This window comes from Dromiciops gliroides, chromosome 2, assembly GCF_019393635.1.
Source record: "Dromiciops gliroides isolate mDroGli1 chromosome 2, mDroGli1.pri, whole genome shotgun sequence".
Taxonomy (NCBI): domain Eukaryota; kingdom Metazoa; phylum Chordata; class Mammalia; order Microbiotheria; family Microbiotheriidae; genus Dromiciops; species Dromiciops gliroides.
Window position 1 is genome coordinate 649,685,698 of NC_057862.1, and position 113,448 is coordinate 649,799,145.

Sequence of the window (113,448 nt, forward strand, 5' to 3'; positions counted from 1 at the left end):
CCAGAAGACAGATACACCTAGAGAGATAAGAGGAACCAGATGGGATTGAGCTAGCTTTGGGACCTCCACCCTTCATTCTGATCTCCCTTACCCCTGGGGAGATAAATTTGGGTGTGGCTGCGGCCATTGTGTCCTGGAGAGATTGCTTGAGAGATCCATAGCCACCCCTCACCCAATTCCTCTAGCCACCACCAGTGGGGGATGGTTCTCCCTCACTAAAGGAACTTTCCACAGTCAAATGGTCACTCCCCCTGCCCCCCCCCCCATCAGTCCTCTATAAAAGTACCTACCAGCCTCCTGCTCGAGGAGATTGGTACCTCAGAGCCAAGTGCTTTGTTCCATATCTCTCTCCCCATATGAAGTCCAAGTATTTCTTTCATGGTTTCCCTTTCCCCCCTTCCCTTCCCTTGTCCCTAAATAAACTACCATCTTATTCTAACTGCTTTTGTGTGCAAGAGGGTGTAATTCTTTAAAGAGGAATTCCTAAGAACCCCAGCCCCTAACCCCCAAACCCGCACCCCATTTTCCCCCATAACAATACCAATTATTTAAAATCCTCTGAGGGGCAGCTATGTGGCACAGTGGATGGAGCGCTGGCCCTGGAGTCGGGAGGACCTGAGTTCAAATTCGGCCTCAGACACTTAACACTTACTAGCTGTGTGACCCTGGGCAAGTCACTTAACCTCAACTGCCTCACCAAAAAATAAAATAAAAAATAAAGTCCTCTGGATACACTTTTAAATTTTTCTAAATATTTCTCACTTACAACTCTCCTTGCTTCACAACCAGCACCTGAGAGGGAGGGAGGGAGAGTTTAATAAGCAACCTTATAAATCCTCAGGACATGCACAAATTTAAAAACAACTTTAAAACTTTAACAGTATTCCAACAGTATTTTAGTTTTCCAATCAAATTTGACTACTCCTTGGCTTCCTCCAGAATTCACAGACCCTGAAACTGTAGGTGAACACTCAAAGAAGACAGTGCCCCATTTTACTTTAGTTTGTATGAATCCCCCCCCCCCATTTCTTAACTAGATGGCCAAAATCAAATTCACTAATCCTTTTGAATGATTTCCTTTCTTTTGTCAGTTAAATCTTAATAACTAATGCTATCCGCAGTTTTTTAATTAGTTTGCAAAATGCTTCCTTAATCCAGCCCTAGCACGGGCTTTAAATATTCCAAACAGAAATTTACACACATTTTTTTTTTTGGTAGGGCAATGAGGGTTAAGCGACTTGGCCAGGGTCACACAGCCAGTAAGTGTCAAGTGTCTGAGGCTAGATTTGAACTCAGGTTCTCCTGAATCCAGGGCTGGTGCTCTATCCACTGTGCCACCTAGCTGCCCCCTTGGTGACTTTTCTAATTTGGGGTTGGGGATTCTCTATAATCCCCTTTCCCTATAGCTGGCAGACTTCAAGACACCACAGCTGGGGTTTGCCTTAGTCTCTCCAGGCTTCCAAATCCCCCCCCCCCCCCAAAGAACTCAACAGCCCCTTTCTTCCCGTGGGGATTCACATGTGCAAACTTATGTGGTTTTTCAGATTCCTTCCTCAGGGGGTAGCTAGGTGGCTCAGTGGATAAAGCACTGGCCCTGGATTCAGGAGGACCTGAGTTCAAATCCAGCCTCAGATACTTGACACTAGCTGTGTGACCCTGGGCAAGTCACTTAACCCTCATTGCCCTGAAAAAAAAAAGATTCCTTCCTCAGTTCCTGCACTGATAAATCCTTACCCCCTTTTGTGAGCTCACCTAATCCATCTGCATTTGGGACACCTCCAACTTCCTAACTGGAAGCACCCAGCCTCCAAGCTTAGCTCTCCACTCCACCACTGATAAGAGCTCAGAGAGATGTCCTGTTGAAAGAGTGCTGGACTTTGAGGCCCAAAAGACTCCTTTCAAATAATAATTAATCATAATTTCATAACATCTCGGTGTGACCGCCAATTGTGAGAAATAGAACTCCAATAACTTCTGGAACTCAGTGTTGGTGATGTGTCAAAGGCTCATTTATTGTCATTCTCTGGAGAACAGGCCACCCCCTAGCAGAGGGCACAAGGCTGCAGGCTCCAGGGCCTGTTTTTTATCTTTTTCCTATCCCTAATGGATTGGCCCTCCCTCTGGCTAATCAATCAAACACCGCATTCCTGCCCTTCTGCATTGATTTTTCTCTCCGGAACCTTCTGTGTGTGAGAAGTCCTTCTCTATTTGAATTAACCCCCATTTGTAGATATTAACATTTGAGTATCTGCTTCTATTCTCCCAGCTGAATCTGAATCCACTTCCCAGACAGTTCTAATCAACTGAGAGGAGTCAAACATCTTCTCATAATAACCAAAGAAATACTGAAGAGATTCCCTTTTCAGATTAATCCCCAAACTTCAGATTAGGATACTTTCATTTGTTTTAAAACTGGTATGGGCCCATAGCACCCCAGAAGTTCTTTGGGGCACATCAAAGAACCTTCTCCTTGAGAAACTAAACCAGAGGACAGACATGTCTAGAGAGATAAGTGGAACCAGATCAGGACTGAGCTAGCTCAGGGACTCCCACCCTTCATTCTGGTCTCCCTCAACCCTGGGGCCATAAGATTAGGTGTGGCTGCTTCCTTTGTGTCCTGAGGAGAGAGATGGCTTGAGAGATCTGCAGCCACCCCTCACCCAACTCCTCCAGCCACCACCAGGGGGGGATGGTCCTCCCTTACTAAGAGAACTTTCCACAGTCAGAGCGTGACCCCCATCAATCCTCTATAAAAGTACTTGCCAGTCTCCTGCTCAAGGAGATTGGTATCTCAGAGCCACTTTCTCTGTGCCATGCCTTTCTCCCCATGAGAAGTCCAAGGATTTCTCTCATGGTTTCCATTCCATTCCCTTCTCTTCCCTTCCTTGCCCCTAAATAAACCACTATCTTATTCTAATTACTTTTGTGCGTAATTCTTTTTTTTTGGGGGGGGGCAATGAGAATTAAGTGACTTGCCCAGGGTCACACAGATAGTGTCAAGTATCTGAGGCTAGATTTGAACTCAGGTCCTCCTGAATCCAGGGCCAGTGCTTTATTCACTGTGCCACCTAGCTGCCCAGGTGTAATTCTTTAAAGAGGAATTCCTAGGGGCAGCTAGATGGCGCAGTGGTTAAAGGACTGGCCCTGGATTCAGGAGGATCTGAGTTCAAATCCGGCCTCAGACACTTGACACTTACTAGCTATGTGATCTTGGGCAAGTCACTTAACCCCTATTGCTCCGCAAAAAAACAAACAAACAAACAAAACAACAACAAAAAGAGGAATTCCTAAGGACCCCAAACCCCCTACCCCATTTTCCCCATGACAAAACTATTGCACTTTTTGTTTGTTTGTTTTTGTTTTAATTTTTTTTAATCTATTGTACTTTTTTCTTTTCTTTTTTACGTAGGGCAGTGAGGGTTAAGTGACTTGCCCAGGGTCACACAGCTAGTAAGTGTCAAGTGTCTGAGGCCAGATTTGAACTCAGGTACTCCTGAATTCAGGGCCAGTGCTTTATCCACTGTGCCACTGCGAGGGAAAACAATCTTCTTCTCAATAATTCTCAGGAACTCAGCAGCCATGTGACAAAGGCTCATTTATTTCCTTCTCCTGAGAAGGAAGCACCCTAGTGTATAGCTAGTGGGTGCAAAGAAAGGGGGCTCGCAGGCCCTGTTTTAAACCCTAGTCCCTAATGTGAATGAACCCTCCCCTTTTTCATCATTGGTCTGATTATGAAAAGATTACATTCTACATGCAAAAACTAGCCAATCAGAATGCAGTATTCCCATCCCTCTTCCTTATATGGGCATAACTCAGGAGTGGACCTTATTCTTCCTTATGTGGACAAAACTCAGGAGCAGACCTTATTGAGACCAGGGCTCCTTGAACTATGTGAATTTGTTAGCTGGAGTGGGAGGAGGGGATCTGAGACCTTTGTCCTAAAAACAGGTCAGGAGGATTGACTGTTATATTCTCATTGAGAGGAGACAACTACCCGTTTTTTGTTTTTTTTTTTCTTTCTTTCTTTTTGTGGGACAATGAGGGTTAAGTGACATGCCCAGGATCACACAGCTAATAAATGTCAAGTGTCTGAGATTGGATTTGAACTCAGGTTCTCCTGAATCTAAGGCTGGTGCTTTATCCACTGCTCCATCTAGCTGCCCTCAGACAACTACTCATTTTCTCACAGCCACCTAGCTGCCCCAGCAGTAAGACACTTTAAAAAAACAAAAAAAGGAAAGCAAATAAGCTTAGCCTGATATGACCTCTTCCTGATTCAACCATGGTGCTATTCAATAAAGTCTTTTAATAACCCATTCTGGAGTTTTTCCAAGAATCCAAAGTAAAGCCCTAAGTTAGAAAAAATCTCGAGTTCAAAAATTCCATTTTTTTTCTTCCTGTTTTAGAAAATCAGGACATTTGCCCCTTTCCAATCCTGTAATACCTCTCTGCTTCTTCTTCACTCCTGACTCCGTTGAAGAAGTAGACCTTCTCTTTGCTAAATCCAAGCCCTCTACACTTGCCCTTAATCCCTTCCCATCCCATTTCCTCCAGTACATTGTTCCCACAACCACCTCTCCTCTCACTAATTTTTAATTTCTTCCTAATAGCTCCTTCCCTCCTGCCTACAAACATACCTAAGTCTCCTCCATCCTTAAGATTGTTTTAACATGTAATTGAGGAAATGGATAGACCATCAACACAATAAATGAAGCCCTAATTCATATTAGAGCATATGCCCCTCCCCCCATTACTCTTTTAGAAATATTACGAAAACGTTAAAAAAGCATCCTGGTGGCTAAGGCCCAAAGGCCTATACAACTGTGCCTGCCCTTTGATCCAGCAACACCACTACTAGGTCTGTAACCCAAAGAGACCCGAAAAAGGCAAAAGTACCTCTTTGTACAAGGGTATTTATAGCAGCTCTTTTTGAGGTGGCTGAAACTCTAAACTGCTCTGATCATCCCCCTCTAGTTATTGTCTGACATCTGTCCTTTCTAAGTGGTGTAGTGGCTGGAGCAGAGACTGTGATTTTGCCTTTATTTGTAGCATGAGCACTTAGCACAGCATCTAGCCCATGTTGTTGTTGTGTCATGTCTGACTCTTTGTAACCCCATTTGGGGTTTTCTTGGCTGAGAAAATGGAGCGGTTTATCATTTCCTTCTCCAGCTTATTTGACAGATAAGGAAACTGAGGCAAACAAGGTTAGGTGACTTGCCCAGGGTCACACAGCTTGTAAGCATCAGAGGTCATATTTGAATTCAGGTCTTCCTGACTCCAGGCCCAGCGCCACCATAGCCAGCCCATGGCCAGTGCTTAATAGGTACTTGTTGCCTGATTGACTAATTTTGGCTGATTGACAGTAATTCCTAGAGTATTTCCCAGTTCTTTGAACCTATTAGAGGTACGGTCAGTATTCTGTAAGTATTTTACTCCTCATCTGTTTCCATTAGCCATTTGTGTTTGATCCCTTATAAAGGCTGCTCTCCTTGGCGAAGAAACCAGGAGCAAAATTAGAATTGAGAAATTCCAGTCTTTTTCCTGTTCTTTCTTTGACCCTGCTCTATTTGCCTATAACTCAACACACACACACACACACACACACACACACACACACACGCATATACCCCCACATATATATTCACAAACATATACCCCACCTCACCCCCAATTTCCCTCTTTCTCTTGTCTTGACAGCCTCAGACCATTGTGGTTATTGTTCTTATTGGGGCTTTTTTTTTTTTTCACTCCTAACAGTACTCTTACAAGACCAAGGTATGTTTTTGTATTTGTCTTCTTTTACTTGTCCTTGCTTACATTTTCTGACAGCGTTTTAAAAAATATAAACTGGGTGGTGAGTTCCCTTTGTAAATATATTGCTCTCTTTGGAGATTCTCAAGAGAGATGAATTTTAGATACACCTCTGCTTTCTTAGCAATCCCCCTCCCCGTCTTCTGACAAAAAGGGTACACTTTGGAGATTTCTTACCTTTTTGACTCATTGTCCTATCTCTTTACAGGGAACCTGGGAATATCACTATCTTAAAAAGCACCTTAAAAGCACTGGGACTCACGAGGCTGCAATGCAGTCCCTTATCACCCCTACTCTTGTAATCTTTGATTTCCTTCAATACTCAGCTCATACCACTAGGTCCAGAGAGAATTAAAACACCCTCTTTTAACCGAGGGGACCCTTAGCTCTGGACCCATATATATTGACCTTGTGTTCAATTCCAGGAGAGCCTGACCTGCCCAGAAACCTTACGGGACATCATTCAAAACTTAGGTTTTGGCTTATGTCTAGGATCTTCCTAAAAGGCATGAGAAAGGTACTCAATTTACATTGTAGATCAGGTATAGGACAGCTATTTATCTCCTCAGAAAAGTGTGCATTGACAATGATTTACAAGTAATATAAAAAGAGTTATCCATTACTATGCTATATGTTTAGTCATTGCCTAAGTCATGAGCGATTGCTGAATGGTCATTTCACCTTCACCTCAGCTCTGCATGATCTAAACAATTCCATGTCTTCTAACATTTTAGGGCAGGGTTGGGGTTTTTATCTTTTCCAAGTAATAGCTGCAGGAGACACCTCTTACAATGTAGCCAGAATCAGCTGAGGGACCCAGAAGATCCTAACCATGGAGCCCAAATCTGGAAGCATCTACCTCAGAATTGCAGTTTGGTTGCCTATGCTAAGAGAAAGAAAATAAAGCAGGAGAGATGACTGAGTCAGCTTGAGGTCCAGACTCAAGCTCTCTTAGGGAGTACATGCTCTAGGTGCTATGTATCATTGTCATTGGGGCCAGGATGGGGTAGGGGGAGAAAAAATCCCCTACCCTTCAAAACAGGAAGTTCCAGAGAAAGTGTTTCATGACATGGGTTCAGAAGAAGAGAGGAAGAAGCCAGAAAAGGTGAATGTTGCTTCTTCCTTTAAAATCCACTAAGCAAGGGGGCAGCTAGGTGGCGCAGTGGATAAAGCACTGGCCCTGGAGTCAGGAGGACCTGAGTTCAAATCCGGCCTAAGACACTTGACACTTACTAGCTGTGTGACCCTGGGCAAGTCACTTAACCCCAATTGCCTCACCCCCCCAAAAAAACCAAAATCCACTAAGTGAGCAGCTCTTCCTAGCTCAATGGCTAAATGGGAGATTGCTTAGTCATTGCAAAGCATCAAGTTATGAAGCATTGAGTTAGCGCATGGGGCACACAAGCCTGGTCTAGGGTCCTATGAATTAGAGAACTTCTTCTGTGACTGATGAAATATTTGACACTTAGTAGGTGCTTAATTAATGCTCATGATTGATTGATTGAAGGGACTATTGAGTGGCTATGGGAGAGGGGAATATACTTCCTTCTTATCTCCTCCCCAGTGCCCAGTCTTCCACCCCCAATGGCACCTCTTAGAGTTTCAGGGCTTGGCAGAGCATATCCATTCTGCCCCCATTTGCCTTTCCATAGATGGTGCATTGCATAGTGCAGTGCTGGACCTGGAGACAGGAAAACTTGAGTTCAAACTCAGCCACAGTGGACAGTTATGTGACCCTAGGGAAAATCACTTAACCTTTCTCTGCCTTGGTTTCCCCATTCATAAAATGGAGAGAGTAATAGCGCCTACCTCCCAGGGTTTTTGTGAGGATCCAATGAGATAGTATTTGTAAAGTAATTTACGAATCTTAAAGCACTACATAAGTGCTATCTACTATTGTTCTGAAAACCAAGGTCATCCATTGCATCCTAGGACATCGCAAGTCATCCTGACTGTTGTCTTGCCACTGGACTTCGATAGCTCTGGAAGAGAGAGCCTCTGACTATGCAGCTCTGCCTCACAAAAGCCCAGTTCACACACAAGTCAAGACATCCCCATGATGTCTTCGGTCCTCTTTGAAAAGAAGGATTAGCAACAACATTTGTACTAGTGATGATAATTACTATTATCATTTAATTATCCCCTCAGCTCTGTCACTAAAGACCTCTGAAAGGGAGGAAGAATAGGCAGACCCACTCACTCCCCTGCTGGATCCAGTCGTGAGGCAGATTGGTATCTCACTTGTCCTGTGGTTCCACTTGCTTTTCTACTCTTTCCTTTTTCCCTGGCCTCTCTGATTAGTTTCCCCATCCCCACCTGGGACTTGAGTCTTTTGGGCAGCATTTACCCTCTCCTGGGAGTCTCTGCTCTCTAGGATGGATCAAGGGTCCTTCCACCTAAAGACATTCAATCCCCAGACCAAATCTTCTCCTAGAATTCACCTTGCCTACATCTGGCTCTTTCCAATTTCTGTTTGCTTAGTGTTATCCTACTGGCAAACTACAGGATTTCAGTCAGTCAGTCAATCAATCATCAAGCATTTATTAAGTGCTTACTGCATACCACATACCATGCTAAGCATTAGAGATATAAAGAAAGGCAAAAACTATCCCTGCTATAGTCCTAGCTCAGTCAAATGTGGAGAGACATGTCTATACATAGATACATAGAAGAGAGATACTCATAAGATTAGATGGAAGGAAGGGCAGCTAGGTAGCACAGGGGATAAAGCACCAGCCTTAGATTCAGGAGGACCTGAGTTCAAATCTAGTCTCAGGCACTCTACACTTACTAGCTGAGTGACCCTGGGCAAGCCACTTAACCCTCATTGCCCCACCAAAAAACCCCACCACCACCAAAAAACAAACAAAAAGATTAGATGGAAGGAAAATTTGGAAGAGAAGACTAACAGCTGAGGGAGCTAGGGAGTGAGAAGTAAAGGTCAAATTAGGAAAATGGCTAAAACTATTTCATGGTGCAGTGGCAACTAAGTGACGCAGGGGATAAAGCACCAGCCCTGGATTCAGGAGGACCTGAGTTCAAATCTGACCTCAGACACTTGACACTAGCTGTGTGACTCTGGGCAAGCCACTTAACCCTCATTGTCCCGCAAAAAATAAAAAATACCCCCCCAACCCTATTTCATGGCTACAGCTTTCCTACATAGAGGCAATGACTGGACTCAGGGGTGGCAGTTAAAAACCTCATAGTATTTGCTGCAAATGTTAATTCCTTTGGGAGCTAGAATTTCATCTTGCATTGCCAATGAATTTTGTCTTACTGACCTGTTTCAAGAAATAAAGGTGTTGAGAATTTTGAAACATTTCATTTCAGCTGATTTAATAAGTCGGCCTATCATCCTGGTATCCAGATACTGAAGTGACACACAAATGGACCACTGACAAAAGTGAGCAGGTGGGGTGTCTAGGTGACACAGTGGATAGAGCACCGGCCCTGGAGTCAGGAGTACCTGAGTTCAAATCTGGCCTCAGACACTTAACACTTACTAGCTGTGTGACCTTGGGCAAGTCACTTAATCCCAATTGCCTCACTAAAAAAAAAAACAAATGAGCAGGCCTTGAGAAGGAGAAGCGAGCAGAATCAGGCCTTGCCACCCCAGAGGCCTTTCTCTGTCTGCTTATAGCTATGTGAGTTCTGTCTTTCACAGAGCTCTTCTTCTCCTGAGTTTTCTTGCTATCTCTAGATCCCAGAGAATGGCAGGAATGTTGGGGGATTTAATATATAGGCAGCTGCAAAAGGAGAAAACAGATGTGAAGTGCTTTGCAGACCTTAGGGCGCTATGTTAATGCTACCCAGTTTTAGGACTTGGCGGGGTATATCCACTCTGCCCCCATTTGCCTTTCCATAGATGGTACAGTGGATAGTGTAGTGCTGGGCCTGGAGACAGCAAGACTCTAGTTCAAATTCAGCTTCAGATGCTAGTCTTTAGCTCCCCTAAAAAAGCATTCGGTGTAGTTGGGAAATGCCAGGTTAGAAGACTCAGTGGAGAAAGTTATTGGTCTTTACCAGGAAGGGCAGGATGTTGTCACTTGGAAGTCTTTTTTTGGTGGGGCAATGGGGGTTAAGTGACTTGCCCAGGGTCACACAGCTAGTAAGTGTCAAGTGTCTGAGGTCAGATTTGAACTCAGGTCCTCCTGAATCCAGGGCCGGTGCTGGTGCTTTATCCACTGTGCCACCTAGCTGCGCCTACTTGGAAGTCTTTAAAGCTAACACTGATGATTTTTTTCATTGTAGTAAAGAGTAAAGGGGTGTGTGTGTGTCTGTGTTAAGATTTCAGAACCTACTGTGACAATTAAAAACTTTGAGAGACATAGTTTGTGGATAATTAAACATTTTATTAAGAAGGCCTGCAAGTTATTAATAAAAGGATGGTCATTTGGACATCTCTCTCAGACCAAAGACACCTCATGGTGGTGGTATCACAGTTTATATGCCTTGCAAAGAGGAGGTGTTTATGAGGAATGTCTAATCACCTTTGATTTGTTAACACAATGAGACATGGGCTATCTTGGGGTACCTGACTAAGGTTACTCAAATCTTGATCAAAGACACATCAATTTCCATATAACTTCTCTCTGAGCAAACACAATGAGCAAGAATACATCCATTAGAATTTCTTTAACTGTCTGATTAGATCTTGGCCTGGGTAAATCATAAGAGAGATTTCCCACCCTGGTTGGTTTCTGCATGAAGAAGTAGAAAAGGGAAAAAACCTTGGTCCTAATACAATAATTAGTTATTAAACATAAGAGAGAAAGTCATTTATCGCACTACTGAGAAGGATCTCTGTTGGTCCCTAAGTTTATCCCTGAACTTTGTTGATTTCAATTCTACTTTAATAAAAATAATCTATTTATGAACAAATAATCCTCTCAAGTTCACCTGAAGTTGAAAGGAGATCAGAATTTCAATGAAATAGTGGTGAATGTGAGCCAAATAAATTATGTATTATTGACAGGAATATTCATACCCCTTAGACTGGACTAAACTAAAACTGAGCTGAAAGGGAAAAATACAAGTGCTGTGCATGCATGTACAGAAGGACTGAAACGGATTCAGGTGGGACTTAAACCTGTTAGACCACATCACTCCTGTGCTGAAGAAAAGAAATTGGAGTAATTTAAACAGACCACTGTCAGGTGACTTATGCAGAAACAGCATCCTCAATGACTAGTCCTACTTCTTGTTTGTTTTCTAATCATAAAAATATTTTATTATTTTCCAGTTACATGTAAAGATAGTTTTCAACATTTGTTTTCATAAGATTTTTAGTTCCAAATTTTTTTCCCTCCCTCCCTTCCCTCTCCCCTCCCCAAGACAGAAAGCAATCTGATATAGGTTATATATGTACAATCACATTAAACATATTTCTGCATTAGTCATGTTGTGAAAGAATCATCCCTCAATTTTTAAACATCTGCATTTAATTTTTGAGTTCTAAATTCTATCCCTCCCTCCCTGCCCCCTCTTTCTGAGACAGTAAATAATCAGATATAGGTTATACATGTGTAATCATATAAAACATTTCCATAATAGTCATTTTGTATAATACTCAAATAAAAGAAAAAAATGAAAGTGAAAAATACCATGCTTCAGACTGTATTCAGTCAATATCAGTTCTTTCTCTGGAGTCAGTTATTTTGCTTCATCATTAGTCCTTTGGTATTTTCTTAGATCATTGTATTGCTGAGAAAAGCTAAGTCATTCACAATTCTTCATTGAACAATATTGTTGTTACTATGTACAAAGTTCTGGTTCTGTTCACTTCACTATACATTAGTTCATGTCTTTGCAGGTTTTTCTAAAATCATCCTGCTTATTATTTCCTAGCATTCATCACCATCATATACCACAGCTTATTTGGCCATTCTCCAACCGATGGACACTTTGAGTTCCAATTCTTAGCCACCACAAAAAGAACTGCTATAAATATTTTTGTACAAATAGGTCTTTTTCTCTTTTTGGGGATGTAAACCTAGCAGAGGTATTGCTGGATCAAAGGGTATGCAGTTTGATGCCCTTTGGGAATACTTCCAAACTACTTTTTAATTTACATTTCTCTGATCAGTAGTGATTTAGAGCATTTCTTTCATGTGACTATAGTGGTGTTTTTTTTAGTGAGGCAATGGAGGTTAAGTGACTTGCCCAGGGTCACACAGCTAGTAAGTGTTAAGTATCTGAGGCCACATTTGAACTCAGGTACTCCTGATTCCAGGGCTGGTGTTTTATCCACTGCGCCACCTAGCTGCCCCTTATAGATAGTTTTGATTTCTTTGTCTGAAAACTGCCTGTTGATTATTCTTTGGCTATTTATCAACTGGGGAATGACATATATATATATATATATATATATATATATATATATATATATATATATATATATGTTGGTTGTTTTTTTTTTTGGGGGGGTGAGGCAATTGGGGTTAAGTGACTTGCCCAGGGTCACACAGCTAGAAATTGTCAAGTGTCTGAGGCCACATTTGAACTCAGGTCCTCCTGAATCCAAGGCCAAGTGCTTTATCCACTGCGCCACCTAGCTGCCCCCGAATGACTTATATTTTAATAAATTTGTCTCAGTTCTCTATATATTTGAGAAATGAGGCCTTTATCAGAGATACTTATTTCAAAAATTCTTTACCAGTGTTCTACTTTCCTTATAATTTTGGTTGCACTGGTTTTGTTTGTGCAAAAATTTTTGAATTTTATATAGTCAAAACTATCTATTTTACATTTTGTATTGCTCTCCATATCATCTTTGGTCCTAAATTCTTCCCCTGTCCATAAATCTGACAGATAAATTATTCCTCACTCTCTTAATTATGGTATTACCCTTTAAGTGTAAATCATGTATCCATTTTGACCTTATCTTGTTGAGAAATGTTGGTCTATACCTAGTTTCTGCCATACTGTTTTCCAGTTTTCTCAGCAGTTTTTGTCAAATAATAAGTTTTTGTTTCAAAAACTTGGATCAAAAAATATATTTTGATAGCTGCAATTCCTTTTGTAATCCTATGTATTTTATTTATGCATTTAAAAAAAATATTCTTAGAAGGGATCCATAGACCTTTCCAGATTGCCAAAGGGTGCCAGAACACACAAAAAAGGTTAAAAACCTCCATTGTAGAGGACCCCAGTTTCACACTGAGGTGAGGGTTCAAGATATAGGAGGTACACTCACTATAAAATACACCCACAAATGACTCTAAGTCTGGGCAGGGCTACTAATTGGCTAATCAAAGGGTAACAGTAGCTTTTCCTCTCTTGAAGAAAAATAATACAACCCAATAGTTAATCTAGTCTCAATGTTCAAAAAACTTCATCCTTTTCTTCATTGTGGTTATTAACCAAATCATAGAACCAGGCTTGCTTCTACCTGTGCTGAAATCTCAGTTCGAAAAGGCCACAGGAGGGGCAGCTAGGTGGCGCAGTGGATAGAGCACCGGCCCTGGAGTCAGGAGTACCTGAGTTCAAATCCGGCCTCAGACACTTAATACTTACTAGCTGTGTGACCCTGGGCAAGTCACTTAACCCCAATTGCCTCACTAAAAAAAAAATAATAAGAAAAGGCCACAGGACCTTGATGTAAGAGATTATGAAATCTCCTGGAGATCAAAGGAATGTTTTTGAGAAGCTGGTCTTTATGCAATGGGATGGAGGGAAATGTGGGTGCTACCCTTTTTTGAATGTTGGGATTAGGGTCAAAGTAGTTGAATTTCCCATATCTCCTCACCTTCTGTGATCTTCAGCCACCATGTATATAGTAAATGGGAGTTATTCATTAATCCATGGCTTTGTGACCTTGTATACAGAACACTGGCCTCAGAGTCTATAAGACCCAAGTTCAAAGCCATCCTCAGACACTTACTAGTTGTAGGAACACAATCTTTGTTTGCTTCAATTTCTTCATTTGCAAAATGGAGATAATAATAGCATCTGCCTCCCAGGGTTGTTGTGAAAAATCCAATGAGTTAACTGTTATGCTCTTAGCACAGTGCCTGGCACATAGTAGGCTCTCTATATGAGATTGTTGGAGGCAGCTTGGTGGCGCAGTGGATAGAGCACTAGCCCTGGATTCAGGAGGACCTGAGTTCAACTCTGACCTCAGACTCTTAACACTTACTAGCTGTGTGACCCTGGGCAAGTCACTTAACCCCCAATTGCCTCACCAAAAAAAAAAAAAAAAAAAGAGATTGTTGTTGTTACTATTACTTAACCCCTCCCTCAGAGCCTCAGGGGGCTCCCTATGATTTATCTAGATTTAGATGGACTATGATTTGTTAGTGAAGGGAATTCCCATACCAGGAGTTCTTCACAAATCCTTTGTGCATATCTGGCTTCTGACCTGTTTTTCTGGGCATCCTTTATATCACTTCTATCCTTGGACCTAAACTCCCCCAAAGTAAGGACTAAAAAGTCTCCTGTCTTTATCCAGACACTTACTGAACATGGTGGAATGGACTGGCATGACTGCAAAGGATGACAGTAGAAATCTGGAACTGTATGACCTAGGAAGGGGTATAATACGAGTCCAGCAAGCAGATTCTGAGGATCTGCTATTATTCTATTTTCACGGAAAGCATCAGCTTAGAAATAATAAAAGTGAGAGACCTACTTGAGTTCCCATATGCAAATCTGCAGTCACAGCAACCTTCTCAGCATCCAGCAGCTCCATTAGTGTCACCAGCTTAAAGCAGGAATTCAGTTTATTGTTTCTGCCCCCCCTCTTCCCCTTTACACCAGCTCTCCTCCTCCTTCATGGTGGCTCACACTGCTAAGCTTTCTCAATCATCCTCTTCCCAAAATGGGCCAATAAAACTCATCAGAGCTGAACCCCTGTGCCACCACTGGCGTCTCCCACTGTTCTGTTCCTGCTGAACTCTGAACAATCCAGAGAGAACGGATAACGAACAGGGTTCTCATGCCAACATAACCAGCCACTTACAGCATCAACACAGCAGTGGTATAAGGGAGTTTGGTTTTTTCCCCCACTCATACTAAATGCATTTTGCTTTTTAACAGATGGGCATTTAATGGGCCTGGGTACAAAATTCAATCATTAAAACAAGAGGAGGAAAAAAAAAACAAAAAAAAAGAGGAGAGAAGGGATTCTCAGCCAAGCAGAAGGGCTCAGGGGGGTAATGCATGTGGAAACAGCTCTTATATATATATATGTTTCATCACTCATCCTGGCTTTTACAGGTACACATTTCTTTCCTTTTTTTTTTTTCCTTCTGGAGCAATGAGGGTTAAATGACTTGCCCAGGGTCACACAACTAGCAAGTGTCAAAGGTCAAATTTGAACTCAGGTCCTCCTGACTCCAGGGTCAGTGCTCTGTCCATTGTACCACCTAGCTGCCCATCAGGCACACATTTCTTTATTGTGCTTGACACTTAGTGTTCGCATGGCATTCCCTGTTAACCCAGCATAGTTTAGATGTTTCTCATTACAGCATTCAGATGTGGGTGATATCGAGGGGGTTTGATACAGGAAAGATGGGGTGTCATTAGGGCAAGAGAATCTGCCATGGGTTAATGAGGATTAGTAGGGACTTGAGCCCAGGTAAGTGATGAGCCCTCATCTCCTCTGCAATGTGTCTGCTGGTCACTATTTTTCTAGAAAGGAGAGAGAGATCAGTAGTGGCCTGGGCTATCTGTGCTCATCATTGGGGTGCCAGGGATATTATGTGGCCAATCCTGAGACCTAGAAAGCTGGGCCTGGATCATCTAGCCCACTATTAAATTCCAAGCCAGGAGCATGCGTCATGAGTGTATGTTTGGCTTGTTCAATTTAATTTAACAAGTATTTCATGAGCATCTGTTATGTGAGGTACTATGAAAAGAGCTAAGAGATACAGAGATAAAGATACATGTAAGGGATCTTGATCAGGGAGTTCAATCTGATGAATGTGGATGCCATGTGGCCACTGCCAATTCCGTAAGAGGACAAAGAAAATCCTCACCTGATCTTTGTATCAGGCTATGTCGTATTTCTCTTCTGCCCTTTAGCTATTGCTAAATTCCTCTGATAGGTCATCTACAACAAGGCTGCTTCTTCTTTTTTTTTTGGGGGGGGGGGGAGGCAATGAGGGTTAAGTGAGTTGCCCAGGGTCACACAGCTAGTGTCAAGTGTCTGAGGTTACATTTGGACTCAGGTCCTCCTGAATCCAAGGCCAATGCTACAACAGGGCTTCTTTAATGTTTTCCACTCAGGACCCCTTTTCACAGGAGAATTTTTTACACGATCCTGGGTACATAGGTATATTAAACAGGTAAATATAACTTTTTACTATTGCCACATTTTTCATGACCCCCACGTTCGGTTACATGACCCCACATGGGGGGGGTCACAGCTCATAGTTTAAGAAGCTAAGATCTACAATAGGTGCCCCCCACTTTCTCCTTAACCCCTTACCATCTGGCTCCTGACCTTGTCATTTCTCTGACACCGCTCTCTCCAAAGTAACCAATGATGTATTTATTATTTGCTAAAACCAATGTACTTTTCTCAATCCTCAATCTCCTTTGCAGCCTTTGCAGACACTGTTGATCCCTTTCTCCTAGATACTTTCTTCTCTCCAGGTTTTCGGGACACCCTGTTCTCCTCCTACCTCTCTGACCGCTCCTTCTCCGTCTCCTTTGCTGGGGCCTCATCCAGATCCTTCCCTCTGACCACAGGTGTCCCACAAAGCTCTGTCCTGGGACTTCTTCCTCTGTAGTACTTTATTTGGGCGTCTCATCCTTTCCAGCTCTAACCTTTCTGCTGACCTCCAATTTAGAATCTCGAACTGAATGTATATTAGACATCTTGAACTCAATATATCCAAAACAGAACTCAGTTATCTCTTCCCCTAAACTTCCCACATCATCTTTCTAGTCCCTCAGGTTAGCAACCTAGGTATCATCCTCATTAGAGAAAGCCAGTGTGAAGTCATGGAATAGTGTGTATGGGGAACAGCCAATAAGTTAGTATAGCTGGAAGAAAATCTGCATTTATTAAGTACTTACCATGTGCTAAACTCTATAAATATCTCATTTGATCCTCACAAGAACCCTAGGTTCCCCCCCCCCATAGTTTTTATAATTGAGGAAACTGAGGCAGACAAAGGTTAAATGACTTGTCCAGGGTCACACAGCTAGGGTGTCTAAGGCTGCATTTGAACTCAGGTTTTCCTGATTCCAGGTCCAGCACTCAATGTATAAGTAAACCCACTCTTCCTAGAAGGAAGTGAATTGCCTTCTATGGGTAACTTTCCTTTTGCTAACTATTGAATAACCTATGAATGTCTCATTTTGTTCCCAAACTAGCTCTGAACTGGCAGAGGGTTGGCTAGTCTGCCCTCTACACAAGAACGGGAGAGTCTACCATCTCGTTTGCTGCCTTCTGTATACAGTGTATAGATTATCAGTGTAGGGGTGTGTGTGTGTGTGTGTGTGTGTGTGTGTGTGTGTGTGTGTGTGTGTGTGTGTGTGTGTGTGTGTGTAGTAGAGTTGAAGCCGCACTACAATAATCAGCCTGACAACATGAAAGGGTCTGGTTTTTGTTTCCCTGGTCAGTACAGAGACCAGGAGAATTTCGAGGTGAGATTGCCCATCTCTGCCTGGTAGACTTTATTGAACCTGGCATTTTGCTCAGGTGAGAAGAATTCCTTCCAGTTTTCTGTTGTACCTAAAGAGAGAAAAAGGCACCGAGTGAAATGGTGGGAGCAGTAAAGCCCCGTCTCCTTCCTGGGAACTCCCAAGGCAGATGGGTGGGTGTTGGGAACACCTCCCTGGGCGGACCCCTCCTTACCTTTTCTCATAAACTTTCCCACACTGTGGTCAAATATCTCTGGAGGCACCAGGGTAAAGTTGAGCTTGTCATTTTGACTCATGAAGGAAAAACTGCAGTAATGCACGATGCTCTCAAGCTGTTCGGGTTCTAGCTGCTGGCCCAGGAATTTGCACAGGTTCTGGATAGCCTGGTGAGGTTCCTTGGAAACAGGGCGCAGAGATGAGGCTGAGGCATCACAGCCCCCTAACCTCCCCATGGTCCCCGGGGGAGGCAGCTCCGGAATCTTTGCTGCTCCTGGGAGAGGAGTGTGAAGAAAGCAGCCTGGGGGCCTCTGGGGGCAAGCTTGGCAAACAGGGACCAGGTCTGGGGATAGGGAAGTGGGTCCTCACTCCCTATTCCAACTGGTGTGCATGTTTGCTTAGGAATGTATGTATATGTATGGAGGGCAGCTAGGTGGCACAGTGGATAAAGCACCGGCCCTGGATTCAGGAGGACCTGAGTTCAAATCCAGCTTCAGACACTTGACATTTACTACTTGTGTGACCCTGGGCAAGTCACTTAATCCTCATTGCCCAGCAAAGAAAAAAAGTCCTATAGAAGTGTAGCTATATAGCTTGAAGGAATCTTCAAGCCATTAAACCCATTAAGTCCAACTCCTTTATTTGAAAAAAAAAAAAGAGCCTGTGAGCCCTCACGGACAGCTCTTGCTGGGGGAAATGCTGAAGGCCAAAGTCAGGGAACCCTTGCCCCTCTCATCTCTAACCTCAGCATTACCAAAGCCAGGATCAGCCTGGGTTGGGGAAAAGGAGACCTTTGAGAATCCTGGGTGAAGGGGTTATGGGATCTGGCACTGAAAACTGAGCACAGGGAAGTGTGGTGGAGAAATAGTGGCCTACCTGGGACAGTTCTTCATAGGTGATCAGAAAGAAATTCAGTTCTTCCTGGACACCTAGCCAGCCCTTTGTGTGGTCAAACCAAGAACCAAAACTCACTGTGGGAGAGAAAGCAGAGAGAGTGTTGAGAGCATGCTCCCAAGCCATGACCAGCAGCTTCTCAGCTCTGATGGGGAGGCTTTCCAGCCCGTGGCTAGCGTAGGGCTCTTCTAGAAGTCAGGGAGGCATCTGTCTTGGGCCCAGAGGAAGAACACATATTATTTGATCTTTCTGAAATCACCCAACCTTAGAAAACTTCTTAATGCCCTGGCACTTTCATCTGAAAATGAAGAGTAAAGAGGGGAAGAAGCATTTATATAGTTGCCTGCTATGTGCCAAGCACCGTACCAACTGCTTTGCAAAAATTATCTCATTTGATCCTTACAACAACTGGGCGAGGTTAAGTGCTGTTACTGTACCCATTTTATAGACGAGGGAACTGTGGCAAACAGAATGTAACTGACCTGTCCAAGGCCACACAGACGCCAACCTTCTCCTAAATGTATCCCTTCCAATTATGATCTTTACTTACTGTGTGACCCTGGGTAAGTCACTTAACCCTCATTGCCCCCCCCCCCCCGAAAAAAAAAAAGATCTTTAGAAGGGTCACTGGACAAGGTCAGTTTCCTCATCCTCTTTGATGTTTTTATCTGTGGCTCTGCTCACATCCCATGACAGTCTTATCTCATTTGGCTGGCCCATTAATGGTACCTTAGACCAAAGGTCTACCACATGGTGTGCAACACTCCCAAGTAGGACCTGAACTAGATTAAAATATATTAGAAAAGTTTAAAAAAATAAAAAATAAAAATATAACAAAACACAGATAATATTACTTTTTTTTTCTTTGGTGTGAGGCAATATGGGTTAAGTGACTTGCCCAGAGTCACACAGCTAGTAAGTGTTAAGTGTCTGAGGCTGGATTTGAACTGAGGTCTTCCTGAATCCAGGGCCAGTGCTGTATCCACTGTTCCACCCAGCTGCCCCAATAATATTACATTTAAAAACTACATCAATATGCAGCCTGGAAGGATCCTTCTGTGTGGGTCAGCAGCCCCGATTTCTGAGTTCGACACCATCATCTTAGACATAAGTCTGCCATCTTTCCCTACTTCAAACAGGGCAGACAGGGAAGGGCATTCTTGGAAGAAGCTCATGGGTCCCCCCACCAGCCATTCTACTGCTCTTGTCCCATCAATGTCACTGGTCCCTTGGGAATGAGCACCTTGAGTATGGGATATGCCCCCAAACAACCCCCATCCCAGGGTCTTAAATGCCCCTCCCAACCTGAAGGTTAACCTTGCCACTGATAAAATCATAGAGGGGCAGCTAGGTGGCAGAGTGGATAAAGCACCAGCCCCGGATTCAGGAGGACCTGAGTTCAAATCCAACCTCAAACACTTGACACTTACTAGTTGTGTGACCCTGGGCAAGTCACTTAAACCTCATTGCCACTACCACGACCCCCAAAAAAGAAAGAAATCATAGAAGGGATCTCAGAAGGCCCTAGAATGGAATAAGGAATCCCTTCTAAATAAATTCAGGGTCTACTTGAAGTCTTCCAGTGCTGGAAAATGTGCTTCTACTTGGAGGGTGAAGTCCTCAATACCAGAAGGAGCACATTCTATTTTTGGACAGCTCTAATTAGCGAGATTAGACATTAGAAATCTTTTTTGCATTACTTCACATGTATAATGGGTATCATATCTCGACTTCTCAGTGGTGGTGGGAAGGAGGGAGGGAGAGGATTCAGGATAGAAAATTAAAATGAGAACAATCAACCAAACATAAGAAATTGGGACTACCCTCAAAATAGAGCTCACAACCAGGTCAGACTTTCCTACCTATCTGTTCTGTCCACACCACCCAGGGTCCCCATTGAATGACCTTTGCCCTCCAGGAACTGGTCAAAGAAGGCTTCAAAGGAATCAATATCTGGCAGAAACTTGGAGAACTTGTGGAAATGATAATAAGAGACCAAGACATCCTTTGGGTTCCGTATCATGTACACCACCTAAGGAGAAAGCAAATGAAGATAGGGTAGGCACAATCTCAAGCTTCTATCCCCATTTACTTGTCTCCCACTTCTATCCCACTTCCTGTGCTCATACAGAATCATGGAATTCAAGATGATTTAGGCTGAGTGAATCTTAGAGATCACCTATGCAAAGAATCAAAGGATAAGGAAAGGTTAGAAGAGACCTTAGGAGTCATAGAGTCCAAGCCCCTTATTTTATAGAAAGTGAATTCTAGGGGCAGCTAGGTGGCACAGTGCATAGAACACTGGTCCTGGAGTCAGGAGGACCTGCGTTCAAATCCGGCCCCAGACACTTACCATTTACTAGCTGTGTGACCCTGGGCAAGTCACTTAACCCCAATTGCCTCACCAAAAAAAAAAAAGTGAATTCTAGAGAAAGATGTGATAGAGCTGTAACTAGGATGGGTCAGCTGATGCTTTGTTCCAGGGCACTGAACTGTAAAGGGTGCTGACAGCACCAGTACTACTTTGGCATACAGAAATGATTGAGTCTATTTTATTTTATTATTATCAATTTTTTTTTTTTTGCGCGGCAATGGGGGTTAAATGACTTGCCCAGGGTCACACAGCTAGTAAGTGTCAAGTGTCTGAGGCCGGATTTGAACTCAGGTACTCCTGAATCCAGAGCCGGCGCTTTATCCACTGCACCACCTAGCTGCCCCTCAGAAATGATTGAGTCTAGCGCTTAGCAAGAAGAATTCTTTATAAAATAGGAAACTTCTAGATGCCCTCTGTGTCCCCAACTCCTAACAATGGCAGGACTAAGATGAGCTCCCTTTGGCCTGCTCTGTCCTGCATTAGTGGCTTCCCCAGCATCAGCCTGAGGAGGTCTCAGGTTCCCTGTCCGTGGGGACTGTGTCCTGGGGTCTCTGTCTCTACCTCGGGGTGGGGGGTTTCATATTTGTGGGTTGTTGTTGTTTGTTTTTTTTTGTTGTTAAATTTTCTTTATTTCACGATCACTACAAAAAACATCCAAATAATGCCATAGGAGAATGCCCAGAACAGCAAAACTCACAGAAGAATGTGCTGAAATCATCTTCTAACCAAGAACGGCTTAGAAGGTCAGAAGGAGGGAGCTGCTGTGCTGATACAGGAGTTGGGCCCAACCCCACAGTCACCCTGACACAGATCCAGTCCCAGGAAGGCCTCACCAGAGAAGCAGATCCTCAGAGCCTCTGAATCAGCTGAAGCCCCAAGTGTCATCTGGAACTAAGCTCACAGTCTGGTGAGTGGGCTGAGCCCTGGGCAGGAGAGAGACTACAGGGGTCTATGCTGGTGCTAAGGCAGAACTTGGATTTTACACCCCTACTGAGAACCAGGAGCTAACAACCACAACGCACAAGAGTGGTTGATTGGCAAGTTGGTCTGGGGTCATCTAGGACCAGGAAACAGGCCAGGCGAGGGAAGAACCTGATTCTCCTTAAATCATGCCACCTGGGACTTCTTAAGCTCAGGATACTGCAGCCTGGAAACAGTGCCCCACTTTAAGGAGCTAAAAGTCTAATAAAAGGAAGGCAAGATGAGCCAACAGAGAAAGGTGAAGACAATAGAAAGTATCTTCAGTAACAAGGAAGATCAAGGGGCACCCTCAGAGGAAGATATCAACATCAGGGCCCCTATATCTAAAGCTTCCAAGAAAAATACGAATTGGTCTCAGGCTATAGAGGTGCTCAAAAAGGACTTTGAAGATAAAATTAGAGAGGTAGAGGAAAAAATGGAAAGAGAAATGAGGGTGATGCAGGAAAGACATGAGAAAAAAGTCAACAGCTTGAAAAGTCAAATGGAAAAGGAGGTACAAAAGCTCTCTGATGAAAATAATTGCCTAAGAATTAGGATTGAACAAATGGAAGCCAGTGACTTTATGAGAAACCAAGACACAATAAAGCAAATCCAAATGAATAAAAAAAGAGGGCAATGTGAAATATCTTCTGGGGAAAACTGCCGACCTGGAAAATAGGTCTAGGAGAGATAATTTGAAAATGCTTGGTCTACCTGAAAACCATGATCAAGGAAAGAGCTTAGACACCATCTTCCAAGATATTCTCAGGGAAAATTGCCCTGAAATTCTAGAAGCAGAAGCTAAAATAGAAATTGAAAGAATCCACCGATCACCTCCAGAAAGAGATCCCCAAAAGAAAACTCCTAGGAATATTATAGCCAAATTTCAGAGCTCTCAGGTCAAGGAGAAAATATTGCAAGCTGCCAAAAAGAAAGAATTCAAGTACTGTGGAGCCCCAGTCAGGATAGCACAAGATCTAGCAGCTTCTACATTAAAGGACTGGAGGGCATGGAATATGATATTCCAGAGGCCAAAGGAAATGGGATTACAACCAAGAATCACCTACCCAGCAAAACTCAGCATAATCTTTCAGCAGAAAAAATGGGACTTTAATGAAAAAGAAGACTTTCAGATATTTGTGATGAAAAGACCTGAACTAAATGGCAAATCTGACATTCAAATACAGGAGCCTAGAGAACCATAAAAAAAAAAAATTGGAGCTGGGGGACATACCTGGGGTCGTACTGTCTTGTGTCTGAGGCCAGGTTTTGGCTGGGATCCCCCTGGGTCCAGGGGTGATGATTTGTCCACTGTGTCACTTAGCTAGATGATAACATCTTTAGGGTTAAATTGAGGGGTGAAGGGAATTCATTGGGGGAGGGGGAAGGGCAGAAGCAAAATCCTACATGAAAGTAATAGGAAAAGGCTTATGGAGTGGGAGAAGAGATGGGAGAGGAGCAGGGCAGTAAATGAATTTTACACTCATCAGAAAAGGCTCAAAGATCTTAAACTCATCAGAGCTGCCTCAAGGAGGGACTAATAGACACACCCAACTGGGTGGAGTAATCTATTTAATCTGGGCAGTAAATGAGCCTAACACTCATTAAAATTGGCTCAAGGAGGGACTAATGTACACACTCAGTTGGGTGGAGTAATCTCTATAACCCTGCAGGAAAATAGGAGGGGAAGGGGATAAAGAGAGAGGGGCAAAAGAAGGAAGGGCAGAGTGGGGGAGGGGACAGACAGAAGCAAATCCCTTTTGAAGAATGATAGGATGAAAGAAGATGGATAATAGAATAAATATCATGGGGAAGGGAATAGGATGGAAGGGAAACAGATAACAATAGTAATCATGAAAAAGAGAAAAGGGGGAAAAATTGTAAAAAAAATATTTATAGCAATTCTTGGTGGAGGCTAAGAATTGAGAATCAAGGGAATGTCCATCAATTGAGGAATGATGGAAAAAGGTGTGTTATATGATTGTAGTGGAATGTGAACGACTTAGATATTTTTAGCAATACAATGATCCAAGATAATCTGAAAGGACTCATGATGAAACATCCTATCTATCCACCTCCAGAAAAAGAATTGATATTATCTGAATACAAACTGAAGCATAATTAAAAAAAAATTTTCTTTATTTCAACTAATGATTGATTTGCAGAACTGTTGCTGATCGCTGTTGGTGGAGGGATTTTCTTTTAAAATATAATGTTTTATTTCTCCCCCAATTACATTGTTGTTGTTGTTTTTCAGTTTTCAACATTCATTTTATTCTTAAATTTTTATGTTTGTTTTGTTTTTGCAGGAATTAGGGTTAAGTGACTTGCCCAGGGTCACACAGCTAGTAAGTGTCCAGTGTCTGAGGCCGGATTTGAACTCAGGCACTCCTGACTCCAGGGCCGGTGCTCTATCCCCTGCGCCACCTAGCTGCACCCCCCCCCCCACACTCTTCAATCCAGTGACACGGGCCTTCTGGCTGTCCCTTGTTTCTGGAATGCTCTCCTTCCTTCTGACTACAGGAAGCCCTCCCCAACCCCTCAACTCCAGTGTCTTTCCTCTGGTAATTATTTCTTACTTATCCTGTATATAGTATTTGTATAATTTTTGCTTGCATGTTGTTTTCCCCATTGGATTATAAAATCCTTGAGGGTAGGGACTGTCTTTGTCCCCCTTTTTGTATGCCCAGCAGTACCTGGCACATAATGGGTGTTTAATAACTGTTGATTGATTGATTGAGCTGAGTTTGAGGAAAATCAGGAGGGGGAGGCTAAGTGGCGCAGTGGATAGAGCACCAGCCCTGGATTCAGGAGGACCTGAGTTCAAATGTGGCCTCAGACACTTGACACTTACTAGCTGTGTGACCCTGGGCAAGTCATTTAACCCCCACTGCCCCGCAAAAACAAACAAACAAAAAAAACAAAATGAAAATCAGGAGACAGAGTATTCCAGGCCTGTGTGATGGCCAGCAAAAAAGGAAAGAGATTCATGATAAGGAGTAGGATCCCACAGTCAAGAGACTAGTGTAATTGAATCACAGAGTCCTTGAAGGGGAGGTCAGTGTAAAAAGCCAGGACAGGCGGCAACAGAGGATTTTATATTTGTTCCTGGAGGTAATGAGGAGTTTATTGAGTGTGTGTGTGGCAGGGGAGGTAGGATAACACGGTCACACCTGTACTTTAGGAAGATTTAGGAAGTTGGGTAGAGGACAGGTCTCTAGTGAGGAGAGATTTGCTCTAGCCTTGAAATTCTGTTCTGAAACACAAATCCTTTCATAGCATCTTAGCTCCAGGCCTGGATTAGACCCGAGAGAACATCTACTTCAACCCCTTCATTTTATAGATTAAGTGGTCGGGGTCTTAATCCCACATGCAATGTTTCTTCATGTGGAAAGTGTTTTGCTACTGCCGACTCCTGAAGGCAGGGGAGATGATTCACACTCAGGACTAGAAGACTAAAGAGGAGTTTGGGTACTGACAGTTCTTTTGGCATGGGGAATGTTGTATTTCTGGAAGGGATACCACATTCACTCCCTTCTGCTGACTGCTGGCTCTGGTCCTGAAAAAATCACCTCATGCTTCTCTTCAGCCTACCAAAGGATCACAGTTTCAGAGCTAGAAGGGGATTGTAGGGGCCATCCGGTACCAACATGTCATTTTACAGATGGAGAAATAGAGGGACAGAAAAGTGAAGTGACTTGCCCAAGGTCACAGTGTCAAAGATGAGATTTGAACTCATTTTCCACCTGATTCCAAGTCCAGTGCTCCTTCCATCATACAATGCTGCTGCCTGTCAACCAGCTTGTCATATTCCACCCACATGTTTGGTTTCCTCTACCCTGACTGTAAACTCCCATTCCTCACATTCCTATAACTAGGTCCAAGGATTTGGCTAACTTTGATTCTAACTTAGGCCCCTGGCATCCTGGACCTGAAGATGCTACACCGGCTCCCTGCCTACTCTCATACATATACATACACACATGTACATATTATTCACGTACACATATACATTACATTAACACACATATGTTAATACACATCACACAAATATACATCCTATCTACACACATTTACATGATATTTATATATCTATGCATGAATTATAGATCTCACATACATACATGTATGTGTCTTGTGTGTGTATGTGTTATGCATATGTATATTTCTATATGTATATGTATATATTTTATTCTGAACGTGTTCAACACCAAATAAATGGGCATTTCCTCATACACAGCAGCACAGAAAAAATGGACTGTACTTGAGATGGCAGGTCTCTGTTGCATTAGACTTGTTTTTCTTTCTAAGCATATAATAAACTCAACAAGTAGCTTCCAAAGTTCTCCTGTTTTTCTCTGCTTCCTTTTGGCTTCCTTCTATTCTTTTCTCTGGAAAAAAAAAAAGGGCAGCTGGTGGCACAGTGGAAAAAGCACAGGTCCTGGATTCAGGAGGACCTGAGTTCAAATCCGGCCTCAGACCACTTGATACTTACTAGCTGTGTGACCCTGGGCAAGTTTCGTAACCCTCAGTGCCCCACCAAAAAAAAAAAAAAAGATGCTTCAATACCCTTTGACCCAGCGATACCACTACTAGGTTTGTATCCCAAAGAGATCATAAAAATGGGTAAAGGAGGGGCAGCTAGGTGGCGCAGTGGATAGAGCACTAGCCCTGGAGTCAGGAGGACCTGAGTTCAAATCCAGCCTCAGACACTTAACACTTACTAGCTGTGTGACCCTGGGCAAGTCACTTAACCCCAATTGCCTCACTTTAAAAAAAAATGGGTAAAGGACCCACGTGCACAAAAATATTTATGGCAGCTCTCTTTGTGGTGGCAAAGAATTGGAAATTTGGGGGATCACCATCAATTGGGGAATGGCTGAACAAGTTGTGGTATGATTGTAATGGAATACTATTGTGCTATAAGAAATGATAAGCGCAGACAAATTTCAGAAAACCTTGGAAAGACTTAAGTGGACTGATGCTGAGTGAAGTGAGCAGAACCAGAACACTGTACATAGAAACAGCAACATTGTATGATGATCAACTGTGATAGACTTAGCTCTCCTTAGCAATACAATGATCCAAGATAATTCCAAAGCAATGATGATGGAAAATGCTCTCCACATCCAGAAAAAAGAACTGTGGAATCTGGATGCAGATTGAATTGTTTTGACCTTTTTTTTTTTTTTAAGGTCTTTCCCTTTTGTTCTGATTCTTCTTTCACAACATGACTAATGCAGAAATAAGCTTAATGTGATTGTACATATATATATATAACCTATATCAGATTGCTTTCTGTCTTGGGGAGGGGGGTGGGAAGAGAGAAAGGGAGAAAAATTTGGAACTCAAAATCTTATAAAAATGAATGTTGGGTTTGGTGGAAAAGAAGGTGGGCCCAAGAAGACGGGTTTAGGGGGAAGCCTTCTCAGGCCCCTTTGAAAGGCCCCCTCCCGGGCTGTCTCGACAATATCCAAACACGAATTTTTATTCGCCCACGGCCTTTTGTGTATCAGTGAGTTGCCAAAATGACGAACACAAAAGGGAAAAGGAGAGGAACACGTTACATGTTTTCTAGGCCCTTTAGAAAACATGGTGTTGTCCCTTTGGCTACGTATATGCAGATATACAAGAAAGGTGATATTGTAGATATCAAGGGTATGGGCACAGTTCAGCAAGGAATGCCCCACAAATGTTACCATGGCAAGACCGGACGGGTCTATAATGTTACTCAACATTCTGTAGGCATTGTTGTAAACAAACAGGTTAAGGGCAAGATTCTAGCCAAGAGCATTAATGTGCGTATTGAGCATATTAAGCATTCTAAGAGCAGAGATAGCTTCCTGAAGAGGGTAAAAGAAAATGACCAGAAGAAGAAGGAAACCAAAGAAAAAGGCACCTGGGTTCAACTGAAACGTCAGCTTGCTCCACCCAGAGAAGCACACTTTGTGAGGACCAATGGCAAGGAACCGGAGCTGTTGGAACCAATCCCCTACGAATTCATGGCCTAAATGACTAAAAAACATAATAAAAAGATTCTTGGATTATGAAAAAATGAATGTTGAAAACTTTATACATGTAACTGGAAAAAAATTACTATTAAGATTGAAAAAAAAAGATGCTTCAATGGGCTTCTTTTCTTTTCTTTTCTTTTTGTTTTTCCTGGTTGATCTATATTTCCCCTCACCCTCCTACCTACTTGTTTTCCTGGGGGGTTTTTTTTTGGAAAAAAAAAAGACAAAGCCTCTGGGACTAATCTCCCGTACTCACTTACTCGAACCTTGGAGTTCTTCAGGTTATGTATCAGTAATTTAGAAGGTAAGTGAGTGGTGAAGAGGCGTGGTTTGGATGCATTGTTCTGGGCCAAAAATTCCCAAAGGTGTACTTGCTCAATCCAGGGGGCCCGCTCCCAGGTAGGTTTGGTGATGGTGTTCTGAATGTCCTCTTTGTTGAGGATGAGGCTCAGGATTTGCTGAGTCCAGACCGTACCTGGAAGAGAAAAAAAAAAGGGGAGTGGTTTTAAAGGCCAAGATGTGGGGTACGAGGATAGGGGTCACAAATTCCCCCATTTTTCATTCGACAGGAGTTAGTAACCACTGCCTCTTTAGCTTGTCACCCAAGCACAATTCTCTCTCTTTTTTTTTTTTTGCGGGGCAATGGGGGTTAAGTGACTTGCCCAGGGTCACACAGCTAGTTAAGTGTCAAGTGTCTGAGGTCGGATTTGAACTCAGGTACTCCTGACTCCAGGGCCAGTGCTTTATCCACAGCGCCACCTAGCCGCCCCAAACATAATTCTAATGGAGGCAAAGTTAGCCATCAACACATCTCTATTTATTCCCTCTTCAGAGTCTTCTGCCCAAAGTGTCTCCTGTCCCCTAGCTGCCCAGGGTCCTGATCCCAGTGTCCCATTCAGGCCTGTGTTCTCCAAATAACACCAATGCTTCAGGTCAAAACAAAAGAAAATGGGTTTTTTATTAGGGGAAGACCAGAGATTTAACAAATAGTACCTTTGGGTATGGAGCAGCCATAGTGGAGAGAGCACCAGACCTGGAGTCAGGAAGACTCATATTCATGAATTCAAATCTGGCTTCAGATACACATTAGCTGTGTGATCCTGGGGCAGGTCAATTAATCCTATTTGCCTCAATTTTCTCATCTGTAAAATGAGCTAGAGAAGGAAATGGCAAACCCCTCCATAGCTTTACCAAGAAAACCCCAAATAAGGTCATAGAGAGTCAACAAGGGAAAAAAAAAAACCTTAAAAAAAAAAGTGTTGGGGGCAGCTAGATGGCGCAGTGGTTAAAGCACCGGCCCTGGACTCAGGAGTACCTGAGTTCAAATCCGGCCTCAGACACTTGACACTTACTAGCTGTGTGACCCTGGGCAAGTCACTTAACCCCCATTGCCTAAAAAAATAAATAAAAAAATAAATAAATAAAGTGTCAACAGGAAAAAAAACCAAGAGTCAACAGGGTGGAAAAGTAACTTAATTTAACAACTCTGGTGTAGATAATAAGGCCCACTTGGTAATTCCCTACCTTTACCTGATAGGACAGGACCCATCAAGGAGCACCAAGGGTCTTCTCCATTTAAAGTATCCATTTCCGTTTAATAAATTACTCAAATAGGATTTTCTGTAAGATGTCTATGGGAAGATTGATTCCTGGAGATGAGTGGTCTAGTAGGAAGTGGATAGAGATATGGCTATTCATCTTTCAGGAATGTTCATCTAAAAGTAGATAGTTAAATATCTTGATTTTCTTTATATTCTATAAATGTTACCTAAAATTTTCTTGGAGCAGAGACTATTGAAAGCATGAGGTAACATTGCCATTTGGACATCTTTTCTAAATCAGAAATGAGCTGGAATTAGATTAATCTTAAATTAAATAATCTAATAAGATTAATCTTATATTAAAATGGTCTCTGGCAGACTGGTGTTGAAACAGAGTGCAGTATTATTTTTTTTCTTTAATAGTATGAAGAAGGATCATGGATGATTAAAAGCAGTATCTTCTCATAAAACACAGAGAAGCAATGAAGAGCAAAATCACTTGAAAGAAAAGTTTGGCAAGATAGCCACCTAAACAAAGTGATCCCACAAGAATTCAAGGATGAGAACAAAGGAGAATGATAAACAGCGGAAAAATGGAGATTTGCAAAAATGTCACTATTTTGTTGTTGTTTTCAGTGGTGTCCCACTTTCCATGACCCCTCTTTGCCAATTTTGGGTCTTCTTTTTTTTTTTTTTAGTGAGGTAATTGGGTTTAAGTGACTTGCCCAGGGTCACACAGCTAGTAAGTGTTAAGTGTCTGAGGCCAGATTTGAACTCAGGTACTCCTGACTCTAGGGCCGGTGCTCTATCCACTGCACCATCTAGCTGCCCCAATTTGGGGTCTTCTTGCAAAGATACTGGAGTGGTTTGCTTTCCTTCTCCAGTTCATTTTACAGATGAGGAAACTGAGGCAAACAGTTAAGTCACTTGCTCAGGGTCACACAGCTAGTAAGTGTCTGAGGCCAGATTTGAACTCAGGAAGAGGAGTCTTCCTAACTTCAGGCCTGTCAGTCTATCCCAAACAAACTGTATCCTCCATCTAGTATAGTGGAACTGCCATATGTGTACCTTTACCATCAGAGTTCCATATGTACCTATAGGAGAGGAAGAAATGACATTAAAAGGAATAAATATCAGAAAAAGAGTTGGATTGGGCCAAGTGTATACAGAGATCTATGCTAGAGGGGCCACAATTATGAGGGCATTGAGCGATTGATATACAAGGTGTCCTGAGGAAGGGAGGATATCAAAGCCATGGGAAAAATCTCAGATCTTATTAATAGGGAAAAGGAAGGAAATAAACATTTATATGACACCTACCATGTGCCAGGCACTACTCTAAGTGCTTTACCAATATCTCATTTGATAGATAAAGCACCGGTCCTGGATTCAGGAGGACCTGAGTTCAAATCTGGCCTCAGACACTTGATGCTTACTAGCTGTGTGACCCTGGGCAACCCTCTTTCCCCCACAAAAAAACCCCACCAAAAAATACATATCTCATTTGATCCTCACAACAACTCTGAGAGGTAGGTACTATTATTATCCCCATTTTCAGTTGAGGAAACTGAGGCAAAAAGAGGTTAAGTGACCTGCCTAGGGCCTCACAGCTAATAAGTGTCTGAAGCTGGATTTAAACTCAGATCCTCCTGATTCCAGGCACAGCACTGTATCCACTTAATAACTTTAAAGTTACTTTTTTTTTTGGGTGAGGCAATTGGGGTAAAGTGACTTGCCCAGGGTCACACAGCTAGTAAGTGTTAAGTGTCTGAGGCTGGATTTGAACTCAGGTTCTCCTGAATCCAGGGCTGGTGCTCTATCCACTGCACCACCTAGCTGCCCCTTACTTAATAACTTTAAAAAAAGGTGGCGGGGCAGCTAGGTGGCATAGTGGATAAAGCACCAGCCCTGGATTCAGGAGGACCTGAGTTCAAAACCTGGCCTCAGACACTTGACACTTAACTAGCTGTGTGACCCTGGGCAAGTCACTTAACCCCAACCGCCTCACACACACACAAAAAGTGACAGAAAAACATCATTAATTCCCCATCTATATGCCTACTCTCCCATCTATACAAAATCTTTATGACCATCATCTATATGTCAATCAAGGATATCCTTGATGAAAGTATTAACAAGGAGCAAGCGGGCTCTTACAATTCATATTCAACAATGGACCACATATTTATCTTCTCACAATTAACTGAATGAGGGAGCGAATATGAGATGCCATTGTGTTTCTCATTTGATTATGAAAAAGCATTTGGTTCAGTAGAACATAACCCTGATCTGACTGCCCTCTTACAACAAAATGATTTGCATCCACATATCAACTCATGATTCCTAGGATCAGATAACAACAGAAAAAACCCTACTCAATTATGCTCTACCAATAAACATTGGCTTTTTTACTTTATTTTTCTTGGGGTTGTTTTTTCGGGTCTTTGTTTTCTTCACAATGTGATTTATACGAAATATGTTTTGCATGACTGACCATACATAACCTGTTGCAAATTGCTTGCCTTCTCAATGAGGGCAGAGGGGGAGGGAGAGAATTTGGAACTCGATGTTTATTTGTTTTTCTGATAAAAGTATTTTATTTTTTTTCCAGTTACATGTAAAGGAACTCAATGGTTTTTTTTAGGGTTGTTTTTTTTTTTTTTGGCAGGGCAATGAGGGTTAAGTGACTTGCCCAAGGTCACACAACTAGTAAGTGTCAAGTGTCTGAGGCTGGATTTGAACTTAGGTCCTCCTGAATCCAAGGCCGGTGCTTTATCCATTGAGCCACCTAGCTGCCCCTTCAATTTTTTTTTTAAAGACTGTTAATTTTTACATTTAATTAGAAAAATAAAATATAAAAATTTTTTGAAAAATCAACTCATTTTAAAAGCAAGAGAACAAACAAATATTGAATGAGGTATGAGAGAGGGAGATGTGAGCTTGCCAGAGCTACTTGTCTCTGTGACGAAGGAAATCAGAGCAGAGTTCAGAGGAAGAAGGGATTCTCTTGTAGGTGTTGAGGTCCTCCAGATGCCTGCTTGCAGATAATATTCTACTCATTTTGTTAAGCCTTAGAAGATTGCAGAGATCAAGGGAATCTGGCCTGCCCACCCACACAGAAAAGTACAAGTAGATGAACAAGGTCTTTTGCCAAGATTTCTACAGATTTTGTCTATAGTTATGTATATTTGGGACAGATGGACAATGAACTGGGGGTCCAGTGTTGATCAGAAGGAACACAAGCTGGATTGCTGTTAGAAAACTGCAAAGTTCTCTTGTTGATCCCCATCTTCCCATGAAGACAAAGGTATATCTTTTTTAAATACTAGTGTTCTCTACTAGTGTTTCTATACAAGGTATAGAATCCAACTGTCTATGAAGAATTAAAAATTAGCAGTCAACAAAGAACAATAGAGAGGAGGATGATGGGTGCGAACAGGCTGCCACAGATAACCAATGGGAAATTCCTGAAAGAGTCAACAGGAACTTAAGATGACATCAAGGATTGTGTAATAGGAAGAGCTGATAAGCTAGTCAAGTGGTAGGAATGAGGGATGATAGGTAGACAGCCCAAGTGCCCTCCTAGTATCCTCCCAATGTCAGAAGAAATTGAGGAAGCCCATTGAGTGGATACCCGGTGGCACATTTATTTATTATTATTATTATTATTATTTTTTTTGGTGAGGCAATTGGGGTTAAGTGACTTGCCCAGGGTCACACAGCTAGTAAGTGTCAAGTGTCTGAGGCCAGATTTGAACTCAGGTCCTCCTGAATCCAGGGCCAGTACTCTATCCACTGCGCCACCTAGCTGCCCCCCAGTGGCACATTTATACGAGAGCATGGACAAGAATTGCATGGACAAGGACAGGGATGGATGGATTGGGATGGGGTCTGTGACATTGGAAGAGATTAAAATTGAGTGATTTGCCCAGGGTCACACATCTTAGAAGTGGCTGGGGTTGAATCTGAACTCAGGTCTTCCTGATTCTAGGCCCAGGGCTCTATCTACTGTACCATGAAGTCCTAAAGGAGCCCCAAATTGGAGATTTTGAGTCAGAAGAAATGTTATGGCAGAGGGGGATGTGGTAGATCAGGCACTTTTCTGATCCATACCCCCACTTACACCTAGATGATCTCCCATTCTATTAAGCAGCAGGGTTGGAGGGGAGGGGAAACTACGCGGCGTGGTGGATGAAGCACCAGCCCTGGATTCAGGAGGACCTGAGTTCAAATCTGGCCTCAGACACTTGATACTTACTAGCTGTGTGACCCTGATCAAGTCACTTAACCCTCATTGCCCCACAAAAAGGAAAAAAAAAGAAGCAAAGTTGGGTTCAGCTCTGTCCCTAGGATGCTGTGAACTTGGCTTCCCTCCATTTCCTCACCTTTAAAATGAGGATGTTGGGGGCAGCTAGGTGGCGCAGTGGATAAAGCACCGGCCCTGAAGTCAGGAGTACCTGAGTTCAAATCCGGCCTCAGACACTTGACACTTACTAGCTGTGTGACCTTGGGCAAGTCACTTAACCCCAATTGCCTCACTAAAAAAAAAAAAAATGAGGATGTTGGAGTCTATGACCTCTAAAATTTCCTCCAGGTCTATATCTATGAAACAAACCCAGGTCCTCTGACTCTGGGGCCAGTGACCATTTCCATGGCAGCGTTTGAGTTTTAAAAGAAGTCTGCTTTGGTGGTCCTGTTGCCTCTGCTTTCTTACAGTGAATAGACAACAGGGACCTAACTATTAAAGGAGCAAGTGACCGCTGTGCTGGGAAGCTGGAAATCCAAAGGGGAGAAGGGCAATAGGGGAATGATCAAAATCTGGCGCTGATTGTGCCTCAGCAAAAAAAACAAAAACAAAAACAAACAAAAAACCCTCACCTCAGACACTTGCTAGCTGTGTGATCCTGGACCAGTCACTTAACCCCAATTGCCTTAAAAACATCCAGGGCCATCTCCAGTGGTCTTGCCACTGACCCAGAGGGCTCTGGAGGAGAGAGTGAGATGGTGACCTTGCATAGCCCTCCCTTACTTATATACAATTCACTGCAAGTCATGACATCATCCCGATATCATGGTTCTCTTTGGGAATGAAGGACAAACAACAATTTACTCACATAACAGGTGCCTAATAAATGCTTATTGATTGGTTGGTTTAAAGGGGATTCTTAAACATCTTCAGAGACTAGTAGAACAAGCCCTGAATTTGTATATCAGAGCCCCAGTTTCTATTTCTAATCCTGCAGTTAATGAGCTAATCTCCTTGGGGCTTCTTCATTTCCTTTCAAGCTGGGGATAATAAAGCCTAATGATTCTACCTAGTAGAGTGGCTCTGAAGCTCACACACTGGATTGAGTGTTGGACTTGGAGTCAGAAAGATCTGAGTTCAAATCCTACCTCGGACATTTGTTAGCTGTGTGACCCTGGGCAAGTCATTTAATCACTTCTAGCATCAGTCTTCTCTTCTGTAAAGTGGGGCTAACAATACTCCATAGTGCTATTGTGAAGATTAAATGAAATAACATTAAATGAGATCAAAATGTAAAGCATTTTGAAAACCTTAAAGAACTATACAGGGGGCAGCTAGGTGGCGCAGTGGATAAAGTACCAGTCCTGGATTCAGGAGGACCTGAGTTCAAATCCAGCCTCAGACACTTGACACTTACTAGCTGTGTGACCCCGGGCAAGTCACTTAACCCTCATTGCCCCTCAAAAAAAAAAAAGCCTCTTCAATGTCTGCTTATCTGATTCATCCATTAGACCTTCTCATCCTATACCATCTCTTCAGATGTACTCATCTTAACTCTTAATTTACCTGTTGACTTTTGAAATTGGGCCTTCTGTGCTATAAGAAATGATGAAGGAGATGGTTCCAGAGAAACCTAGGAAGACTTGCATGAACTGATACAGAGGGAAGTAAACAGAACCTAGAGAACAATTTATACAATAACAACAATATGAAAATTAACCAATTTTTTTTTTTGTGGAACAATGAGGGGTTAAGTGACTTGCCCAGGGTCACACAGCTAGTAAGTGTCAAGTGTCTAAGGCCAGATTTGAACTAAGGTCCTCCTGACTCCAGAGCCAATGCTTTATCCACTGTGCCACCTACCTGCCCCCAAATTAACCATTTTGTAAGACTTAAGAACTCAGCAGCATCTCCATGCCTTGCCCCTAAGGGAGGCACTAAAACCAGAGAGTCCCAAAAGAAAGGAGAGAATGAGGTTAGGACACCAAAAGGCACGGCATTCAGAGTAGTCACAGATCTCTGGGAATGGGCAATAATCAGGAGTCTTAGCCTCTGGTTAACTTCTCCCAAAGCTCACAGTTTGGCAGATGGAGGGGACTAATGTGGAGGGAGGTGATATGGAATCAACTCTGACTCACTCAAATGGAAAAAAATTCAAGTTAACTGAAGCACTTCTTTCCTTACAAGAGACTACCGTCATGGAATGATTCTTGGGGTCACTACATACGAATTTAGACCAAGCTGACCTAACAAGAACAATCTCCCATCAAACATAAGTTGGAAATTTCAGAGGGCCAGAAAACAAGGAATGGGAATCGACCGGGCATATGATTGAGGGATTTAAGAGGGGAGGGGCACAAAGAGGGAAAAACAGGGGGCACTGAAAGCGAGGTGGGAAGGTTGGCCAAAGCCAGGAACTGTGTCACCATTTTGCCAGCTGCATCTATTACCTGATTTGGGGTAGGTGACCAAGAGAATGTCTGTGTCTTGGAACTGGAAGTTGGTAGCATCATGCACGGTCTCTTGGGTGTGCAATAGTCTTGGCAGGGAGATGCCCTCAAAGACGTCAATAAGATTAATCCTGTCCATGATAATAGTTTCTCTGTAGGGAAAGGGGAGTGCAACATAAATGTTAGAGAAATTATCCAAAAGAATCCAGAGGAGCCAGTCTTCAACGATTGCCAGCTCTGGGCGTGGGAGGTTCTTCTATGCAGCCAACTGTAATCCTTAGCCTGCCTAGTATTGATGTGGGATGGAATTAGGGTCAAATTGATCATGAGTTGTCCCAAAAGAACTACAAGACTCAGTGACTTGGGGGCAACTAGGTGGCACAGTAGATAAAGCACCCGCCCTGGATTCAGGAGGACCTGAGTTCAAATCCGACTTCAGACACTTGACACTTACTAGCTGTGTGACCCTAGACAAGTCACTTAACCCTCATTGCCCCGCAAAAAACCCCAAAAAAACAAAAACAAAAAAACCCAAGACTCAGTGACTCAGTTTCCCAAGTTTTATTTTTTATTAATTTTTTTTTTTTTGCAGGGCAATGGGGGTTAAGTGACTTGCCCAGGGTCACACAGCTAGTTAAGTGTCAAGTGTCTGAGGCCAGATTTGAACTCAGGTACTCCTGAATCCAGGGCTGGTGCTTTATCCACTGTGCCACCTAGCCGCCCCCCCCCCAAGTTTTATTGTAATACTGTGAGTGAACACAGGGAGAGAATCAGAAAAGTGGAAAGGTATCTCTCCAGAATAGGGAAAGAAAAGACAGTTATATTTATAGTATGGATAAATTGATTATCAGTTTCATTATAATAATCTCCACCTTAGGGAGGTACAAGGGAGGGTTTAACCTAATTTGGAGTTCCTGGGGGCTTAAGCCAACCCCGGAGGCAGGTACCTTTTTCAATGGAGGTGTGTTTTGGGGGTTTACATGTCATAAGGTGAATCTGGGGACAAATTTGGCCTTTTCTGTGCATGCCTCTTTCTGATTCCCATGCTTAGTTTCAAAACATCTTCATTTTTCATTTATTTCTAGTTTGAATTTCTATAGCCTGTTATTGTTATATGACCTGCCCCTTTATGTTCTTGCACTGGATTGGATTTAAGTGACGGAGGGCTATGCAAAGTTACCAATCTCACTCTCTCTTCCAGAGCTATCTGGGTTGGGTGGCAAGATACAGATCAGGACAACTGGAGATGTCCCTGGATGTTTTTAAGGCAATTGGGGTTAAGTGACTTGTTCAGGGTCACACAACTAGTAAGTGTCTGAAGTGAGATTTGAACTCAGATCCTCCCAAATACAGGGCCAATGCTCTATCCACTGTGCCACCTAGCTACCCACTGTATTGTAAGAAATGATGAAGAGGATGGTTTCAGAAAATCCTGAGAAAACTTATATGAATTGATGTAAAGGGAGCAGAACTAGGAGAACATTATACACATTAACAGCAATATTGTAACAATAATGGACTGTGAAAAACTTGGCTATTCTGATCAATACAGTGATCCATGATAATATATCACAAAAACTATACCCACTATACCAAGGCTGGATTTATACCAAGAATGCAGGGCTGAATCAATATTAGGAAAACTATAAGCATAACTGACCACCTCAATATGAAAAATAACAAAAATGATATTATTTCCAAAGATGCTGAAAAACCTTTTGACAAAATAAAATGCCCATTTCTATTTGTAAAAAACTCCAAACATTAGAAAGTATAAGAATAAATGATGCTTGTGTGTGTGTGTGTGTAAAGCAATTGGGGTTAAGTGACTTGCCCAGGGTCACACAGCTAGTAAGTGTCAAGTGTCTAAGGTCACATTTGAACTCAGGTCCTCCTGACTCCAGGGCCAGTGCTCTATCCATTGCACCACCTAGATGTTTTTCTTAAAATAAGTAGTATGTATCTAAAATCAAGAACAAGCATTATATGTAATGAGGATAAACCAGAAGCCTTTCCAATCAAATCAAGGTTGAGGCAAGGATGTCCATTATCACCATTATTGTTTGTGAGAAATAGCACTCAAAGATTTCTGGAACCCAGCATTGTGTTTCATTGAACAGGCCATTTCCTAGTGAAATGCACAACTAAATGGAGGCTTAAGGGCCCAAAACTAGCCAATCAGAATGTACTGTAGCCAATGGGGAGGTGACACAGGGACAACCCTTCGAACTCCTCCCCCCCATGACCAGCTTAGGGCTTACCTGAATCATGTAATTTTGTTTGGGGGGGGGAGAGAAGAAAGCAGGTGATTCTATTCTTTTTTTTTTTTTGATGAGGCAATTGGGGTTAAGTGACTTGCCTAGGGTCACACAGCTAGTAAGTGTTAAGTATCTGAGGCCGAATTTGAACTCAGGTCCTCCTGACTCCAGGGCACCACCTAGCTGCCCCTACCTGCTTCTATTCTAATCAATTCCCCAGCTGAACCTGAGTCCACTTCCCAGACATTAAATCACCTGTAATTGTTCCTCCAGACAGCTCCAATCAACTTTTGAGGGGGGCGCACTTTTCCTCACACTGTTCAATATTGTACAAAAATGCTAGCTACAGCAATTAGACAAGGAAAAAATTGAAGGAATAAGCGTAGGCAACAAGGAAACAAAATTAACGCCTTTTGCAGACGATATGATGGTTTACTTGGACAACCTTAGAGCCAACTAAAAAACTAGTTGAATGAACAACTTTAGTTAAGTTCCAGGATATAAAATAAACCCACATAAATCATCAGCATTCCCATATATATTTATAGAGGTGAGGGAAAAATTCATCCTCTTCTCAATAATTCTCAGGAACTCAGCAGCGAGGTGACAAAGGCTTTATTTTCTTCTCATGAGAAGGAGGCACCCTAGTGTGCAGCTAGTGGATGCCCAGAAAGGGGACTTGCAGGCCCTGTTTTATACCCTAGTCCCTAAGGCAAATGGACCTTCCCCTTACAATCGACGCGCAAAAACCAGCTGATCAGAACGCAGTATTCCCACCCCTCTTCCTTGTATGGGCATAACTCAGGAGTGGACCTTATACTTCCTTATATGGACAGAACTCTGGAGAGGACCTAATTGAGACCAGGGCTCCTTGAACCATGTGACCTTGCTAACCTGAGGGGGAGGAGGGGATCTGAGACCTTTGTCCTACCAACAGGTCAGGGGAGTATGACTGACTTGTTATATCCACATTGAGAGGAGACAATTACCCATTTCTCACAATAGATGTTATACATGACGATATATGTCTGTCTATCTCTCTATGCCAACAAAACCCAGCAAGAAGTGATAGAGAAATTCCATTTGAGATGACTGTAGGGGGCAGCTAGGTGGCTCAGTGGATAGAGCGCCAATCTTAAGAGTCAGGAGTACCTGAGTTCAAATATGACCTCAGACGATTGACACTAACTAGCTGTGTGACCCTGGGCAAGTCACTTAACCCCAATTGCCTCACCAAAAATAATAATAATAATAATAATAAAATAATAAAAAATAAAATAACTGCAGGCAGTATAAAATACTTTTCCAGAAAATTTCAGAAAATCCTTGGAGGACTTAAATGAAGTGAACCAGAAGCAGAACAATGTGCATAGTGATAACTGCGATAACTGCAATTTACTGAGAACTGACGGATCCCCACCTACTCCCCATTTCCAGGTCAATGAGTTGCCTGGGGCTGACCAATCTTGGTCAATTCTAGACTCTAGTCTTAAGGATCTCCCCCAAACAAACTCCCAGTGATTTCTCACCATACTCCCAAGGACTTTGGGTTATTATGTAAAAGGATCTATTTACATTAAGTTTCTATTTAGAGTTAAATAGCTTCTACACTTAAAGAAAGGGTAGTCTCATAGCTCCCTTTGCTAAAGGTTCATTTACATTAAGTTCCCTTTGTTTTGTTACCCCAAATAAACCCTGTCTTTACCATCATTGGGTACCCATCTTTGGGTATTCCTAGAATCTTGCTTTGGAATACCAAGAGCTATATAGTTCCTTATTTCTCCTATAGTGACTGTTTCCTTAATTTTCAGGTTAACAATAGTAATGGCAGTCTTGTAAAACTAATCAATCTTTTTTTTTTTTTTTGCGGGGCAATGGGGGTTAAGTGACTTGCCCAAGGTCACACAGCTAGTGTTAAGTGTCTGAGGCTGAATTTGAACTCAGGTACTCCTGACTCCAGGGCCGGTGCTCTATCCACTGTGCCACCTAGCTGCCCCCAGATTTCTTTTCTAATTGATATATGGCTACCAATAAACATAGGTACTTCTATTTATTAGTTCTTTCTCTGAATGCAGATAGTCTTTCTTCATATTTCCTTTATTTTTAATTGGTGTATGTATAATAGTCAAAATAACTTAGTTGCTCAAATTAGTTCTTAAAACAATATTGCTAAAAAAAATAAGTTAAAAACAAACAAACAAACAATATCATGGTTACTGTATACAATGTTCCTGTGGATCTGCTCACTTTGCTTTTCATCATTTCGTGCAAGTCTTTCCATGCCTTTATAAGGTCAATGAGCTCATCATTTTGCACAATAGTATTCCATCACAACCATACATCAAAACTTGTTCAGTCATTCCCCCAGTTAATGAATATTCCTACAGTTTCCAGTTCTTTGCCAGCACAAAGAGATCTATAAACATCCCATTCACATTCAAAGTTATAATTTGTGAATTTCCCTCCATCTTATTTTTTACTAGTTTCTTTCTCAGCCTCTCTTTTTACCCTATTCCTGTTACCTTATCTTCTCCCCCCACCCTCCTACCCCCTACTTCACCCATCCCTCCAAGAGTCTCTCCTAACCCCAATCTCAATCCATACATCCCTCTAAAAAGTCCCTCCCCCACTTTGTCCCCCAGTTTTCTCACCTCTCCACATATTCAGAAGACTTCTACACCCTTCCAGATATACAAGTTGTTTTCTCTTTAACGCAGATAAAAGTAAGGGTCCAAAATTACTAGTCCTCCTCCCCCACCTGCTTCCTCTGTATAGTTCTTCCTTTCATGCCCCATTGTTGTAATATAATTGCTCCCTTTTACTTACAACCCAATTTTATTTTTTAGAATCACCCCATCATGCACAGCTCAGCCCCAACTTTTCTTTCAAACTACCTTCATAATAATGAGTTTTAAGAATACTGATAACATTTTCATATATATATATATATATATATACATATGTATGTGTGTGTGTATAAAATAAGTAGTTTGACCTTAATGAGTGCTTTACAATTAGTCTTTAATGTTTTCCTTATATTTTTCTGGGTCTTTCAAATTGAATTTTCCATTGAGTTGTGGTTGTTAAAAAATACCTGAAAGTCTTTCAGTTTGTCAAATATCCTTTTTTTTTTCCATTCAGGATTATACTCAAATTTGCTGGGTTAAGTTATCCTTGGATGCAACCCTAGCTCTTTTATTCCTCATATTTTCCTTTCCTTTCAAAGCCCCAACTTGCCTTGGCCTCAGCATCTCTGACTCCGTTCTTCAGCTAGTACTCCCTGAATTCAGCCCCATAGCTGCCTCCCTTCCCTTTCTCACTCCCTCCTTCGCCTGCGGAGATGTGTGATCAAATCCTCTCCCCACTTCTCCTTCCCCCACTCTTGCTTTTTCTACCTTTCCTGTTGGAATAGAGAAGCCAAGCCTGAGTCTTGCTTTGGACCAGAGTTGTCTGATGGCTTTTCCCAGAGCCAGCTTGGGCTTAATCCTTCCCCTCCTAAACACTGGAGGCGAGGAGGGTGGGGAGGGAAGTAATAACGTCTTGAACTCACTTGGCCATCCCGGAGAGAAAGAGCAGAATTCCGCGTCTTAAGTCGAACAGAAAGTTGCTTCTTAGAGAAGGCAGCAGGCTGCAACTGGCCTTGGTGTTGATGTGGAACAAAATTAGTTTCAGTAGATAAGGGGTAAAGTTGCTGTAGGAATTCCCAGACTAAGTAGTGGGGTGAGAGATAGGTGGGGTGGGGTGAGGTGGGGTGGGGTGGGGAGGGCAGGGCTGTCTGAAATCCTATGCTCGCTTTTCCGTCACACTCTTCTGAAAGATTGAAAAAATATAAAAACTATGGCCAGGAACTCATTTCCAGGAAAAAAAAAAACAAACGAGGAGGGGCTTCTGCCCAATCAGAGCTGCCCCAAACCACTATGCCACTATGTTACAAGCTTCTATAACTGGAAGGCATGTCCTGGCAGGCCAGTCAGGCGAGAAAGCAAAAAACGTGGAAAGAATCCTGGGGCAGGGGAGGTGGGGGAAAGGAAGACAAGATGTGGAATCAAAAAAGATTGAAATTCAAATCTTAACACTAATTGATCAACCATGGAATTCTTGGATTTGATTTTTTTTTTCTTTTTAGTGAGGCAATTGGGGTTAAGTGACTTGCCTAGGGTCACACAGCTAGTAAGTGTTAAGTGTCTGAGGCTAGATTTGAACTCAAGTACTGCTGACTTTAGGGCCAGTGCTCTATCCACTGCACCACCTAGCTGCCCTCAACCATGGAATTCTGAGGAAGGCAGCCACCTTTCTGTGCCTCAGTTTCTTCAGATGAGAGTGGAATCTGATTGTCTTCACTTCCACTCCATTTTTTAAATTTAAAAAAAGGGGTATTTCCATACACATGGCAGAATAGAAAAAGGGAATTCTATATAAAACCATGAATGGGGCAGGAGGACCTGAGTTCAAATCCAGCCTCAGACACTTGACACTTATTAGCTGTGTGACCCTGGGCAAGTCACTTAACCCTCATTGCCCAGCAAAAAAAACCCATGAATCTCTATTTGTACTGTTAACCTGTAAATTATAGGAAAAATAAAGTCAGAGGAACTATTAGGAAGCTAGGAATACCCAAAGAGGAGAAGGAAGGAAGGACAGGGTTTTTATGAGGTAACTGCCCTTGGGAAAAGTAAGTTTCTCACAGACAGAAACTATTTAATATAAATGAACCTTTTTACATAATAACCAAGAAGTAAGATTGGGAATCTTTGGGAGGGGATAGTTTGTTTGGGAGAGATCCATAAGCGATCAAGAGTCTGGAAATGACAAAGATTGGTCAGCTCCAGGCAATTCATTTGTCTGGGAAAAGGGGACTGGGTGTGGAATCAGTTCTCAGTAAATTTTGTAGTTCTTTGTACCAACTGCTTTTCAAAGAAAATAACCTAGTAAATTCTATACACTACTTTCACAATGGTCCCATTGTATTTGTTCTGTTCTTTTCTATGAATTTAAAAGAATGTTACAAAAGCCTTTTTTTGTTTTTGCATCACAGTTGCTAACCCTTCCTCCCCACCCCCCACCCTCATCTCTAGCCCCATTAAAAACAAAACAAAACCCTAGAAAGACAGAGACCGAGAGACAGAAACAGAAGCAGAGAGATGGAGGGAGAGACATAGAGAGAGATGGAGAGAGACACAGACAGAGATGGAGAGGGACAGACAGAAAGAGAGAAGGAGAGAGGAGGTGATCAGTGGATTCTTTCAGTTTCTATTTTAGCTTCTGCTTCTAGAAGATCAGGGCAATTTTCCCTCACAATCTCTTGGAGGATCATGTCTAAGCTCTTGTTTTGGTCATGATTTTCAGGAAGTCCAATGATTTTCAAATGATCTCTTCTAGATTTATTTTCCAGGTCAACTGTTTTTCCAAGGAGATATTTCACATTGCCCTCTATTTTTTCATTCTATTGGATTTGCTTTACTGTGTCTTGGTTTCTCATAAGGTCACCAGCTTCCATTTGTTCAATCCTAATTCTTAGGCAATTATTTTCATCAGACAGTTTTTAAATCTCCTTTTCCAGATTAAATAATTTGAAATTTATATGCCCAAACTGAGGAATTCCTACCTTTTGGAAACAGTTTGTGATAGCTATCTTCTACTGGGTGCTCCACTGACCCTTTAACAGACTACTGCTTTTTCTCCATGTACATCTTTTCACACATGAAGAATCACATCTGTGTGACTTTTTGTCATCTAGTTACTAAGAAGTAAAAAGGGTTTTTTTCTAGAAGGTTAGCAACAATTGACTAACCATTTCATCTAGAATGTTTTGTGACAACTTGTAAAGGAGTTTGGGTATGTTTAGAATGGAAATCCACATGCCATATCACCATAATGAAAATAGTATTCACATCACCATGAAATTCAGTAAACTTCAATGACAAACAGCTCTTGTTGGGAGGGAACTCAGTGGGTATTGCATCCAAATAGCAGCCCTGAGTGAAACAAGGCTAGTAAATTAAGGCCAACTTATGGAGATTGGAGCCAGATACACATTTTTCTGAAGCCATTGCAGTGTGGGAAAGCACCATGAACCTGGTGTGGGTTTCACAATCAGATCTTATACACCTCCCAAAAGGAGTGAATGACAATGCAATCGCCACTTTCAAGTTCACCAGTTCACCATTATCAGTGCCTATGCTCCCAGCATGATGAACCCTGAAGAGGTCAAAGAAACATTTTAGGAAGACTTGGAGAACCTTCGATATCAATGTGGTGAAAGAGGACAAGCTTATAATTCTATGCAAGACTTTAATACTGGAATTTTCTTCCTTCTTGAAGGTGTATGGCACATTGCAAAAAACATCATGTTAAGAAACATGGGAGCAAGCACATCACCCTGCTTCACTCAGTTGTTGAGTAGGAAAGTGTGGGAGCATTATTCATTATCTAGAACCTGGGCAAGCATGCCTTCATGAGGCTAATGTACAGGGCAGCTAGGTGACACAGTGGAGAAAGCATTGGTCCTGGATTCAGGAGTACTTGAGCTCAAATCTGGCTTCAGACACTTGACACTTACTAGCTATGTGACCCTGGGCAAGTCACTTAACCCCAGTTGCCTCACCAAAAAAAAAAAAAAAAAAAAGAAGAAGAATGACTTGGGCAAGAATTTTGCTGTCAATGACTAAGACAGTGATTATTACTCACTGTGATTATCACAAGGTCAGCTACTGCATTCACAGTAAATTAACTTGAAAAGGCTACAAGCTAAGACTAACATAGAGGGAGAGCTGGTGGATGATCGTGTACTCAATGTAGCCTCTGAGGCTGAGATACAACAGAGTATGGATCAATTCTCTACCACATATGCTAATTTTGGCCTGACAATTAACATTAAAAAAACAGAGGTTCTCAGGGGCAGCTAGGTGGCACAGTGGATAGAGCACCGGCCCTGGAGTCAGGAGTACCTGGGTTCAAATCCGGCCTCAGACACTTAACACTTACTAGCTGTGTGACCCTGGGCAAGTCACTTAACCCCAATTGCCTCACTAAAAAAAAAACAAAAACCCAGAGGTTCTCTATCAGCCAGCACCATGCCATCTATCCATGGAGCCATTGGGTAGAGCAAATGGAAAAATTTTGAATATTGTGGATAAGTTCACTTACCTTGGCTGTGTCCTTTACAGGAATGGAGTTGCCAGGACTACTCAGTGTTTGGGAGACTGAAGGAAAGTGTGGGAGAGAAGAGGTACTAGGCTGCCTACCAAACAAATCAGTCCAAACCTTTTTATCCTCCCAGCCCAACTGAGAACACAAGAAAAATAAAATGCATTACATACAGGTATAGTCAAGCAAAATCATTTTTCACATTGACTTTGGAAAAAAACAACAACAATGGTTTTTAACCTTACTCTTGAGTCCAAACCTCTGCCAGGAGGTTGGTACTGTTTCTGGAATCCTGATTGGCCATTATGCTGATAAGATTTCAGCATTGCATAATATTTCAATATTGCATCAAATTTGTGTTCTCAACCAACTGTTATGCAATTGATAAGGTTCATAAATTATTTAGATTCCTCTTTTTTGCTACCTCAAAAAAAAAGCTACAAATATTTTTGTACATCCACAGAGCTCATTTTGCTTAGAACTAATCCTTCCTTTAATCTTTGTTTCTGAGTCATTTTAGTTATATCTGACTCTTCATTACCCTTTTGGTCACCTGCTCTACTCTTTGACATGAATTCAGGTGGCTGTGAGAATGATGTAGAGCTGGTTGCATATCATGCTTTGACTTGCTGGCTTTGGCTCACTAGCTTTTATGCACCACTTCACCTTCTACTTGCCAATTGCATCTCAGAGCTCACGTCTGTCATAAGTTCTGTTTATACCCAGATATAGCCCCTCCTTGAACAACTTGGGCTGCCTGGAACCAGGGAAGCCAGTGAGAGGCATGAGGACCAGGGTGATGGGGGCCCCTTCCTCTATTGGGCTCTGGGTCTCCTGACTAATCCTGATGTTTCTACCAGGAATGGCTGCCAGGACTCTGCCAACACAAAGAGCAACCATGGGGAGTGGGGTGGGGATGGGGGGGTTGTAAGTGATGTAGGAGGCAAAAAGGGGTTAATAGAAAAATCTAAGGTCCAAGCTCTAATTCAGATATGAGCTCTAAGAGGGACTCAGATCCCAGTTAATGGATAGCTTACAAGTCAGGATCCTGGGTTCTCTTACCCACAGAAATCAGTGCTCATAATGGTAACAGAGGGAGAGAGGTCACGAAGACCTTAGACTAAATGACAGGCTATAGAAACTCAAACTAGGAATAAATGATAAATGAAGATATTTTGGAACTAAGCATAGGAATCCAAAAGAGACATGCACAGAAAATGCCAAATTTGTCCCCTGATTCACCTTATGACATGTAAACCCCCAAAACATACCTCCATAGAAAAAGGTACCCAGAGCAGCTAGGTGGCACAGCGGATAGAGCACTGGCCTTGGAGTCAGGAGGACCTGAGTTCAAATCTGGCCTCAGACACTTGACACTTACTAGCTGAGTGGCCCAGGGCAAGTCACTTAACCCCAATTGTCTCACCAAAAAAAAAAAAAATACCCGCCTAGGGGGTTGACTTAAGCCCCAGGAACTCAAAATTAGGATAAGCCCTCCCTTGTACCTCCCTAAAGTGGAGATTATTATAATGAGACTGATAATCCATTTATCCATACTATAAATATAACTATCTTTTCTTTCACTATTTGAAAGTTATCTTTCCACTATTCTGGTTCTCTCTCTGTGGTCACTCACAGTACTGCAATAAAACTTGGGAAACTGAATCACTGAGTCTTATAATTCTTTTGGGACAACTCACAATCAATTTAACCCTAATTCCATCCCACATCATTTGGCGCCCAACGTGTGAGGATATCTTAGTCCCAGACTCAAACTCTTTTTACTTTTTTTTTTTAAAGTAGTGGGGTGAGATCTTGTTAAGGTAAGTTTGGGATCTGCTTTTAACTCCTGTACTCAGGTTTTGCCTCATTTGGGAGGCTGGTTCTCCAAATGGAGTGGGGGTATTTCTCATTGACCCGGGATATCAAGTGATTTACCCTGAGGGATTTTGCCTTTTTTCTTTCCTTTTTTTTTTTTTTGGTAAGGCAATTGGGGTTAAGTGACTTGCCCAGGGTCACACAGCTAGTAAGTGTTAAGTGTCTAGGCTGGATTTGAACTCAGGTACCCCTGAATCCAGGGCTGGTGCTTTATCCACTGCACCACCTAGCTGCCCCCCTGCACGACCTAGCTGCCCCTGCCTTTTTTCTGAGAAAGGAAAAAGGGAATTGCCCTATTGGCAAGACCCAGCAGTCTGGGGGATGCCCTGGATTGGGTTCTTTGCAGTTAATTAATTGACACCCATGTGGACGCAGGTGTGGTGTTGATAACCTCTGGGAGATTACGGATAGGTCAGGAAGTTAGGGTAGTTTGGAGTGCATTTTGACAAATTGGGATAAGTCCAATAGCACTGACCTGGAAAAGAAAATGGGTGGTGTTTTATTGCAATACTGTCTGGCCATAGCAACCCCCTCATTTGGCACTTGGGTTCCCTGGGACGGAGTATGCATTGTGTCCCTGCTCTGGTTGTGGGGAGTTGGCCTAGCCCTGCCTATGCCAAAGAGAACCCTAACATGCAGGAAGATCACTCCCCCCTCCCCTTGAGTGATCCTGGCCCTGCTAAGGGCATGCTGTGGGATGGGGTGGGTGTGAGTGAGGATGGAGAGCCAGTGAGGGCCTTCAAATGTTAGCACTGCCCAATCCTCCTTCTGGACTACAGCATGTTCACCATCCACTTAGACTCCCATGGCTTCAGGGACTCTTTCCGGCACCATATCTGTGGCTACCACAGCCAGAACTGGCACAAGCTTTCCTCCCCACATTGTCTGAGGGGAAAACAAGATGGGCTGGTGAACTCTGGCCTCCCCTCCAACTCAGCTCTTCCTGTCTTCCACTCCTACCTTCAGAGGTATTCCACCCTCCTATCTCCCCCCTGCCTCCCACTGGCCTCCTGCTTTCACACTTGACTCCCCACTTTTTGCACTCTCTCCTTTCTGCAAGTTGCCAAGATGACATTTAAGCATTATGATGAAACAGGTCTTTTGTTTTGATCCTTCCTTTTTTCAACCCCTGTGCCTCTACAAATTCACACTAAGTTATTTAGTAAGATTATTAGATGGGGGGGGAGGGGCAGCTATGTGGCGCAGAGGATAGAGCACCGGCCCTGGAGTCAGGAGTACCTGAGTTCAAATCCGGCCCAAGACACTTAACACTTATTAGCTGTGTGACCCTGGGCAAGTCACTTAACCCCAATTGCCTCACTAAAAAAACCCAAAAAAACGAAAAAAGATTATTAGATGGGGCAGTTAGGTGGTACAGTGGATAAGGCACTGGCCCTGGATTCAGGAGGACCTGAGTTCAAATCTGGCAAGCCACCCAATTAACTCCCCCATACTAAATTTGGCCCTTACAGATTGGCGAGCCAGCCAGGAGTTAACTAACCTGGTGAATTTCTTTAACCTGCCCCACTGCTTCCCTTATTGAGCCATAAAGACCTCTAAAAGCCTTATTCCAAGTACTAGTGCTTATCTTGCTGGTCAGAGAAAAGCTGGTCTATATTAAACTACACCATGATTGAATATTTTGCTTTCCCTTTGTTTTTTCTCATTGGAATATTTTGGGACCACATAATGTTTCAGCTCAGGCAAATGACTTACTCAGTATTTCATCACAGTATTATGGGTTTTCTGCTCATTCATACAATAAAAAATCTTTGGAATAATGGGATGAAAGAGCCTGTTTTCCCCACTGAGAACATGTTTAATATTACTAGAAGCATTATAAATAAATTTGAACCTTACTATAGTAGTATAATCATACCCTTAGTGACTATAATTTTTATTCTCTCTATTATCATTATTGTAATATGGCATTTTCTTATAAAAAGCTGAACAGAGTATGGCCATAGTAGACCATGTGTTCAGAGAGACGCTAAGATAGCTCCCTCTGCTGGAGATGACCTGAGTTCAGAAACAGATTTAGAGCAATCTTTAGAATCAGATCAGCAGAAATTGCTCCCCCTGCAGGATGTTACAGACCATACTTGCAGAGGAGTGCACCTTAAAAGATACACTCCATTCAGCCCAAAGGATTTGATTGCATGGAAGAAGCTCATCAGAATCCAAAGTCAGTAATTTCATAGTTAAGGTCTATATTTAATATACATCAACCCACTTGGGCCAATGTCACTTGCTTTATGGAAATTATACTAATCCCAATTGAGATTATAGATATTGTCACAGCAGGAAATTCCTTAGTAGCCTCAGGCCAAGCTTCAACAGAATGGCCTCTCTAGGAACTGAACTGGGATTATACTGACACTCAACAACTCCAACAATTAAAAGATGCCAGGGAAACACTACTAAAAGGAATGGAATCCTGTTCTAAGAAATCTGACAACTGGCAAAAATGTTAAAAACTCACTCAGGAGCCTAATGAACAACCTAATAGATTTTATGATAGACTTTGAAGGTGCTAGGCAATTTACAAGACTAGACCGACTAGATTCAAAGGACTCCTATATTGTGCTTAACACATTTATTTGTCTACCAATCCTTGCCAGAAATGTGCAAATATTTTATAACACGGTGTTGAGGCTAGAATGATATGGCCATAGAAAGGCTTGAAGAAATTGCCACCTATATCTTTGAGGCAAATGCATTCTGGCACCAGTACTTTCAGGTCAGGCATTTAAAGGTCAGTACAAAACCCCTAAGGTGTGTCAGTACTGTGAAAAACAACGCTACTCGGGCAGCTGGGTGGCACAGTGGATAGAGCACTGGCCCTGAAGTCAGGAGGACGTGAGTTTAAATCTGGCCTCAGACACTTTGATCATCTACAAATTGACTTTATTTCTATGCCCAAAGCAGGACATTATAAATTTTGCCTTGTTATTGTTGACCAGCTTACTCGATGTGTGGAGGCTTTTCCTGCCTCACAAGCAACTGCTGCCTTTGTGGCCAAAGTTCTCCTTAAAGAGATTGTTCCCTGCTTTGGGTCACCAGAATGCATTGATTCTAATAGAGGTACCCATTTTACACATTCAATTCTCTCCCAGATTTATTCTTTCTTGGGAATAACTCCTAGATTTCATACTCCTTATCACCCTCAAAGCTCAGGCCAAGTTGAATATATAAATAAAGCGCTTAAGAGCATGACTGGCAAATTATGTACTGAAACCCATTTACAATGGCCTGATATTCTACCCTTGGCATGATTCTATCTACACAGTAGACCAAGAAGAGAACTCCACATATCTCCTTATGAGATGCTTTTTTGGTCACCCTCTTATCCAAGCTAAAACTTTTTCCCTGGTTTATACATCACTGGTGGGAGGTGATACTTCTGTTGCTTCCTATGTACAGGAACTACAAACTAGGCTACATGAACTACTTGAGGCAGGAGTTGCTGTACAAGTTGTTCCTTTAGATTTTTCCTTGCATGATTTAAGTCCTGGAGACAATGTATATATTAAAAATTTTCAGTGGAGCAGTGGCACCCAGACAGCTTGGGAGGGACCTTTTCAGGTATTATTGACAACTCCTATTGCTATTAAAATTGGAGAAAAAGAATTTTGGATTCACTGTTCCCACAGGAAGCCTGCACCATTTGTAGGTAAAGTAATTTCAGATAAAACTCAACCAGCTGCTAAAGAACAAAGAAACCCAATGGAGCCTAGAGGTAATAGACAGTTTCTTTTTTTTTTCCTTTTTATCATTTCTTTCTTTGGGGGTGAATAGAAAGTTTTCTCATTAGTTCCTTGGAATCATTACATTGCTGAGAGTAGTTAAGTCATTCACATTTGCTCATTGAACAATACTGCTGTCACTACACACAATGTCCTCCCAACTCTGTTCGCTTCACTATACATCAATGTTCATTAGGCTTTCCAGGTTTTTCTGGGATCATCCTGTTTGTCATTTCCTATAGTACATGACCATTCCACCACAATCATATAGCACAGCTTTTTCCATCATTATTCAATTGATGGGCATTCCCTTGATTCTCAATTCTTAGCCTCCACAAAGAGTTGCTATAAATATTTTTTGTACAATTTTCCCCATTTTCTCTTTTTCATGATTACTATTATTAACTGTTTCCCTTCCATCCTATTCCCTTCCCCATGATGATTATTCTATTATCCATCTTCTTTCATCCTATCTCTGCCCTTCCCTTCTTATTTTCTTGCAGGGTTAGAGAGATTACTCCGCCCAATTGAGTGTGTACATTATTCCTTCCTTGAGCCAATTCTAATGAGACTGAGTTCTTTGAGCCAATTCTGGTGAATGTTAGGCTCATTTACTGCCCAGATTAAATAGATTACTCCACCCAGTTTGGGGTGTGTGTTAGTCCCTCCTTGAGCCAACTCTGATAAGTTTAAGGTCTTTGAGCCTTTTCTGATGAGTGTAAAATTAATTTACTGCCCTGCTCCTCTTCCATCTCTTCCCTCGTTCCATAAGCCTTTTCCTGTTTCTTTCATGTAGGATTTCACCTCTGCCCTCCCCCCTCCCCCAGTGAATTCCCCTCACTCCTCAATTTAACCCTAAGGATGTCATCATAGGGCAGCTAGGTGACACAGTGGACAAATCATCACCCCTGGACCCAGGGGGATCCCAGCCAAAACCCGGCCTCAGACACAAGACAGTCACCCACTGTACAACCCCAGGTTATGTCCCCCAACTCCAATTTTTTATAGTTCTCTAAGGTCTTGTATTTGAAAGTCAAATTTTCCATTCAGTTCAGGTCTTTTTATCACAAATATCTGAAAGTCTTCTTTTTCATTAAAGTCCCATTTTTTCTGCTGAAAGATTATGCTGAGTTTTGCTGGGTAGGTGATTCTTGGTTGTAATCCCATTTCCTTTGGCCTCTGGAATATCATATTCCATGCCCTCCAGTCCTTTAATATAGAAGCTGCTAGATCTTGTGCTATCCTGACTGGGGCTCCATAGTACTTGAATTCTTTCTTTTTGGCAGCTTGCAATATTTTCTCCTTGACCTGAGAGCTCTGGAATTTGGCTATAATATTCCTAGGAGTTTTCCTTTTGGGATCTCTTTCTGGAGGTGATCAGTGAATTCTTTAAATTTCTATTTTAGCTTCTGCTTCTAGAATTTCAGGGCAATTTTCCCTGAGAATATCTTGGAAGATGGTGTCTAAGCTCTTTCCTTGATCATGGTTTTCAGGTAGACCAATCATTTTCAAATTTTCTCTCCTGGACCTATTTTCCAGGTCAGCAGTTTTTCTAAGAAGATATTTCACATTGCCCTCTATTTTTTTATTCATTTGGATTTGCTTTATTGTGTCTTGGTTTCTCATAAAGTCACTGGCTTCCATTTGTTCAATCCTAATTCTTAGGCAATTATTTTCATCAGAGAGCTTTTCCATTTGGCTTTTCAAACTGTTGACTTTTTTCTCATGTCTTTCCTGCATCACCCTCATTTCTCTTTCCATTTTTTCCTCTACTTCTCTAACTTTATCTTCAAAGTCCTTTTTGAGCATCTCTATGGCCTGAGACAAATTTGTAGTTTTCTTGGAAGCTTTAGATATAGGGGCCCTGATGTTGACATCTTCCTCTGAGGGTGCCCCTTGGTCCTCCTTGTTACTGAAGAAACTTTCTATGGTCCTCACCTTTCTCTGTCTGCTCATCTTGCCTTTCTTTTACTTGCCTTTTAGCTCCTTGAAGTGGGGCACTGTTTCCAGGCTGTAGTATCCCACGCTTAAGAAGTCCCAGGTGGTATGATTTAAGGAGGATCAGGTTCTTCACTTGCCTGGCCTGTTCCTTGGTCCTAGATGGCCCCAGACCAACTTCCTAATCAACTTGCTTTGTGTGTGTTGGTTGTTAGCTCCAATGAGCCTGTACCCCTCCCCTACCTGGACCACTGCTACTTGAGCCTGCCTCCTGGTTCCCAGCAGGGGTGAAAAACCCAAGTTCTGCCTCAGCACCGGCATAGACCCCTGTAATCTCCCCCTTACCCAGGGCTCAGCCCACTCACCAGACTGTGAGCTTAGTTCCAGATGACACTGGGGCTTCAGCTCATTCAGAGGCTCTGAGGATCTGCTTCTCTGGTGAGGCCTTCCTGGGACTAGATCTGTGTCAGGGTGACTGTGGGGTTGGGCTCGACTCCTGTATCAGCACAGCAGCTCCCTCCTTCTGACTTTCCAAGCTGTTCTTGGTTAGATGATTTCAGCACATTCTTCTGTGAGTTTTGCTGCTCCAGGCATTTGCCTATGGCCAGTAATAGACAGTTTCAATCTGCAAACATTATCACTCAATTGCCAACCCTGGGACTCAAACTCCCTATGGTATCAGGAGATGGAAATTGTCTTTTCAGTGCCCTTGGAACCTACTTAGAAGGTCATTCAAGAAACCATGTCAAACACAGACAAGAAACTGCTAATTAGTTTCTCAGTCATAAAGAAGACTTTGAGCTTTTTATGGAAAAAGATATTCCCATTGAAGAATATGTTGCTGATTTGAAAAAAGCTGGTACTTGTGCTGGGAATGACACCTTTGTAGCCTTTGCCAAACATAACCAACTGAATGTAATCATTCATCAGTTGAATAAACCCCTATGGCAAATTTGTGGCACAGACAAAGCCAACACTAAAGAACTCCATATTTTCTACCGTAACGATCATTATGACAGCATTAGAAGAATCAATGTTGATTTGGAAACCCCTGGTACTCTGGCATGCAGAGAATTGGGAAACCAATTTTTAAAATGTGGTGTACCACAAATTCTAGCAATATAAGCTCTTACCTTAAACAAGCTTTTCCTTCTAAAGGTGAAGAACTTCTCCATCAAGAGCACATGGCTCTAACTTCTTGAAAGGGTTATTGAACCCTATTGCTTGATTTGTAAGGCAATTAATGAACATATTGAGTCTTGCTGATGTTTTATTTCCTTTTGATAAATTTTTTGTCATATCAAGTATCTGTTATTGTCATTGTACTAGATAGAGAATTCATGGATAAGATGATGTGGTTTACTTGCTTAATGAAGATTCTTTAATAATGTTTAATATTATCAACCATTTACATTCATTTATCATTTATATGTCATTGTGACTATGTATACTCTGGGTATGGTTTGGGATTATTGTATATATATTACAAGTATATCCCAAGTTATGCAGCATAACATGCATTTTTACCATCATATTATCTTTGGTGAAATTAATACACTTGCTCATTGATGGAGATGGTTCAACGCCATGATGCAGGCCCCGGAGAGAATATATGTACAACAGGAGGAGAGACAGGTACATGTAAGATGCCCTGATGGAGGCTGAGAGAACAGGCATAGCCGAGAGAACAGCCATTCAGCGAAACCTGGAGGTGGGATTCCCTTAGTCCAAATACATTCAGGAAGTCCATAGTTTGCTGATGATAGTGGCTATGTAGAGCACAGTTGCTGGACATAGTCCAGTTTCTTCCTCTCTCCCATCAAAAATGGCCTGGTTTCATGGAAGCCCTAACACATGCACCTGGTTTAACTGTGAGACTGTCTCACAGTGGATATTCTGGTCTCCGAACACAATGCATTTAGGAGGTTTTTGATCAAATTAAACCTTTCAAGAGTACTGGAGTGTTTATGCTGAAGAATATCCCAGAGTTTTGAAAAATCTGAAAGGGAAAGTGTGGAGTAGTGGATAAAGTATTGAACTCAGAATCAGGCAGAACAGGTCCTAGATTTAGCCTCCAAAACTAGCTAGGTGACCTTAGGTAAGTCAACCTCAGCAAGCCTGTTTCCTGCTTTGTCTACCTCACAAGGAGATGATGAGGTCCTTGAGAGGAAAGACATCTTTTGCCTCTTTTTGTATCCCCAGTGCTTAGCATAGTGCCTAGAGCTTAAGCAATTGCTTAATAAATGTTTAATGACTGAGTAAGATAATGAAATAATGGTGGCAGCTAGGTGGTGCAGTGTATAGAGCACCGGCCCTGGATTCAGGAGGACTTGAGTTCAAATCCGGCCTCAGACACTTGACAGTTAGTAGCTGTGTGACCCTGGGCAAGTCACTTAACCCCTATTGCCCCGCCACAACACACACTATTCTACCATCAGCTATTAAGAGTTCAATCGCCATATATCTGTGGATAAACCTACATATCTAAATAATCTACTAATAACCCTTTGACCCAGTAATATGACTACTATGTCTGTACCCCAAAGAGATCATAAAAAAGATAAAAGGACACACATGTACAAAAATATTTATAGCAGCTCTCTTTGTGGTGTCAAAGAATTGGAAATTGAGGGAATGCCAACAAATTATAGTATATGAATGTAATGGAATACAATTGTGCTGTAAGAATTGATGAGCAGTCAGATTTCAGAAAAGCCTGGGAAGACTTAAGTGGACTTGTGAGGAAAGGAGTAATGGTCTTCTCTCAGTAGGACACAACCACCTCATCAATACTGTTTAAATTTTACTCTTCTGGACCTATTTGAGGACTTAAGTCTTTGTTCCCCCCTTCCCCCTTTGGTAGACAGATTGTATCATCAACTAGGTCTACTCCCGGATTGTGTCCATATAAACGAGTATTGAAGAAATGTCCCTGTGTCCCCTGTTATTGGCAAGGACTCAAAGAATAATTATGGAAAATTAGTTTTCAAACTTAGATTGTAACCCTTAAGTAATCAGCCAATGATGAACAAGGGGAGGGTCCATTTTTTTTTGCAACTCTTTTTTTTTGGGGGGGGGTGAGGCAATTGGGGTTAAGTGACTTGCCCAGGGTCATACAGCTAGTAAGTGTCAAGTGTGTGAGGTTGAATTTGAACTCAGGTCCTCCTGAGTCCAGGGCTGGTGCTCTATCTGCTACAGAACCTAGCTGCCCCAAGGAGGGTCCATTTTTGTGATAGGACCTAGGGATAAAAGGGGCCTGCAAGCTCCTATGTTTTGTACTTGCTGGCTGTAGCACTTACTTGTAAGTGCCCATTCTCAATAGAATGAAAATAAAAGAACTTTTGACACACCAATGTCAAGTTAGAGATTGAATTGGAGAAAAGGGTCATTTTCACCAAGATGAAGAGGGTCATTTCCCTCAGAACTAATGCTGAGTGAAGTGAGCAGAACCAGGAGAACACTGTACACAATAATAGCAACATTGTGTGATGATCAACTGTGATAGACTCAGCAATCTCTTCTCAGCAATACAATGATCCAAGACAATTCCAAAGGACTCATGATAGAAAATTCTCTCCATATCCAGAAAAAAGAACTGTGGATTATGAATGCAGATTGAACTATCCGGTTTCCAGGTTTTTTTGGTTGGTTTTTGGTTTTTTTTTTGGTGGGGGGGCGTTTCCCTTTTGTTCTGATTCTTCTTTCACAGCATGACTAATGCAGAAATATGTTTTATGTGATTGTACATATATATAGCCTATATCAGATTGCTTGCTGTCTTGAGGAGGGAGGAGGGAAGGGAGAGAGGGAAAAAAATTTGGAACTCAAAATATTATAAAAACAAATGTTGAAAACTTTCTTGACATGTAACTGGAAAATAATAAAATACTTTTATGACTTAAAAAAAGAAGAATCAACTGTGGGGACCATTTTTTCTTTTTTTTTAGTGAGGCAATTGAGGTTAAGTGACTTGCCCAGGGACACACAGCTAGTAAGTGTTAAGTGTCTGAGGCCAGATTTGAACTCAGGTACTCCTGATTCCAGGGCTGGTGCTCTATCCACTGCACCACCTACCTGCCCCTGGGGACCAATTTTTAATTGGGGAGTGCTAGCTAAGTGGCTCACTGCAATATTGGGGCAAGGAAGGAGACTGGCAGCCTCCCTCAAAACAGAACGAGATTTATTTTAACAAGAACTAACTTAAAAAAAAAACACAAACAGGATCAGTAGGATCAATGGAAAGGAAATAAAATGGGGAAAGGGAAACTATAATACCTGAAAAAATACCACCGCCTAGGAATCAGCTGAAAATACGCAGCAGAACGCCTGTCGCTTTCCAGCTTCCACCTAAAATACCTAATTCTCCTCCCCCAAACCTAGAAATACCCCACACAGCCCCAGCCAATGGGATGGCTGCTCTGACAGTCACATGACTGCCCTCACTAGGCTTCCAATCATTATAATTTTGCCAGGCCCATGTAGGCTTTGGCGAGTGGTGATGACATGAGGTGCCAGAGCCCTGGCAATAGCTACAACCAGTGGGTGGAGCACCGTGTGGTTTGGGGAGCCCCAGGCCAGTGCGCACCAAGGCATAAAAACCTCAAATAACAATTAATTCTTTACATTCCCCCCTTTGTCTTTTCATGAAATACAGGGTGTTTCCTTGATGGAACAATAAATAAATTTTTTAAAATAACAGAATATCATAACCAATGCTAACAAACAATATACTAATAACAATATAGGAAAGGGAAAATACATATTACAGATGATGTGTATAGTAACAGAAGGAAAAAACAAAAATGTCCATTTAAAGTCCTTAAAATCTTGTCCTCGAAGGAGGGTTGAGATGTCATCAGGGGAACTGGACTCTGGTCTGGATTCTGGTTGTCTTTGGAACTGCTGGATTTTCATTAATCTTTAGCATAGCATTGTCTAAAAATTTTCAAATTAAACAATGAAAGTTCTTCAAAATATACAAAACAAGTTTAAACTTGATATATATACAGCATATTGGAGTCCCCCCTTTGGAGGATACTCATATCCATACGCAATACAAAATTGAGACAGTCATGACATTACTAACACTTTTTACCACTATATGTCTGGATCAAGGCCAAATTTAGTTATGTGTCCATGATGACACCTGAAAATGTTATGGAAAGGTTACCATACCACATCTTGTGGTGCATAGACATCTAATAATTGTGGTAAAATATGAAAGTTTTTAACAGTCGGTTAGGATAACTGAAAGACGCCAGTTTTTCAAGGACCACCCTTTTGGGGAGGAGACGAACAGTCCGCCTGCTGCGCATGTCAGACTGCCTGCGGGGCACTTGACTTCCGGGGTGGAGAGTACGGAAGTGGGGGCTTTTGCCTGCTTGGCGGGACTCCTGACGGCACGGCACAGACGGTCTCTCTCCAAAGGTGGCCTTTTCAGTTTGGTGAGTTTTTTATAAGGAATATAGACTAAGCTTAGACTTAAGATGATTTGTATTGTGTTTCTACTTTCCTATCCTTCTAATCAACATCACCTTGTGACTACCATAACAATAAATAAAAGGTCTATCTAGAAAACCAAAAGCTTCTTCCATTTACTAGTTTGGGAGATAAATTAAGGGAAAGGTTAAGTAGGGGAGATTTATGATCTAATATCCAATTTTAAATCTCACATAATTGTGTTAGGCCTCAGGTGGATCGATTCTGACCATGCCACCAGATTGAGTGAAGAAGCCAGGTTAAGTTAAACTAGGTGCATGCATTAGGGCTAACATGACACCAGAACATTTTTGGAGTGAGAGAGGAAGAAACTGGACTATGTCCAGCAATTGTGCTCTACATAGCTGCTCTCATATGCAAACTATGGACTTCCTGAATGTATTTGGCTGTTCTCTCAGCCTCTATCAGGGTATCTTACATGTACCTGTCTCTCCTCCTATTGTACATATATTCTCTCCAGGGCCTGCAACATGGAGTTGAACCATCTCCATTAAGCTCATTGTAAGAGCAATTAGTCTCTGAAATGGTAAGTTTCCATAAATCATAAATCTCATATTAATTTCACCAAAGACCATACCCTTATAAATTAAGCAATAAGGTTCAATAACCCTTTCTAGAAGACAGAGCCATGTGCTCTTGGTGGAGAAGTTCTTCACTTGCAGGAGGAAAAGCTTGTTTAAGGTAAAAGCTTATAATGCTAGAATTTGGGGTACACCACATTTTTTAAACAGGTTCCCTAATTCTCTGTATGCCAAAGTAGCAGGGGTTTCTGAATCATCATTGATTCTTCTAATGCTTTCATAATGATCGTTATGGTACCACAAATTTGCCACAGAGATTCATTCAACTGGTGAATGATTACATTCAGTTGGTTATGTTTGGCAAAGGCTACAATGGTGTCATTCCCAGCACAAGTACTAGCTTTTTTCCAATCAGCAGCATATTCTTCAAAGGGAATATCTGTTTCTATAAAAGACCTAAAGTCTTCTTTATGACTGAGCATATAATTAGCAGTTTCTTGTCTGTGTTTGAGATGGTTTTTGGAATGACCTTCTAACTAGTCTCTGAGGGCTCTGAAAAGACAATTTCCATCTCCTGATACCTTACAGAGTCTGAGTCCCAGAGTTTGCGATTGAGTGATAATGCTTGCAAATTGGAACTGTCTATTACCCCTGTGCTCTGTTCAGTTTCTTTGCTCTTTAGCAGCTGGTTAAATTTTATCTGAAATTACTTTACCCACAAATGGTGCAGGCTTCACATGGGAACAATGAATCCAAGATTCTTTTTCTTCAATTTTAATAGCAGTAGGAGTTGTCAATAATACCTGAAAAGGTCCCTCCTAAGTGGGCTGGGTCCCACTGGTCTGCTGAAAATTCTTAATATATACATTGTCTCCAGGACTTAAATCATGCAAGGAAAAGTCTAAAGGACCAGCTTGTACAGCAACTCCTGCTTCATGGAGTTCACGTAGCCTAATTTGTAGTTCCTGTATATAGGAAGCAACAGAAGTATCACCTCCCACTAGTGATGTATAGACTGGGGAAAAAGTTTTAGCTTGGATAGGAGGGTGACCAAAAAGCATCTCATAAGGAGATATATGCAGTTTACCTCTTGGTCTACTACGCAGATAGAATAATGCTAAGTGTAGAACATCAGGCCATTTTAAATGGGTTTCAGTACATAATTTGCCAATCATGGACTTAAGCTCTTTATTCATACGCTCAACTTGGCCTGAGCTTTGAGGGTGGTAAGGAGTATGAAATCTAGGGGTTATTTCCAAGAAAGAATAAATCTGGGAGAGAATTGAATCTGTAAAATGTGTACCTCTATCAGAGTCAATGTATGCTGGTGGCCCAAAGTGAGGAACAATTTCTTTAAGGAGAGCTTTGGCCACAAAGCCAGCAGTTGCTCATGGGGCAGGAAAAGCCTCCACCCTTCGAGTGAGCTGGTCAACAATAACAAGGCAAAATTTGTAATATCCTGCTTTGGGCATAGAAATAAAGTCAATTTGTAGATGATCAAAAGGTATATATACCAAAGGGTGTCTTCCATATGCTTTAGCATGGAAAGCATGTTGATTGTAAGACTGACATGTGGAGCAGCCCGAGAAGATTCGAGATGCTATGTTAGTTATACCTGGTGCTAACCAGGTCCTTCTGACTGAGTCCACAATGCCTTGTGTGCCAAAATGGCCTTTCCTGTGAATAGAGAGGCATACCTGGTGATAGAATTTCTGGGGGAGAAGTGGTTTTCCCTCCAAAGACATCCAGACTCCATTGATCTGTTTAGCCTTGAATCTCTTTTTCCACCTTTCTACTTCAGAATCATCATAAGTTAGGTAGAGAGAAACATCCTCAGAAGGTGAGAGATTAAATACATGTTCAGGGGCTTCTAAAGTGGCCAGCTTAGCTGCTGAATCAGCTTGTGCATTCCCCTTTGAAACAGGATCATTATTCCCTGTGTTGGCAAGGTAGTGTATAATTGCTAGAGCAGAGGGAAGTTTCAGGGCAGATAGGAGGTCCTTGATAATGTCTCTGTTAGCAATAGCTTTGCTAGAGGATGTTAGAAAGCCCCCTCTGTAGCCAAAGCATGCCTACAGCATGGCATACACTGAAGGCATATCTGGAGTCAGTATAAATGGTAGCACTCTTTCCTTTGGCTATGTTACAGGCTTGTATAAGAGCCACAAGTTTAGCAGCTTGTGCACTAAAATGTGAAGGCAGAGAAGCTGCCCAGATAATATCATAATCAGAAACTATAGCAGCCCCAGGGAAATGGGTGTCATCTTTCATAAATGAAGAGCCGTCTGTATAGAGGACAATATCAGGGTTCTCTAAAGGTATATCCAAAAGGTCATCACGGGGTTTTTCAGCCATATCAACTAAAGAGGCAAAGTCATGCAACGGCTCCCCGAAGAGTGGTAATTTAGGGAGCAGTGTTGCTGGGTTAAGGATTGTACAGCGTTTTAAAGCAATATTTTCATGACCTAGCAGGGTTACTTCATACTTAGCCAGCCTTTGATCTGAAAAGGCTTGTGTTCTATGGCATAGTAAGAGGGCCTCTATTTCATGGGGACATTGTATTGTAAGAGGATTATCTAGGACCAAATCAGAGGCTTTTTCTACCAAAAGGGCTGTAGTTGCCACTGCCCTGAGGCAGGGTGGCACCCCAGAGGCCACAGAATCTAGTTGGCTGGAATAATAAGCTACTGGGTGCTGGACAGGTCCTAATGATTGAGTCAGGTCCCCATCAGCCACTCCCTTCTGTTCATGCACAAAAAGAGTAAAAGGCTTACTGTAGTCTGGGAGTCCTAGTGCAGGTGCTGATAACAAGGCCCATTTCAATTCTGCTATAGCTGAAAGATGCTGGGAATCCAGCTGTAAAGGTTCTGGGACAGAATTTTTGGTTAGAGTTATAAAAGGCTTAGTAATTTCACCAAAAGAGGGTATCCATTGTCTGCAATACCCAGCTGCTCCCAGAATGCCCCTCAGCTGCTTCTTAGTAGAGGGAGCAGAGAGTTGTTGAATAGCCTGGACTAGCTTAGGAGAGACAGAGCGAGCTCTAGCAGCCAGAATGAAACCCAAATATTCTACTTGAGGTAAACACCATTGTACCTTTGACTTAGAGACCTTGTGGCCTCTATTGTGTAGTTCTAATAATAAATGGCAGGTGTCTTCCTGACAGGTTTCAGCATCAGGGGAGGCTAAAAGTAAATCATCTACATACTGCACTAAAGTGGAACCTTTAAAAGTAATAGAGGCCAGGTCCTGTTGTAAAATTTGAGAAAATAATGTAGGACTGTCCACAAATCCCTGTGGGAGTCTAGTCCAGGTCCACTGTTTATTTTTCCAGGTAAAGGCAAATAAATACTGGAAATCCTCATGCACAGGTATAGAGAAAAAGGCAGAGCAGAGGTCTACCACTGTGAAGCATGTAGCCTCACATGGGATTGAAGAAACTATGGTGGCAGGATTAGGGACTATAGCATATCTAGGAATAACATAATTGTTAATCGCTGTAAGATCTTGTACAAAACAATAGAGGTTTGCCATCTGGGCCAGGCTTGGGTTTTTTTAACTGGCAAAATGGGAGTATTACATGGAGAATGATGGCATGGGACAATAATACCCTGCCTTTTTCAGAGCCTCAATCATAGGGGTGATCCCTTCTATAGCTTCTTTAGACAATGGATACTGTGGAATGGGTGGAGGTGGTCCCCCTTTAACTTTTTTTTTTTTTAGTGAGGCAATTGGGGTTAAGTGACTTGCCCAGGGTCACACAGCTAGTGAGTGTTAAGTGTCTGAGGCCGGATTTGAACTCAGGTACTCCTGACTCCAGGGCCGGTGCTTCATCCACTGTGCCACCTAGCCGCCCCAGCCCCTTTAACTTCAATAGTAACAGGCATAGAAGATTTAAGGAGCCCCACTTCAGTAGAGGAGGAGGTCCATAGGGCCTCAGGAATGTCAGAGGGGATTTTGGATGTATCCCGTACTGCTCCTTGAGCATCTGCAATCAAAATTGGTAATAAATGAACACTGTCCTCTTGCAACCACAGAGACAGACCCATCTGGAGCACAAGATATGGTTGCTCTAAGTTTACAAAGGAGATCGAGACCTAATAGATTTACAGGGGCATCGGGCATAAGTAAAAATCAATGTTCTACAGTTAAAGGCCCCATAGATACCATGCAAGGGGTTAATTCTGCCACTCTTTGGGCCTTACCTGAGACTCCTATCACATTTAAAGATCCAATAGCATTGCATCCAGGGTCTGGTTTATGCACTAACACTGATTTAGAGGCTCCTGTATCTAACAGACAATCATAATACATGTCCCCAACTTTGAGGGTCACATGGGGTTTGTTACTCTGGGAAGGTGAATGGATTGGTACAAGAGGATTCAAAAATTCAGGATCTGGAAAAGTAAAGCTTTCTGTATTTATTTTCCACTCCTCCCCTGGACACCGTCAGTCCTGTGTCTCCCTCTGAGGGATTCTAGAGTTACCCTGATTCTGATTCTTTCCTTCTGTACCTCCCTGATAGGGTCTACGATTATACTGATTCTGGTTGTAATAAAGTCTGTAATTATCTTGGTTGTTTCCTTTCTGCTAAAAATTTCCATAATTATTCTGGTTTCTCCTGAAAAATCTTCAAGACCCTCAGTTACTGCCCACCTGAGTTCTTGCTTTCTAGTTCTACATTCTCTCAATGAGCGTCCTTGTTTTTCACAGTACTGACACACCTTAGGGGTTTTGTCCTGACCTTTAAATGCCTGACCTGAAAGTGCTGGTGCTAGAATGCTTTGCTTAGCCATATTATCTTCATTTACCTCAAAGCTATAGGTGGCAATTTCTTTAAGCCTTTCTACAGCCATATCTTTCCAGCCTGGACACTGTGTCATAAAAAATTTATGTATTTCTGGCAATGATTGATATACAAATGTAGTACGTACAATATAGGAATCTTTTGAGTCTAGTGGGTCCAGTCTTGTAAATTGCCTAGCAGCTTCACAAAGTCTATCATAAAATCTATTAGGTTGTTCATTAGGCTCCTGAGCAAGTTTTAAAAACTTTTGCCAGTTGTCAGATTTCTTAGAACAGGATTCCATTCCTTTCAGTAGTGTTTCCCTAGCATTTTTTAATTCTTGGAATTGCTGTGGATCATTATAATCCCAGTTTGGCTCCTGGAGAAGCCACTCTGTTAATGCTTCCCCAGAAGCCACCAAGGAATTTCCTGCTGTGACAATATCTGCAATTTCATTTGGGGATACTATAATTTCCATAAGACAAGTGACATCGGCCCAAGTAGGTTGGTATGTATTAAATATAGACCTTAACTGCGAAATTACTGACTTCGGATTCTGATCAAACCTAGGTATAAGTTTCTTCCATGCACACAGATCCTTTGGACTGAATGGGCTATATATTTTACGCCCTGCAGGCTGTAACATTCTGTAGGGGGAGCAGTTTCTGTTGATCTGTTTCTAAAGACTGGTCTAAATCTATTTCTGACCTCAGGTCATCTCCAATAGAGGGACCTGTACTGGTATCCCTCTGAACACGTGGTCTACTATGATCATATCCCTTCCTCTCTTTACAGATTTTTTGGAAAAAATACCACATTGCAATAATGACAATAATGAGAATAAAATTTATAGCTATTTGAGTTATAATGATAGTGGTATAGTAAAGTTCTAATTTAGGCATAATGCTTCCAGTAATATTGTATATGTGCTCAGTGGGAAAGATAAACTTTCCCATACCATTGTTCCAAAGATTTTTTACTGTGTTTGTGAGGAGGAAACCAGCAATGCCATGAATATGTATTGAGCAGGCCAATAGTTTAAATCAGGCCAATATGCTGTCCCAAAATATGCCAATTAGAATATACAAGGGGGGAGCCAAATATTCAATCATGGTGCAGTTCACAATGAACCAGCTTTTCTCTGACCAGCAAGATAAATGCTAAGGTTTTTTTAAGAGCAAGGGAGATTGCCTAAGGGGGCAGTGGGGGAGGGGCAAGAAGATCCCCCAGGTTAGTTGGCTCGTGGCCAAATAAGGGGGAGGAGGGGTGGGTTAAAGAAATTCACTAGGTTAATCAACTCCTAGTTGACTCGCCAAAAATTGTGGGGACCAATTTTTAATTGGGGAGTGCTAGCTAAGCGGCTCACTGCAATATTGGGGCAAGGAAGGAGACCAGCAGCCTCCCTCAAAACAGAATGAGATTTATTTATTTATTTATTTATTTAATTTTTTTTTTTTTTTTTTTTAGTGAGGCAATTGGGGTTAAGTGACTTGCCCAGGGTCACACAGCTAGTAATTGTTAAGTGTCTGAGGCTGGATTTGAACTCAGGTACTCCTGACTCTGGTGCTCTACCACTGCGCCACCTAGCTGCCCCACGAGATTTATTTTAACAAGAACGAACTTAAAAAAAAAAACACAAACAGGATCAGTAAGATCAATGGAAAGGAAATAAAATGGGGAAAGGGAAATTATAATCCCTGAAAAAATACCACTGACTAGGAATCAGCTGAAAATAAGCAGCAGAATGCCTGTCACTTTCCAGCGTCCACCTAGAATGCCCAATTCTCCTCCCCCAAACCTAGAAACACCCCACACAGCCCCAGTCAATGGGATGGCCCCTCTGACAGTCACATGACTGCCCTCACTAGGCTTCTAATCATTATAATTTTGCCAGGCCCATGTAGGAGTGGTGATGAGGTGCCAGAGCCCTGGCAATGGCTACAACCAGTGGGTGGAGCACCATGTGGTTTGGGGAGCCCCAGGCCAGTGTGCATTGAGGCATAAAAACCTCAAATAACAATTAATTCTTTACACAACTGATGCAGTGTTGATTGAGAACTGACTGACTTCATCTAGTCTCATTCCCAGGCCAATCAATTGCCTGACTAGACTTGTCAATTCTAGTCTCTGATTATTTTGTAGATCTCCAAAAACTCTCTTCCAAAGAATCCTGAGCTTTCTTTATGAGCATTTGCTTGTTATGTAAAACAGCTTACCTTAAGAATTTTTGATATACTTAACCCTCAAAGGTACTCTCATCACTCTAACCTTGTCATGTAAAATAATTTAACTTTTGAAACTATGAGGTAAATGAACCCACAGGCAATCCCTTCCCTCTCTTGGTTCTTTTACCCCATATAAACCCTGTCACCAGTCCCCATCTTTGGGTATCCCTAGCACTTGCTATGGCAGTATCCTGAGTTAATAACTCTTCTGCCCAGATTAAAGACCTTAATATTATTATATTCATTGTTTCAGGTTGACACTACTTTCTACCTTGGATGTCTTATAGGAATCTCAAACTCAACATGATGTAGGAGGCAAAAAAGGCTTAATAGAAAAACCTAAGACCCAAGCTTTCATTCAGATATTAGATCCCAGTTAACTGTTTTAGATATTATCTATATTATTTTGCTGGTTCTGATTACTTTACTTTGCATAAATTCATATCAGGGTAGCAACCCCTTTGGGTCACTCTCCCAACTCAGCACTTGAAAGCTGGGGCCATCTCTAGTTCCACTGGACCCAGATGGCTCTGGAAGAGAAAGTGAGGCTAGTGACTTTTCACAGCCCTCCCTCCCTTAAATCCAATTCATTGCAAGTCATGATGATGTAGGAGGTGAAAAAAAGGGTTAACAGAAAAACCTAAGACCCAAGCTCTAATTCATATATTAGCTCCAAAAGGGAGTTAGATCCCAGTTAATGGACAACTTATACCAGGTTCTCGTACCCACAGTGATCAGCTTCCATAACAGACCAGAACAGGTCAGGTCAAAATTACAATAAAGGAAAAAGACAACCTATAGAAATTCGAATGAAAAATGATTATTTTGAAACTAGCCATGGGAATCAGAAAGAGACATGCTCAGAAAAGGCCAAATTTGTCCCCAGATTCACCTTATGACACGTAAACCCCCAAAACACACCTCCACTGAAAAAGGTACCCGCCTCGGGGACTGGCTTAGGACCCCAGGAACTCCAAATTAGGATAAGCCCTCCCCTGTAACACCCCTAGGTGGAGAATATTATAATGAGTAGGACAGGCCCTCCCTTGTAGCTCCCCAAGGTGGAGATTATCATAATGAGACTGATAACCAATTAATCTATACTATAAATCTAACTGTCTTTTCACTATTGGAGAGATACCTTTCCACTTTTCTGGTTCTCTCCCTGTGATCACTCACAGCATTGCAATAAAATTTGGTAAACTGTAATTCTTTTGGGACAACTCACAATCAATTGGACCCCAAATTTCCTGCCCACATCAATGATAGCACCTCCCCACTGTCATGGTCCTCGTTGAGAAACAAATTGTGAGAAACCCCATTTAAAAATTTCTGGAATCTCCTTAGCTCTGCTCAGTTGCACTTGGCCAAGTATGGTGTGACTATCGTACACAGGAGAAAGAACAAGAATTCCCTTGGACAACAGCTTGACCTGCAGTGGTCTTACTGTTCCTTATGGGATTTGACAACTGAAAAAAAAAAAATTTCTGGAACTCAGTGTTGGAGAAGTATCAAAGGCCTTTATTTATACATTCTCAAGAGAACAGGCCAGCTCCCTAATGGAAATGGCGGTGAGTGTGGGCCTTGGGAGCCCTTTTATCTCAACAGGCTGGCCCCTCCCTTCTTCCTCAGTTACAATTTGTGAGTCAAGACACCCTGGGTCTCTTTCATCATGTGATCCTGATTGCTGGGGAGGGGGGAGGAAAAGAGCCATTAGTATGCACCCTTTTCCCAGCTGAAATTTACCTGCTAGACATTCCCCAGACAACTTCAATCAGCTTTTGAGGGGGGGCCATATTTTCCCACAGTCCTCTTGGAGAATGAAGGACAAACAACAACAATTTGAAAGCTGCAGGTTTTGTCACTGAAGAGTAGTTACTACCTTAATTTACCCTGTGTGTTTATACTTCTAAAACTATAGATCACAAGCCCCTACTGGTGCATTTCCCATTAACTGTGATCCACTAGACACAATTTACTGACCTGACATAGTAAGTCCAGGAACTATAAAACATCTCCCCATAAATCTGGGGGTATACTCTCTCCAATCTCTTCAGGGATATTTTAAGCAAAAATTCCCCCCATTTGATGGTTTCCTTTCTTAATCCAACTGTATTGATTTTGTTCTTGCAAAAATTTCAGTTTCTTGTAACTAAAATAGCTTTTAAAAAATGTCTTCTATCTCTATTTGATTCAGAATTCCAACCCCTAACCCAGCTATAAAAACTACCTGTCCTCATTCTTTTTTAGTTTAGTTTATTTTTTTTTAATTTAATCACACAGGGACAACTAGGTGGCTCAATAGATAAAGCACTGGCCTTGGATTCAGGAGGACCTGAGTTCAAATCCAACCGCAGACACTTGACACTTACTAGTTGTGTGTCCCTGGGCAAGTCACTTAACCCCAATTGCCTCACCAAAAATAAAGAAATAAACTTAATCACCCACCTTACTTGGACTTATAATAGACTCCTAACTCATTTCCTTGTTTTCAGCCTCTTTCTCTTTTAACTTTCACACAGCTACCAAACAGATATTTCTAAAGCAAAGGTCTGACCAGTCGGCTCATGAAGATTTAGTGCCTCCCAATCATTAGCTCTAGGGAAAAAAATACAAACTCCTCTTTTTGACATTTAAAAGCTCCAGCCTAGCTTTCCAGGCTGATTACACCCTATTCTACATTCCAGTCAGAATTTCCAACTTGCTGAAGTTTCCAGGCCTTTGCACAGACTATGTCCCCAGGCCCTTCTCACCTCCATGTCTTGTTCCTAGCTTCCTTCCAAGTTTAGCTCAAATATCTACTCCCAAAAGAGTCTCTCCTACTTTCCCTAGTCATCAGCACCACCTTCCCCACAAATGACTTCATGCTGATTTCGTATCAACTTCTCTGTGTATATGTTGACTCCCCCAGTAGAGTATAAGCTCTTCAAGGGCAGGGACTGTTCTATTTTGTATTTGACTCCTTAGTGTTTAGCACGGTGTCTGGCACAATGTAGGTGCTTAATAAATGCTTTTTGAATTGGAGCTATGTTTACCAGGACCTAATTGGTAGACAGAAAGCCTTGGAGGCCCTTTCCAGATTTAGAAGATGGTGGACCTCTTCCCCCTCGGCTTTTTCTTCCTTTCAAAGGTGACCCAGGTGAGCATTTTACCTTGATTTCCCTTTGAAAATGTCGGGGGGGGGGGGCAGCTAGGTGGCACAGTGGATAAAGCACGGGCCCTGGATTCAGAAGTACCTGAGTTCAAATCTGGCCTCAGACACTTGACGCTTACTAGCTGTGTGACCCTGGGCAAGTCACTTAACCCCTATTGCCCCACAAAAAAAAAAAAAAGGAAATGTCAGTGGGATGATCAAGGCAGAGATGATGCCATCCTTACACAAGGTCCTTAGGACACTGGATTAGGGGAAATATCCATCTTGGAGAACCTCTAGGTCTGATGAGAGCTAGAACAACATCATACACAGGAATGGCCAACAGTTAAGACTCCATTTGGTGAATCAGTCTCTCCCTTCCAGGACGCTTAGAATGATCTGCTTCACTTTGAGCAAACCTTACACACCAAAGCAGAGACTGGTGGTCCTGATTAATTAGGGTATGGTGTCTCACTTTACAAAAGGCTTACCTGGAAAGTTCCTTTGTGAGAGATTCAGTATCAAAGATTTAGGCCTTAGGCAGGGGGTGGACTGGACTGCCTCCAAGTTTGCTTCCAACTTTACAATTAAATGATTTTGTCAATTAAGGACAAATAGACTAAATTCACTATGGGGAAACTTTTCTCTAATAACTATCAAGATGACTCACATTTGTCCTCAGCCAAGAAGTCTCTCTGAGAACACCTGAATTTAGCTCATTTCCAGTTCACTCAGAGAGATATTCAGTCCATACTATCCCATGCCACCCCCACCCCTTGAGAAGCAAGTTCTCAATAAACATTTGACCATAAAGCATATATTTTTTTTAATTTAAAAATTTTATTTTTTGGTGGGGCAATGAGGGTTAAGTGACTTGCTCAGGGTCACACAGCTAGTAAGTGTCAAGGGTCTGAGGCCAGATTTGAACTCAGGTCCTCCTGAATCCATGGCCAGTACTTTATCCACTGTGCCATCTAGCTGCCCCCCATAAAGCATATATTTTTTAAAAACATAGATTTTTATTGATGTTTCATTTTTATATCATCAAAATTTCTCCTGGAATTCCTCCCCTTATTCTCCCAGAGAGTGGTCAATATATATATATATACACACACACATACACACACACACACACACACACACACATATATGTATATGTATATATATATTTCCCTTTTTAAATGTATTAATCTCTCCCCCCTCCTCCTCTCTCTTCAACTGAACAATTTTTTAAAAAAACCAAAATAAATTACAAAGCCCTAGATACATGGATGCACAGTCCAGCAAAACAAATCCCCACATTGTTTGTGTCTGAAAAGGTATGTCTCTTTCTGCATTTTAAGCTCATTTAAGTTCATAACCTCTCTTTCATAAGTGGCACATTCCATCTTTATTCTTTGCAATATTATAGCAGCTCTTTTCATGATAACAAAAATTGAAAAGAACTGCTATAATATTTTTATACACATAGATCCTTTTCCTTTTTTTGATTTTTTTTTGGAGGTATAGACCTAGGAATGATATAACTTGTCAGAGGGTATGCACGGACCAGTAACTATTTGGGCATAGTTCTGTTGTGGGCCCGGAGCACCCCAGAAGTTCTCTGGGGTACATCAAAGAACCTTCTCCTTGAGAAACTAATCCAAAGGACAGACATACCTAAAGAGATAAGTGGAACCATATCAGGACTGAGCTAGCTCCAGGACCCCCACACTTCATTCCAGTCTCCCTCACCCCTGGGGAGATAAGATTAGGTGTGGCTGCTGCGTTTGTGTGCTGAGGAGAGAGATGGCTTGAGAGATCTGCAGCCACCCCTCACCCAGCTCCTCCAGCCACCACCAGTGGGGGATGGTCCTCCCTCACTAAGGGAACTTTCCACAGTCAGAGGGTCACCCCCATCAGTCCTCTATAAAGTACCTGCCTGTCTCCTGCTGAAGGAGATTGGTATCTCAGAGCCACTTTCTCTGTGCCATGCCTTCTCACTATGAGAAGTCCAAGGATTTCTCTCTTGGTTCCCCTTCCCCAGCCCCTAAATAAACTACTATCTTATTCTAATTGCTTTTGTGTGCAAGAGGGTGTAATTCTTTAAAGAGGAATTCCTAAGGACCCCAAACCCTTACCCCTACCCAAACCCCCTACCCTATTTTCCCCACATCAGTTCCAAATTATAGAAAGTATACTTATTACAAATAGTTAACTGAAATTAAATTAGCAAGGAATAAGGCTTTTTCCCCTTCCCCTTCTGTGACAACCCAAAGAAATCCACACATGAATTGTGTCTGATAATGTATGTCTCATTCTGCCCTGTGGTGCCTCCAGTCAATGGACTCAGGAGAATGTAAATCTTTTTTCATGGGACATTCCCCTATAGCATGATGGGAAAGGTAGTCCTTTCTTATCATAAGTCATAGGTGCTGAGATGGAATGGACCATCAGGACAGGTTCATTACAATTCTAAGAACATTTTTTTATAGTGCATTAACTAAGGTAGCAAAAGAGAGAGAACCTATGTTAAGCCGATTGAAAACTAGATCAGAAATTAAAATCGAGCATGCCTGACATGCTCAATAAACTTATGTAACTTAGCTGGCATTCAAGGAATTACTGAAATCGGATTTATGTGAACATTTTTGGGAACATGTCAATAGAGTACAATGAATTTGACCTATACGCAGTGTTCTGTTGTGGAAAGGGAGGGGACGGAGAAGTGACCAGGGGAGTCCTTTGAACACAATAGTTCTTTGAACTGGCCACCCCCTTAAGTCTGAGTAAGCCAGCCAATGTAGAGGGACCTTGGCCCACCAACCAGCTACCCATTCTTCTCTTTGTTTCTGGCGTCATTGAGCTGCCAGCCAAGCTGACAACCCACAGCCAGGCTTTATTACCAGCAGCCTCTCCTGGTCTTCCCTCCCACTGTCTGTGTTAAGAAGAAGGTTATACAAATATGAACTACCTCTCCTACAGTACTCCCCTCTCCCCCTTCCCTCCTTCTTCCCTTTGTGTGACTCAGGGACCAGGACCCCTTCCGTTTCTGCTCTCATGCAGAGAGCTGAGGTCCACACCTTACCCTAGATTCCTCTCTTTTTGTTGTTCTCCCAACTAAAATAAGAGCTGTGTCCCCATTTATAGTCCCAGTAGGGGGAAGAAGGAAAGGTTTTTGTGTGAATTAAGGTGTGGCTCCCTTTCTCACCTCCACTTCCCTCGGCCATTTAGTGTAAAGTGCAAGATCCACTGATCCTCCCCACTCTGGGAGGGAGAGAGAGAGAGAGAGAGAGAGAGAGAGAGAGAGAGAGAGAGAGAGAGAGATTAGGGGCTGCCTTCAACCCAAACCCTCAGCTCAGCCCTCTGACCTCTAGGATTCATAATCAGTGCAGGAATTCTGGGGCATGGGAAGGTGGGGCTAGTGCCAAAATGGAGCCACTAGAGGGCAGTACTGACAACAAAGCTGCGGGCAAGCCCTGTTAATGTCCTAGCTGCCACATAGGCAAGCTTAGTATGCATTAGACACACACACACACACACACACACACACACTCACACTCTCTCTCACACACACACCCCGTTCCATGTCCTGTCTCCAAAATCTTTGTACAGTCTTCATTTCTGTTTCTTAAAAGCCCTAATTCCTGGGGCAGCTAGGTGGTGCAGTGGATAGAACACCAGCCCTGGAGTCAGGAGGACCTGAGTTCAAATTCAACCTCAGACACTTGACACTTACTAGCTGTGTGACCTTGGGCAAGTCAATTAACCCCAAATGCCTCACCCCCCCCAAAAAAAAGCCCTAATTCCCTTCAAAGTTAAATGCAAACGCTTCATGAGGTCTTTTCTTTCCCTCCAGATGTGAGTACCTCTCTCCTTCATAACCTTGCATTCATTTTGTACAAACATACTTCACATGTTCATGAGTTCATCTTTTGTCTCCCTTGATAGAATGTAAGCTTCTTGAGGGTGGCTCATTTTTGTATAGCTCAGCATTGGCATACATAGTGGGTCTCATTGTTGTTTGATTGATGTGGTCCCTTATGGGTTGACCTCAGTCTCCTATGAATCAGGAGAGCCCTAAAAACCTGATTCCCAAAGGGGTGGGATAAGTTCGGTGCTCTCCCTATGTCCCATCAAAATAGGAACCCCTGAGTACTGGAAGGAGGCTGGAAGGGGGCCTCAACTCCCAATTCTGAAATCCAGCCTTTTCATTTTACTGAAACTGGATCTGTGACTTCATTGGGGTTGGCACTGCCTCAGCCAGAGTAGGCTGCAACCCATCCCTTCCTTCTCATCCCTCTCATGTATGTCTTTTTTTTTTTTTGCTGCAGGACAATTGGGGTTAAGTGACTTGCCCAGGGTCACACAGCTAGTAAGTAATAAGTGTCTGAGGTTGGATTTGAACTCAGGTCCTCCTGAATTCAGGGCCATTGCTCTATCCACTGTGCCACCTAGCTGCCCCTTCATGTATGTCTTCCTAGAAATAATCCATAGGAAGAGAGAAAGGGGACGAGTATTGATTAAATCCCTACTGTGTGCCAGCCAATGAGCTAAAAGCTTTATAGATATCATCTTGGATCCTTGCTCTACCCACTATACCACAGCCTTGTCTCATAGAGAATCTAAATTAATAATAATAATAATACTTAATATCTATATAGTACTTTATGGTTTGCATTTGATCCTCACAGTTTTGTGAAGTAGGTATTATTATAATTCCTATTTTCCCAATGATGACCCTAAGGCTAAGTGACTTGCCCAAGGTCATACAGCCAGTAAGAGTCTGAGATAGGATTTTTTTTTGTTGTTTGTTTGTTTTTTGGTTAGGCAGTTGGGGTTAAGTGACTTGCCCAGGGTCACACAGCCAGTAAGTGTTAAGTGTCTGAGGCCGGATTTGAACTCAGGTACTCCTGACTCCAGGGCCGGTGCTCTATCTACTGCGCCATCTAGCTGCCCCTCTGAGATAGGATTTGAACTGGGGTATTCCTGGCTCCAAGTCCAACACCATCCAGCACTCTGTGCTACCTCCTGCCCTAACACAGGTAAAAGTTTTCCTTCAATGTCTTTTAACATTACTTGGATACCAGCACAGTGCCCTACCTATTTGTCATTCTGCCCGCCAAATTGCTACATGACTAATCTAACCCACCTCTTTTTCCAGTCATTTATTTCCTGGATGATATCCCTTGGATCATGTCCCAGCTCATAAGTCATCATCACTGGTAAAATGCCATCACCAATTTGCACCCACTCTTCATCTCTTCATTGTCCTTTGGGTCGACTCCCATTGGATTCTTTGGAGACTTGGGGCAGCTAGGTGGCCCAGTGGATGGAGCGCCGGCCCTGGATTCAGGAAGACCTGGGTTAAGGTCTGGCCTCAGAAAGAAGAAGAAAGAAGAAAGAAGAAAGAAGAAAGAAGAAAGAAGAAGAAGAAGAAGAAGAAGAAGAAGAAGAAGAAGAAGAAGAAGAAGAAGAAGAAGAAGAAGAAGAAGAAGAAGAAGAAGAAGAAGAAAAAGAATGGGGAATTCTTTGGAGACTCTGAGCCCCTGAAGATTATATCTGGACTATTGCAGACTGGACTATTGGGCAGCTAGGTGACCCGGTGGATAGAGCTCTAGCCCTGGAGTCAGGAAGAGCTGAGTTCAAATGTAACCTTTAGACAGTGGCTAGCTTTGTGACCCAGGGCAAGTCACTTACCCCTGTTTGCCTCAGTTTCCTCATCTGCAAAATGAGCTGGAGAAGGAAATGATAAACCACAGCAGTATCTTTGCCAAGAAAACCTCCAAAAGGGGTCATGAAAAGTTGGACATGGCTGGAAATGACTAAACAACAAAAAGTACTGATATTCCAAAAGGTCTGATCATGTCACTCTCTTGTCCAAGAAGCTCTGATGATTTCCTGTTGCTTTTCACATAGAACACAAATTCCTCAACTAGGCATTAAAAGCCTTCTGTACTTTAGCTTTGTGTTTGTGTTGCATCTCTTTATATGTACACATGTTGCTTCCTCCCAGTTGAATGTGCACTCTTTGAAGTCAGGAGAGTGATGCAGCACAGCAGAAGGAGGACCTGGCTTCAAATCCTGCACAGGAAGACCCTATTTTATTTCCTACCCCAGACTCTTACTGCCTCCATGTGCCTCAGTTTCATCACCTATAAAATCAGGATAATAACAGTGTGTACCTCTCATGGCTGTTGCGAGCATCATTTGAGTTACCATATGTGAAATGTTTTACAAACCTCAAAGCATTATATAAGTGATGAGGAGGAGGAAGAAGAGGAGGAGGAAGAGGAGGAGAGGATGATTACCTGGTGACTTTGGGCAAGTCTCTCTCTTTTTTTTTTTAATTAAAAAAATTTTTGGTGAGGCAATTGGGGTTAAGTGACTTGCCCAGGGTCACACAGCTAGTAAGTGTTAAGTGTCTGAGGCCAGATTTGAACTCAGGTCCTCCAGACTCCAGGACCGGTGCTCTATCCACTGTGCCACCTAGCTGCCCCTTGGGTAAGTCTCTTAACCTGCATGGGTCTCAGTTTCTTCATCTGTAAAATGAGGGAAATTTGATTAGTTTACCTCCGAAGTCTCTTCAAGATTTATAAGGCTTTATTTTTTTCTTGTATCCTCAATGCCTAAGTGGTACTTAGCAAATACTTGAATGAATGAATGAATGAGTTTTATGAAAAGAAAAATACTAGAGAAGGAGAGTGACTACCAGGATTAGAACCTACATCCCCCATTTTAAAGTCCAGGGCTTTCTCCAGCACAACAAGCTGCCTCTTCTCATTGACATCAGGTGTAAAGAGAGGTTCACCTATACCTCAGTAAGAATTGTGGTCTTCCTACAGAAGGGCATAGTGATCTAATTCACATTACAAAGGAAGATGGTGATGTCCTGCCCCCCAGTGGCAGAAGCTAGAATTGGGACATTTTCATTCTAGGGCTTCAATTTTAGTCAGAACAGGTCTCATATGGTTAGGTAAGGAGGGATTCGAGAATTTCATTGTTGGTCCTGATTGAGACAGGGCAGGATATCATCGCTGGGGGAAATGCCATCCTGGCTTCTCACTCACACACACACTCAGACTTGGCTTCACCACTGGCTTGCCCTGTTCTGCCTTTCCTGATTGGGAATCTCAGTCAGTTTTTAAGTACCCACAGCGTACCAGGTACAGGCACTAGGGATACAAAGGCAGGAGGGGTGGTGGTGGAAATGAAAATCTCTGTTATAGGGAGCAGCTAGATGGTGCAGTGGATAAAGCACCGGCCCTGGATTCAGGAGTACCCGAGTTCAAATCCGGCCTCAGACACTTGACACTTACTAGCTGTGTGACCTTGGGTAAGTCACTTAACCCCCATTGCCCCACAAAATAAAAAAAAAATCTCGTTATAGGGGCAGCTAGGTGGTGCAGTGGTTAAAGCACCAGCCCTGGATTCAGGAGGACCTGAGTTCAAATCCAACCTCAGACCTTTGACACTTACTAGCTGTGTGACCCTGGGCAAGTCACTTAACCCTCATTGCTCCACCAGAAAACAAAACAAAAAAACAACCTCTGCTATTTGGGAGCTGTCATTCTATTGGGGAAGAAAACAGGAACACATAGAAATACATAACAAATAAATACCAAAAAAAAAAAAAAAGGCAATTTGGTTGGCATGGGGAGTCGATGGCAGCTGAGGGCCTCATGTAGGAGGTGGTGTAGAAGCTGAGCTTTGAAGAGAACCATGTATTCCAAGATATAGGGGCAAAGAGGAAGTGCACTGCCAGAAGATAGAATGCCTGTGCAAAGAAAAGCAATAATTAAAAAAAAAAATTTAAGTTTGACTAGATTGTAGATTGCATGAATATATAATCATGTCATGTATAATAAGTAATAGTAATGAATGACATGTCTGGAAAGGTAAATTGCAGGAAGGTTGTGAAGGGATTTATTTTATTCATGTATAAGTGCTCTACAATTCTACTTTCACATCATGCAAATTACCTCTTTTATCTTTTACAATCACATCTATCCCTTATTCAATTAAGAATTGACTCCTAGCCATAAATGAGAAGAGCAAATTGATCTGGTTATCTTCTAATTTTTTTTATGGTTTAATCTTTAATATTCAAGTCACATATCCATTTTTTAGTTTATTGTGGGATGTGGTATAAGCTGTTGGTCTAAACCTAATTTTTGTCAGACTATTTCTAGCTTTCCCAGCAATTCTTCTCAAACTTCTTTCTAAGGTATGTGATAGGATTTAAATGCCAGAAGAGTTTATTTTGGGGTGCTAGAGGTAAAAGGAAACAATTGAAGTTTGTGAGTAGGGAAGTAATAGATTTTAGGAAAACCACTTTGGTGGTTACATAGAGGATGAACTGGAGACAAGGAAAGACTTGAAACAAACAGGAGGCTATTACAGTGGCCCAAATGAGAGGTGATGAAGCTGTGTGAGTGGAGAAAAGGGAACAGATGCAAACAAAATTGAGGAAATAGAACCAACAAGAGTTGGTCATTGATTGGCTATGTAGGGTGAGAGAGAATCGAGGGTAACTCTGAGGTTGTGAACCTAGATAACTGGGGAAATGGTGGTGTCCTGGACAGAAATAGAAAAGTCTGGAAGGGAGGTGGCTTTAGGGAAAAGATAATGAATTGTGTTTTGGACATATTGTATTTGAGATGTCTTCAGGATGTTCAATTAGAAATGTCTAATAGGAAAAAATGGAAAAGCTTTTACAAAAGCAAAATCAATGCAATTAGGATTGGAAGGGTCAAGTCAATAAGCATTTATTAAGCATGTCCTCTGTTCTAAGGCAATGCCTGTCCTCAAGGAATTCACAGTCTAATAAGAGACAATATGCAAAGAATTGTGTTCTCTCTCTCTCTCTCACTCTCACTCTCACCCCCACCCCCACCCCATATACATATATTACACACACACACACACACACACACACGCAAAATAAATTGGAGGTAAGCTCAGAGGAAAGGCACTAAGAGGGACTAGGAAAGGCTTCTTGTGAAAGGTGGGATTTGAGTTGAGTCTCAAAGGAATCCAGAGAAGCCAGGAGCTGAAGATGAAGAAACAGGGCATTCCAGGCATGGAACAGCCAATGAAAATGCCCAGAACCAGGGAGCAGCTAGGTGGCACAGTGGATAAAGCACTGGCCCTAGATTCAGGAGGACCTGAGTTCAAATCCAGCTTCAGACACTTGACACTAGCTGTGTGACCCTGGGCAAGTCACTTAATCCCAATTGCCTCACAGAAAATAAAAGAAAATTAAAAAAGAAAATGCCCAGAAGCAGGAGATGGAGTGTCTTGTGTGAGGATCAGCAAGGAGGCCAATGTCACTGGAATACATCAAGAATAATGTGTAAGAAGATTGAAAAGGGAGGAAGAGTCTCGTTTATGAAGGACTTTACAAACCAGACAATGTTTTATAATTGATCCTTAAGGTAATAAGGAGACACAGGAGTAGTCAGACTTGCACTTTAGTAAAGCACTTTGATAGCTGATTGGAGGATGGACTGTAGTGGGGAGAGACTTGAGGCAGAGGGACCAATCAGAAAGCCATTGAAATAATCCAGACATGTTGAGGGTTGGCACCAGGGTAATGACTATGTAGGAGGAGAGAAGGAGGCATATGGGAGTCAGGTTGTGAAGGTAGAAACAAGACTTGGCAACAGATTGGATATGGGGGATCCGGTTGAAAGTGAGGAGTTAAGATTAAATAATAATAGTAGTAGTTAACATTTATATAACGCTTTAAAGTTTACAAAGTGCTTTACAGATATTATTTCATTTTATCCTCACAACTTGGGAGGTAGGTGCTATTATTTCCCCTAGATTCTATCATTATCCCCAATTTATAGATGAGGAAATTGAGGCTGAGAAAGATGAAATGACTTGCCCAGCATCATAAAGCTAGTAATCAGTGAGGCCAGATTTTACCTGAGAATTCCAGACTCCGGGTCTAGTATTCTATTTGAGGTATTACCTTCCTGCCTAACTATCATAGTTGGGTGACAAGAACCCTTTTCTTTTTTTTTTTTTTTGGTGAGACAATTGGGGTTAAGTGACTTGCCTAGGGTCACACAGTGTCTGAGGCCAGATTTGAACTCAGGTACTGGTGGCTCCAGGGCTGGTGCTCTATCCACTGTGCTACCTAGCTGCCCCACAAGAACCATTTTCTAATAGATAAATGGTTAAAGGAAATGAATAGGCACATTTCCAATTAAGAAAGGAAATCTATCAACAGCTAAATAAAAACGCTTTCAACTATTAATATCAAGAGAAATTAAAATAACTTTGAGTTTCCTCAATATATTCATCAGATAGATAAAAATGACAAAAAAAAAGGAAAATGACAATTGCTGGAGAGGCTTTGGAAGGGTTGGCATACTGATGTACTGTTGGAGAAGTGGTGAATATGTCTTACCTTCAGGAAAGCTATCTGGAACTATAATCACGAAGTCAATAAACTATGTATACTTGGGCATGTACCTACCCTCTTGTAGCCCCAAAGAACTTAAAGACAGGAAAACATACATACACACACATACACATGTGCATGCATGCATGCATTCATACATACATACATGCATACAGATAGAGATAAATATTTATTAAAGCACTTTTTGTTATAGCAAAGAATTGGAACCTGTGGGGACCAATTTTTAATTGGGGAGTGCTAGCTAAGCGGCTCGCCGCAATACTGGGACAAGGAAGGAAACCGGCAGCCTCCCTCAGAACAAGATTTATTTTAACAAGAACGAACTTTTTAAAAAAACCACAAACACGATCAGTAGGATCAAGGGAAAGGAAATAAAATGGGGAAAGGGAAATTATAATACCTGAAAAAATACCACCGCCCAAGAATCAGCTGAAAATACGCAGCAGAACGCCTGTGGCTTTCCAGCTTCCTCCTAGAATGCCCAATTCTCCTCCTCCAAACCTAGAAACACCCCACACAGCCCCAGCCAATGGGATGGCCGCTCTGACAGTCACATGACTGCCCTCACGAGGCTTCCAATCATTATAATTTTGCCAGGTGAATTAGTGATGACGTGAGGTGCCAGAGCCCTGGCAATGGCTACAACCAGTGGGTGGAGCACCGTGAGGTTTGTGGAGCCCCAGGCCAGTGCTCGCTGAGGCATAAAAACCTCAAATAACAATCAGTTCTTTACAAACCTAAGAGAGTGCCCATCAGTTGCAGGTGACTGAATAAAGCAATGAAGATGACAGATTCAAAGATGATTGGGAAGACTTGCATGAACTAATACAGAGTGAAATGAGCAGAATCAGAAGGTCAGTTTATACAACTACAGTAATGTAAGAGGGAAAACCTTTGAAAGACAACAGAACTCAGATCAACGAACCAATCAATAATGACTTCAGAAAACCAAAAACAAACAAAAAACCCTGGGCAGCTAGGTGGCACAGTGGATAGAGCACCAGCCCTGGATTCAGGAGTACCTGAGTTCAAATCTGGCCTCAGACACTTGATACTTACTAGCTGTGTGACCCTGGGCAAGTCATTTAACCCCAATTGCCTCACAAAAGAAAAACAACAAAAAAAAACCCCAAACCAAATAATGACTTCAGAAGCCTGCTGATGCATCATGGTTCCCATCTCTTGACAGAAAGTGATAAACTAGAGTTACAGAAGGAGACATACATGTTCAGACATGGCCAATATTTTCAATTCATTATTTTGCTTAATTACATATATATTTTTTTAATTAAAATGGAGGTGGCTAGGAGCTAGGTGACGCAGTGGATAAAGCCCTGGCCCTGGATTCAGGAGTACCTGAGTTCAAATCTGACCTCAGACACTTGACACGTACTAGCTGTGTGACCCTGGGCAAGTCACTTAACCCTCATTGCCCCACAAAATAAATAAATAAATAATTGGTTAAAATGGAGGGTCAGCAGGGTGAAATGTAAATTAAATGCAGGGTAAAAGGTAAATTAGTGGGCAGCAATAAATATGCAAAAAGAGAGAAAGGATCATCAGTAAAACATTTTTAAAGTACATAAAAGAAAACAAAAACAGTTCAGAAGGCAATACAAATGAAAATTTTATTGCTATAGTGTTAAATTCCATGTAGACTTGTTGATTTTTTTAAAAAAAATCTACACATAAAAAAAATTTTTTTTAAAGGGGCAGCTAGGTGGCACCGTGGATAGAGCACTGGCCCTAGATTCAGGAGTACCTGAGTTCAAATCTGGCCTCAGACACTTGACACTTACTAGCTGTGTGACCTTGGGCTAGTCACTTAACCCCAATTGCCTCACTTAAAAAAAACTACACTAAAAGATCATTGGGGGACAGCTAGGTGGCGCAGTGGATAGAGAACTGGCCCTGGATTCAGGAGGACCTGAGTTCAAATATGACCTCAGACACTTGACACTTATTAGCTGTATGACCCTGGGCAAGTCACTTAACCCCCATTGACCAGCAAAATAAACAAACAAAACAAAACAAAAAACAACAAACAACAAGCACAAACAAACCAAAAGATCATTAGTAATTGGAGAGAGCACTTTCAGTTGAATGATGAGGTTGGAAGTCTGATAACAAAGGGCCTCAGATTCTTGTGATTGCAAGGGACCTTAGAAGTCATCCCAACAGCAGAGGTTTGGAGCCACCGTACTTCCTCTTGGTTTAGGAACCCATCTTAGCTGTCTACACAAGGTTGCCTCCACTTTTTCAGCTTCTGTTCACTTAAAAAGTTGCATATGAATGTGATACAATGTCACTTCTGTAAAAAATGATGGATACATCTTGGGGAGGGAGGAGGAAAGAAAGGGAGGGAAAAATTTGGAACTTAAAATCTTATAAGAATGAATGTTGAAAACTATCTTTACATGTAACTGGAAAAATACAATTAACATTAAAAAAAAAGAAATGATGTATACAATGAATTCTGAGAAACATAGAAAGATTTACATGAACTGACTGGAGTGAAACAAGTAGAAGTACGAAGACAAAATGAACAATGACCACAACTATGGAAATGGAAAGAACAACAATAACAAAACAATCAAAATTGAAAACTGGAAAACTATCATGACCAAACTTGGTCCCAAAGAAGAAATATGAAAGGTCACTTCCTCTCTACTTTGCAGAGGTGGGAGACTGTGGGTGTAGAACATTCCATATAATGTCAGATTTTTTTTTGTTAAATTTGTTAGTTTTGCTGAACTGTCTTTCTTCCTCATTTTTATTCTTCATTATGACAGATGGCTCTCTAAGAGGCAGAAGGGAGAGAGGGATAGATTGGGAAACATGGGTGATATAAAAACAAAAGATATAACAAAAATTATTATTATTATTATTATTATTATTATTATTATTATTATTATTATTATTATTATTATTATTAGTTTTGTTTTTCAGGGCAATTGGGGTTAAGTGACCACAGTTGACCAGAGTTCTTTGGTCTTTCAGAACTGCCTTCTTTTTATTTATTTATTTTTTTTTTGGTGAGGCAATTGGGGTTAAGTGACTTGCCCAGGGTCACACAGCCAGTAAGTGGTTAAGTGTCTGAGGCTGGATTTGAACTCAGGTACTCCTGAATCCAGGGCCGATGCTTTATCCACTGCGCCACCTAGCTGCCCCCAAAATTATTTTTTTCTAAAAAGCATATTAAATTTGATACCATAGTGTCAAAATCACCCTATACATTTGCAGTTAGAGGCCCTCCTTCATAACATGTATAGTCACGTGAAACATTTTCAAACATTAGCCACATCTGAACATGTATGTCTCATTTTGCACCCCAAATTCATCTCCTCTGCCAAATAGTAGGAAGAATGTTTCATCGTTAGTTTTCTGGTCTTGATGGGTCACTGCATTGACCAGAGTTCTTTGGTCTTTCAGAACTGCCTTCTTTTTATTTATTTATTTGTTTGTTTGTTTGTTTGTTTGTTTGTTTGTTTGTTTATTTATTTATCCACTGCTCCACCTAGCTGCCCCCAGAACTGCCTTCTTTTACATTATTGTGGTCATTGTGTAAATTGTCCTCCTACTTCTCCTTATTTCATTCTGCATCAGTTTATGCAAGTCTTCTTAGGTTCCTCTGGCTTCATCCTATTCAACATTTCTTAATATGCATTAACATTTTATGCCATTCATACACCAGATTCCTCAATTGATGGATACTAACTTTGTTTCCAATTTTTTGCTACAACAAAAATTTCTGCTACAAATGTTTTTATATATTTGAGTCCCTTCTTTCTGCCTTTGATGTCTTGGGGGGGGGGGTAAATGCCCAGTAGTTGAATCACCTGATCAAAGGTTATATACAGCTTAGTGACTTTTTGGGTATTGTTCTAAATTGCTTTCCAGAATGTTTGTATCAATTCATGGCTCTACTAACAATATATTAGTATACAGCACGATAATATTCTATTATATTCATGTACAATAATTTGATTAGTTATTTATTTCTCATTCAGAGAGCATCTGTTTTGTTTCCAGTTCTTTGCTACTAAAAGAAAAAATATGTTACTATAAATATTTTGGTATAAGTGGAACCTTCTTTCTTTCTTTGATTTCCTTGTGGGCTGTGAGTTTCCTGGGTTGGAGAATTTGGACATTTTAGTCACTTTCTTAACAAAATTCCAAACTGCTTTCCAGAATAATTGGATCAATCCACATCTCTCCAGTAAGATTATTAGTATTCAATCTCACTTCCAACAATGGGTATTCTCATCTTAGCCAATTTGCTAGCTATGAGGTAAAACCTCAGAGTTGTTTTGATTTTTTATTTTTCTTATTATTAGTGATTTGGAACATTTTTATATGGTCGTTTAGAGTTTATAATGCTTTTCTTGAGAACTATTTGTTCACATCTTTTACCACCTACTCCTTAGGGATAATCTATTGCTTAATCCAATGGTTTTTTTCCTCAGTTTTCATTCTTCTTGGCCTCTCTGTAGCATTTATCATATTGTTGACCACATTCGCCTTCAGAATACTGTCTCCTGTGGATAGAGCACTGGCCCTGGAGTCAGGAGGACCTGAGTTCAAATCTGGCCTCAGACACTTAACACTTACCAGCTGTGTGACCCTGGGCAAGTCACTTAACCCCAATTGCCTCACTAAAAAACAAAACAAAACAGAATACTGTCTCCTTCCTGGGTTTTATTAACACTACTCTTCCTTCTAAAGGACCCCTATGTACAAAAATATTTTTTAATTTTTTTTTTTTAGGCAGGGCAATGAGGGTTAAGTGACTTGCCCATGGTCACACAGCTAGTAAGTGTCAAATGTCTGAGGCCAGATTTGAACTCAGGTACTCCTGATTCCAGGGCCAGTGCTCTATCCACTATGCCACCTAGCTGCCCTACAAAAATATTTTAACAGCTCTTTTTGTAGTAGCAAGAATTGGGGAATAGATGAACAAGTTATAGTGTAGGAATTCATTGGAATACTATTGTGCTGTAAGAAATGACAAAGAGAATGATTTCAGAAAAACCTGGAAAAACTTATATGAACTGATGCAAAGTGAAGTGAGAGAACTGGAACATTGTATAAAGTAACAACATTACCATAACAAATGACCAACTGTGAAGGATTTGGCTACTTTGATCAATACAATGATCCATGACAATTCCAAAAGACTCATAATGAAAAATGCTCTTCACCTCCAGAGAGAGAATTGATGAACTCTGAATGCAGATTGAGGCAGATTTTCTTTTACTTTCTTTATTTTTCTTGCATTTCCCCCTCTACAACGTAGCTATTGTGGAAATGTGTTTTTCATTACTTCATATGTATCAGTATCATATTTCTTGTCTTCTCAATGGATAGAGGAGGGGATAGAGGAAGAGAATTCAGAATTGAACATCAATTTTTAAAATTAAAGAATGTTAAACAACAACCACCACCACCCCACTACTCTCCTTCTCCTCTTACTTGTCTCATCAACTTTTCTCAGTCTCCTTTTGGGGATCATCATTCAAGTCCCACCTATTTTGTGTAGGTGTTCCCTAGGGTTCTGGCCTGAACTCTCTTCTCTTTTCTCCTTTCCTCTTCTCTCTTCTGCTCTTCTCTCCCCCTCTCCTCCCTCCCTCTCTCAATATTTTCACCAAGTCTCAATTATCATCTCCATGACTCCTAAATCTACCTATCCAACTCTCACCTCCTGAGCTCCAGACCCACACCTCTAGTTTCCAATTCAACATTTCTGCCCATATGTACTTCAATTATTTTGTTGTGGGGAAAACAGGGTAGGGGGTTTGGGATAGGGGTTGGGGTTTGAGGTCCTTAGGAATTCCTCTTTAAAGAATTACACTCTCTTATACACAAAAGCAATTAGAATAAGATAGTAGTTTATTTAGGGGCAGGGGAAGGGAAGGGAAACCAAGAGAGACAGGCAGGTACTTTTATAGAGGACTGATGGGGGTGACCCTCTGACTGTGGAAAGTTCCCTTAGTGAGGGAGGACCATCCCCCACTGGTGGTGGCTGGAGGTGGGTGAGGGGTGGCTGCAGATCTCTCAAGCCATCTCTCTCCTCAGGTCACAAAGGCAGCAACCACACCCAAACTTATCTCCCCTGGGATGAGGGAGACTGGAATGAAGGGTGGGGGTCCTGGAGCTAGCTCAGTCCTGATCTGGTTCCACTTATCTCTTTAGGTGTATCTGTCCTTTGGATTAGTTTCTCAAGGAGAAGGTTCTTTGATGTACCCAGAGAACTTCTGGGGTGCTCTGGGCCCATAACAACTTCAAACTTAACACATCCAAAGCAGAACTAATCTTTCCCCACAAACCCAATCTAGATCCTTGACTTCTCTATTTTTATCAAAGGCACCAGTATTCTTCCAGTCACCCAGGCTCACAACCTAGAAGCCATCCTGGTCTCTTCATTCACCCTCACCACAACCATCTCCATATTCAATCAGTTGCCAAATCTGTCAGTTCCACCTTCACATTTCTCACCTTTGTCTCCTTCCCTCCACTTACATAGCTACCACCCTAATTCAGTCTTTCATTTTCTCTTGTGTGAACTGTTCTAGATTCCTATTTGGTCACATTGCATCCAAACTCTTTCCTTTCCAATCCATCCTCTAAACAGATGCCAAGTTAATATTCCTAAAGTTCTGTTCCAGCCATACCATTTCCCTTCCCAAGAAGCTCTAGTGTTTTTCTATCACCTCAAGAACAAAATGTAAACTCCTCTGGCACTTTACAATCTATATCTGGACTTTCTTTCCTGGCCGATGATACATTATTCTTCCTATCCATTCTATGTTCCAACCATATTAGCCTACTTGGCTGTTTTTGGACATAGCATATCATTTCCCACCTCCAGGCCTTTGTACAGTTATTCCTTTGTACCTGGAATATTTTATGTCTTCACTACCACCTCTTGTAATCCCTAATTCCCTTCAAGGAGCTAATGGATAGCATGCTGGCAAGAAAACCTGGGTTCAAAGCTCACCTATGATGCTTGTTAGCTGTATAACCTCAGGCAAGATATTTAACCTCTCTGAACCTCAGTTTCCTCATCTGTAAAATTAAGGGGTTGGGCTAGATGGCCTTCCCAGTTATCAATCTATGATTTTATGAAAACTCCTGATTTCCCTCAATCATTACTAATCCCCCCAATTTTTTCTTCATACCTTTTTTTTTTTGGTAAGGCAATTGGGGTTAAGTGACTTGCCTAGGGTCACACAGCTAGTAAGTGTTAAGTGTCTGAGGCCGGATTTGAACTCAGGTCCTCCTGACTCCAGGGCCAGTGCTCTATCCACTGGGCCACCTAGCTGCCCCCAAATCATCTATTTCCTTTTATTTATCTATTTATTTGTTTATTTATTTATTTATTTTGTGGGGCAATGAGGGTTAAGTGACTTGCCCAGAGCCACACAGCTAGTAAGTGTCAAGTGCCTGAAGCCGGACTTGAACTCAGGTCCTCCTGAATCCAGGGCTGGTGCTCTATCCACTGTGCCTCCTAGCTGCCCCTCTTTGTACTTTTAATATGTTTTATATTTATCTGTGTATATAACATCATAGATTTAGAGTTGGAAGATACCTTAATGACTCAAGTTTAAACCCTTCATTATAAAGATGAGGAAACTATCCACAATCACATAAATAATAGATAAAGAAAATGGAATTGAACAGAAGTTCTCTTACTCCAAATCCCTTCTTCTTTCCTCTATACAATGAACTAAAATGTTACTTACTTGAGGGCAGGGACTGTTAAGGTTTTGTCTTTATATACCCAGTGCCCAATATAGTGCTCTGCACATAGTAAGTGCTTTATAATTTCATATCGCATTGAATCATATCTAACTCATACCTGGACAAGAATCTTTGCTATTCTCTCCCTGGTATAGAATCAGAGGATATATTTATAGGCAGGAATGGGTTGGCAAATTGGGGTTGGCATCTACAGTCAGAAATACCTATTTCAAAATGGTTACAGGAACTCTTCTGGGCTCCTGATGAGGCCCCAGGACAAGGTATGAGACATAGGCTGGGAGAATCATTCAGTCACATAGTACCACGTTCCACTGAGGGGGGTGTTGGGAGATTTTAAAGATAATTTGGAGTTGCCTAGGATGTTTGTCTCAGCAAAGATAAAAGCCCAGATCAGAAACCAAGGTCAGAATGAGATGCTCTGCTGGTCAGTGGCTCAGGCCCTTTTTATAGACGAAGATGATGCTGATGGCTGTCTTGCCCCAAGTTCACAGTGTCAAAAGCTAGAATAGAATTAGGGCATCCATATTACCTGAACCATTGCATGTCAGGCACCTTAGTGATTATCCATTTTATAGATGAAAAAATCAGACTCAGAGAGGTTGAGTTTGGCTCAAAAACACATACCAAATTAAAGTCAGAGCTAGAACTAGAATCCAGGTCTTCTATACCTACTCCAACTTCTATTTCAGTGTTCTCTCCATTATGGCACATTGTTTCCCTGACACCAGCTTATCTGTTTGGGGGTTTCCCTCTAAATCCCAGGAGCCTGGTATATCTAGGGTTTCTAAGGCTACTCTGTTGGGAAGCAAAACATTGTTTATACTAAAGTGTGATTGACTGATAATGGCTTAACTATAACTTAACTATAACTATTTGGTATTTGTATTTTTTTTTTTGGTGAGGCAATTGGGGTTAAGTGACTTGCCCAGGGTCACACAGCTAGTACTTGTTAAGTGTCTGAGGCCGGATCTGAACTCAGGTCCTCCTGAATCCAGGGCCAGCGCTCTATCCACTGCACCACCTAGCTGCCCCTGGTATTTGAATTTTAACTGGGGAAATCTGTACTGGTCCAGAGGACCGGGCTGGCATAGAGCATAGAAGTCCATGAGCTTCCTAGGGTTTGAATTTTTATGTATCTTTAAAAAAAAATTTATGTATCTTACTCCATGGCACACTTCAGGTATGATTGACTTGACTCCCTTTTCATGGCTATGTCTTGATTACCTACCTTTTTTTTTTTTCAGGGTGTAACGATTGGAATGACGTCACCTGCTGGAGACTTACTGTAGAAGAGTTCCACCCATAAAGTGAAGGTCTTTGAGGGCAAGACCAGGAGTCTTTTCTTTGGTGTCAGGAAGTGAGGCGGGTGAGTGGGAGGAGGAAGGAAGAGACTGGCACTCGGGCTCACGCTCTTTCCTGAGGATGCTGGTGGAGAGGGGAGCTAGAAATGTGCTCTCCCTTTAATAGATAGGAATCTAGGCCTTTTCTTCTCTTTTTACCAAACTCTTATTCTCCTTAATAAATGCTTAAAAGTCTAACTCTTGCTAAAGCTTATAATTTATTGGCGACCACTCATTAGATATTTTAGACAGTTTAGCTAGAATTTTAGCCCTTAACAAGGGCAATGAGGGTTAAGTGACTTGCCTAGGGTCACACAGCTAGTAAGTATCAAGTATCTGAGGCTGGATTTGAACTCAGTTCTTCCTGGATCCAGGGACGATGCTTTTATCCACTGTGCCACCGAGCTGCCCAGGTTGATTACCTACCTTTAACAGGCCATTTCTCTGTGCTATGTATGAACTGATTGATGGGGTTATTCTGATTTATTCTGCCTATGGTATTAAAATCTGACCCACACTCATTGTTGAATTGTCCTAGTCTAGGCACCTTCCATTTGGGAAAAGCCCAACTACATCAGTGCTTCTGCATATCCCAGAGTTTAGGAGTTCTGAGGGCCAGGAGCAATCACACTGACAGGTAGTTTCTCCCTTGATTAAAAAGGCTCTTTTGAGGAGACAAAAATTCAATGAGGGAAATCCGCTGGGAAAGGGAGGCACAAAGTTAGACTGATAAAAGTATACAGCATTGGTGAAATTCAAAGCCAAGTGAAGTTCTTGGAATATTCGGAGAAAAATATTATGTTACTATATGCTTGGTTATAACAACCTTGCAAGTGCTTTCCATTGTTTTCCCTAGAGGTAGCAAGGATTCCCATGGGAAACACAATTACTCATAATCCTTCATGGTCTACCCATAACCCTTTGTAGTAGCACCAAGTTTATAGAAGCCCAGCAAAATCACAGGTCTAGAGCTCTGATCCCACAGTAGTAAGGAATAGAAATGGCATCTTGTTCCTGTATAATAAACAACCAATTTCATCCATTAGCAAGGGAGTATAGCAGCATGTTACTTAGCTAGAGACCAAAAGTCTATCAGCTCAACCCATACAATTGATACAATCAACATACAAGTGATATAGTCAGACTTCTGCAAGGTCTGAAGACTAATGAACAACCCAAAGGAATGAATCTGTGCTGGTGGAAGGGGCAGGGACAAGGGAAGAGTTTTGCTGTTTTCTTTCCCAATTAGAGTTGGGGAATCCATCAAAGTAGGAGTTCACCTGTTTAGTGATGTGGTGATGACCTCAGCATCCAGCTCCATTATCGATATCAACCAAGGACTTCTCTCTATAAACCTTCTCTTTCTCCAAGAGCTATCTACTCCAAGCATTCACCAGTGTGGATGTTTGAGCAAAGGCTAGAGGATGGAGACTGGGGAGAGGAAAATGGACCCTGTAGCTTAGCCAGGCAACAGCTAGGGAGAGTGGCTCAGCCTAGGACTTGAGGACCAAAGGAATGCATATGTGAAATAGGCATACATTCGTACAAATATGTTTACATATCATATATGTATGTGTATCTAGATGTATGCGCGTGTGTATAAAATATAGTTATATATTTTATATGCATGTGTATCTATAGGTATGGTTGTGTGTATATGTTCACATGTATCTGTTTATACATCATGTATATGCATATTTATGGGTTTATGTATCAAGATGTGTGTGTATAAGGGGGCGGCTAGGTGGCGCAGTGGATAAAGCACCGGCCCTGGATTCAGGAGTACCTGAGTTCAAATCCAGCCTCAGACCCTTGACACTTACTAGCTGTGTGACCCTGGGCAAGTCACTTAACCCCCATTGCCCCACCAAAAAAAACCCAAACACCTAATGGAAGATGTGTGTGTATACATATACTTATACATTATATTCGTTCATTCATGCATATATCTATATGTATCCATGTTTGTACATATCCACATACACACATTTATACATTATACATGCATATATGTTTATGTATACATTGTATATATACAATATCCCTATTTATACATTATACATGCAAATATTTATATGTATATGTAACACATCGTGTAGATACATACACATGTGTATGTGCACCTGAGTGTGTAGGTGTGTATATCGATGTATATGTGTATTTGTGTGCATGTGTGTGTAAATGAACCATCTCACAAACTTCATGAGTCATTCATTACCCAGGACAACCTTTTCCCTCTGTCCTCACTTTCCTTGGTATTTTTTCTTTTCCAAGTTGCCCTGAGTGCATTTTCACTTGACAGGGTGGAGGAGTACATAGCGTGATAGAGCTGTCCCGAGGGATGACCTTGTATTCTGCACAGCATGTAATTCTGAGCCACTCTGTTCCTTTCACTTCTCCCTGCCAGCCAGAACAGTGCCTTGCCCCTCCCTCCCATTTCAAATCTACTCTTAACTCACTCTTGCAAAGTCAGTCAGTCAACAAGGATCTGTTAAGCAGTTACTATGTGCAAGGCTGAGCTCCGGGGATGCTGCAGGCCTCCAGGAGCTCCCAGTGAACAAGCACACCACTATGCAGATATAGCTATGGGGAGGGTAAGTGGGAGGCAATCTCACAGGGGAGGATTCTTGTGGAGATGGAGGACTTTCACACCTGAAGGACGCTGGGATAAAGAAGGAGAGAGCCCCAGGCATGAGAGCCAGCCAATGAAAATGCCCAGAGTTAAGGGATTTGGGCTGGAGGGTGGTGTTTGGTGTGAAGAACAGCAAGGAGGCCGGTGTCCTTGGATTGTTGAGTTTGTGGAAGTTGAGTAAGGGGTAAAAAGACTGGAAAGGTGGTGGGGGGCAGGTTATAAAGTGCTTTAAAAGTCAAACAGGATTTTCTCTATGATCCTCGAGTCAATAAGGAACCACAGGGGTTTATTGAATGGGGACATGACTTGGTCTCACCTGGGCTTTAGGACAGTTACTTTGGGGGGGGGGTTGTTTGGGGTTTTTTGCGGGGGTAAGGGGAGGAATTGGGGTTAAGTGACTTGCCCAGGGTCACAGAGCTAGTAAGTGTCTGAGGCAGGATTTGAACTCCGGTTCTCCTGACTCCAGGCTGGGTTGTTCTAGGCCCTGCGCCACCTAGCTGCCCCATTTTGGTTTTTAAAAAGGGGGGAAAGGGGAGCAGCTAGGTGGTGCTGTGGATAAAGCACCTCCTGGATTCAGGAGGACCTGAGTTCAAATCTGGCCTCAGACACTTGATACTTACTAGCTGTGTGACCCTAGGCAAGTCACTTAACCCTCATTGCCCTGCTCCCCACCCCCCAAAAAAATTCCAACAATTGTTGGCCATGTTGATTCCTCCCAAAAAAGGGGAAAATGCATTCACTAAGCAGTCCCACACCACTCCAGGGGTGGCAGCTCTAATGTAGCTTTTTGGGCATGGCCTGTTTCTTATGTAGTATGACAAGGTCACATGGTGTGAAGGCTGGAGAGATGAACTTGCAGCCAGAGACTCTGCCTTCCTAATCCCCAGGATCCCAAGATCCCTTAGGTTCTGACGATTTAAAGCTGTGTGAGAATCAGAGTGCTACTAACCTGCTGAGAAAGATATTGTACGGAAGCTCTGCCATGAAAAGAAAGCAGGTGACTTAGTGTCTGGAAGTGACCTTTCTGGGGTTTTGAAGGTCAGATTGGCATCAGGAAGTCGTGTCTACCACCTGTGGGTTGTGTCAATCAGTGTTATCAGCCAATTAGCTTGGAGCTCTATGTGTGTGTGGATGGCCCTGCTTCTGGTTTGACAGGGGGCTTCTGGGAGAAGCGGTGGGGAAGCAAGGTCTTTTGGTTTCTGGACTTTGGCTTGGCGGCAGGGGCGGGGAGAATAGGAAGAGTAGACAGATCTCATACTTTATCCCCATGTTTCTCTTTACTAACTCCTAATATACTTTAATAAATACTTAATGCCCAAAGATTGGTGCTATATGTTTCTAATTTAAGGTGACCACTCATTAGATTTTAGACCTTACAGTTGGAAGAGACCTCATCTAGTCCAGAGGTTCTTAACCTATGGTTCATGAATACACACACACACACACACACACACATCCCTATGATAAGAGAGTGCTTTCCCACCTTACTACCTGTATTTGATAATGGCATTTTCATTTCATTTGTAATCCTATGTACTTTATTTTATGCATTTATTTTTTAAATAATATTTTATTTTATTTTCCAATTACATGTACAGATAGTTTTCAGCATTCTTTTTGTGTGTGTGTGTGTGAGGCAATTGGGATTAAGTGACTTGCCTAGGGTCACACAGCTAGTAAGTGTTAAGTGTCTGAGGCCAGATTTGAACTCAGGTCCTCCTGACTCCAGGGCCAGTGCTCTATCCACTGTACCACCTAGCTGCCCCTAGCATTCATTTTTGTAAGACTTTGAGTACTAAATTTTTCTCTCTCCCTCCTTTCCCCTTCTCTAAGATAGCAAGGAATCTGATATAAGTTATACATTACAATCATGTTAAACATATTTCATACATTGGTCATGTTGTGAGAGAAGAATAAAAACAAAAGGAAAAAAAACACAAGAAAGAAGAAACAACAATAAAAGTGAAAATAATGTTTTAATCTGTATCCAGATCCATAGTTCTTTTTCTGGATGTGGAGAGCATTTTCCATCATGAGTCTTTTGGCATTGTCTTGGATCACTGTATTGTTGAGAAGAGAGATAAGTCTATCACAGTTGATCATACAATGTTGCTGTTACTGTGTACAATGTTCTCCTGGTTCTGCTCATTTCACATAGCATTAATTCATGTAAGGAGTTCCAGATTTTTTTGAAATCTGCCTGCTCATCATTTCTTACAGCACAATAGTGTTCCATTATATTCATATACCAGAACTTATTTAGCCATTTCCCAATTGATGGGCATCCCCTCAATTTCCAATTCTTTGCCACCACAAAAAGAGCAGCTACAAATATTTTTGTACATGTGGGTCCTTTTCCCTTTTTATGATTTCTTTGGGATATAGAACCAGTTGTGATATCGCTGGATCAAAGGGTATGAACAGTTTTATAGCCCTTTGTTGCCAAATTGCTCTCTAGAATGGTTGGATCAGTTCACAAACTCCAACAATGCATTAGTGTTCTAATTTTCCCACATATTCTCCAACATTTATCATTTTCTTTTTTTGTCATATTAACCAATTGAATAGGTGTGAGGTGGTACCTCAGAGTAGTTTTAATTTGCATTCCTCTAATCAGTAATTATTGAGAACATTTTTTTTCATATGGCTGTAGATAGCTTTAATTTCTTCATCTGAAAACTGCCTATCTCCTTTGACTACTTTGCAATTGGAAAATGACTTGTATTCTTATATATTGGATTCAGTTTTCTATATATTTTAGAAATGAGACCTTTATCAGAAACACTGGCTATAAAAATTGCTTTCCTTCTAATCTTGGTTGCATTGGTTCTGTTTGTGCAAAAATTTTTAAATTTAATGCAATCAAAACAATCCATTTTGCATTTCATAATGTTCCCTATTTCATCTCTGGTCACAAATTCTTCCCCTCTCCATAGATATGACAGGTAAGCTATTCCTTCCTTTTTAAATTTGCCTATGGTATCACCCTTTATGTCTAAATCATGTACCCATTTTGACTTTACTTTGGTGTATGCCTAGTTTTTGCCATACTATTTTCCAGTTTTCCCAGCAGTTTTTGTTAAATAGCAAATTCTTATTCTGGAGGCTAGAGTTTTTGAATTTATCAAATAGGACATTGCTATATTCTTTTGCTACTGTGTTTTGTGTGTCTAACCTATTCCACTGATCTCCCACTCTATTTCTTTGCCAGTAAGAAATAGTTTTGATGGTTGCTGCTTTATAATATAGTTTTAGATCTGGTACAGTTAGGCCACCTTCCTTTGCATTTAAAAACATTTTTCTGGGGCAACTAAGTGATGCAGTGGATAGAGCACTGGCCCTGGAGTCAGGGGGACCTGAGTTCAAACCCTGCTTTAGATACTTACTAGCTGTATGAACCTGGGCAAGTCACTTAACCCTGGTTGCCTCAAAAAAAACCCCCAAAAACCACCTCCCCAAACAAGACATTATTCTCCAAAGAGATCCATAGGCTTCACCAGACTATCTCTGAGGATTCAGTCCATGGCACTAAAAGGATTAGACCCCCTTCTCTAGTCCAACCTCCTCATTTTATAGGTGAAGAATCAGACCTAGAAGAAGAGAGTCACACAGGAACTAAGTGACGTTGTCAGGATTTGAACTCAGATCCTCAGAGTCCCAAAGCAACATTCCTTCTGGTCCATCATGGTCCTCTTTAATTTGGAACCATAAACCTAGAACTAGAGGGGACCTTGGAGTTCATCTGATGTAAGCCCCTCACTTTACAGAGGCTAGGGAATTAGGCTTCCTTGAGGTCATACACATAGTAGCTATCAGAAGTAGGATTTAAACCCAGGCCTTCAGATTCCGAAGCCAGTGGTCACTCCACTGGGACATATTGCCTTCTCCTTCCCTTCCCTAACTGTGTGATCATTGGCCAAGTTGCTTACCCTTTCGGAGATTCAGTCTCCTCATCTGCAAAATGGGTGTGGTATTTGAGCCCCGTGCTTCACAGCATTTGTTGTGAAGAAATTGCTTTGGAAGTTTTAAAGAGCTACATCAGTGTGAATTATTGTTAACAATCAATCCCCTATTCTGGCCACTGGCCATCCCCTGTCAGACGGGGCCGGGGAGGGGTTATTCTATTTAGGGGCCAAATGAGACTGGGGCCAGGGAGAGGAAGAAGAAAGCTTTGGGGCCTGCAGCCCAGAGGGGAGTCAGGGAAGCAGGCTCGTGCATCCCTTGGAATTTCTCTATTCCCGGGGAGCAGCTGGTTTGCATTTTGGACAGTGGTTAGTCCAGACCCTTGGGGGGATCCCAGGCTCCTCCTCCCAGTCCCTTCCACTTTCCCTCATCAGAGAGGCCCCCTGGTCTCCTGCCAGAGACACAGACTCAGCAGACACACTCCGGGAACACAAAGTTCTAGGGAGCTGCCCCACCATGCTAGGGCAGAAACCGCTTTGCGGAGCCCAGGTCAGCTTCTCCCTCCCTCCCCTGCCTTCTCCCAACCGGCTCCAGCTCAGCAGGCAACCGAGTAATCTCACGGGCCCTCAGCCATCCGGATCCTCCGCAATGCTAAAAAGCTCTGAAAAATGCACATTTCTACTCCGCCTCCACGACCCTCAGCTCCCCGGCTTAGCCCGGACCTCCAGCTCCACCAGGCACACTCCCGTAGGTGCCGAGGAAGAAATGTTGGCTCTGGCATCAGACGACCAGGAGTTGAATGCCACCGACTATCAGGGGGACCTTGGGCAAATCACTTAACCACCCCCGGCCTCGTTTTCCTCCTGTGCGAAATGAAGGGGAGGGACGGAATGACCCCTGAGCCTCCCCCCCCCCGCCCCGCACCTCCCGCCCCGGCCTCCCGGGCTATAAATCTACGCTTGAACCTGGGTCAGTGGACCAGAAGAGAGGAAAGGTTCGAGGGTTTGGTCCAGAGGGAAGAATCGCAGCACCTACCGCTTACATTTTGTTAGTCTCTCCATCATCCCATCCCATGCAGTGCCCTCTGTCTTTCCAACAATACTCACTGCCTCCTCGAATGTTTGGAATTCATGGGTTTATAGGACTGGGATCTGCAAGGAAGCTTAGAGATGATTCAGTCCAACCCTTTGATGACATGGAAAAGTGGTTTGCAAACTTTTAACGCTCACTACATACACACTGCTATGAAGGTGACCTGACTTGCTCCGAGTCCTACAGGGAGTGAGTAGCAGTGCGCCGGGATTGGAATCCTGGTACTATCCCCAAGCCCAGCACTTGTTTTTGATTTTGTTGTTGTTTGTTTGTTTTGTTCTTTTTTCTTTTTTTTTGCCGGGCAATGAGGGTTAAACTTGCCAAGGTTCACACAGCTACTAAGTGTTAAGTGTCTGAGGTCGGATCTGAACCCAGATCCTCCTGATTCCAGGGCCAGTGTTCTACTGCGCCGCCTAGCTCCCCGCCCCGCCCCCTCACCCCCACCCCCACCCCAGCACTCATTTTAATTGTATCAAGCTGTTTGCTCTTGCAGTGATCTGGAATTAGTTATTCCCATTTCACAGGTAAGGAAATGGAAACACAGAGATTGTGATTTGGTCATGCGGTGACTGACCTAGAATAAGGTCCATCTGGACCTCAGTTTCTTTTTATAAAATGAAAGTTTATTAAAGATGAATGAATAGGGCAGCTAGGTGGCGCTGTAGATAAAACACTAGCCCTGGATTCAGGAGGACCCGAGTTCAAATCCGACCTCAGACACTTAACACTTACTAGCTGTATGACCCTGGGCAAGTCACTTAACCCCCATTGCCTCTCAAAAAACAAAACAAAACAAACAAAAATGAATGAATATGGGGGCAGCTAGGTGGCACAGTGGATAAAGCACCAGCCCTGGATTCAGGAGGACCCAAGTTCAAAGCCAGCCTTAGACACTTAACACTTACTAGCTGTGTGACCCTGGGCAAGTCACTTAACCCCCATTGCCCTGCCAAAAAAAAAAATGAATGAATGAATAAAAATAAAATGAAGGAATTGAATTGTTTGGTCTTTAAGATTTTCTACAGCTCTAAATCCTACAACGTGACACAAAGTCGGAAGTAAAACCTGTTCTCAAATAACTGAAAGGGAACTTTTTTACAATTTTTTTTTTTGCGGGGCAATGAGGGTTAAGTGACTTGCCCAAGGTCACACAGCTAGTGTCAAGTGTCTGAGGCCAGATTTGAACTCAGGTACTCCTGAATCTAGAGCCAGTGCTCTATCCATTGTGCCACCTAGCTGCCCCAGGAAGGGAACTTATTAATGCCAACAACCTGTTTCCTCCATCTACAAGAAATTTTTATATGATTTCTAGCTGGCCTTGATGATTTTTTTCTTTTTTCTTTCTTTCTTTCTTTCTTTCTTTCTTTCTTTCTTTCTTTCTTTCTTTCTTTCTTTCTTTCTTTCTTTCTTTTTTTTGATGATTTATTTTTCTAAATGGCAATCGGGATTAAGTGATTTACCCAGGGTTACACAGCTAGTAAATGTCTGAGGTCCTATTTTAACTCAGATTCTCCGTACTTCAGGGCCAGTGCTCTATCCACCGGTGCCACTTAGCTGTCCACCTCCATCATTTCTTGAGTTTTTCTTCCAACTACTGGATTCCAAGACAATTCTATTAAGATGCCTTCAAAGACTAGGCAAGTCACTTAACTTCTCTGGGCCTCAGTTTTCTTGTCTGTATAATGGCAGGATTCAATGTAATGGAATTAGCATGAATTAAATGCCTACTGTCTACCACAAACTGTGCAAAGTCAAAAATAAGCCCCCGCCTTTAAGGAGCTCACATTCTACTGACTTGGCTTCTGTGGTCTCTTCCAGATCTAAATTCAGAGATCCAGTTCTGCAAACAAGGAGGACAAATAAAGAGAGGAAATAGGATGAATGGGTTTGTAAGAGCCAAGACCCTGCTTGAAGCTACTTGGGGATTGGGTTAAGGAGCCCCAGGACAATCTCCTCTCCTCTCGGCTTTGTCAATGCTGTGATAAAGTTTAATGGTGAAGGATCCATGTCAGCCTCTACCTCCCTGCGTCCCCAAGAGCCACTGATCTTGGGATTTGGATTCTAGTTGACCCTCGAGTCAACACCAATATCTCTCCCAAGTTTGGGTTAAAAGGCAGTCCTTTTTGCCTTTTTTGGCAGATGCCTTTTGTTTTCATATTTCTGGACCTGACCACACCCCCTTCCCCCGGAGGGCCTCCTATTGTGGTAGAGAAAAAAAGTGAAGCAAAACCAGCTCACATAGCAACTGTGTCTGACAACACCCTCGACGTTTGGATTCCATAGAACTAGCCCCTCTCAAGAAAAGGAAGGAGACCGTGTTTGGTCATTACAGTGGTAAAGCAGTGGGCTTTGTTTTCTGTTTATGCTGGTATTTTATCTCTCGTTTGCTCACTCTGTTCAGAACCAGTTCCTCAAAGTCTTCTCAACTTTAGGCACTGGGGAACCAAACATATCGGTGGCCCCATCAGACAATGAAAGCCGGGCATCTTCCAGTCATTTCACAGCTAGGTGATGATAGCATGGACCCTTGCCCACTTACAGAGATTAAGGCAACCCATGGTCAGGAGACCCTGAGTGGCACCTGACTGTTTAAGCATTATTACCAGAGGAATGCTCCAAACCCCTGTATCTCCCTCCCCCCCTCCATTTTTCCTCTTGGCCCAACTGAGTACTTGACATCTCCATCATTACTCAACCCAGAGGGTGAAGACTTTGAAATCATGGAGGCAATGTGGGGTGATGAAAAGCATCCTGTACCTGGGGTCCCAGAACATGGGTTCAAGACCATCTCTGCTACTTCCTTGGACAAATCACTTTCACTCTCTGGACTTCAGTTTCCTCATTTATAAAATTAGGAGGTTGGAGGAGATCATATCTAAGTTTTCATCTAGCTGTAGATCCCCCCTCCTTCAGAGGGACCACAATAGGCTAGAGTAGAAGGAGGCTCCAGTTTCTACTAGTGTAGACAGCTATGAGACCTCAGCTAGGGCAGTCACTTCACCTTCTGGAGTCTCGGTCCCCTTATTTCACTTCTTGTCCTTCCTCTGAGTCCCAATCCTCTCCCATCCTGGGATCCTGAGGTTGTTGCAGTTCTTTGCTAGAGTTTCACCCCAGCTTGAGGGAAATTAGCCCCAGGTGGCTGGCTTCCTTTTTCATGGTGGGAGGCCCGTGGGGCCTTTATGACTTGGAACATATTTGGGAAAAACAGAAACAAATGGAGCCAGAGTCAGACCCTTTGGAATGTGAGTCCTAGAGGGTGGAGCCTACCAGGGAAAGAGGGGGACAGCATACGATACTTAAGTATTTGGTTAGAAGCACAACGTCGGACTTGAGTCAATTCTGCAGCAGTTTCTTCTCCAAGCCTTGCAGTCAGGTAACTAGCCAACCACACAGTTTCTCTCTCTCTCTCTCTCTCTCTCTCTCTCTCTCTCTCTCTCTCTCTCTCTCTCTCTCTCTCTCTCTCTCTCTCTCTCTCCCTCTCTCCTCTCCTCTCCTTCTCCTCCCTCCTCTCTCCTCTCTCTCTTCTCTTCTCTCCTCTCTTTCCTTCTCTCTCTTATCTTCTCTCTCCTTTCCTCTCTTCTTTCTCTTTCTCTCATTTTCTCTCTCCTCTCTCTTTCATCTTCTCTTCTTTCTTGTCTTCTCTCTTCTCTCTCATCTTTTCTCTCTTCTCTTTCATCTTCTCTCATCTCTCTCATCCCCTTTCTTCTCTCTCATCTCCTCTCTCTCCCCTCTCTCTTCTCTCCTCTCCTTCTTTCTCTCACCTTCTCTCTCTTTTCATCTCTTCTTTCTCTTTCATCTTCTATTTCTCTTCTCTCTCATCTCTTCTCTCTTGTCTTCTCTCTCCTCTTTTTCTCTCCTCTTCTCTCTCCTCTCTTTCATCTTCTCTCACCTCTCTTTCTCTCTCACCCCCTCTTTCCTCTCTCTTCTCTCATCTTCTCTCCAATTTCCCCCTCCCCTCTGCCTCTCTCTCTCCCCGCCCTACCCCTGCTTGGTTTTCTGGAAATGACGGGGGAGAATGGGAGCCTTTCAGTTACAAAGGTTCCCTTCAGGAGACTCAAGTCATACTTTGCTTGTTTGGTCTAGGGCCAGATTTCCTACCTCATGTAATTTACAGGGACCCAGTAAGAACCATCTGCCCCACTACCTCCTACTTGGATGGGGGCTGATGCAGTCAATATAGTATCATCAGAAAATTGTGTTTTGTTGTTTACCTGAAATTATTTCACAAAGAATTCATTCATATGGGTTAACATATGAGTCCTTTTCTAAAGTACACTCTTCCCTGGGAGGGGTGACAATAACAATCGCTTACATTTATATGGCACTTGGAGGTTTTCAAAGTGCCTCCTATACATTATATCACTTGATCTGTTATGATCCCATTTCCCAGATCATAGATTTAGAATCAAAAGGGACCTCAGAGATCATTTAGTCCAATTCCCTCAAATTACAGATAAGGAAACTGAGGCCCAGGGAGATTAGGGGACTGGACCAGTGCCACACAACTACTAAGTCCAATGCCAGCACCATGATGCTTCTCTATAACCAGAGTAAACTGTTCTTACTCATTTATGCCTTATTAAGAGTAAATTTGGGGGCAGCTAGGTGGCGCAGTGGATAGAGCACCGGCCCTGGAGTCAGGAGTACCTGAGTTCAAATCCAGTCTCAGACACTTAACACTTACTAGCTTTGTGACCCTGGGCAAGTCACTTAACTCCCATTTCCCCGCAAAAACAAACAAACAAACAAACAAAAAAAGAGTAAATTTGGGGGCAGCTAGGTGGCGCAGTGGATAGAGCACTGGCCCTGGAGTCAGGAGGACCTGAGTTCAAATCCAGTCTCAGACACTTAACACTTACTAGCTGTGTGACCCTGGGCATGTCACTTAACTTCCATTGCCCCACAGAAAAAAGAGTGAATTGATCTCATCCACAATGAGAGCAGAGCTCTATGGAATGGGGAATTTCAATGCAGAGGTCATTTTGGCTCTTGGGAGCTTGTCCACAGGCTGGAGAACCACTTGTCAGTTATGTCTGGGCTGAATGAGATGGGTCCCTTCCATCCCTCAAATTCTAGGGTACTATGGGATTGTATGGACACACTGGGTTTTGGGGGTGGAGTAGGGAGTGAGACAGTTACTATCTTTGATTTGTACCAGTAGCTAGTCGCAAGAGTCTCAGAAGAAAAAGATGATGGATGGGTCCCCAAAACCACTTTGCTTCTGACGGGCTCTGGCTACATCTTGGATTGAGTACTGTGCTTTGTCTGAGATTTTCTGGGGCCTATCAGGAAACCTTGGCCAATTCAAAGACCTTACATCCCCCCTGCATTCTTTTCATTTAGTAATTCCTTATTTGGAATAATGGGAGCTAAAGTAACTTGGGAAAACTTAACAGATAACAATCGTGACCGAGTGAATTTGGAGGCAGAGGACCTAAGTTTAAACCCTGGGTATGCTACTCATTAGCCTCGTGACTTTGGGTCAGCTTCTTTGTGTCTCTGGATCTCAGTTTACTAATCTGTAAACTGAACAAGTTGAACTAGCTAATTTTTTTTTTTTTTTAGTGAGGCAATTGGGGTTAAGTGACTTGCCCAGGGTCACACAGCTAGTAAGTGTTAAGTGGCTGAGGCCGGATTTGAACTCAGGTACTCCTGAATCCAGGGCCAGTGCTCTATCCACTGCGCCATCTAGCTGCCCCGAACTAGCTAATTTTTAAGGTCTCACGCAGGTCTAAACTTTATGATCCTTTGATCTTTTCTCAGCCAAGTCTCTGGACTTGACTAGAAAAAGCCCGAGAGTTCATCCCCATAGGATGACTTGTGGGCTATGCCATATTGGATGCTTCACCTGGCATGGGTCACAGCATACAGCCAAGGAGTAGAAGTTCAAGAGCACTAGGCTAAGTGGGATGATGGTTAGGCCAGACTAGGATGAAGGAGAGATGCATCAAGGCAAACCACACAGAAATAGACTGTGCTGATAACAGGCTGGGGCACAGATTGGGGTTCATAGTGGCCCATCTGTTTGAAATTTTCATACTATTAGGAAGTAAAAGCAATGGGATTCTGGGAAGTATGCTATATCTCATTTAATACACAACACATCCTTGAAAACACTTTTTGTTTTTGTTTTTGTTTTTAGTGAGGCAATTGGGGTTAAGTGACTTGCCCAGGGTCACATAGCTAGTAAGTGTCTGAGGCTGGATTTGAACTCAGGTACTCCTGAATCCAGGGCCAGTGCTTCATCCACTGCGCCACCTAGCTGCCCCAGAGAAGAAATATCTTGACCAACTACCAAGGTTTTGTTGTCCAGTCACTTTTCAGTCAAGTCTGACTCTTCGTGACCCTATTTGGGGTTTTCCTGGTAAAGATACTGGAATAGTTTGTCATTTCCTTCTCCAGATGAGGAAACTGAGGCAAACAGGGTGAAGTGACTTGCCCAGGGTCACACAGCTAGTAAGTGTTAAGTGTCTGAGGCCGGATTTGAACTCTGGTACTCCTGACTCCAGGGCTGGTGCTCTATCCACTGCGCCACCTAGCTGCCCGAAAACACTTTTTTATAAACCAAATGGAGTATTAAGTACAGTTCAGGAACTGACTCTCAGTCTGTCAGTCCATCATTATTTATTAAATGCTTCCTGTGTGCCAGGCATTGTGCTAAGTATTAGGGATACAAAGAAAGGAAAAATGTAGACCCTGCCTTCAAGGAGCTTATATTCTTTTTTTTTTGGCAGGGCAATGAGGGTTAAGTGACTTGCCCAGGGTCACACAGTTAGTAAGTGTCAAGTGTCTGAGGCCAAATTTGAACTTGAGTCCTCCTGAATCCAGGGTCAGTACTTTATCTACTGTGCTACCTAGCTGTCCCAGGAGCTTACATTATAATGTGAGAAAAAAACTTCAAATGGTGAAGAAAATGAGCAAAGGGAAGCTCAAAAGAGAGGAGAAGAAATATCTTTTTTTTTTTTTAATTTTTGCAGGGCAATGGGGGTTAAGTGACTTGCCCAGGGTCACACAGTTAGTAAGTGTCTGAGGCTGGATTTGAACTCAGGTACTCCTGAATCCAGGGCCGGTGCTTTATCCACTGCACCACCTAGCTGCCCCAGAGAAGAAATATCTTGACCAACTACCAAGGTTTTGTTGTCCAGTCACTCTTCAGTCAAGTCTGACTCTTCGTGACCCTATTTGGGGTTTTCCTGGTAAAGATACTGGAATAGTTTGTCATTTCCTTCTCCAGATGAGGAAACTGAGGCAAACAGGGTGAAGTGACTTGCCCAGGGTCACACAGCTATTAAGTGTCTGAGGCCAGATTTGAACTCAGAAAGATGTCTTCTGGGTTTCAGACCCAGCTCTTTATCCAAACCTCACCCAATAGCTGTCCAAAAGGGACCAAGGTAGGTAACTGTAAGCAACCTGTGAAGTGCTTTGTATGACTTTGTCAGTTCTTTAATGGTTGGTTCAAGGATCTGGAATTTCAAGAATGGAGATTGAAACTTAATAGATGCTAGAAATTAATAGATGCTCCTGAGATTTGCAGCAAATAAAAAAATGAATCCCCTCCTTGGTCAACATGGTGATGAGCCTCCCTAATTTTATCATCTAGGCTGATCTTAATTATCTTCATGCATCCATGATCTCATCAAGAAGTTATGCCCTCTGAAGGTATACCCTCCAAAGATACAGATCAGAGCAGATCTGAACCATCACATCCTGTGCCCATTTCCCCCCATGTCCTTCTATAAATTCTCCCCAAAACATCTACCCAACATGCTGGGGAGCTTCCTCTAGATTTCTGGGGCAACACGTGGACTGTCAGTGAGCTCTCTCTCACTCTTGTTATATAAGAAGCCCACCTCCTTTTCTGGCCATATGCTTCTTTGGGAATATCTTTTAGGTTACTTCATGCATGTGATTGAAGGCTCAAAATATGCTACTGCCTATTTTATGCCCACTACACATCTATCCATGGACATGTGAGTGACCCACAATTTTAATTCCTTATAGATTGTGGTATACAGTCAACATTTTCTTACTGAATCCTTTATACATATAAAAACACTATACTAAGCACTGGGACAGTATTATCAGAAAACATTTGATGAAGAGTTGAGAATGTCAAATTCCTTTGGTAAACAAGCAATCTCTCTGATCTATGATCACTCTGATTTACGATCCTGATAACCAGAGAGTCACCACAGCTATTTCTGTCACATCTATTAAGAAATCTTGAACACATGTTAGAAGAGCCTTTATGCCTTTGTTATGCACTACTAGGCTTTTATTTATTTATTTATTTGTTTGTTTGTTTGTTTGTTTGTTTTTTAGTGAGGCAATTGGGGTTAAGTGACTTGCCCAGGGTCACACAGCTAGTAAGTGTTAAGTGTCTGAGGCCAGATTTGAACTCAGGTACTCCTGACTCCAGGGCCGGTGCTCTATCCACTGCGCCATCTAGCTGCCCCCGGGTTTTTATTTTTATTTTTAAAATTTTTATGGTAGACAAGCTTGACTGGGTAGAAAATGTACCAGATTTGGAATGAGAGGAATGGGATCAAACTCAGGCTTTGTTAGTTAAGATATGTGTATCCTCAGCTTCTCCGGGTCTCAGTTTCCTTGTATGTAAAATGAAGGGGCTAGACAATAATGATTTCAAAATTCCCTTTCATGTCTAATTCTGTGAACAATAAGTGCCATGGGATCTTTCATTCTCCATACCTTTCTGTCAATTTTGTGACTACAAAGAGTGGTTGACTGTAAAATATCATTTGGGAACATCTGTCTTTTCCCTTCTCATATTGTCACCAGGGATACACTCAATGTGTGAATACATCACTTTCAAAAAGGCTTTGTAAAGATGAGAAAATGGGCATATGGGTTTGTAGTGGCAGATATTCTCTTAATCACCTTTTTTTTTTTAGGGTAGTAGTAACATTTATGATTTCTTTTTTGTTTTTGTTTCATTTTGTTTTTTGGTTGGGTGATGAGGGTTAGGTGACTTGCCCAAGGTCACACAGCCAGTAAGTGTCAAGTGTCTGAGGCCGGATTTGAACTCGGGTCCTCCTCAATCCAGGGCCGGTGCTGTATCTACTGCGCTATAGCTGCCCTATAATTTCTAAAAAAACAAAATCTTCCCCTCTCTCAGATATCTAGAGAATTGGTTCTTTAATACCTTTAAAATATATCACTTCCAGAACAGAAATCCCGTTGAATGTATTTAATCTGGGGTCCAGCTATTCTTCCTATCTTTTTAATAAAATACTATTCCCATTTCTTCATGGATCAAGCACATTTGGGACTGTGATGTTAGTTTTTGCTTCACAAATTTGCATGTCATCCTTGTGCGGGGGCCATGCTAATCTACTCTGTATTGTTCCAATTTTAGTATACGTGTGGCCGAAGTGAGCACTGTGATGTTAGATTTCAAATGTAGAAGTCCTACTGTCATTGTTCAACAAAACAGTTTGTCATCGAAATCAACATGTATTTTCCCTTTTAATTTATTTCTTATTTTTCCAATTTCATTCTTAAATGCTCTTGGGATGATCTGGTTTAACTAGGTATCCTGCTAAAATTTGTTTTTTCTTCCATTACTTCTTCTTGCTTTATGAGTTGATGTTCTTCCTAATTCCTCCTGTACAAGACTTTACAAATGAGTTTATATTCTAAATTAGGTTTATCCTTGGCAAAACAGGGTGTGCTGGTAACGTCTGGCACTCTAACAAAAAAAGTAAACTTTTTAAGTTTAATCTGCATTACTAACATTTTCTCCATCACTTTCTAAAGTCTAGATATTCAACAAGCAATAAATCAAATTTTGATTTGTAGCACTCGCCAATTTTCAGGGTATAAAGGCTCAATGGAAAATTTAACAATCAGTTCTCCTTAGCTGGTAGAATCTAGTTCCCACTAGTTCTCAGTCGCCATATTTCTTAATTTCATAGGCATGCCATAATCCACATTGATATCAGTTCCTTTCTCCATTTCACATATTCCAGTATCTCTAGTTTAGCTAAATAGGTCAAATTGTAGCTATTTTGAGTACATGCCCCATCTTGACATTTCTACTGTAATTTGGTATTGTTTTAACCTCTGATTTAACAAGTCAGTGGTCTGATTATATATCAACAACTGATTCAAAAATGACTCCAAAATCAGGAATCAGTTTTTGTTCTTTGCTAAGATATGTTCTCATACTTTTGCTGATAGTAGTAAGCATTCACCACGTAGAGTGCCTCCTGCTTAACTTCCAGAAGGAAATATTCATAATATTTAGATGTGTAGTGTATGACCCTTTGGCCTTTTTCATTTCTTTGTCCTGAGCCATATTTTCCAACATATTTTCTCCTGCATTCCCCATACCCACCTTTCCATTGAAGTCCGTGAGTATTGATTTGATTTGAAGCATCTTGTCAAAGTTCTTCCTTATATGTTTATCTCTGCATTTTCTTTTTATTTATTTATTTTTGTGGGGCAATGAGAGTTAAGTGACTTGCCCAAGGTCACACAGCTAGTAAGTGGCAAGGGTCTGAGGCCAGATTTGAACTCATTTCTTCCTGAATCCAGGGCCAGTGCTTTATCCACTGTGTCACCTAGCTGCTCCCCAGCTCTGCATTTTCTTTATCAGATGTGTTGACATTTAAGTTGTAATATTCTCTCTAGTGGCCATTTTGCTCACTCAATACAAGATGACCAAGTGTCCCATGACTTGAAGTTTCTTATCTTTGGGATACACCAGAAACTAACTTGACCATCTCCTTTATTTGTCTCAACAAGGAAAGCCTGCAAGTCATTCACTTACAAACTGTACTTCCTTGTGTAGATTAGTTTCATTTGTAAGAATTTCATGATGGGTATGAATAAATTCTTCCAGCTGTAGACCAACAACTTACTCATCATTGGATAAGAATGTCACATTTAGAGTACCAAAAACCAAGTTATTATTTATAGACAAACTAAAAAACTGTGTGATTCTTAGCACCCTCCTTTTCTTCCCCTCTGCCAGTGTTATTTTAGGAGGCTGAACAGAACTGAGAGCAATTTAAAAATTTCTCTTTGTTTTATCATTTTTTTTCGGACCTGTGATTTCACCAGAATTGGGAAGTCCCAGGGTGGAAACTCCTTCTACCAATACAGATTGGCCACTCCTCTGTAACACGTAGTCCTAGGAAGTTTCCTAGCACATTAAGAGGTTAGGTAAACAGCTATTTATTATATGTCAGAAGCAGGACTGGAACACAGGTCTTTCTGACTACAAGGATAACCTTCTATCCATTGTGCTAGAATGCTTCTCATTGTCATCATTAAAGCTGACTTTACATAGGACTTACGGGTTTTCAAAATGCTTTTCACATATTATCTTATTAGATCAATGTAAAATAGCCCTATGAGATAGGTACTACAGGTATGTTGTTGTTTAGTCATTTTCAGTCATGTCTGACATTTCATGACCCCTTTTGAGGTTTTTGTGGCATAGATACTGGAGTGGCTTGCTATTTCTTTCTCCAGATCATTTTACAGATGAAGAAACCGAGGCAAACAGGGTGAAGTGACTTGTCCAGGGTCATATAGCTAGGCAAGTATCTGAGGTTAGATTTGAATTCAAGTCTTCCTGATTCCAAGTCCAGAACTTTATGTACTGTGCCACCTAGCTGCCCCACTACAGGTGTGCTACTCATTTTAAAGGTGAAGAAATTAGCACAGAGAAAAGTAATTTATCTCATTTAAAAGTTAGAAAAGACAGCATTCACCACTGTCACAGAACAGAACCAGGGCAGAGTCCAAGTCAAGAAGGCACTCTTTATACATGATGAGGTCCTTCAGATGTCCCTCTTTGCTGATAACATTGTGTTGACATGGTCTCGTTGCTATTGCTGTGCCTTGAACACTAACTCCATGGCTTTTTAGATTGTCCCCCGTGGCTGGAATGTTCTCTTATCACAGCTCTGCTAAATGGCTTCCTTCATGTCTGATGAAATCACCAAGAGAAATAGTATAGATGAAGGAGAAAAGAGCCCGGGGGGGGTGGGGTGGGGGGGGGACAGCCAGGGTTAGCAGGTATGATCTAGATTCAGCAAAAGAGACTGAAAAGTCATCTGATAGGTAGGAGAGGAACCAGGAGAGAGCAACTCATTGTACATTTGCAGTGTCCAAGCTCTATAGGTTGTATATCCCACTGAATTCTTCATTCACTTGCATTTTCCTATATAGAGAGGCTAAAACTCCTTGAAGTGATTATGAATCTAATTTAAGAGGCTCTGCTATATCTAAGACTTTAAATGATCAGTAAAGTCACATCAACAAACATTTATGAAGTACCTACTATTTGCCAGGCACTGGGTATGCAAAGAAAGGCCAAAAATGGTACCTGATTTCAAAGAACTCACAAGCTAATGGAGTCCGCACATCTGTATAAGCAAGCTATGGTCAGGAAGAATTGGGGGTGACCTCAGAGGGAAGGAACTAGCATTAAGGGGGATTGGTAAAGTCCTTTTGAAGGAGGGATTTTAGGTAAGACTTAAAAGAAGCCATTTGGCAGAGTCAGGAAAGGAAAATATTCCAGCCATGGGGGATAATCAATGTTATTTGCAAACAGGGCTATCAGGAGGACCTCACCATCTATAGAGAATTCCTTTTTGACTTGCACCCTGGCCTGGCTGTATTCTATGACAGTGGTGGACACCTTTGGCAAATGTATCTTTTATAAGTTGCTTCATGTTAATGATTAGAGGGATCATTGAACTCTCAAACAAGGTCCACTCTGCAGTTGTGCATGTATGATTTTATGTCTTATATGACTTTGTTGGATGAGAGCCATTGAGACCTTCTGCTCTACCAAATCAAATGCTTTTTAGATTCAATGAACAAAAAGCCTAGTGGGATCTTGCACTTTTCTACCAATTTTGATGGTAAAAATGTGCTCTGCTGTGTAATACAGTTTGTGAAAGCTTGACTTTTCCCATCTATTAAGGATGACCTCAATGCATGCATATTAATCTTCTAAAAACTATATGGGCAGCTAGGTGGCACAGTGGATAGAACACTGGGCTTGAAATCAGGAAGACTCATCTTCCCGAGTTCAAATCTAGCCTCAAACACTTACTAGCTGTGTGACCCTGGGCAAGTCACTTAATGCTATTTGCCTCAGTTTCCTCATTTGCAAAATAAAGAAAATGGCAAACCACTCCAGTATCTTTACCAAGAAAACCCCAGATGGGTTTTTTCATAACTGAACAACAAAAAACTTTATAGAGACAAGAAAACAGGTCTGTGCACCAGTAGTAATTGATCTTCATTCAATTATCTTTTTTCTAGTTGTAATAAGGTCGGAGTTTGTTTTTTTCACACCTCAAGTATTTCCCCCTCTTTTGTATACTCGGTAATCGACTCTTTAATGCCTTAAAAATTGTTTCCTCCAGTACAGGACTCTTCAGTTCATACTTGGTTTAATTCAGCCATTTTTCCTAGCTTTGTTTTCATAAGTGCCATTCCCACATACCCTAGAAACCCATCCAAGAGGTTGCTACTGGGGGTAGGTAATTACAGATACCATGACCCCCATTTAACAGATGAAAATATTGAGGCCTAGAGAATGGTGTCTTTTCTGTGGTTATATGAGTGAGTGTCACAGGTGAATTTGCACCCCAGGGCTCTTCTGACTTTAAATGCAGCATGATTTCCACCGCACAACATACACTGTCACACCACCCAATACTCTAGCTTCCCCCATACATTGGCTATCATTATGCCCAGACTCAAAGACCTTTCAGATGGATAGAACTATTCAGAGACTACCATCTATCCACTGAAAGAACCCTTGAGAACCCTGGGTCACTTCTATATCCTGGGAAATAGGCAGCTAGGGGAAGAAATGGGTGGACCATTGAAAGGCCTGAGTTTGAACACTTATTCAGATTTGTCCCTGTGACCCTGGGTTAGTCATTCTCCTTGTCCCAGTCTCAGTTTCTTCATCTGCAAAATGGCTATGATAGCAACACCACCAACTTCTAGGATTGTTGTAAGGTTAAATGAGTTAAAACAGGATAAGTGCATTGCAAACTTCAGTGTTGTAGAAATGTGAGCTATCATTATTATACCCTAATGAGACATCAGAAGATTTCAGTCAGAAGAGACTTGTGACTATCCAAAGCAAACCTAAATTGGCCATCTGGTCATCCAACAAGTCATTCATGGGCTTCCTACAGAGACCAGCCCATGTGGGCATATAGAGACATCCTTTTTATAAGTCAGATCTAGGGGGCATCTGGGCACCAGCCCAGATAAAGCACCAGCCCTGGATTCAGGAAGTCCTGAGTTCAAATCCAGCCTCAGACACTTGATACTTACTAGCTGTGTGACCCTGGGCAAGTCACTTAACCCTCATTGCCCTGAGCAAAAAAAAAAATCTAGGGGGCACCTAGGTGGCACAGTGCATACAGCACCAGCCCTAGATTCAGGAGAACCTGAGTTCAAATCTGGCCTCAGATACTTGACACTGACTAGCTGTGTGACCCTGGGCAAGTCACTTAACCCTCATTGCCCCGCAAAACCAAACCAAACAAAAAAACAAACAGAAAAAAAGAAAAAAGAAAAAAAAAGAGAGAAAAAAAGTCAAATCTAGTCAATAAGCTAAATTAAGTGATTAATTTATTACTTATTAAGTGATCACTTATTTATTTGTATATATTATATATGTACTGTATATTAAGTGATCACCTATTTATTTGCTTGTATTTATTATATATTTGATTTATTATTTATTGAGTGATTACAATGTGTAACACACTGAAATACCTAATAGGAACTAGGAAGAAACTGTGGTGAATTAGAAAGCATGTCATAGAAAGCGGGGAGGGTAGAAAAGGAGGGAGTGAGAGATAGAGTTTGGAACTCAAAACTACAAAAAAAAATGCTTTAAAAAAAGTAACATGTAATTAGGGGGGGAAATAAAATATTATACTAAAAAAAAGGTTTTAAAAAGAAAGAAAGAATGTCACTCTCAAGAATTAGGAGAGTTGAATCCTGGCTCTGTCATTTACTGGCTGTGAGGAGTGCGGCCTCCAATTCCACTCCTCTGGCTTCTGATCTCATCAGCCAACTCAATGTGCTCTCTAAAGTTAGCAGTGATCTTGTAATTGCCATAAATCTGACAGACTTTTCCATTCCTCTTCTTTCTTTCCTTCCCTTCCTTGCTTCCTTCCTTCCTCCCTTCCTATCTTCCTTCCTTTCTCCCTCCCTCCTTCCCTTCTTCCTTCCTTCCCGCCTTTCTTTCTCTCTTTCTTCCCTCCTTTCTTTCTTTCTTTCCTTCTTTCTTTCTTTCTCTCTCTCTCTCTCTCAGCCAACAGTTGGGGTTAAGTGACTTGCCCAGGGTCACACAACTAGTAAGTGTCTGAGGCCAGAATTGAACTCAGCTCCTCCTGACTCCAGGGTTGGTTTCTCTATCCACTTCATCACCTAGCTGCCCCATTCTTCATCTTTCTTGACCTCTCTACAACAACATTTGCTATTCTGATCCCCCAACTCATCCTAGATATTGTCTCCTCTCTGGGTATACACACACACACACACACACACACACACACATATATACACACATATATGTATATATGTGTGTATATTTATATATATATTTGGTTCTCCTACTACCTGGCTAATTATTGATCCTTACTGTCTTTACCTGGATCACCATTCATTTCATGTCCTTTGCCTATGCATATGGCCCCAGATTCTGTTCCAGGTTCTCTTTTCTGTCTATATCTCATTGGTTCCCATGGGTTTAATTGTCAACTCCATACATATCATTCCAAGATGTATAGATCCAGTCCCAGTCTCTCTGTGAGCTCCAAAAATCACTCACTGCCTGTTAGAAACCCAACATGCCCACCATAAAACCCATTGTCTTTCATTCATTCATTTTATTCATTTATTCAAACCCTCTTCCATAGTTCCTTATAACTGCTGAAGTCACCCTCATTGAGTGTCATCCTCAATTCCTCACTCTTGCGCATACCACATAGCTGCCAATTATGGCCAAATCTTGTCTCAAACAACATCCCCTTTTCTCTACTCACAGGGCTGCCATCTAAATTTATTTATTTAATTAATTTTTAAAAATTTTGTGGGGCAATGAGGGTTAAGTGACCTGCCCAGGGTCACACAGCTAGCAACTGCCAAGTATCTGAGGTCAGATTTGAACCCAGGTCTTCCTGAATCCAGGGCCAGTGTTTTATCCACTGTACCACCTAGCTGCCCTGCCATCTGAATTAAGGGCCTCATCACCTCCTCCCTGGACCATTTCAGTAGAGACCTAATTGGTCCCTTGCCTCAAATCTCTTCCCACTCCCATCTACACTTTTTTTTTTTGCAGGGCAATGGGGGTTAAGTGACTTGCCCAGGGTCACACAGCTAGTAAGTGTCAAGTGTCTGAGGCCAGATTTGAACTCAGGTCCTCCTGAATCCAGGGCTGGTGCTTTATCCACTGCATCACCTAGCCGCCACCGCCGCCCCCCCCACCCCCCACCCCCCACCCCCCTCTACACTTTATAGATCTGCTGAAGTGACCTCCCTACAGCAGGTCTGACTTAAAACCCCTTTGAGTCCTTATGACCTCTCTAGGACCAAACAAGCTTCTGTTTAGCAATACCCCCCCCCCCACCTCAAACTACCTTTTCAGCCTTATTGCACATCACTCCCCTCCATCTGTCCTTCGGAGTGTTCCTTTCCCTCTTCTCCTCTCTATCAAAGAAACAGGAATTTTCTCAGCTCAAAAAAATATTTAGCTCAAGCACCAGGTTCTGCTTGAGGCTTCTCCGCAACTGCTAATTCCTTCTTATCCCAAGGTTGCCTTTTATCTGTCTGTTTTGCTTGTGCTTTGTGTATGCACAAGGGTCTTCTTTTTTCCCTCTAGGCTCTCTCACTTGATCTTAACTCCTTATGGATTCAATTATCATCTTTAGGCAGACAATTCTCGTATCTATTTAACCAGCCCTAGCCTCTCCCCAGCATTCTATCCTTGTAAGACCAGCTGCCTTTTGGACATCTCTGATTTAGATGTCCTAGAGGCATCTCAATCTCAATGAGGCCAAAAT

The 113,448-nt window shown here is 42.0% G+C and overlaps 2 protein-coding genes and 2 non-coding genes across 5 annotated transcripts; 2 read left to right on the top strand and 2 right to left on the bottom strand.

The window, feature by feature from the left end:
- Positions 1 to 17,356: 17,356 nt before the first annotated feature.
- Positions 17,357 to 45,701, bottom strand: LOC122738724 (sulfotransferase 1C3-like). Of its 2 annotated transcripts, XM_043980664.1 has the most exons (8): positions 45,506 to 45,701; positions 41,910 to 41,998; positions 36,102 to 36,253; positions 28,125 to 28,339; positions 20,422 to 20,548; positions 18,499 to 18,593; positions 17,621 to 17,801; positions 17,357 to 17,497 (listed from the first exon to the last, which is right to left on the bottom strand). In XM_043980664.1, the coding sequence occupies exons 2-8, from the start codon at positions 41,915 to 41,917 to the stop codon at positions 17,382 to 17,384; spliced, it is 894 nt and encodes a 297-aa protein (XP_043836599.1). In that variant the 5' UTR covers positions 41,918 to 41,998; positions 45,506 to 45,701; the 3' UTR covers positions 17,357 to 17,381. The 2 variants fall into 2 exon arrangements, with proteins under 2 accessions (XP_043836599.1, XP_043836600.1); XM_043980665.1 differs by lacking the exon at positions 41,910 to 41,998.
- LOC122738725 (60S ribosomal protein L21-like) lies at positions 27,250 to 27,905 on the top strand. The gene has a single exon (XM_043980666.1). It carries the CDS (start codon positions 27,379 to 27,381, stop codon positions 27,859 to 27,861), a length of 483 nt encoding a protein of 160 aa, XP_043836601.1. The 5' UTR covers positions 27,250 to 27,378; the 3' UTR covers positions 27,862 to 27,905.
- Positions 45,702 to 67,432: 21,731 nt separating the features above from the next.
- LOC122745066 lies at positions 67,433 to 67,566 on the top strand. Its single transcript, XR_006355358.1, has one exon. It is a non-coding gene; the product is annotated as a small nucleolar RNA SNORA64/SNORA10 family (small nucleolar RNA).
- A 38,097-nt stretch (positions 67,567 to 105,663) lies between these two features.
- On the bottom strand, positions 105,664 to 105,770 carry LOC122744934. The gene has a single exon (XR_006355265.1). It is a non-coding gene; the product is annotated as a U6 spliceosomal RNA (small nuclear RNA).
- Between the last annotated feature and the right edge of the window lie 7,678 nt (positions 105,771 to 113,448).

Excerpts from the sequence above, each read along its gene's own strand:
- LOC122738725 (XM_043980666.1), top strand. The coding sequence starts at position 27,379 with ATGACGAACACAAAAGGGAAAAGGAGAGGAACACGTTACATGTTTTCT.
- LOC122738724 (XM_043980664.1), bottom strand. Across the intron at positions 17,802-18,498 it reads CCTATGAAGAACTGTCCCAG|GAACCTCACCAGGCTATCCA; the intron begins GTAGGCCACTAT and ends CCTGTTTCCAAG. Across the intron at positions 17,498-17,620 it reads GGGAAAGTTTATGAGAAAAG|GTACAACAGAAAACTGGAAG; the intron begins GTAAGGAGGGGT and ends TTCTCTCTTTAG.